Source organism: Schistocerca cancellata, chromosome 5 (genome assembly GCF_023864275.1).
Source record: "Schistocerca cancellata isolate TAMUIC-IGC-003103 chromosome 5, iqSchCanc2.1, whole genome shotgun sequence".
NCBI classification, from domain to species: Eukaryota; Metazoa; Arthropoda; class Insecta; order Orthoptera; family Acrididae; genus Schistocerca; species Schistocerca cancellata.
The window spans coordinates 436,399,497-436,543,675 of NC_064630.1; the positions used below are offsets into that span (position 1 = coordinate 436,399,497).

The window sequence follows — 144,179 nt, forward strand, 5'->3', positions numbered from 1 at the left end:
TAAATTCGAATTCCACGAAACACCGCATATTACTTTCTGAAGCATTGAAATCGAGATTGCGGATATTCAGAGCATACCACACGTGATGTAGTCAGCCAATAGCAACATCACTGTTCAGTAGCGCAAACACAAGCAACCAAAGTTAATGGTTTAAATTAATATACGTAGTGTTGCTACAAGAAAAGCAATGTTTTCACATGTAATATTGGTCTCGAAGATTAATAAGCTGCTAGAGAAGCTAAGCTTTCACATATAATGCTGATCTTTTTTGCACGTGTTGCACTTTGAGATATATCACACAAATGTGCCAGTAAAATTTTTGATGACGACATAAATGTCTGATCTTCTGGGTTCGAAATTCTTCTAAATGGCTCGTCATCAAAAGAGTACGTTTTTAGATGAGAGTCAAACATTCTGTGATTAAGAAATTCATCATACAGTCTCGAACATAGTTCATCTTGCGTAAAAGGAAATTTACTTTGAAAGTGACGCTTTCCAAACCTCTATTTCAAATATTTTCCCGCGCAGCTGCTGTGAAGAAGGAAGCCCATATGTTCGTACGTGTAAAACTTATAAGATCTTACACTATGTCATAAAAGAAACAAGACATTAGACGATACTCCATGAGCATCGGAATTTCGTAAACCATTCTAAAATGCATAATTCGGCTTAAAGTGTACTTTCGTATATCCAGATTCCCAATGAACTAGGCCTCGACCTGATATTAAGCTTTTCAGTGTGGTTTTCGGGATGTAAATTCTCTTGGAGTACCAATACTGTATTATCTCATGTTTGGTTTTTTATTACGGCATAATGCCATACGTGATAGAAGATGAAAATGAGCACCTGAAATGCAGCGAACAGTTGAAACTAGTCAGTAGTGTGGATTTAAGCACTTCGTTTCAAATAAATTGACTGCCTCAGCGGGAAAGATTAATGAAAGCTATATTTCTTTAGCAAACCAACAGAAATAGCTTTATTGTTCTGTTCGACTGTCAGAAAGATGGAAATAAAATGAAATCTGAAACTAATAACATATTTTAGCCTTCCTTAATTATATGAATGTATTTTAATTCACTTGATAGCTCCTAGCCACAGAAATCCGTTTTGTTTTCATTTGATGTGAGAGCAGTAAACGAAGAGGAAACAGCCAAATCACTAATTGCAAACACGGGTCATGTGGAGACACCCACCTCCCCACTATAACTCAGACTGTTGCGCACTAGCCCCAAAACGACGATATTTCCGAACCGAGGCAATACTAGACTGTGGTGCCTCTTCTGCTCCCAGTCGGCCGGTTTGACACCCTGCCCTCGCAATTAATACTGGGTGGTATTATTTGTAATCAGGAGAACAAGTACTCTTCAGAAAATTTGAACTCTTTATTGATTATTAGCCAATAACTTGCTGTTTTGTGCGACATAAAATTAAATATTGGATACACAGAACTGGTAAAGACAAGAGATAAGCAAGACAGTTCACATTTCTTCAATTCTTAGGTCCTAGCATTTCTCCAATCTTGCTACAACTTTACCTGGCGTGCTTTCCTTTCTGCGAAAGAATCTACTATCTCATCAAAGTTTGTCAAACGTTTTGCCACGTAAAAAATCGAAATGTCGTCGTGTAACACTGAAAAAGCTGTTAGTACAAATAGTACGCAAGACTAGTGTGGTTTCTCAATCTGATTTCTATTTTGTCTTCTAGATACAACAAAACAGGCCTTTCTAATATGGCAGCAATTGTAACAAACACCAAATAAACGAGACTGTTTTGGTATAAAAGGTCATTTTCATAACAGGACAGAACATAATTCACGGAGCACCACTATCAAATGCCGGTTGGGCCAACTACAAGCAAAATGCTCTATGTTAGGAAACAGTTTCACATTTCAATCATATGCCTGAGTTTCTCAAGCATGAGATCGAAAAGTAGTAGTACAAAACTTTTATATAAATTTGAATCGTCATATGCCTCCATAATTTGTGTGAAGTCTCCGTTCCGTCTCCTTCCTCAGTCTAACAAACAATCTTGTAACCACTAATTCTGTAACTATTCCTGCCATTATAAAAACTTATTCTCCAGTTAATGTCACTAACCCCGACAGCATCAGCAGTTTACTTATCCAGTGATTATTCTGTGGGTAGGAGTTTATATGGGTTCGTACAACGCATTTTCCGCGCTACTCCCAGTTGTTTGTTTTTTGTTCACATGCTTCTGCAAAGAAGTGAACTGTATGTGTGTATTTTACTGTGTAGACTAGTGGTTAGAAAATTAATCTTAGTTTTCATTTCTGCTTAAGTCTTGTTAATATCCTTGTGTAGGGCGGCTCCCTAGTATAAATTATCTGCAGAGAATTGGTGAATGGTGCTGACTCTGGCAGTTCACCCTGAATGTAAATACATGTAACATATTGCGCATGCATAGGAAAAAGTTGAATGACCATATAAAACAGATGGAGGGAAAAGCAGACACCAGACTCAGATTTATCGGAAGAATCTTAAGGAAATGTAACTCATCCACGACAGAAGTAACTTATAAGGCACTCGTTCGCCCGACTCTTGAGTATTGTCTGTCTATCTGGCATCCCTATCAGGTAGAACTGCTAGAGAAGATCCAACAAAGAGCAGCGCATTTCGTCACAGGATTGTTTAGATGGCGAGAGAGTGTTACGGAGATGCTAAAAAACTCCACTGGCAGACATTACAAAAGAGATGTTGTGCATTACAGAGATTTACTATTGAAATTTTGGGACAGCACTTTTCAGGAGTCAGATAACATATTACTTTCCCCCACATACATCTCGCATATTGACCACAAGGAGAAAATTAGAGCCAATACAGAGCCTTATCGACAATCATTCTTCCCACGCACTATTCGCGAGTGGAAGGGTTGGAGGGATCAGATAATGGTGCCAAAAGTACCCTCCACCACACACCATTAGGTGGGTTGTGGAGTATCATGTAGATGTACATAGAACTTAAGCAGTTGCTAGCCTGGGACTGTACAACTGGCCCTAACTAGTGTAGTGATCTGGCCAAAAATTTTCTGTCAAAATTTCTTTTTCTTGGATACACCAAGACGATAATGCATTATCTTTCTTACCTGTAATTTCTGTTAGTCATTTATTTCCACTCTGGTAGTCTGAATCTATGGATTTCGTTATTAATCATAGCAACAGTGACCATTCACAAACCCAGTCAACCATATTGACAAACAGCGATTGGCATTCATCCATTCGGCTTTATTCCTCTCAGCTTGTATAGCCCCATCCCCTTTTGTCTGCAGGCAATTTTATTTCTAGATGCAATGAGTATTCCCCTGGCAGACACATGAAATACACTGCACGCATTCAAAAGTCAACTTAGATTCATTCAGAAATCAATTTAGAATGTGTTCAAAAGCCAACAGGTATGTGTTTAAAATCATATGAGTAATGGATAGATCAGCTTGTATTGGATGCTAGGCACTTTGTGAAACAATTTTTATTCCTCAAGAATATGAATTTGGCACTCCACTCCCCACCCACACCACAAGATCTGGGCCGCTGCGCATGTGTGAATCTGGCATCTTGAGCGCACTGGTAAAATTTTTCCAGGTAGCATCAGGCTGCTACTGCTTACACAGCAAGTGGCCACATTTCTTTGCAATTTTACGTTTATTTTCGTTTTTCTCTCTCTTTCATGTTTTATTAATGCAGTATTATTCCAGAATAGCAGGATACAGTAATATTCTTTGTATCAGTTCTTACCAGCCAAAATTACAAAAATTTAACTCAAAACTAAAACAATGAAAGATTCCTAGAATTCTAAAAAATTGCCAGGTTTTCTCCCAGGTGAAAAAAATTCCCAGGTTTTTTCCAGATTGAATACACCCTGTGCTGGCATTTAAAGCACCACATTGGGAGTGGAAAATACGGTTCACACCACACTGGTAAACCATGATTTCAACCTTCTCTGGAAGCAAGCCCCCTCAAAAGCCAGGACAAATGTGCTGACATCAAATCTGTTGACTGGTGGGTCTTGACATATGAAGTGGATCCCTCACCTTTCCATGAGTTCATGATGATCTTCATCCATCTACAGTGTTAGGTCCTGGTGAAAAATTAATCCCTGTACCATGTTCATGTTCTTAGGGAATGTTGTTGTAACAGGCACATCATCAGTTGTTTACAATATAGTAATGCCAGGGAGATTTTCTGCCTTAATGAATATGAAACCTCTTTGTAATTTACTAAGAGAAGAGAGCTCACCAAACATGTTTTCAACATTCTTCACATAGAACTTTGGCTTAGCAAAGTGTTACCTGGTTTTGTTTTCATTGCATGGTGTGGCCAAGGAGGGACAGTTCCTCTGGGTGTAATGGTCTGCACTGAATTGTGATCTTGCTGAAGACATTGTGAGTGCTTCAAGGCCATCAGCTGATAGCTTTGGTCATTTCATGACACCAAATTTCCACACTGATGCCACCTACTTCAAGCGAGGGCTCCACTCAGCTAGAGAAAAGGCCACCTGCTCTATAGCCAGTGCCCGGAGCCCTCAAATGGACAGGTACTCAGCATGCAAGGTGATGTGATAGCTTGGGCATCAATAGTGCAATTGCTGCATGATCAGGGGACAACCACTATACGGGTACCCAATGACTCCCCATCCAAGATGGACTGGCTACCATGCTGAGTATTGCGCAACCTTACGCACATAACCCAAACAATCTGTAAACAACTTTTGGAAAGGCAGAGGTCAGTCCCAGATGAGCTGACCAAACATAAGTTAACTGAAATATGTGGTGTAAAATAATGGGAAGAAAGTACGAAAAGACATAATCAATGTCCTATGGAGGAGCTAGGCTGTCAGTCAGGAATCTGTTCTAACAAATAAGTCTGCGGAAAGATACAGAATGTAAAATTGCAGCACAGGAAAGGAAATAGTATTGCAATGCTTTGGGGCCCCATGTTCACCATGTACATATCTAAGTGTGAGCCCCCCTGGGAGGTTTCCTTTAAGTTACAAATTATTTAAGTACACCAAAAATCCTCAAACAATGGTAAACAACATGTTTCTCAGAATGATTACAATGCTTTGCTTTGTTGGTGCACTTTATTTGTGATTTATGAAAAAGAACATTACAGATAGTCACAAACATGTACAAAATAGTTTTAGTGAAATCTACATATAATAAAAAAGTAGAATACTGTAAAAAGGCTCATGTGGTAATAAGTTAACAGCCATTTTATATAAATAATGTGCAGCCTTTTCCAGTCTGCATTTATGTAAGACACTTCATGGTGCAGAATAAGCTACAGGCAAAACTGCAGAAATAAATAGTATATTCACAACACTGCAACAATCTGACAACAAGAGTTACATTTCTACAGTAAATACCTGAGTTAATTATTGCAAGGCAATAACATGTCTCCTGAGATTGATAACCGAACAAATGTCACATACTCACTACAAAGTTTATCTACTTCCTTTCAACTGGATTAAGTTTCACCCTAAATGTGTACAAACTAGCAAAATAATTTGCCTATAAAACTACTTGCAAACAGGAGAGTTTGATTTTGTAATCACAATATTTTTAGCAGAGACTGTATAAACTGTGTTAAATATGTTGTATCAGGGATCTCCTAGACGTCTACTACTCACTTTGAGACTGCATATATTAAATTGTCCAAATAAAGAGGAACTAAATAAAAAAATTATTGCAGTGAACTACGAAAACTCTTTTGCAAACACACACTAATGCGTATGGAGGTGCATATATTTCCGACACTGTAATGCATTCACTATGCCCTAGAGTGTAAAAAAATTAGTCCAAGACTGGCAACAACATGATTCAGCTAAAAAGAAACAAGATGAATGTCTAAAAGTATGGAGTTAAATATTCCTTTTCTTCACAATTGCAACAAGAAAAGGTGTGTGTGTGTGTGTGTGTGTGTGTGTGTGTGTGTGTGTGTGTGTGTGTGGGAAAAGGCATGTATTAAGATATAAATAGGTGAGTAAGAGCATAACTACATACACTTTTTGCTTTCAGTTAGAGAAAATTATGAAGCATTTCATTTTTGCCTTTCACATTCAGTTAAAGAAAGAAAATCTTATGGGATTACATATTTTTATCATTTAATTGGGTACATGCTGTGATGAACATTGTGTGCCAGACCAGGACTCAAATTCTGAAAGATGTCTTCCATTATCAGAGTGAATTGCCTACAAAAGGGAGATAATTGTGTTCAGAAAAATTTCTGCTTAAAAAGTACAAGTTCTGTACTGACTACCTCACCTTGCTGTCCACTCAATGATAACTTGCATTTACAATGAATAACAATATTTTGTTCACTAAATTGTGTGATACAACAAATACATGAAACACATGTAATGTTACGGCAATAAGTAAACATACACTTAAAATAAACAGCAAATCAACTAAGGAACGTCTTATTGTCAAGCAAATGTTTAAAAATAAAGTTACTAAGAAGAAATAATTGCACAAAGAATTTTTATAACATCCATTACATATGCATGAAATTGCTTTATATTCTTACTTGTCTTTGTAATATTTTAATAGAAACATAAAAAAGCATCAAATTCACTGCAAACATTTTTACAGGCACAATATTTAGCATTTCCGAAGAACGAGAGATGTGATCAGGCTGCCAGTTTTCCCACCAAATTGAAATTTTGGTGTTGGGATGATATCAAGGAGTTCAAATTCTGAAAATAAGATTATCAAGTCATGAAATTTTAGCATTCACTACTCTCCACAGAATTGAAGAATGCATATCTTCATGAAGCTACTTACTTGCTTTGAAATGAGAAATTAGTTCATCTTGTGTCCAATTACAGGATGTTATAACAAACATTCCAGTTTGAGACAGTATCCTGTGGATGTTTTCAATATATTTTTCTCTCTTTTTCTTAGCATCTACTGGATGTAGACTAACTGCATCATATGTACCTTTGTCTAAAACAATGTCATACTCTTTCAGCAATGTGCCACCCTCAATTAGCTCGTCGTAATTTGCCAACATGTCACAGACATAGTATTTAATATCAATATTCTGCTTTCTTGCAACAGCATTGGCTAGTTCAATGGCATTCTGCGAGTAATCAATGCCTGTCAGATCACAGAACTTTTCACGAGCCTGAAAAAATAATGTTCAGTTTAGATAACATACTCCGTTCATTCCACAGATTCATGCCAATGCAATCCTTACAGATGTGAAATATACCAGAAGAACAAAATATAGAATAGATATTTAACACAAGAACTGATGAAATGAAATTATTATATGGCATTATTGGCCAGGAGATACACTGTCTGGGGTTGTTCGGCCTCCTGATACCAGTCTTTCTATTTCACGCCACTTTGGTGAGATGCGAGTCACTGAAGATGATATAAAATGATTAGGACAACACAAAAAGCTAGTCCCTGAGCAAAAAATATCTGACCTGGCCAGGAATTGAACCCAGGATCCCATGACCTGGAGGCAGCAACACAAACCACTAGACCATGGGCTGCAGAAACAAGAACTCATATACGCTACTTAGAGTTTATATAGGCTACTTAGAGTTAATACTTATTTAATAATCACAGCAAATGAACAGATCTTCAAAACTGTAGAATATTTGCAGGAGACAGGAAAATACTTTCATTTACAAATTACAAATTAATAAAACAGTGTGTGTGTGTGTGTGGTCCTTTCTTATAGTATGTAACAACATAAAAAAAGTAGTACAGCACTTGGGATTAACAGAAGTCTAATATTGCATAATTCACATTATGTGATATTTGCTATGTATTTCAATTACCAAACAAAAACATACGAAAAGGTAACATACACGCACATATAAAACATCAGAAAAATGACGCTACTTTTCAAGCTGCTACTCCTCTCCTAGTGTACGTATAGTCTGTCCATGACAATAATAATTCACCATGCTGGCGCTGCCAGGAGCAGAAAAAATAGCAACAATTAGATGATATTGGCCAATATTGACTTGTTTGCAACTGCTGCCAATGTTAGCGAGCGAACATGCTGCTTATGGTAGAACTGTAGTAGCCATGTGTCTTTACTTGTACTGGACTGTGCTGTGTTTTACTGGTTTAATTTTTACCAGATGTAGATGCCATCAGTGGTCTAGGGTACTCACAGACTTATCCTTTCCAAGTGTTCTGTGTCTGAGAAAACTATGGTGCTGATTTCGTGTTGACTGTATGTCATTCCATAATAACTGGCAGCATAGTTCACAGATAAGAAGACAAAGGTTCATAGAAACACGCTGGTAGAGTATAGAGTATCAGTTGAAGTGTTCATACAGAAATTTTGCGTTGACAATTGCAACACTTTCGCAGGGAGCAAATAAGGCAATATGAAATTCACTAAAAGTAGCAACAGTACAGATCTTTGGTGGTGGTAATTAACTGCTGGGGATGTGTTATGAATTCAGTGGAAGGAGGAGGTGGTGTGTGTGTGTGTGTGTGTGTGTGTGTGTGTGTGTGTGTGAGGGGGGTGTCTGCTGAAGTTCTGATGAGGAGAAAAGTAAAGAGAGTAGAATATCAGAAAAGCAAGAACACAACAGACTTGCACAAAAGAAATTAACTTTAAGTCTGGGAGAACTTACAGAGTGCCTTGAAGGAATACAAACAGCACCAAGAGAAGAAATAAAAAAGTGTTATGAAATGTGAGAGTAAAGAAGGCGTAAAATGAGAGTATGATATGATTACAGCAAAGGAATTTTAAAACACTATATTTCACAACAAAAAGAGAAATAGAGGGCAGTAGTGGAAAAAGAAATGAGGCCAATGAGAAACTGAATAGAAAAAAATCTATGGTGATTCAAGGAGTAACAAGTACTGCAGCAGAAAATTATCTGCACAGAAAGCCATACCAGAAAACAAGGGATTATTAAAAGAGAGAGAGAGAGAGAGAGAAATAAACAAATGAAGCTTTGGCTACTGAGTTCTCATGCAGATTTATTTAGAAGAATTCAGAATGACAGGTCTCAGTAAACAATACTACTATTCTAACAGGCTTGAGATTTCCCAATAAGCTGAAGCATTTGATATAGTATCAATGTTACTCGAACAATCACATTAATTGATTCGCCTGACACTAGAGCAAGAGATACGGAAGAAACTATGAATTAGCCACTACAGTCTATTGCTCTGGTTAAAACTCGACAATTTTGTGAAACATAGGGGAAAATAGCATTAAATTCTATCATCTTGCAAACTTATGTTTTATCTGAACAGGTTTGCAATAAATGTCCTCATAAATGTATGGGTACCGTCTGCAAACATTAATGCTGCTTTTTAAAAAAAAGTAACATTCAGAAATGGAAATGTTGTCCTTCAAAAAACATTTCTTGATTCAGAAACCACACTAATATTTTATTTTGTTATAAGAGACTGTAGTTATTTACTAAGTGGATTGCAAATGAGAAATTCGGTTACTGTTCCTATATTAGAATACCAAGTGTAATTGTCAGCAGCTTTTAGTCAGCTTTAGAACATAATGGTGATATTCAGTGGAAACAAGAAGAAAAATTAATCAGAATGAAATGCATAACACAGGAAATACATAATATTAAACTGACTGAATAGTTATCGCAAGAATAAAATACAGCAGCGAGACTGACCGTGGAGACAGTACCAATAGACAACACTAGATTGTGGGACAAGAGAGAGTTCGAGAATGGGTCTGAATCGTACTTGCAATCTTTTATTTGTGTGTTAATCAGTGTTGTTACATATCACTTGCACCCTAGAAGATACTGCAGTTTTTCACAGTTGCTCAAGCTCAGCACTACAGAAGGGGAGCAGCTTGGTTGAGAGCTGATGACTGTGGGAAGGGGGTTGTACTGGCAACCATAGGAATTTGTACTGTCTATTTTGGCTTTTCATGAACATCTGCAGTATTTAAACTGTAGTCTGCCAGGATCTATTTGTAGCCTGAATTGAAATGACTTTAAAATTGGACAAATACTCAATGTAGGGGACAGTGAAAGCCTAAACTTGCACACTTACATGCTTCTTGCTGCAATGCAGGAACGAAAGGGGGTGTGTCAGCTAATGGTTCTACATACCCAATGAGAGAGTGGTGAGCTGACGACATGTTTGGAAGCAAGAGACATTATAACATTCTCATGTCAGTACAGAAGCAAAATCTGATATGTATCCAGCTAAAAACAGTTGTGTTCTCAGGTCCCACCATAACCACAACCTCATAAATCTCAACATATTTGGAAGAACCAACCGAACATTTGTGACAATGAAGAATGATTATGATTAAAAAATACTGATATCACGGACAACAGGGCCAGAAAGCAAAAGAGGTAGAAAAGAAAACGGCCTGAAAATTAATGTAAACCATTACTTTTTGTTTATTTCTCTTAGTAGTATCAAAATGTAGACAATCAATAAATGACTAAGCTTAGAATAGGTATAATGTTAACTTTTTAGTAGATTGTTTATGTCAATAAAACAGATTTTAATTTTGATTAGTCAAAACATGTCCAAAAGAAATTTTCTCAAGGAGTGTCTTAAAAAAATGGGGGGAAGGGGTCATCTTATACTTGGGCAAATATGGCAATAATAATCCAGAATGGACTTACAAGTGGAAGCTGTCCTTTACATTGAATATAGTACTACATGGTACTCATCAATTAAAAGAAAAGAAAAAAAAAGACAAAAAAATATGGATTGGCATTTTTAAAGAAAAAAAAGAATAATTTCTTTAAATAATAAAAAAAATTCAAAAGGTGACAGTAAAAGAATGACAGATGTGTCCAAACTGAGAATACCTTTGTAATCATAAAGTAATTATCTTTCAAATAAAAAAATCTCTAATAAATTATCTACAACTGTTACAGAGATACAGCATTTTAAAAATGTTTCCGAAATTCGCATCTTCAAAATGGTGTTCGCAGTGTCATCATTGGAGGCCTGTATCTTGGGGCAGGAATTTTTTCGAGAAAACAAAAAAAACTACGTGTTTCTTACTGACTCCTGAATTTTAACATATGCTAAATTCAATAACATCCGAGGCTATGAAGGTAACCCCCCTGCCTGAACTGATGCGGATTATGCCAATTACAAACCAATGTGGATATAATGTCAGACATTAAAAGAAGTAAAATACAATCCTGATTGAAACTGCGCTACTCACTTCCTCCCAGTTTCTCTCATGTTGACCTGCATATTCACATTATTGTGCAAGCAGTAGGATTGAAGCTGGTCCAATGTTATAAAACATTTTTAGTATAAAACGTGGATCACATCATCAAATGGTCAAGGCATGACATCGAGTGACAGGTGAACCAGCTGATAGCAAATCAGGGAGGAGGAGAGTCCCCCTCCGCTTCTTTCTGGGCATGGGCTGCGGGTGTGTTGATAGTGGTGACACGAACTGTATGGCAACTGTCAGTAAAACAAGCCTGGTTATAATAGTTCTTTATTCATGTCAGTTGCAAGGTTGGAAGCAAAGATGGAGAGAAGGCTGTTGGTCCCGGTGTGTGGCGTGTCAATGTCAGTATTTCACCTGCTTGGCAGGCAACACATGCAGGAAGTCATAGCTGCTGGCATACAAATGGTTGGAGAAGCCAGATGCATGTGTCGCACTGCTCACGAGGGATGTCTGTAGCAGCTCCTCATGGCTCAGCCGATCTGTGACCACAGCCTGGGACAGATAGTGTTTAAACTGTGGTACACAGCATGATGGCTCATGCCCACCCGAGCAATAAAAACTAAAACTTCGCCCGAACAGGCCACGAAGGCCCAACAGCCCGAGAAACAGTCAGATACCGTGTATGCCTGCAACAAAGGCCTGATGCCAGCAAGCTGCCACGGGATCGAACTCATGGCCCACCAAGGAGCATGTAGTCACAAAGCAGGTGACCCATTGGAGCAAAAGCACCAAGCCAGTTCAGTTTGGAGCCTGCTGGTATTGGTGACAAAGTAAGTGGATGGCGGGTGGCTGCATAACCTGGTGCTTGCGATTGGTCTGCACTATAGAATTTGCTTACTATCCCTCTAATGGCCTTGAAACGTTCATTGTAAAACAACACAGCTTCGACCCACGTACCCCAACAAGTTACCACAGGTTCGGGAGGTAAAAGTACAAGTTTTTCTTTGTAGGTCTTGGAGTGAGTACAAGCCTTTAGAAACAATTTATTTGTGGATGAAATCAGTTTATTTACATTCACAAACATGGAGCGTTCTTCTTCAGCAAGGTGATGTAATCACTGAGCAAAGCAGGTCACATGAGTCAAATTGGGATAAAATACTTTGAGGGCTTTTCCTGCTTTGACCATATAGCGAGCAGAATCTGAAATAAACATGAACACCCTTTTACTCGTATCTGCAGAAGATTCTGGAAATGTTTTTCTGATACCCTCATTCACAAATCTGGCAATTTTAGAATGATTTACTTTTTCAAGTTCTTCGCAGGCCGCTAAATAGGAAGAACAAGGCACTTCTTTTAAAGCACTGACAATTAAATTTACAATGTAATGGCCACAAGTGTCTGTAGCTTCATCAACTGAAATCCAGATAATGCTGTCCTTGAGTTAATTGCGTATTTTTTCCAGAACATTTATGTAAATTGTCGGTACGTAATTTGTTCAGGAACCCTTTGAGGATAGGGTTTGTAAGTTTATGAAGACAAATATTGCTTGCAATGATTGCTTCGCATACATCCATGTTAAACCAACTTTTTTGGTTACTTTTGGACAAATCGTTGTTATTGTAACTTGCTGTTGTCAGAAATTGTTGTCGTGGTCCCGTCTTCTGCATTCCTGCGATATGAAGACTTGTCTTGACATGCTCGTCTATTTGAAACTTTGCCCAACTTTTTTCTCACAAACTTGACAATATAAAACAATTCCATCAAGTGTAATTGTTCCAGGATGGTCAGTTAGCCATGAAACGTCGTTTCTTTTTTCAGGGGAGATGGCGCACGACACGTTACACACTACACATCGTAAACATGTTCAAATGTGTACAAGTAAATAGAAAGCTAAACTGACACAATGGATGAGCGACTACAAGCTTGCGTAGTTTAATTTAATCGTTGCCGACGCGTATGATATGACAGTGGAGGGGATTAATGGGGGGGCGCGGGCGAAGGAGCATTGACTATCTGCCTGGTCCTGTTCCTCTTCTGTAATGATGGCAGTGGCCTCTCAGTCAGCGATTGCATGCAGTTCTAGGTCATGGTCAGTCTGTAAGACATCAAAACTAGATCACGCTAGAGACCTCTGTCTAAATTTTTAAAATATTGTAAACAAAGAGTGAAAATATTCAGCGGCACTAGTTTTTAGTTAAAATGCGCAATAACTGGGAAAAGGAGCCACATATGCAACATGTAAATGCATATAATCTGGTCACTAGTGATTACTATTACCAGTTTGCAATGGGAGTCGGAGTGAGGAAATTAGTTTACGTAATGAATGGCTCTATACAGGCCAAGTCTAAATCATGTACTTTATTTCTTAAAAATAATTGATACTGTACAAGATAATATGTTCCAATGAAACTGGTACTGGAAGTACAAAAGAGACCCACAAGTTGTTCTTCCAGTATGCACAAAATGACCACTTTGTTCACTTCATGAAGCACGTCAAGCAAGCAATCAAACTTATCTCAAAGTCTTTGTATCGTTTCTTGATAAAACTGTGCAAAGGCTGTAGAAATGCATGCCTGAATGTCAACTAGCATTGCTGCAAATTCTGGTACAAATGTCTAATCTATACTGATAAACATCCATACAACACACTTTATTATAAGCACTTTCTACTTTCCAATTTTGTACAAATTTGGATTATTAAAATTACTAAAAGGGGCAAGCTTTATGGTTGCGGAGCACGACTCCATACTACAAGCACTACATTTTTTTGAGGGGACTGAGGGGGAGGGAGGGGTGGAACCTAAGATAAATAAAGTATTCATTGATGTGATCTCTCACAGTTTCACAGCAACTGAGTTGTTTTCATCTTATGCACAATATTTTGATGACCAACCCAGTCATCTTCTTCAGGTGCTGCGAATTGTGCTGTCGTGTGCACCCACTGCCTATAATGCAACCAGAATGTGAACTGTTGTTGGTTTCATACCACTATCTATATTACTAAACAGCTAACCTAGTTCACGCTTCATGGTAGCAGCCCCGGTTGCAGGTTGGCTATCCAACTGATTCCAGGGACAAGGAAAAATTGATTTTCAGTATTTCATATGATGACTGACCGAATTTAAAAATTCAACACGCTGTCATAATTTATCCATTAAGAGATATCATCTTATGTTAAAGGTTTAACACAGTAAGACAGGTATTACTGTTAGTAACTGTGTTTATGTCTTCAGGTGGAATAGCTCACAGTGTGCAAATTACCCTGACTGTATTCATCCAGTATCTGAGAATGGGAGCACTTAGCAGCTCCCAACAAAATTTATGCATAATTTTAAAACCTTCACAAAACTTTTACTCACTGACTCCCCTGCAAATGTGAAAAAAGTTTACAGATTCCTACATTTTTTTTCTGTTCACGCAGAAAACTTCAGCGTAAGGCATGAGGTTTTAATTTATTACTTCTTTACTACTAACTCTATTTGCAGTAGATTTTGTAGATGGTATGAACATATACCACTGAATATAGGCTACCTGCAAAATTATATGATTATATGACATATAGCTCAGGAGATATGATGTCTTAAACATTGAAAAGTGTGAAGAACTAACCTTTCCTTAAAATGAGTGCAAATTACCTGCACTGTATTCATTCTGTATTTGATAATAAAAACTTAACATTTTCTGATGAACTTTAAACACAACTGCAAACCTTTTCCTAAATTTTTGCATCTTAAATCCTTGACTTCGAATATTTAACATGTTCATTTATTTGTAAAGTAATCAATTGTTTGAAGCTGTTACATACACGACAGTTTTATTCTTGAAAGAACTGGGGGTAGGGCTTTACTGGTTGACAGATGATTGTGAGTCAACTCCTGATGCCCAGTACACTGTTTGATGCTGTATTGTTTTCAGAATCTTCAGTGATATTCCATAAAAAGTACATTCTCTCAATGATTCTCAGCTGAGAAGAATGTGATGGCCAGTGACAGATCTCACACCATGTTCAGGCTGAAACCACCATCCCTGTTTATTTGGTTTTCTAATGTTTTTATTTCGACAGGCTCCCTAATCATGCTGCCCCAGAAACTTCTGTCTCATCATATTTCATTTCTGGTTGGAGTCCAGGCAGTGAGTACACAAAACAGCACAACTCTCAGCACATGAAAGAGATGACTGGACCAAGCACTGAAATACTGTACAGCTGGAAGTACACCACTAAGTTTTATTCATTGGAACTGAGCAATAAGGAATTTGTGTGAAACACACAATTGCTCCCCCCCCCCCCCCCCCCCCCTGCATAGGTATCTCTAAGAATCCTTAAATTCTTACACAGCATACATGCCTAATGTGGACAGAAACACTGCGCAAGAAAACGGGATTTTCCGGTGCTCATACCTCAGGTTCCACTTGCAATAAAAAGGCAGGGTCAAGTGTTATTGGTAGCCCTTGATCTGGGGACCATTTGTATACCCAAGAGAAGGATCATCTTAATGTCACTATCCTGCAGTACAGGATCAAAAGTATGAATATTACATAGGCCTACTTCCCCCGGCATAAGCAAATAGAGCATATTGGTTAATTCTTTTTTTATTTTATATGGTCTACGGTGGGCTTGATGGTACTTACAGAGGCATCATTAATTCATGGGCAGTTGCTCAGAAAACCCCACAAAAGGATCAGGATCTTTTATTTTTTTTTTTTTTTTTTTTTGAACCAGCAGACCAAAACTCAGCTGAAGATTCCAAGATGGCTATGTACAGCAAGTGGCTGGAATTTTTTTTGATATATTCATAATATCTTTATCTCACACAACCTTGAAATTTTTCTTGATATCTTTATGTTTCCAAGATACAGAGGTTCAAAATTACCCCACTTGTACATGTAAAATATGCACATAAAAATCGATGCGAGGCAAAAATGTAGCCTAATTTATAATGTGATGCAGCATGGAGAAATATGCTGTACTGTGTCTCCGTTATCATCTGGGAACCCCAGGTCGTAGTACTGAAGCACATGAAAAACATTTTTGCAAGTAAAATCTGGTCTGAGGTGTAAAATTACTTCTGCGTTATTTCAATTTCGTGTAAGTAAACTATCTAAATGTTACTTACTAATACATTTCTTTTCATATGAGATACACACTCTTCTGCAGCGAGGAAAAAAAGGGAACCAATGGAAGAATGCTCCTATTGGGCCACAAGAAATGCAAATGTGTTCTTGTTTATTTAGAAGATTCTGACTGAAAAGTGGGGCACGAGCTGTCTCATTCTACCTTCCTCCGTATCTTTTAAAGTTTTCCCAAAATTTTTGGCATGTGAACATATTCGTGCTTTTTTATGCTGACAGAGAAGAAGACAGTGGCAGTGGTAAACTGATGAAAAACTAATAAATACTGGAAGGTAGTAGACAGTGGTCGTGTTATAGAAATAGCAAAGGAGACAACGGCAGCATGAGAGAAAGAGAAGGACTCAGTTGCAGTGGACCACAGCTGACAGTGGCAGAAAAGTGCTTGCAAAAGAGTGAAGAAGACAGTGCCATGGGGGAAGGAATAAAGAGAAAGAGTAAGTGGGAGTAGGTGAGAGCCAGTGATAGTGACAGACCGATTATCTGACAATGACAAAGAGGAATGATAATGATGATGATTGGTTTGTGGGGCTGTCAACTACACAGTCATCAGCACCCGTACGAAGTCTCAATTTTTACACAGTCCAATTTGTACACAATCCAATCTAGCCACTGTCACTAATGATGATGATGATGAAATGACGAGGACAACACAAACACCCAGTCCCTGGGCAGAGAAATCCCCAATCCAGCCGGGAATCAAACCTGGGACCCCGTGAAAACAAAAGGAAATATGCAAGCAGCAATGAGACACATTAATAATTTTTTACATATATAGTGGTATATACAGACATAAAAATTCTGCAAAGAACAGTTTCATAAACAATTTAAATGCAAAGCTGGAAATCGTATTTTTAAAACTCTTCCACCTTGCATATGACTATTTTCCTTCACATCTTTATCCAAAAACAAAATGAATTCACTTAAAGGTGACAGATATAATTTTTTCATAGCAGTTATTGTCAGGTTTATATAAAAGTGCACAGTGTCTTTGTAATGATGTCACATTCACATTAATATAACATTGGAGAAGGGGGCATAAACAGCATCTTTTCTACTGGGCCAGAGAAGGAATTATGATTCATCCAGAGACATGCAGTTATTCTCAACTTCTTTAAATTTGTATGGTAACTGGGAACCATGTACCAGTTTTCATTGCATTTGAAAGCCACATACTCCCTGACTTGTAGTTGTTCCCACAAAGAATTTTCATGAGCTTCCATAGCAACAGTGCTGCTCCCATTTGTATCTTTTGAGTCTCTCCATTAGAATGGTGTTAGCAGCAATGACTAGAAACACATGGTGTGATCATGTTCCATGACCTGGCCTCACTGTACTGCTCATGTGATCCACGAATCTTTTATACAATTTGATCTCCTGCAAAGAAACAAAGAACGTATTAATGCCTTGTATTCAGTGGAGTGCCCATGTCAATTCTGTAGAATGCCCACATCAACAGTGCAACCATTTTTCTGATGTAATGGAAATCCTCACTCAGAAATGTACAGTTCAACTCGCAGTGAACAGATTCAGGTTTTATCACTGGTTCCACCTTCATGGATCACTGTCAGAGTATGATCTACTGCTGATTTCTCAGAGCTCATGGTACATGTAACAAGAAAATCTAAAGACAGTAGTAGTGTAACAATCTCTCCAGAACACGGGAGTGGTTAAAAGAAGTCACCTGAAATTGTGAAACAAGATGTAGTGAGGTTTTATCAAAATGATGATTTTTCAAGTCTGTGCAAGGAAGGAAAGATTGTCTTGGTAAATAACATGAAGGTTTACTTGCATGAAATACTTATTTTAGTTAATCTTGTTTCTTTGCAAGAGACTGAACTGTATGTAGGTTTCTTGGAACACAGTTACAGTACAATGGGCACAGTTCCACAAATACCATCACACCATGCATTTCTAGTCAATGCTCTAGTGAAGAGACTCAAAAGATGCAAATGAGAACATTGTTGCTACAGAAGCTAATGAAAGTGCTTTGTGGGAACAACTGCATGTCGAACAGTATGTGACTTTCAAATGCAACAAAAAGTGATGTATTGGGCATATTTCCAAGGTATCACGTGAATTTCAAGAAGCTGAGATTAACTGCATGTCTCTTGCTGAATCACAATTCCTTTCATGGCTGAGTAGCAAAGATGCTGTTTGGGTTCTCCTCTCCAACGTTATCAGAGCAATGGATGTCAGATCATTATAAAGTCACAATGCACGATTGTATAAACTTGACAATAACTGCTGTGAAAAAATCTTATCTGTCACCTTTAAGAGAACTCATTCTGTTTTTGGATTAAGATGTCACAAGAAATAAATTTATATCCAAGACGGAAGAGTTTTAAAAATACAATTTTCTTCTTTGTATTTGGATTTGTTTATGAAACAATTATTTGCAGAATTTTTATATCTATAAATACCAGTATCTATGTAAAAGGGTATTAATGCATACCTCATTACTGCTTGCATCTTTTCTTTTGTTTCAGCGGAGTTTACAATAATGGAATAAGGATATTTTAGCACATTTGTGCACCAAAGCTGCCTCTTGTAATTCTTTACCCTAAAGAGACATTTAACTGTGAAATACATCACATACATCAAGAAAAATGATTGACAACTGTTTCCAGCTCTCACCTGTTTACAGCTCTGATCTACAGATCAACTACAACTATTTGAGGAACAATACACATGGCTTTTATTTACCAATTCACTGTAGTGGTGAAAGTGAAAGGCGTATGTAAGTGATGGCTACCAGCCATGTGAACACTTCAGAAAAAATTATGTTGAAATTCAACTCTTTATATACTACCCAAGGACTTTGAAGTTCATCAAATCTGACCTCTTTTTTTTCCCCAATGGAACTGTATTTAAGTGAAAGTAACAGATACTAATTGCAATGCCAAATGATTTTCATTATTCTTTATACATAATACCATGACTGAAGTGTTGCAATGCATGATCTGTACTGTTTCCCTGCACAAAGTCATAAACTTTTTAAAAATTGCTGATTAAAAGCACAGCAAAGAAAGAGTGTCCTTTTCAACATTTTTCAGAAAATTTGAATGGTTCGAATGGCTCTGAGCACTATGCGACTTAACTTCTGAGGTCATCAGTTGCCTAGAACTTAGAACTAATTAAACCTAACTAACCTAAGAACATCACACACATCCATGCCCAAGGCAGGATTTGAACGCAGGGTTCGAACCTGCGATCGTAGCGGTCACGCGGTTCCAGACTGAAGCGCCTAGAATCGCACGGCCACACCAGCCGGCTCAAAATTTGACATTAATGGACTATGGCAGTAGACAACTGATGTGAGTGCCTTTGCCAACAGCACAACGCCGCCTGTGGCACCTCTCCTGGGCTTGTGACCATATTGGTTGGACCCAGACAACTGGAAAACTGTGGCCTGATCAGATGAGGCCTGGTTTCAGTTGGTAAGAGCTTATAATAGGGTTCCCAGTTCGAATGTTGCACACACCCTATGAAGCCATGGACCCAAGTTGTCAACAAGGCACTGTGTTAGCTTGTGGTGGCTTCATAATGGTGTGGGCTGTGTCTGCATGGAATGGACTGGGTCTTAAAGTTCAAATGAACCAATCATTGACTGGAACTGGTTATGTTCGGCTACTTGGAATCTTCGGAAATCATTTTCAGCCATTCACAGACTTCATGTTCCCAAACGACGATGTAGTTTTCATGGATGACAATGTGCCATGACACTGAGCCATAGCTTTCTTGATTGGTTTGAAGAACATTCGAGACAGTTTGAATGAAATATTTGGCCACCTATATTGCCCGACATGGGACATAAGCGAGAGGTCAGTTCTTGCACAAAATACTGGACCAGCAACACTTTCACAATTATGGAAGGCTATAGAGGCAGCATGGCTCAATATCACTGCAGGGGACTTTCAACGACTTGTTGAGCCCATGCCATGTTGAGCTGCTTCACTACAATGGGCAAACAAAGGTCAAACACAATATTGGGAGATATCCTATGACTTTTTGTCACCTCAGAGTAAAAATTTAACTGCAAAACATATGATTAATTCATACGTCAGTGACATGAGGAGGTATACAATTAACAGCTGCACACTGGCTACCACATACTGTCCACCCATTGGCTGCCTCCAACTTGACTCACAAACAGCCCTTTGTAAAGTTTTCAGTCCTTGCTGCTTCTTGCTGTTGCTTTTTGAGCCACATTGCTACTGCTATCTGCACTGTAGATGAATCAATATTCACAGAGATGGATAAGATGTCCTGTTTGCAAATGAAAAAGCAAGCATCATATTGGTAGTTCACAGTATTAGTTGTGTTGGACGGACAGGACTGATTACCTGCAAAGTGAGTGAGTGTGTGTGTGTGTGTGTGTGTGTGTGTGTGTAGGGTGTTTCCCTTTTTTTTGTCAATATCATTTCTGCTGTAAAGTGTGACCTTATACAAAACTATTAAGGCTTTCATGGCCAGTTGTTGACGAACTGCCTGTTGGCTTCTGTTTTGGGTTCTTCAACCAACATTTGTTTGATGATTTTTCTGATGTTTTGCCAACGTGAGTCGCTGTAGTTGCCAAAGCTTCACTTTCCACTGCTAGTGGCGGTGGGCTGGAATCGACCACACGGCTGCAGGTTATATATACCTGACATATCAGTGTCCAAGGGCTCTTTTCGTGTTCATTCCCGCTGTAGTTCTCCCCCTAGTACTTTCAACTGTCATCGCTGCAGCATGGGAATCCAGGATATGTTCACCTCGGGGCTTTCTTCTTTCTTGCTGAAGCTATTGTCATGTTTGTGTATTTCTATAGCTTCTCTGCACAACTAGCTCTTCTCTACAGCAAGAACTTCCATGGCAGCGAATTTTATACTATGTGGTAGGTCTCTCTCAATGCATGCTCCACGACGGCTGATTTCTCCAACTACCCCACCCTGCACTGCTGCTTATGTTTGGTGATCCTGATGTTGGTTGATCTGTTTGTCGTTCCAACATAGACGTTTCTTCATGTACTTGGTATGCAGTATATTTTCAACATTGTAAATGGGTCCCTTTTCTCTCCTTTGCTGATCTGAGGCACTCTTTGATCTTCTTTTGTCATTTATAAATAGTCTTTATGCCATATTTTCACAACAAGCGGCCAATTCTGTCCTTCACTCTGGTAATGTGGATCAGAATGACCATATCCAACATTTCTTCTTCCAATGTGTCACTTCACTGAGTGTTTGGTTCTGTGACATTTCTTATGTAACTGGTGGAGTACCCATTGCTCCTCTATACACTTTCCATGTGTTGGATTCTGCAACTGCGGTGCTGCATCTCACATATTCATCTTGCTCGGAAAATATTCTGAGGAGCAATGGGTACTCTACCAGTTACATAAGAAGTGCCACAGAACCAAACACTTAGTGAAGTGACACAATAGACAAAGAAATGTTGGGTATGGCCATTCCGATATACATTCCCAAAGTGATGGACAGAATCGGCTATATATTATCCAAAAATGGCATAAAGCCTATTTATAAATGAGCAAAGAAGATCAAAGAGAGTCTCAGACTGGCAAAGGAGAGAAAAGAAGCCCACTTGCAATGTTGGGAATTTACCGCATACTATGTACATGCAAAAAAGTCTTATGTTAGAATGACAGGCAGATCAATCAACACCAGGACCACCAAACATAAGTGGCAATGCAGGTTGGGGTAATTGGAGAAATCAGCCTTGGCGGAGCACACACTGTACGGGACTGACCACATCATATAAAATTTGCTGACATGGAGGTTCTTGCTGTAGAGAAGAGCTATCACACCCACTTGTTCATAGAAGCTATAGCAAACATGACAACAGCTTACACAAGATAGAAGAAAGCCTCAAGGTGAACGAGTCCTGGATTCCCACGCTGCAGTGAATGACTGTTGCACGTAGCAGGGGAAAATGGCATTGGAAACAAGCATGGAAAAGTCCTCAGGCATTGACACACCAGATATACATAATCTGTGCTCATGAGATCGACTTCAGCCCACCACCAGCATGGGAATGTGAAGCTTTGACAATGCCGGCCACTTGCCACAATGCCAAAATCATCAAACAAATGTCGGCCGAAGAACCTGAGAGAGAAGCCAACAGGCAGTCTGTGGCCTTATAAGTAATTTTGGGAATTGTGGACATATCTTGTCCTGAATAACTTATCAGTGGAAATATGTAACAGACATATGTAGCAAGTGAACTGTTACAGCATTTTCCTTCCTTTTTTACTTGTTACAATTGTGACTTTACTGCAATAAATTTGTCATGCACCCTTCTTCGTGCTGGTTTAATGCAATTTTACTGACAAAGTTTTTTAAAAAAAATATATTTAACACATACCAACTCTATGAGCAACATTCCATTGCCACAGCCAACATCCAAAATCCTGTCATCTCTTTTCACTGCTGGATTATCACATAACCACCTGTTCAAATAATTACCAAGAACAAAAAATAAGTGACACGAGTTACACAACACAGAAAATAGACAAGATATTAAACAGAAACAAAGTACAAAGATGGCCAACAATGATATCTGGATTCTTATATGAGGCAACTTCTTTGTTAGCCTATGTTTTGTTAAACTTAGCTTGAGCAGTCCTAAGCTTAACTTACTTATAGTGACTTAACAGTAGTTAGGCCTAATTAGTAATGCAGTTTATAACTACCTCTTGGTGCTACATTTTAATATATAACATTACTCAATTTAACATCACTGTAGTTTCCCCAACATGTTGGGACCATGGAACATGATGAATGAATGAGAGCATTCTCTTTACAGGCAGCAAGCTTTGTTTCAAATACATGTTGTATATCTTTAACTCACATCTGGAAGGAGTACCATTAATGATGTTCTTACTTCTTACTCCAGTAATTAAGTCCTTTATGATTGTGGCCCACCCTTACTCTCTCCACTAAAAAACCTGCTAACCTGTCTTGACTCTTTCCAACAGCAGCAGCAGGGTCAGCTTCAGCATGAACTGTTGCTGTTTCTGGAGTGTCCAGGTCATTCCTGATGATAAACCTCTCACATTCCTGGACAGGCTGTTACATGCTACATCATCCACACGCAGGGTCTACATGATCACCCTCATTCAAATCATTAGTTAATGTTTGATGTTTTCTATAAACTGACCAAGGCTCGAACTTGCTTTCATAATACTTATGATCTGAAACTCTTATCCTAACTTTAACTGTTGGCCTGTGACCCTCCTATTATTGTTAACTGGCAGCAAGTGTTTTCTTTTCCTCTTATTTTATTTACAATTCAGACTCATTTTCTGTCTCGACTGATTTCGCCAGCAATGAGTTGTTGAAACTCTAAGCTTCCATCCTTCTTCCTAGGAATGCAATGGTTGTGACAGTAGCTAAGGCCTATTACTTTCAGATTAGCTAGTACCCACTGTATGTTCAAAGGTTACATGATCAATTCCACTGACGTATAATATTGCTAACTTCCATAGCTTACCAAACTTGTCGGGAACTTGAGAAAAAAAATCATAATTATGTTTGCTGCTGTTCTACAGTGGGGATTTAAAATGCACTTTTTTCTACAAAAACCAACTGTACTTCACTACCTTTCGAATTACTTTAAATATATACGACGCTCAAGATTTTGCTGCCCATTCACGGAGTATTGTTGTAACATATTTACACAAGTACGGGTTTCATCTACGAGCATTTTTTAACATTAATTACTACCTGACAACCCTCAATGCACTGTCTTCTCCGAACCAGACTTCTCCTATGTCACCATGGTCTTCAAAATTCTGAATCTCTGTTGAATACGTTTTGTCCCAGCTATTCAAAAACAAGAAAGAATAGTTAACAACAGAGTAATGTGATTTCTTACTACATGATATTATCAATGACGTTTACTCACTATTCAATGGTTCCAAGCTCCGAGGAAGCCAATTCTTCATTGTCGTCTTCGCCAGACATTTTACTAATCCCAATTCTTAATATTTCTTGTTAGGCAACTCATAAGTCTTTCGAAATATAATCGTCACTTTCTTTTCGTTAATGCGACGGTGTGTTTCGATGTGATAATTTTGAAACTACGCGGTACAGCATTTCGTCGCTATTAACATCTCACTACCCAAACACATCCCACGTTTGTAGTTTCCAGTGACCTAACGCGACACACGTGGTGTATGTTTGCAACCTGTCATCTGTTTACTATCGATTCGTCTTTGTTTCGCAAAGCCGGCAATGTCAGTATTGTTGTTTAATTATTTGGGGCGCGTGTATCAAACAGGTGCCTGTAGCAATGTTGTGAAGAACTATATTCATCACATATCACGCATATCAGATGTCTTAACATCCAAACCCGTTGATTCTAGTGTGACAGTCCAGGTAACATATACACTTATAACCTACAAACTAAATAAAAATATAAAAAAATAGCTATTTGATGACCATTGAAACGCTTGTGTAATTTTGTGATATAATTTTAGGGATGGGTAAAGGGCCTGAGGAAGATGAAGGACTTGACATTTGTCGATATTAATGATGGCTCGTGTGTAAAAAGATTGCAGATTTTGATTCCAACCCGCGACAAACCAAATCAACTGGCATTTGGAGCGTCAGTGAGAGCATCTGGATTACTTAAAACAAATAGTAAAGGTGATTTGGAACTGTCGGCGAGTCATATTCAAGTAATCGGGCCTTGTGTTTTCACAGATGGTTATCCATTCGCAGCCAGGAAATCATATCCGCCAGATTATGTGCGTCAGTTTTTGCATTTAAGGTCAAGAACAACTACTTTTGGTGCTCTCCTGCGGATGCGAGGAGCTGTGTCACATACTGTACACAAATATTTCAATAAACTTGGTTTTCTATATATTCACACTCCAATATTAACAGCTAATGACTGTGAAGGTGCAGGAGAAGTCTTTCTTGTAATGCCTGAAAGCAAAACGTTACGTGAAGAAATGTCAAAGTCAGGAGGCAATGAAGAAGAAGCATATTTCGATTCTAAAGTATTTCTCACAGTTTCAGGACAGCTACATTTGGAAGCTGTACTAAGGTAAGCACAACTGCATTAGTTATACAAATGTATATATTTCTGATTTGACTTGTTTATGTCCAGAACAAAATGTCTATTCTTATTCATTTCACAATGGAGTTCATTGGTATTGTATTTCTTTAGCACATATTTTGGGAAGATATGATCTTGTCTTTGTCATGACTTCATATAAAAAAAAACTAACTTACCTGCAGTTACTAAGCATAACAACATTCATGTACAGATACTGTAGACAGAAAATATAAACAACACAGAGAATATAATAAAATTTGTTTTACATCTACATTTATATCCTGCAAACCACCATGAGATGCTTGGCAGAGGGCATGTCTTCATCGTTCAGACATCACTCCACCTTGTCACTGGCCCTGGTAAAGTGTATGTACATTACCCAGTGTGCTTTGTGCTTTGTTTCTGCTGTTTGAAATGAATCAGCATCCCAACATTACATTGTCAGTACTGTATTAGGATATTAAAATTAGAGAAATGGGAAATCTAGTATAATTTTATTAATTGTATCATCACAGAACAAAAATTACCCTCTCCCCCTGATCTGTTAGTGAAATATTTTGATGTTGGCAGTTATGGACAATAGACTCGCTTTTAGGTTTGGAACTATTCGTGCAGTTTGTTGTGTGTGTGTTGGAGATGTGATGGATCAAGAGAAATACTGTGCTACGAGTTGTCAGCTTTGATCAGTGATGTAATGTTTGTTAATGGCTGCTGCGATGTCATATTTTATATATTCACAGTTTTGGGATAAATAGGAGTATTCAATATGAGTCAAAGGCTTTGGCCTGTGGCATAGGAACCCTGCAACAAATGCTGTAAACAATGTGGCAACTATAATGTGATGTCAGTAGCACTTTTTTCAAGTGGTCGAAGCTACATAACAGTCTTTCACTGCAACTAGATTTTTTAACTCTCACATTCGTTGGATTCGCCAACTCACAACCAAACTGCCACCTCCAACCTAACCTAGACATCATCAGGCTAAGCTACAGATCAGTCTCACCACACCCACTTTTCTTTGCTTGTACATTTGTTGGTTTCATCAACTGCTAACAAAATTGTGAGTATACACACCAAAAGGTGACAGCACAGCAACCATTAACTTTGTCAGTGTTCAAAGCTGACAACTCATATTAAATATTCCTCTTTGCCCAAGTTTTACTGTTGGTTGGTGAAGGCAATGATTGTGTGTGTGTGGGGGGAGGGGGGAGGAGGAAACACCCTCATTATGGTGACAGACTGATCTCTAGCCTAGTGCAAGGTATACATTACACTGAATGGTGACAGTTTGGTTCCGAGCTGTCAAATCCAAGTACTATACAACTGAAAAGAACTAGTTTTGGTGACAGACTGATCTGTAGCTTATTCCATTTCAAAATTTTGCTACTGATATCATGTTGTAGTTGCTATTTGTTGATGGTATTTGTTCCATGTTTCCTATGTCACTGGTCAGGCCCAACAGTCTGTATTGAATAATCATCTGATTTAATTTTATATTTTTTGTTAGTAGTGGATATTATTACATATTTTTGTTAATTATGGATATTACAATAAAGTTCATGAGTAGCTCCCTGGATGTCACAGTGGTGGATGACATGCTAATCATGAGTAAATTCCCATTGTTATTCGATGTAATTGCTAAATGTGTGAAAAGTTGTGTTGTGGAAAAGGTGTGGGAATGACTAAAGTTATCTTAGCTCAGACCAGGGACTAGCATATGTGGCATTGTCGGCAGTACAACACATGGTATTGTGTCAGGAAGTTGGTTGTGGTTTTTTTTTTTTTATTTTTTTTTTATTCCTCTCCTCTGCTAACCTCTTCATCCCCGAAGTAGCACTTGCACCCTATGTGCTCAATTTAAAGTATTCAGATCTCTCATAATTCGTACCCTCTAGTACCATAGTGGTCATTCCCTGATACCTTAACGCATGCCCTATCATCCTAGCCCTTCTTGTCAGTATGTTCCTCCTTTGCCGATTCTGTGGTGAATCTCATTCCCTATCATTTCATCTGATTTTCAATATTCTTCAATAACACCACATCTCAAATGCTTTAATTGTGTTGTGTACCAGTTTTCATACTATCTGTGATTCATTAACATACAGTGCTGTGCTCCAAATGTATATTCTCAGAAGTTTCTTCCTCAGATCAGGGCCCATGTTTGATACAAGTAGACTTCTTATGGTCAAAAATGCCCTCTTTGCCTGTGCTAATCTGATTTTTATGTCATCCTTGCTTTATCCAAGATAGCACAATTCCTTAAATTTTTGATCCCCAATTTTGATGTTGAATTTCTTGCTATTGTCATTTCTGATACATCTTGTAACCTTTGTCTTTTACCTGTTTACTCTAAATCCATATTCTGTGGTCATTAGACTGTTTGCTCTATCCAGCAGATCCTGTAATGTCATCAGTAAATTGTATCATTGATATCCTTTCATCCTTAATTATAATTCCACTCTTGAACCTTTCTTTTAGCTCTGTCATTGCTTCTTTGATGCAGGCCTATGTATTGAACAGTAGGGGCAAAAGACTAATCCCTTTTTAAACCAAGCACTTTGTTCTTTACCTTCCAATCTTTTGTTCCCTATTGGTTCTAGTACATATTGTGTATTACCGATCTTTCTCTGTAGCTTACTCCTGTTTTTATCAGAATTTTGAACATTTGCACCGTTTTACGTTGATGAATGCTTTGTCTGGGTTGACAATCCCATTGTGTCTCAGTGCTATAAGATTGTCTTGGTTTTTCTTTAAGCTAGCTTCCATTATCAAGTGCAAAGTGAGAACTGCCTCTCTGATGACTTTGCTTTTCCTAAAGCCAAACTGATAATCATCTAACAAATCCTCAATTTTCTCTACTGTTCTTCTGTATATTATTCTTGTCAGCATCTTGGCTGCATGAGATGTTAAGCTGATTGTGCGATAGTTTTTGCACATATCTGCCCTTGCTATTCTCAGAACTGTGTGGGTAATATTTTCTGAAAGTCTGATGCTAAGTTGCCTGTCTCATAGATTCTACTCACCAGCTTGAATAGTCATTTGTTTGCCACTTCCCCCAATGATTTTTGGAATTCTGATGGAATGTTATCTATTCATTCTTCCTTATTTGATCTCAAGTCTTCCAGAACTGTTTTAAATTCTGACTCTAATACAGGATCCCCTATATCACTCATATTGACTCAAATTTCTTCTTCTCACATGTCATCAGGCAAGTGCTACCCCTCACCTATCTGCTCTCTCTCCTGCATTTTAAAGTGAAATTATCATTGCACTCTTAGTGTTACCACCCTAGCTTTTAATTTCCCTGAAGGTTGCTTTGAATTTTCTATATGCTGAATCAGTCCTCCAAAAGATCATCCATTTTTTCGATTTCTTCACATCTTTCCTGCAGCCATTTCACCTCAACTGCCCTGCCTTTGTTATTTACTTCACTCCTAAAGGATTTATATTACTTTATTCCTGCCTTTCCCCCTACATTTTTGTACTGCATTCTGTCACTGATCAATTGAAGTATTTCACCTGTTACCCAGTTTCCTTCCTTACACTTATGTTTGTCTGTCCAACATCTGTGATTGCCGTTTTTAGAGATTTCCACTCCTTATTGCAGTATCCATGTCCTTAGCAAACTTTAAACATGCCTCATCATTCCTCAGTAGTTCAATATCCCACTTCCATTCACACTGATTCTTTTGGACAATTCTCTTGAATTTCAGTCTATACTTCATCGTTACTAAATTGTAACCTGAGAGTATACCTGCACATAGGTACATCTTATGATCCATTATCTTATTTTGGAATCTCTGTCTAACGTGATGCAATCCATCTGGAAGTTTCCAGTGTCCCCCACTCTTTCCAAATATACGTCCTTCTCTTGTGATTTTTGAACAGATTACTCACTATTACCATCTGAAATTTATTGCAGCACTCGGTTAGTCTTTCTCCTCTCTCATTCCTACTGCAAAGGCAATTTTCTCCCATAGTACTTTCTCCTATTCCTTCCCCGACAACCGCATTCCAATCGTCAATGATGACAAAGTGCTCCTGAAGTGAGCAGGGTAGCTGGAAAGCAACAATAATGGAGAATAGCGACAAAGCAACCTTAGAGTTGATGACCGAAACAGCAAAGTTAAAAAAGGAGTAACAATAAAGAATATAATTAAATAAGTAATAATAAATAAAGAATATGATGAAATGAACAGTAATAATAATAATAATAATAATAATAATAATAATCATGATGAAAAAATCCAGATAAGTGCTAGTAGGATTCGCGAAGGTTCCATACAAATTTAGTGATGTATATAGATAGTTCACTCATCAAGGGAATAAAAAATCTCACTTATTGTTGCCTGTGTCTGATATGAGACAGGCAAGATCATGTCTACCCATTCCTGAGGAAAAGGGGTCATAACAGAAGGGCAGACAGACAGTCTGATAACGAATGACAATTTTTTTGTGTATAGTTACAAATTAACAGTTCTTGGAATTTTTCATTTGCTTGTACTGTGAAACCTTGCTTTTTGCTGGCTATAATGATTCTAGGTCAATGGTAGTACCCTATAGGTTTCAGTGAATGAGTTCATGAGTATCAAAATATGTGACATAAATGGCCATACCTTTTGACTGCATTGACTTAGAAACTTACATTTTCTACTCTGCCAAGGGGCTACATACCTTCGTACGTGACATAAATTTCAGTTGGAGAAGTCTACCCATTCCTGAGAGAGAAACGGTTTTGAATGGTGAGACAGACACTTGAACAGACAAGCAGACAGATGGACAACAGAGTAATCCTATAGGAGTCCTGTTTCGATTGACTGAGGTACAGAACCCAAAAAAGACAAAGAAGAAAAGAGAAGGGAAAATGGAATTTGTATGATAATAGAAGTTATGTGCATGAGATTGTCAAGCTACTAGAATACGTTGAAGGGCTAGATAATTGCAGCTGACAGCTCTTTTCTGTGCTTTTCTCCACCCCTGAAGTTGTTTTTGTTATAAAACCTACTCCTTTGCACTCACCCTCGGCCTATTTCAGTCCCACCACTGCTAAAACATATCATGTCAAATGCAGAGCAACTTCCAAAGCCATGCATGTTATTAACCAATTACCGTGTGTCTCCTGTGCAGCAGTGTATGTAGCAGCGACTGTCAGTATACTGATTGAGTCCATGAATGGCCATACCCTGTACCCGGTTACTGAACTTTTACAGCATGACTTGAGTGTCTCCTACATCACTCCAGCTACTTGAGTCTTCTCACTCAATCCAAGTTTCCCTAAACTTTTGAGACTGGAACTTCCCTCCAGCACATTCTTACATCCCAACATCCTTGTGCAGTGAAACTCCATTAGAACACAAACTCCCCCTATTTTATTTAACTTTGTTAGTAATAATAATAATTCCCGTGGAGGCCCGGGAAAAGAATAGGCCTCCGGTATGTTCTGCCAGTCGTAAAAGGCGATGAAAAGAACAAACCACTAATAGGGCTAACCCCCCTTTTAGTGTGATTAGTTGGTTCAGGACGGAACTAAAGAAGTCTCGGACAAGCGCCGTCATGGTCGGGGACGACGTTTGATCCCTATGCCCGCCCGCAATGGTAACGACACTGCTAGCCAACTGGAAAATGATTTAAATCCAAATAGAGGTGTTTTGCAGGATATGTTTCCTGCAACCACCCTAGAAGGAAAACATAGACAGATGATGAGATGGTCAGATGAAGTTAATCGACACCTCATGTTCTGTTATTACCAAGCAACAAACCTAGGAACCAACACAACTGGATACAGATCACAAGTATACACAACATTTATTATCAGATACCCAGAATTAAAATTTTTAACAGAACAACGACTAGCTGATCAGATCCGCGTAATAATAAAAAATAACAGGATACCCCAGTCAGAATTAGAAAACATCAAACAACAAATACTGGAACAAAATAATGTACAGTCAGAAGAAGAAGAAAATACAGTAATGGACTCAAACATCCCAGAGCAAACAAACAAAGAACATCACGCATCAATTAAACAATCAGAGGAAAACGAAATCTTAAGACACCCACCAGAACAAGCACAAATAGTACACGAAGTGACACACATGTTAGATATAGAAGAAAAATTTCAGCTGACATATATAGAATACAAAGACACAAATACAGACATTAGACCATTCTTGCATAGGCCACCAAATAACCCACAAGTCGAAACAACAACAACAACAACAATCAACACAATCATACACAACAAAATAAATGAAAATACAACTATGGAAGAGTTACAACTACTGGTTTATATATGAGCACTCACTACACTAAATATACACACTAGGCAGAGATCAGAACCAACCAACACACAGAAGAAACCCACAAAACCAGCATGGCAACACAGGCTACAGATCAGAATAGAAAAACTTAGAAAAGACATTGGACAGCTAACACAATTTATAAGAAATGAAATATCAGACAAAAAACGAAAAAGGTTAGGTAAAATCTCACAACAAGAAGCGATAGAGCAATTAGATGAAAAGAAGCAAAAATTACAAGCATTGGCCAAACGACTTAGAAGATACAAAAAAAGTGAAAATAGAAGGAAACAAAACCAAACATTCAACACAAACCAAAAGAGATCTTACCAGACAATAGACAACACACACATTAAAATAGACAATCCACCAAACAAAACAGACATGGAACACTTCTGGAGCAACATATGGTCAAACCCAGTACAACATAACAGACATGCACGGTGGATATAAGCAGAAACAGACACATACAAGATGATACCACAAATGCCTGAAGTGGTAATTTTGCAACATGAAGTCACCCGAGCAATTAATTCTACGCACAATTGGAAACCCCTTGGAAAAGATAAAATAGCAAATTTCTGGCTAAAGAAGTTCACCTCAACACATTCACAACTAACTAAATTATTTAACAGTTACATTGCAGACCCATACACATTCCCTGATACACTTACACATGGAATAACCTATCTGAAACCTAAAGATCAAGCAGACACAGCAAACCCAGCTAAATATTGCCCCATAACATGCCTACCAACAATATACAAAATATTAACTTCAGTCATTACACAGAAATTAATGACACATACAACACAGAACAAAATTATAAATGAAGAACAAAAAGGCTGTTGCAAAGGAGCATGAGGATGTAAAGAGCAACTGATAATAGATGCAGCCAACTCATACAAATACCTGGGTGTAACACTGTAATGGATAAAGCAGATGGTAGACTTTGGTTTATTGGTAGAAGATTGGGGAAGTGCACTCAGTCTACAAAGGAGATAGCTTATAAATCACTTGTGTGACTGGTTTTAGAATATTGCTCAAGTATGTAGAACCCATCCCAAATATGACTAACAGGGGATATTGAATGTATACAGAGAAGGGCAGCACGAGTGGTCATAGGTTTGTTTAATCTGTTGGGGTGTGTCGCAGAGATACTGAAGTGACTGAACTGGAAGACTCTTGAAGATAGATGTAAACTTCCATGAGAAAGTCTAATAATAAAATTTCAAGAACCAGCTTTAACTGTTGACCCCTGGTTTAGATGTTCGTTTTTCCCCCATGCTGTTTGGGAGTGGAATGGTAGAGAGATAGTATGATTGTGGTTCGATGAACCCTCTGCCAAGCACTTAAATGTGAATTGCGGAGTAGACATGTAGATGTAGATGTAGATGTAGATGTAGATACTACAATCTCCTATGTATTGCTCACATAGGGTTAGTGAGGGTAAAATTAGAATAATTACAGCATGCACAGAGGCATTCAAACAATCATTCAAATGGTTCAAATGGCTCCGAGCACTATGCGACTTAACTTCTGAGGTCGTCAGTTGCCTAGAACTTAGAACTAATTAAACCTAACTAATCTAAGGACATCACACACATCCACGCCCGAGGCAGGATTCGAACCTGTGACCGTAGCAGTCGCTCGGCTCCAGACTGTAGCGCCTAGAACTGCACGGCCACTCCGGCCGGCAACAATCATTCTCTCCATGCTGCATATGTGAATGGAACAGGAAGAAACCCTATTAACTGATGCAGTGGGACATACCTTCTGCAATGCACTTCACAGCGGTTTGCAGAATATAGATGTTGATGTACATGTACTACAAATTTTATCTCCTGAAAGTAAATATTGCCCCCCAGTCATGTTGCATACTTTGTTGGTAGGTTCAGTTGACCCCTGTTTTAAATCAACTGACTAACTGCCACCTACATGGAAGATTCAATTAAGTTGGAATTCTTGTAGTTGTAATGATATTTTTTGTATATGTTTGGCAGTTTTTTTCTGTCTCTCCTCTGTTCTGGAAATTCGTCTTGTCTACATCCATTTTCATTAAAGTGAAGATGAAAAAGTCACAGGAGATCATTTCCAGTGAGTAGGATGGTGCGAAACAATTGTCATTTTGTTTATGGCCGAAAACTGCTTAGCACTAACTGCTACGTGACTGGGAGGATTGTCATGATGAAGTATACTATCAATTTTCCACCTCGGTGCAGGTTTTTTTTTTTTTCCATTCCTCCTATATGATACTTTGGGGAATGTATTCATGGTAGTCCATCCCATTCGTGCTGGGAAAGGCAGAAAAGCAAAAAGAAAGACGAAACCAATATTATGTATGAGCGTTTACTTTCCTGATGTACACAAATGACAAAAAGTTCTGGGGATTGAAAACTTGCAGTAGAGTTAAAATACTGTGAATTTTCAGTGAGCGTCATTCCCTCAGTTTGTAGCAAAGTAGTGCAATTTTGCCAGTTGTGGAAAGGCCAACAATTCTTCATTTTTAAATTTTTCCCATACAGATTTATATAAATTGTAGGATGTTTGACAACATGTTTATTTGTATTATTTTATTTATTTATTCATTCAGATTGCATCCTGTAATGATCTACGATTTTTCTTCACAATACAATGAAGTAAATAGTCCAAAATGTTCATGGGGACCATTCCAGCATTTGCCTGAAATGATTCAGAAACACCTAAATCTTTTACCAGTATCTTTCTGTGTTCATCTATGTTAATTGACAATCAGTAATCAACCTCAAAAAATTTGTGTTACTTAGTGCAATAGAGTTGTTTTCCCTCTTTGTGCTGAAGTGCGTGCTATTAATTTTATTTATGTTCCAGGTCAATTTATTACATACTGCCCAATTTTAAACATTCTTCAGTGTTCCATTTGCTTTCTCTACAAGGAGTTCTTGTCTTTTATCAGTCACTATAATGTTGCTGTTATTAGCAAAGAGAACTTTTATTCCATGTGTTATATGTCTGGAAAACACTGACACATATTAAGAGCAGAGTTGGACCCAGTACTCTACCTTGAGGCACACTAATGCTTGTATGTTTCTTGTGTGATAATTGTTTTACTAAAAATTTATCATCAGCAGATGTGTAAACTATCTCTATCTTTTGCACTCTGTTTTCCTGGTAAGACTGTAACCACTTGTTTGATATTCCTGTTACATCTAGTGCTTCTAGCTAGTTTAGTAGTATAGTGTGGTCAACAGGCCAAAAGCCTTGCATAAATTTAAGAATATCGTTCTGTAGTCAGCTTCAAATGCCGGTTCTCTTAATTTCCTCAATAGTGTTTTGTGAAAAGAATGTCGTCTTCCCTCAAGGAATTCCTGTTTGTGTTCATGAACCATCTCTGTAGTACTTGCACGTTGATTGAACCTACCAGTAACAAATCTAGCAGCACACCTCTGAATTGTTTCGATGTCGTCCTCTAATCTGAGCCAATGGGGATCCCAAACACTCGAGCAGTACTCAAGAATTAGTATTCTGTATGCAGTCACCTTCACAGATGAGGTACACTTCCCTAAAATTCTCTCAATAAACTGAAGTCGACCATTTGCCATCCCTGTTATTGTCCTTTGTGCTTGTTCCATTCATATCACTTTGCAACATTACACCTAGACAATTAACCAGTGTGACTGTATCAAGCAGCACACTACTAGTGCTGTATTCAAACATTGTGGGATTGTTTTTCCCACTCATCTGCATTAACTTACAGTTTTCTACATTTAGAGCAAGCTGCCATTCATCAAATCGATAGAAATTTTGTCTAAGTCATCTTGTATTCTTCTACAGTCACACAACAATGACACCTTCTAGTACACTGCAACAGTGTCAGCAAACAGCTGCTGATTTCTCCTCTCTCTGTCATCCAGGTCATTTATGTATATAGAGAATAAGAGCAGTACTGTCACACTCCCCTGGGGCACTCCTGACAATACCCTTGTCTCTAATGAACATTCACCATCAAAGACCATCAAATAGATGACAGAGGGATAGAGAAACAGTTAAAATCGCTCAAAAGAGGGAAGGCCGCTGGACCTGATAGGATACCTGTTCGATTTTACACAGAGTACGCGAAGGAACTTGCCCCCCTTCTTGCAGTGGTGTATCGTAGGTCTTTACAAGAGCGTAGCATTCCAAAGGATTGGAAAAAGGTGCAGGTATCCCGTTTTCAAGAAGGGACGTCGAACAGATGCACAGAACTATAGACCTATATCTCTAACGTTGATCAGTTGTAGAATTTTGGAACACGTATTATGTTCGAATATAATGACTTTTCTGGGGACTAGAAATCTACTCTGTAGGAATCAGCATGGGTTTCGAAAAAGACGATTGTGTGAAACCCAGCTCGCGCTATTCGTCCACGAGACTCAGAGGGCCACAGACACTGGTTCCCAGGTAGATACCGTGTTTCTTGACTTCCGCAAGGCATTCGATACAGTTTCCCACAGTCGTTTAATGAACAAAGTAAGAGCATATGGACTATCAGACCAATTGTGTGATTGGATTGAAGAGTTCCTAGATAACAGAACGCAGCATGTCATTCTCAATGGAGAGAAGTCTTCCGAAGTAAGAGTGATTTCAGGTATGCCGCAGGGGAGTGTCGTAGGACCGTTGCTATTCACAATATACATAAATGACCTTGTGGATGACAACGGAAGTTCACTGAGGCTTTTTGCGGATGATGTTGTGGTATATCGAGAGGTTGTAACAATGGAAAATTGTACTGAAATGCAGGAGGATCTGCAGTGAATTGACGCATGGTGCAGGAAATGGCAATTGAATCTCAATGTAGACAAGTGTAATGTGCTACGAATACATAGAAAGAAAGATCCCTTATCTTTTAGCTACAATATAGCAGGTCAGCAACTGGAAGCAGTTAATTCCATAAATTATCTGGGAGTACGCATTAGGAGTGATTTAAAATGGAATGATCACATAAAGTTGATCATCGGTAAAGCAGATGCCAGACTGAGATTCATTGGAAGAATCCTAAGGAAATGCAATCTGAAAACAAAGGAAGTAGGTTACAGTACGCTTGTTCGCCCCCTGCTTGAATACTGCTGAGCAGTGTGGGATCTGTACCAGATAGGGTTGATAGAAGAGATAGAGAAGATCCAACGGAGAGCAGCGCGCTTTGTTACAGGATCATTTAGTAATCGCGAAAGTGTTACGGAGGTGATAGATAAACTCCAGTGGAAGACTGCAGGAGAGACGCTCAGTAGCTCGGTACGAGCTTTTGTTGAAGTTTCGAGAACATACCTTCACCAAGGAGTCAATTGCTCCCTCCTACGTATACCTCGCGAAGAGACCATGAGGATAAAATCAGAGAGATGAGAGCCCATACAGAGGCATACCAACAATCCTTCTTTCCACGAACAATACGAGACTGGAATAGAAGGGAGAAATGATAGAGGTACTCGAGGTATCCTCCACCACACACCGTCTGGTGGCTTGCGGAATATGGATGTAGATGTAGATGTAGAAAGACAGCATACTCGTTTCTGTTACTGAAGAAGACTTCGAGCCACTCACATATGTGAGAACCTATTCCGTATGCTCGTACATTTGTTAACAGTCTGCAGCGGGGTACTGTGTCGGACACTGTCTGGAAAGCTAAGAATATGGATTCTGCCTGTTGCCATTCATCCATGGTTTGCAGGATATCGTGTGAGAAAAGGGCAAGAATTCTGCAGCAAACCAGTGTTAAGGATATTAGTTTGTAATTTTGCCGGTCGTTTCTTTTATCCTTCTTATGTACAGGAGTAACTTGCACTTTTTTTCAGTCAATTGGGACTTTGTGCTTGGTGAAACATTCAGTAAGGGGCCGATGCATGTAACTCATCCTTGTCAAGAGTTTCAAGTATCACTTTTGTGAACTCTATTGTGGCCAATATTGTACTTCTCCCACTTCTGAAACAAAACTCTACTTCATTAAAATTATTCTATATGCTTATATAACTCATTAGTCTATCTGCCATGATTGATTCAATTGTTTTTGAGAATGCAGACGGTAGTGAAACTGGCCTGTAATTTTCTACATCGCAAACCTTGTTTCTGGGCTCATTTGTTATGTTCGTTAATGGGGCTTGTTTGCTGTCTATGCACATCTTCAGAATAGAGACTGGAACCTCTTCTGTATCTACTGACTTCTTATTGTTAAACGTATATGTTGGCCTCCTGATTTCAAGTTTCATTGTGGGAAAAAAAGCCGTTGTGCTTGCTGTGCAAGTCATTGTGGGTTCTACATGTGTTTTAGGCAATTTTGTTGCAATTTCTCTGCAATACCAGAAACATAGCCATTTATAAAATTTGCCAATTCCTGAGGATTTTCTGTTATTCTACCCTCATCTTTGATTTGTATGTTATTATACTTGTGTCTGACTTTTCCAGTTAATAATGTCTCATACTACTTTGCTTTTATTTTCTTTGTTCTGTTTTATTTTGTTATTGATTTTTTTGCAGATAGTTATAGCCTCCTGTATATTTTTATTATACCTGCGATAACAATCTTGTGTCTGTGGATTAGTTTAGTGCTTTTGTAAAGAACTGAGAAATTTAAGTGTTTGGGAGGACTTAGAAACACCTGCAGTTATCCATATGTTTTCCTTAGCTACTGATGTGGAAGTGACTATTTTTGGAAATATCTCATCAAAAATGAATTTAAGCAACATGCAAAATTTAGAGATCTAGCATCATCCCAGGCTTGATTTGCCGGTAAAAGTGCACTTACAGCGTCAGTGGCTGTTCCATCGTGAGCCAATTTTTGTTACATCTTGCTTGTTGGATGATGGGAACTGAACACGATAAATCATGAGATGGTTTTTGACAGTGAATCAGAATGCTGATTCGTAATTTTCTATAATTTGTAAACAAAGTTAGCTGTCACTTTGTTATGTTAGGTTAGAATTTAACCTCACAGTTGCAGTTTTTGGCAATATTGAAATATGCAAAAAAACTGGTGATTTCTCAAACTGGGAAACAATCAAGATTAGGGTGCCGCAAGGTTTGATCTTGGGTCCTCTGCTGTTCTTAATATATATTAATGACTTGCCATTCTATATTCACGAAGATGCAAAACTGGTAGTTTTTGCCGATGATACAAGTATAGCTATCACACCCAACAGACAAGAATTAACTGGTGAAATTGTAAATGATGTTTTGCAGAAAATCATTAAGTGGTTCTCTGCAAATTGGCTCTCATTAAACTTTGACAAAACACAGTATACCGTATACAGTTCCACACAGTAAATGGAATGACACCATTAATAAATATAGATTTCGATCAGAAATCGGTAGCTAAGGTAGAATATTCAAAATTTCTAGGTGCATGCATTGATGAGGGGTTGAACTGGAAAAAACACACTAAGGATCTGCTGAAACGTTTGAGTTCAGCTACTTATGCTGTCAGGGTCATTGCAAATTTTGGTGATATACATCTGAGTTAATTAGCTTACCACGCCAATTATCATTCTCTGCTTTCGTATGGCATCATATTCTGGGGTAACTCATCACTGAGTAAAATAGTGTTCATTGCACAAAAGCGTGTAATCAGAATAATTGCTGGAGCTCATCCAAGATAATCCTGCAGACACTTATTTAAAGAGCTAGAGATCTTCACTGTAGCCTCACAATATATATATTCACTTATGAAATTTCTTATTAACAATCTGAACGAATTCACAAGTAATAGCGGTGTACAGGCTACAACACTAGGAGAAAGGATGATCTTCACTACTCAAGGTTAAATCTAACGTTGGCTCAGAAGGGGGTAAATATGCTGCCACAAAAGTCTTTGGTCACTTATCTAATAGCATCGGAAGTCTGACAGATAGCCATATAGCATTTAAAAGGAAATTAAAAGAATTTGTTAATGGCAATTCCTTCTATTCATTAGATGAATTTTTGGATATAGTAAGTGGGTAATTTCCCCAACCCCTCCCCCCCCCCCCCCCCCCAAAAAAAAAAAAATTAAAAATATTAAGTGTCATATAATATTTTGTGTAATGTAATATCTTGTATAGACACCTTTTATTAACCTGACATGTTCCACGTCATTATGAAGTGTCGTATTCATGATCTCTAATCTAATCTAATGATTTACAAGAAGATTATTGCAATGACTACACATCAGTCTATCAAGGGCAACTGTAATTTCATGTTGAGATTTATTGGCATTGCCAACTCACTAGCAGATTGTCCCATTCCAACAGAACCTAGGTCTTGAGTTACACTACAGGTCAGTCTGTCAGCACATCTAGTTTTTTTTCCACTCACCAAATAAATACAAAAAGCAGTGAAAACACTTAAAAATCAAGATATAATATGATTAAGAGTTATTCAGGCACTCTTCATATTGAAAAGAAAATATAGTCAATCTGTATCTTCTGCTGAAAGAAAACATTAGGTTCAGCAATTTTCATTTGCTACCATATATTGTCACCCAGTTGGCTACGACGAAAGTCAGTGCATTGCCAACATCAGCATGCAGCATTAAAGCTGCTGACACTGTAAGTGCACTGTAACCAATTTGTCAGTGCCCTAACAAAGTATGGATTTTACATTTCAAGGAGATCCTTTTGTAGCCTGCAATTGTATGGATTTTGTCAAACCTGTCTTTAACTTTATTGTTTGACAGTAACGATTAAAACACCAAGATCTCTTATAAATACTTCTCTTTTTACCATGTTGTTATCTGTAATTGCGTGGTCTAAGACAGATATTGAACTTCTTGATACCGCAGTACCAGCATTTATCATTTTTACCATGCCAAAAGTGTTCAGAGCATTCAGAGAGTTATTAATTATTTACCCGCAACACACATGTTAATATTCATGACTCCACATATTATTTTGTTAGTTCTGGGAGCTGAGACTTTTTCCTGGACTTCAACTAATTTGTTGAAAAAGATCTCCACATTACCACTGGATGACTGGTACATACAGGGAATAATTAACATTTTATGAAAGTCTAGTTTTGTTAGCTCAGTAGCTTCCAACTCAAAATGTTTATCTGTGCTAATAGTGATCTGATCTACTCTAGCTTTAACATATATACCACCTGTGATATAAATACCTGGTCCTCCACCCTTTAAGGTAGTTCTGAAATAGCAACTTGCAAATTCACTGATGATCGCATTGTATGCTGTATTTGACTGTCTCTACACCAGTGCCCTGTATTGCATGCTATCATGCTGTTCAAACTCTGTAATTCAATTCGGATAAAATAATTTTGGGTGTCGGGCTGTATCATTGTAACTACTAAAACAGCCAAATTGCCAACGTTTCGACCAATGTGCTGTGGTCTTCTTCAGGGCGGTTTATGTGGCCCAATACCCAAAATTATTTTATCCAAATGATACCGGCCATGGAAGCCAACAAATTTATTCCTGTAATTCAGCTTTAAGCTGGTGCCATTTATTTTAAGACTGCACATTTTGATGATCAATAGATAATTCTGAGCAAATTTCTGTAATGTGTGTGCACTCTGTAGTTGTACATTCTATCTTTCAAGTACTAACTGAAGAAGTCTCTAAACTGATTGAGACACTTCAAGGCAGGGGAATTCTTTGTCATGATTTATCTTAAAAAAGATCTATTTGTGTACCTATGGTAACAGTTATTTGACCATGCAGAGCCCTACACCTACCTTTCATACTCTTACTAACTGACTCCACTGATCTTCTTTTTCCAGTCCTGTTGATGTGCAGACCATGCCTAGTGTAGCTCTATCTCTCAATAGTCCCCAGCAACACCAGTGGAATGTTTGCCCATGCAGCAGTCATCAGTGCCATCTCCAGCTTTGCACTGATTCACTGTACAGCATTGCCAAGATGAAGCCAACTTGCTGCCAGAACAGCTCACCTGAGCTCACCTTGGTGCTAACAGTTAGAGAAACTGCCTTACTCAGGTCACCATCTATTTTTACTCCATGTCTCTATCCAGGCTGTTCCATGGCCTCCCCACTGTCACTGTCTAATCAGCCTTCATGAAAATCTTACACAGAGGTCATGAAACCTCAGCCCCCTGATCAAGACCAGGAATCAGCTTGAAAATGCTACCAATTGGGGGCCTACACCACTGCACTGACTGCTATCTAGCATCGGTACTCTCTTCTTCCTAACATTTGTATCATTCCTAGCCGTCCTACTCACAGGCAGAGTCTACTGCCTATTTCCTACTACTACACCATCTTGAGGCTCACCTCCCCCCAATTCTGGCAGCTGCAATCTGCTCCTGGTAGACACAACATAAGTATCAGATGGTGACCTCCTCCTACTAGCCTTCTTACCAACTGCCAGTTCATGAACAGCTCCCTCACCATTGCCTTTCTTCATCCTTACTAGCTCTCTCCTAGCTTCACTGAAGTGTACCTGATGGACAGAAATCTTCCTCTCCTGCTCCTCTATTGCTCTAGTCATGCTGCATATTTTGCAGGATCTCATTGACCTGCCAAGAGTTCTTCTCACATTGTCAGAAGGATGTTAAACCCTAGTCTTCCTTTCTTCACACAGCTTTCTCCCCAGTGAAACCATTTGCTACAGCTCTCACAATGCACCCCACAACTTCATTTTCTTATGGCAGCTCTCGCAATTTCTACGTGTGATCGAGTAAAATATCTATAGCAAAGGAAAACAATCTGTAAATACATGAAACTAAAAGAAAAATTCTGATATCTGTTATCCTTATTTCTTTATAAAAGGATGTAACATCCTATAAGAATCATGCTACCTGTGACTGTGTGTCGAGCGGAGTTTGCACATACGTTATGGACACTATAGCGAACTTGTTCCTCTTAATACACCTTTGGAGGCTGTCGCTGTTCGGGTAAGGGCATTTCAGGATATTACCATCTGCAATGTATACCTCTCTCCTGATGGTCAAGTGTCTCAGAACATATTGTTTGCATTGGTTTCTCACCTCTGCCCACCTTTCCTAATCTCGGATGATTTCAGTGCCCATGATCGTTTGTGGGGTGGAACCATGATTACTGGCTGCAGTAAAGAACTGAAAAACTTCCTGGCACAACTTGACCTTTGTCTCTTGACTATTTGTACCCCCACACACTTCAGTGTAGTGCATGGAACTTTGCAGTCCTTGTCTTCTCCCATCTGTCCATTGGAGAGTCCATGATGGCCTGTGTGGTAGTGACTGCATCCTGGTCTTCCTGTCTCTCCCTCAGTGTCACTCCCATGGACGCCTGCCCAGATGGGCTCTGAACAGTGTTGACTGGGGTGCTTTCACCTCTGCTGTTGCCCTTGTCTCCCCATCGCGTGGAGATATCAAAGAGACAGTCCAGAATACAACTAAGCCATTCTTTCGGCAGCTGGGTTGGCGACTCCTGTTCCTCGGGCTTGTCCGATGGAAGACAGAACCATGATGGTCATCAGAAATCACAAAGGCCATTAGAGATCGTAAGTAGGCTCTCTAGTTCCATAAGTGGCACTCATTGATGGAGCGCCTCATTGCCTGTAAACGACTCCATGCCCAGGTTCACCACATAGTAAAATGACAGAAATGAGAATGCTGGGAGTGGTACATTTCAACCATCGGACCAAGTATCTCCCCTTTGTCGGTTTGGGCAAAGATCAGACTTCTCTATGGATACCAGACACCTTCTGGTGTACCTGGCATTATCTTAAATGGCGGTCTACACTGACACATAAGCCATTGCCAAACATTTTGTCTGCATTATGCTTGGGCCTCTGTGTCTGAGAATTATCAACCTGTCTTTTGTGTCATAAAACAATGGGTGGAGCAAAAGCAATTATCTTTTACTACATGCTACCTGGAGCCGTATAATGCTTCATTCAGTGAGTGGGAACTCGCCAGTGTCCTAGCCCACTGCCCTGATTTAGCTCCAGCACTGGACCACATCCAAAACCAAATGATCACGCACCTATCAGTAGATTGGCAACATCATATTCTTGCCATCTTTAGTCGTGTCTGGCGCAAGGGCGAGTTACTGTTACAATGGCGAGAAAACATCATTGTCCCAGTGCTGAATATGGGTAAGCACACTCTAGAGATGGACAGTTATCACCCAGCTAGTCTCACTAGTGTTCTCTGTAAGTTGCTTGAATGCATGGTGAGCTGGCGGCTGTGTTGGCTCCTTGAGTCTCCGCGTCTTCTGGCTCCATCCCACGCTGGTTTTCACCAAGCCATTCCACTACTGATAATCTGGTTTACCTGGAGTCTGCCATCTGAACAACTTTTGCTCAATATCAACACATTATAGCCATTTTCTCTGACCTGTAAAAGGTGACACCACAGCCTTGCTACCTTACATGAATGGGATCTACAGGTTCCACCCCTGATTCTTATCCAGCACTCCCTGTCACACCAGGCTTTCTGGGTTTGAGTTGGTGCTCCCCTTAGTATCTTCCATATCAAAGAGAATGGAGTCCTGTGGTGCTCTGTACTGAGTATCCCTCTTTTTCTAGTAGCCATAAGTGGTCTAAAAGTAGTTGTGAAGTCCTGAATACCATCTTCCTTGTATGCTGCCAACTTTTGCCTCTACTATTGCTCCTCTAGTGTGGATCTCATTAAACATTGACTGCAAGGCACCATACAAAAGGTGCAGACATGGGCTGTAACCCATGGCTTTCAGTTTTCAGCTGTCAAGACTCACGTCATGCACTTCTGTCATCGTCGTACCATTAACCACAAACCAGAACTTTACCTTGATGACCAAGTATTCAGTGTGGTGGAAACTTATTCCTTGTTAGAACTCATTTTCTATTCTCAGTTGATGTGGGTTCTCCATCCTCTTCAGCCTAAGCGAAAGTGCTGGCTGCACGTAAATACATTTTGCTGCCCGAGTAACATCAGCTGGGGTGCAGATCACACACCCTTCTGTAGCTTTACAAATCCTGATACAATCCTGTCTTGATTATGAGAGTCTGGCATATGGTTTGACACCTCCCCCAGAATTGCAGATACTGTATCCGATGCACCATTGCAGGGTTTGACTTGCGACGGGAGTGTTTCGAGCTAGCCTTGTGAACAGCTTACTCATGTAGGCTGGGCTCCTTCCATCGCAGATCAGGTGCCAACAACAGCTTGTCAATAATGCTATCCACATTCACAATTCCTCTAAGCATCCGAAGTATTATCTGCTCTTTACAGACGTGGAACTCCATCTCTCGCAATGGTGAGTCAGATCAGGGATTATGATTGAAATCCACATCTGGTCCCTCCCCTCTGAACTCCAGTTATTTCCTCTTCCACCTCTCCTCTGAGCCCACTCACATACACCTTAGTGATGCATCCCGTGGCCACAGCTTTGTCTTGACCTATCACAAGGTCTGAAAGACTCAATTCCTTCCGAAGCCCTCTACCACCAATTTTTATCCGTTCTTGGTGTGTTCAAGGGTTCAGAAGTAGTCTATACTGATGGCTCGGTTGGTTGCTGGTTACATAGGCTTTGCTTATACTCGTGCAGGACATACTGAATGGGTTCCTTGCCAGATGGCTGTCCTGTTGTCACTGTGGAATTGGTAGCCATATCTCATGCTCCCGAGCATATCTGTTGCTTTCTCATCTGCAGCAACTCCCTGAGCACTTAAAAAGCTTTTGACCAACATTACCCTCACCATCCCTCAGACATTGTTATCCAGGATTCCCTGTATGCCCTTGAACAATGTGGATGTTCAGTGACCTTTGTCTGGACCTTGGGCCACATGGGGGTTCCGCGGAATGAACTCGCTGGTAGCTTGACCAAACTGCCTACCAGTAAACAGATTCTTGAGATCGGTATTCTGAAAAAGACTTCTAATTGGTATTATGCCATCAGGTTTTAGGAATCTGGAATACAGAATGGCTCACTCTGACTTCACCAAACAAACTACCAGTGATAAAGGAGACTAAGAATCTGTGAAGGTCCTCTATGCAGGCCTCTTGCAAGAACTCTCCTGTCCTTTGCCGGCTCTGTGTTGGCCATACTGGGTCGACTCATGGTCATCTCTTCTGTCACGAGGACCCATCCCATTGTTGTTGTGATTCCCGTTCAACAGTAGTCCACATTTTGCTGGACTGCCCCGACCTAGCCACCCTGCAGTGGACTCTTATTAATCTCCCTGGCTAGCTACCCCTAGTGTTAGGAGAGGATGTTTCAGTGTCTGACTTAGTTTTATGTTTTATTCGTGAAGAAGACTTTTACTACTTTCTTTAAGGAAGGACCCTGTAACCTTATCAGCCTATTGAGGGGTTGGCAGAACTCTCTGTTGCCTCCTCTGCCCAGAGCGGGGTGCGGCTGCCTGGGCTCAATGGTCCAGTCCAGTCCTTGCCCTACCTGCTCTTTTATTCTTCTTCCTCCATTTCACGTGGTCTGTTAGACTTTTTCATCTTTTGTCTATCTGTGTGTTTTTGCCCTGTCCATGTTCATAGTCTTACCTAGGCAACATATGAGTAGGGTACATCTGGTGAGTGGCAGGGTTGGGGGATGTAAGTCACCTCATTGCACTCTGATTACGGGGGCTTCCGGCTGCTCCCAAGGTGGGGCACCTCGCCTACATTCCTTCCTCTGTCTCCCTTTCTTCTCTTCATCCCGTGTGTCACCTTTGTTGATCTTTTGTAGACCTTGGGGTTTTTCTTTCCCGGGGTTTTACATGGTAGACTGTCTCTGACCTACTGTCATGTAGACCTGTCTGTTCGAGAAAAGTGGGGCTGATGACCTAGTAGCTTGGGCCCTTTAATCATCCAACCAATCAACCAGTGTAACATACATTGTTTTGTTGAGTTTGATACTAGCATGAGTTCAGTAATTTCAGATGTACATACATAAAATGTTAACACAGAAATCACTCCTAAGAGAAGTTCAAAACAGCACAATATATTTCTAAATTGCAATCTTCATTTGTGTGACAAGAAAAAAGATTCTAGTGCAGCTATTCACAGCAAAAAGTATGTATAAAATACTTGCAGATGCTCATGGTTTATTGCATGTGTGAGTTTGGCATGTTAACAAAGGTCAGACCTAGACGATGACTATCAGAAATTCAGTGTACAGGTAAAATTTCAATATAATAATCACTAAATATGTATATACTGAAGATATATTCCAAATGAGAAACTCACAAAAAATATACAATCAAAACTTATGCTTTGACAAGCACAAAAATCACGTGTCAAGTGTCCATCATCGTGCTAAAGGTTTTGTTGATTTTATGTGGATGAGATGTTTGTATATTATTTGACACTGAAATTTATAGCATATTCTGAAAGATAAATTACAGACTTTGTTGTGAATAGTTAAAATGATTTAAAATTACCTGAACAAGTAAAAATGTTGTATTTTGTAATATTTTAATATAAGTGATATTTTCTGTTGGATATATTATTAATTTTATCATTTCAGTAACTGCAACTGTTGGTATTTCACAGGGGAATTGGTAATGTTTACTGTTTTGGCCCAACATTTCGCGCGGAGAATTCACGCTCCGGTAGACATCTTTCTGAATTCTACATGATTGAGGCAGAACTGGCATTTTCTGATAATCTGGATGATGTGTCTGCTGCAGCAGAAGGTCTAGTCCGTGCATCAGCAGAATGTTTGTTGGCAGAGCATTCTGATGATATAGAGCTCTTGGCAGGAAAAGAAAGATGCAGAGTTCTTGAGGTGAGCATGACATCTTAATATTGTACTCGTCAATATCTTTGTAACGTCCAGCAACAGTAGTTGTCAGAAGTATAAGCTACCAGAACTAAGGATTTCAATAATAAAAGAGGGAGACAAATAAGACTTGGAAGTCTGGGAGTCTAGTGCTATTGAGGACAAATTGACAAATCAGAGATTAAGGCATGAATCACTGGGAACAGACATTTTGGGTGAAGGAAAAACAGCAAGTAGAGGAGGAGGAGAAAACCAAAGGCAGAAAATGCAAAAAAAGCACCATAAAAAGAAAGAAAAATATGAATGTGAGGTGTGAGGAATATAGTGCTATGAATGATGATAAGTGCAGGGGAATGAAGTGAAATGGCTATCAATAACTGGAGATTTTAGTGTAAATTAAGGCCATTCTAGTGAGCAAAACCAAGTTCACCATATGAAGTAAATTCCGTAAGTGCTACTAGTATTGAGGAAAAGAATTTGGACCATCTGGCTGATGAAACAGGGCACAAGGTTACATGTTGTGTATTGCAGGCTATGCAGTATTAGAAGGTATTGATATACATCAGTATTAATACTATGCCTATAACATTCCATATCCAAGAAATATTTCTTGCTAGCAGAAGTGAATCAAGGAAATTGGCATAGGAAAAAAGTATACATACGGAATTAAATTGAATTCAACTGTTGCTTTCTCAATTACCCTTTCTTCTTACTCATAATATTCTAGTCAACAATGTGATTTGTTTAATGTTTTTCATACGTTTTCGTTAAGTTTCATTAAAAAGGTGATGCTAATCCTACTAATATCCCACCTATCATGTTATGGATGTAAGCTGTATTACTTTTGGTGTGGGATTAATTTTTTCTTGACTTTTGTTTAAAAAAGGCAGTAATTAGTGAAAGTGCACATACTGTGTACCCAGACTTTGTTGTCTGCTGCAGTTGGCAACTGTTTGCACAATGAATTATGGAAAGCGAATATAACCAATTGTGAGTTGGATGTTGGTAGCCGGTGACATTGCTTGTTCCCAATATCCTTTGCCTCGTATATGAAGTTAGCTAGTAATTGGTCCAAAGTGAGCTATTAGGTCCCAAACTAAGCACTAGCTCCGAAATCATGGCTTCCGCAGCCAGATATTTGTGACAAGCAAGATTATTTATGAAATCTTCGCTGGTTATCAGCCAAGTGGTGTTGTCTTCTAGTCGCAATGTTTCAGTGGATTGCGTATCTACCCTCTTCACCTGAAGATATGCCTTAAGATGATGGATACGTAATCCATTGAAACGTTGTAACTAGAAGAAGACGCCACTCGGCTGATAACCTGTGAAGATTTCATAGTTGAAATATGCTGAGAGAGCCTGCAATCGCATAAAAGCAAGATTATAAGTTTCATTGCTGCTCTTTTCACTCACAGTGATTTAATGTGTGCTATTTCATCCCAGCCGAACCACAATCTTGGAAATTGTTACATATTTAGAAAAATGGCGAAATATTTGTGACTCTTATCTCTTTGGTGACAAATGAGATTGTAAGATTGAACGATTCTCGTTGACTGCTGTGTACTATCACACAACTGGCTACAACGAACAATAACAAATTGCCAACAGCAGCATACATTGGAAGAGCTGGTTCTGCCATAAGTACTCTTTAGCCATTTTAGTTTATTAATCAGTTTATAGACTTTTCAACCATTAAGATTGTAAGCTTACCTAAGTAATGCCCAACAATTTTTGCACTGTAGCTGTTCCTCTGTTGTATGGCCCATGATCCAATGTGTCGCAGAATATATGCCACCATTGTCATATTTCTTGTCGTCTTATATCTCCTGTGGCAATCATGAAATAACTAGCATAGCCAGTTAAAATACTTTACTGAGCAGCAAAAAATGTTGTGTTTCAGCAAAGCATAATTACTTTTTTAAGTTATTACTTCTTGCTTATATTTCTTAGTGCACCTACAAATCCATACTTTAATTAAATCTTTTGGAGGGAACTCACACAAATATTCAAATTCATTACCATACTTTGCAAATCACAATCTCTTTGTGGAATTTTGATATTTTAAATGATAAAAAATTTTTGGGTGTTATACCACATCACTGTATAAAATAGTTTAAATATTAACTGTAAGACTGAGGTTTCGGCCTTATTACAATGGCCTTCCTCAGGGCAAGACAGGTTTTGCAGGAGGAAAGGTTCCCCCTATCTGCACACAGTTGGTGTCAATATGTCATATCTGTGAAATTTTATTGGCCATTGAATATAATAGGCTAGACATGACAAAAGGGAGAGGGCAAAAGGGAAACTATTCATGGACTATCCAGTTTGTCAGTAATTGGCGGCAGTTTTCACGTCTGGTGGGTAAGTTTTCTACTCAGCATGCGTGGAAAAGCTCTGACAGTGCCCCTGTAGCTGTTTGTTTAAGCTTTCAAATCCATACTCGTTGAGATTTCTGCCACACGACTGCTCACAGCCTGTCCAACTGAGATAGCCAGCAGCCAGGACACCAGAAGTTTGTAGTCATCGTTTTGAATTCAATCAGTGAGCTCCACCACTGGATCTGATGGCATTTCCGTTTGTGAAGCAAACCTTGACCTGTGGCGGTAATCTGCTGCTCCACAGTGTGCATAGTAAATTGTCAGGAATGGTAACTGCATATACCTTGCTCCACAGGTGATGCAGATATTGCGATGGCTTGCGATTGTCTGTATCTTACGAGATTTGCTCCTTGTGCAACACTGTGACTCTCTGGATTAATTCTGATGTAAGCCTTTCATATGAATTCTCTTGAGGGGGTGCAGTAGTCACATTTTGTACTTGTGCGGGGTAGCGGTGGTCAAGTTTACTCAGTACGAGGGTGAATTTCATTGAGGCAGCTGTAATTACTAAATAGCAAAAGCTGGCTTCTACTTGCACAAACCATGGTATTGGATTATTTGGCCGGAACAGAGACAAATTGACCGCTAACCTGGACATTGCCAGCATGTCGGTGATCTTGAATAATAATTAAATGCAGTGATGGTGGTTCTGTCTTCTTCAGCTCAGATCACATTAGTGTCATGTCTTGTTGGGTGCAGCATAATTCGGACTGTCCAACCTTTGAGATAACATATTCAGTCTGAGATTATGAGTTGAGGTGGATTAAAATTCCTTATTGGTGAATAACTGGGTTATTTTCTAGCTCATAAAACAAATTTTTGCAGGAGATGAGTAGGAGATCAGAAACGATTAACTGAAAGCAAAATCATTCCTGAGTGTAAGAATATTTCATGAACAGCAGGATACTCATTACTACTGTAACTGGAAGCAATAGTAAGTACAGAGCAGCTAAACATGAAACATAAAAAACCATATCAAGATTCACACATCAAGGAATATTAGAAATTGTAAGGTTTCACATCCTGTCATATTAACTGACATGCGTGTTTCTATTATAGAGGTACATAATGTAAGTAGACTTATATTTCAGCTACTAAATATAAATTTAGCATTTTGTAGAAATTCATGTGCATACAGTTGTTTGTTCCTCTGTATGCCACAATGGTGGATTGTAAACCTGAAAATCAGTTTTGGCAAATAAACATTTATAGTGCAGTTCATGGCATATAGAAGATGTCCTTTAATAAATATCTGAAAGCTGTAGAGCACCAAACATTCAATTATATTTAAATGATGTAGTGCTGCCCCCCCCCCCCCCTCCCCTCACAGAGACCACATTTAATCTGTTTGTTTCATTTGTCCACTGGGACAAAATCAGTGAAAAAACATTTGCATTACGCGCTGGAATGGCAAAAAAGTGCTCTCACAAATTTCAACAGTTCTGGAAGATGACCGTCTTGCTTTTTGTAGCCAAAATAGCAAACACATTCATCATAGGTATTTAAATTTTGAAAAGGTAGTCAACTTTACACCAAAAATTGACTTGAATCACATAATTGGTTGTACCTTGTGTGGCATCACCAATCGTGATATCTTTTTCACTCACAAGGAAACCTCCCCATCGCACCCCCCTCAGATTTAGTTATAAGTTGGCACAGTGGATAGGCCTTGAAAAACTGAACACAGATCGATCGAGAAAACAGGAAGAAGTTGTGTGGAACTATGAAAAAATAAGCACAATGTACAAACTGAGTAGTCCATGCGCAAGATAGGCAATATTAAGGACAATGTGAGCACAGGAGCGCCGTTGTCCCATGGTTAGCGTGAGCAGCCGCAGAACAAGAGGTCCTCGGTTCAAGTCTTCCCTTGAGTGAAAAGTTTAACTTTTTATTTTCAGTTTATGTGACAAACTCTTATGTTTTCATCACTTTTTTGGGAGTGATTATCACATCCACAAGAAAACCTAAATCGGGCAAGGTAGAAGAATCTTTTTACCCATTCGCCAAGTGTACCAGTTAGGTGTGTCGACAACATATTCAACGCATATGCTGTCACCAGTGTCGTATAGAATATATCACACGTGTTTTCCTGTGGAGGAATCAGTTGACCTATGACCTGGCGATCAAATGTTGTCGGTTCCCATTGGAGAGGCACATCCTTTCGTCAACTAATCGCACGGTTTTGCGGTGTGGTCACAATACACAGACACTAAACTTATTACAGTGAATAGAGACTCCAATGAACGAACGGACAGATCATAACTTTGCGAAAATAAAGAAAGTAAAATTTTCAGTCAAGGGAAGATTTGAACTAAAGACCTCTCGTTCCGCAGCTGCTCATGCTAACCACGGGACCATGGCGCCCCTGCGCTCACAATGTCCTTAATATTGCCTATCCTGCGCATGGACTACTCAGTTTGTATATTTTGTTTATTTTTTCATAGTTCCACACAACTTCTTCCTGTTTACTTGATTGATCTGTGTTCAGTTTTTCAAGGCCTATCCACTGTGCCAACTTATAACTAAATCTGAGGGGGGTGCGATGGGGATGTTCCCTTGTCAGATGCTGAATGCAGATTTCATTTTATGTACGTTTGAATTTGATTTCATCCAATCAGAACATTTTAAACCTATAAATGATACACTCCACGACTCTAAATATCCCACACATTTGTCAAATAATGGAAGAAGTACACATAACAATTCACCATATAGTTGAGGCACAGTGACAGGACAGTGTAGTCTGCTGGAACCATGTGTGTTTTGTGTTTGCTCCAAAGACATTGTCTGAAATCTCATCACCATTTCTCTGTCCTAATGATATGCATGTCAACCGCACAGTGCTTGAACTATAGAGTGAGGAGTAGAGGTTCTCTCACTTTCTAGTTGTTCTAAGTAGTCATAAATTATTAAACTCAAATGATGTATAAGAAATAAATATGCTTTATTTTAAGACATTTTCGTAAAATTTAAATGCTTTTAGTCGATTGTGCATGGAAAAGTAAAAGCCTTTAAAGAGTCGTAATTGTAGATTGTTCTGTCAGTTTCTGGAAACACTTGAGCATGTAGTTTTACTATAACTGAAAAGTTTCTTATTGGTGATATCTTCAGAACTCCAGTATTCTGTGAGTTGTTCTGTCCTTATTGTTTGCTGTAGAATGAGAAGTCCCACTCTATGAGCAACACTCTGCAAATGTACTATCATTGGACATCTGCTGTATGTAAAATCATCATAATTGGTTATTTTATCCAAATTCATTTTATCAGAGATACTAAAGGACCAGGAAGGACAGTTAAACCTTATGGATAATGTCTTGAAAAGAGGTTACAAGATGAACATCAACAAAAGGCAAGGGTAATTGAATCTAGTTGAATTAAATCAGATAATGCAGAAGGGACTAGATTAAGAAAACAGACATTAAAATTGGTAGACAACTTAAAAAACTGATGATGCAAGTAGAGATGATATAAAATACAGACTGGCAATAGCAAGAAAAACATTTCTGAAAAAGAGACATTTATTAATATTGAATATGAATTTAAGTGTTAAGATGTGTTTTTGATATGAAGTGTAGTCTTGTATGGAAATAAAATGTGCATAATAAACAGTTCAAACAAAAAGAGAATAGAATCTTTTGAAATGTGGTGCTTCAGATGAATGTTGGAGATTAGATAGGTTGACCAGATAACTGATGAGGAAGTACTGAATCGAATTTGGGAAATAAGAAATTTGCGGACTAACTTGGCTAAAAGAAAGGATCACTTAATAGTACATATCCTGAGGTCTCAAGGAATCCTCAATTTTGTAATGGAGGGAAGTGTGGATGCTAAAATTTTTAGAGGGAGCCTGAGGCTTGAATGCAGTAAGCAGCTTCAAAAGGATATAGGTTGCAGTAGAAATGCAGTGATGAAGACTCTTGCACAGGTTAGACAAGTGTGGAGAGCTGTACCATGCCTGTTGGATTGAAGACACAACAAAAACAACAAGAGATCCAAATTCTCTTCCTTAGTTCTGGTAATACTAACATCGATATTAAGAGGAGTAATAATCCAGAATGAAATTTTTGCTCTGCAGCAGTGTGTGCACTAATTCCTGGCAGATTAAAACTGTGTGCCGGACCAAGATTCAAACTTAGGACCTTTTCCTTTCATGGGCAAGGGCTCTACCGACTGAGCTACCCAATCACAGCTCACGACACATCCTCGGAGCTTTTCTTCCACCAGTACCTTATCTCCTACCCTCCAAACATCACAGAAGCTCTCCTGTGAACCTTGCAGAACTAGCACTCCTGGAAGGAAAGACACTGCAGAGCCTGGGGGGTGTTTCCAGAATGGCAGAAATGAAGCTGTGAGGACGTGTCGTCAGTTGTGCTTGAGTAGCTCAGTCAGTAGAGCACTTGCCTGCAAAAGGCAAAGGACTCAAGTTCGAGTCTCAGTCCAGCACACAGTTTTAATCTGCCAGGAAGTTTCATATTGGCGCACACTCCAATGCAGAGTGAAAATTTCATTCTGGAAGCTTCCCCCAGGCTGTGGCTAAGCCATGTCTCTGCAGTATCCTTTCTTCCAGGAGTTTTAGTTCTGCAAGGTTCACAGGAGAGTTTGGAGGGTAGAAGACGAGGTACTGGCGAAAATCAAACTGTGAGAACGGGCCCTGAGTTGTATTGGGCAACTCAGTCAGTAGAGCGCTTGCCCGCGAGAGGCAAAAGTCCTGAGTTTGAGTCTCAGTCTGGCACACAGTTTTAAGCTGCCAGGAAGTTTCAGGAGTGATAATAATAATAATAATAATAATAATAACAATTCCCGTGGAGGCCCGGGAAAAGAATAGGCCTCTGGTATGTTCTGCCAGTTGTAAAAGGCAATGAAAACAACAAACCACTAATAGCGCTAAAACCTCTTTTAGTGTGATTAGTTGGTTCAGGACAGAACTAATGAAGCCTCGGACAAGCACTGTCATGGTCGGGGACGGCACTTGAACCCTATGCCTGTCCACAATGGTAACGACACTGCTAGCCACACGGAAAATGATTTAAATCCAAATAGAGGTGTTTTGCAGGACGTGCTTCCTGCAACCACCCTAGAAGGAAAACAAAGACAGAGGATGAGATGGTCTGATGAAGTTAACCGACACCTCATGTTCTGTTATTACCAAGCAACAAACCTAGGAACCAACGCAACTGGATACAGATGACAAGTATACACAACATTTATTACCAGATACCCAGAATTAAAATTTTTAACAGAATGACGACTAGCTGATCAGATCCGCGTAATAATAAAAAATAACAGGATACCCCAGTCAGAATTAGAAAACATCAAACAACAAGTACAACAAATACTGGAACAAAATAATGTACAGTCAGAAGAAGAAGATAATACAGTAATGGACTCAAACATCCCAGAGCAAACAAACAAAGAACAACACGCATCAATTAAACAATCAGAGGAAAACGAAATCTTAAGACAGCCACCAGAACAAGCACAAATAGAACACGAAGTGACACACATGTTAGATATAGAAGAAAAATTTCAGCTGACATATATAGAATACAAAGACACAAATACAGACATTAGACCATTCTTGCATAGGCCACCAAATAACCCACAAGTCGAAACAACAACAACAACAACAATCAACACAATCATACACAACAAAATAAATGAAAATACAACTATGGAAGAGTTACAACTACTGGTTTATATATGAGCACTCACTACACTAAATATACACACTAGGCTGAGATCAGAACCAACCAACACACAGAAGAAACCCACAAAACCAGCATGGCAACACAGGCTACAGATCAGAATAGAAAAACTTAGAAAAGACATTGGACAGCTAACACAATTTATAAGAAATGAAATATCAGACAAAAAACGAAAAAGGTTAGGTAAAATCTCACAACAAGAAGCGATAGAGCAATTAGATGAAAAGAAGCAAAAATTACAAGCATTGGCCAAACGACTTAGAAGATACAAAAAAAGTGAAAATAGAAGGAAACAAAACCAAACATTCAACACAAACCAAAAGAGATTTTACCAGACAATAGATAACACACACATTAAAATAGACAATCCACTAAACAAAACAGACATGGAACATTTCTGGAGCAACATATGGTCAAACCCGGTACAACATAACAGACATGCACGGTGGATACAAGCAGAAACAGACACACACAAGATGATACCACAAATGCCTGAAGTGGTAATTTTGCAACATGAAGTCACCCGAGCAATTAATTCTACGCACAATTGGAAAGCCCCTGGAAAACATAAAATAGCAAATTTCTGGCTAAAGAAGGTCACCTCAACACATTCACATCTAACTAAATTATTTAACAATATGGATATAATAGAGGGAAACATTCCATGTGGGAAAAATATATCTAAAAACAAAGATGATGTGACTTACCAAACGAAAGCGCTGGCAGCTTGATAGACACACAAACATACACACAAAATTCAAGCTTTCGCAACCCACGGTTGCTTCGTCAGGAAAGAGGGAAGGAGAGGGAAAGATGGAAGGATGTGGGTTTTAAGGGAGAGGGTAAAGAGTCATTCCAATCTCAGGAGCGGAAAGACTTACCTTAGGGGGAAAAAAGGACAGGTATACACTCGCGCACACATCCATATCCAACCGCACATACACAGACACAAGCAGACATTTGTAAAGGTAAAGAGTTTTGGCAGAGATGTCAGTCGTGCCAAAACTCTTTGCCTTTACAAATGTCTGCTTGTGTCTGTGTATGTGCGGTTCGATATTGGTGTGTGCGCGAGTGTATACCTGTCCTTTTTTCCCCCTAAGGTAAGTCTTTCCGCTCCCGAGATTGGAATGACTCCTTACCCTCACCCTTAAAACCCACATCCTTTCATCTTTCCCTCTCCTTCCCTCTTTCCTGACGAAGCAACCGTGGGTTGCAAAAGCTTGAATTTTGTGTGTATGTTTGTGTTTGTTTGTGTGTCTATCAAGCTGCCAGCGCTTTCGTTTGGTAAGTCACATCATCTTTGTTTTTAGATATAAATTATTTAACAGACCCATACACATTCCCTGATACACTTACACATGGAATAACTTATCTGAAACCTAAAGATCAAGCAGACTCAGCAAACCCAGCTAAATATCGCCCCATAACATGCCTACCAACAATATACAAAATATTAACTTCAGTCATTACACAGAAATTAATGACACATACAACACAGAACAAAATTATAAATGAAGAACAAAAAGGCTGTTGCAAAGGAGCACGAGGATGTAAAGAGCAACTGATAATAGATGCAGAGGTGACATATCAAGCTAAAACTAAACAAAGGTCGCTACACTACGCATACATTGATTACCAAAAAGCTTTTGATAGTGTACCCCACTCATGGTTACTACAAATATTGGAAATATACAAAGTAGCTCCTAAATTGATACAGTTCCTAAACATAGTAATGAAAAATTGGAAAACCACACTTAATACCCAAACAAATTCAAATAATATCACATCACAGCCAATACAGATTAAGCGTGGAATATACCAATGAGACTCATTAAGTCCTTTTTGGTTCTGCCTTGCTCTGAACCCACTATCCAACGTGCTAAATAATACAAATTATGGATACAATACTACTGGAACATACCAACACAAAATCACACATTTGCTATACATGGATGATCTAAAACTACTGGCAGCAACAAATCAACAACTCAACCAATTATTAAAGATAACGGAAGTATTCAGCAATGATATAAATATGGCTTTTGGAACAGACAAATGTAAGAAAAATAGCATAGTCAAGGGAAAACACACTAAACAAGAAGATTACATATTGGATAACCACAGCGACTGCATAGAAGTGATGGAAAGAACAGATGCCTATAAATATCTAGGATACAGACAAAAAATAGGAATAGATAATGCAAATATTAAAGAAGAACTAAAAGAAAAATATAGACAAAGACTAACAAAAATACTGAAACCAGAATTGACAGCAAGAAACAAGACAAAAGCTATAAATACTTTTGCTATACCAATATTGACCTACTCATTTGGAGTAGTGAAATGGAGTAACACAGACCTAGAAGCACTCAATACACTTACACGATCACAATGCCACAAATATAGAATACATCACATACATTCAGCAACAGAAAGATTCACATTAAGCAGAAAGGAAGGGGATTTATCGACATAAAAAACCTACATTATGGACAGGTAGAAAATTTAAGAAAATTCTTTCTAGAACGAGCAGAAACAAGCAAAATACACAAAGCAATCACTCATATAAATACATCGGCTACACCACTGCAATTTCATAACCACTTCTACAACCCTTTAGATCACGACATCAACAGATACGAAGAAAGTAAATTGGAAAAAGAGAACACTACATGGCAAGCACCCGTATCATCTAACACAGCCACACATTGATCAAGACGCATCCAACACACGGCTAACAAAAGGCAATATATACAGTGAGACGGAAGGTTTCATGATTGCAATACAGGATCAAACAGTAAACACCAGATATTACAGCAAGCATATTATTAAAGATCCCAATACCACAACAGATAAATGCGGACTTTGCAAACAACAAATAGAAACAGTAGATCACATAACAAGCGGATGTACAATACTAGCAAATACAGAATACCCCAGAAGACATGACAATGTAGCAAAAATAATACATCAACAACTTGTCATACAATATAATCTAATAAAACAACACATTCCCACATACAAGTATGCACCACAAAATGTACTGGAGAATGATGAATACAAATTATACTGGAACAGAACCATTATAACAGATAAAACACCACCACATAAAAAACCTGACATCATACTCACCAATAAAAAGAAGAAATTAACACAACTAATCAAAATATCCATACCCAATACAACAAATATACAGAAGAAAACAGGAGAAAAAATTGAAAAATACACCCAACTGGCTGGGGAAGTCAAGGACATGTGGCGTCAGGGTAAAGTTGACATTGTACGAATTATACTATCAACTACAGGAGTCATACCACACAATATCCACCAGTACATCAACGCAATACAGCTACATCCAAACGTATATACACAACTACAGAAATCTGTAATTATTGATACATGTTCAATTACCCGAAAGTTCCTAAATGCAATGTAACATATACCACACAGTTAAAAGGAAGTCACGCTTTATCAAGGTCCGCGTCATTTTCCATTTTTAACCAGACTTAATGTCTGAGAAAGGAAAATAATAATAATAATAATAATAATAATAATAATAATAATAAAATTCCTCAAAATGTAGGATATTCTAAATGTTGCTTAAGTTTTGTGCTGGCACTGGATAGAAGGTTAAAATGTGGGTTTATTTGGGATTTTCCAGTTGTCTTGGTAACCATAGCTATGAAGCTTCATCCAACAAGACAGAGAATAAAAATAAAAATAGAGCACGAGCTGTATTTCTGAAAGTTCATAAACGTGTGTTCTTCAGTGAAAAATGATGCACAATACAGGTACAGTAATGTTGATGACTGCTGTGTTCTTCCATTAGGCCCACTTAAAAAAAGTGCCTGTTTTGAAAACTCATAACTTAAATTGAGTACCACAAACATAATTTGTACTAGTGTAATTTTTATTTGAATAATTTATCCACTGAAAAATCTAGGCCCACTTAAAAAAAGTGCCTGTTTTGAAAACTCATAACTTAAATTGAGTACCACAAACATAATTTGTACTAGTATAATTTTTATTTGAATATTTATCCACTGAAAAATCTTTTGTTTATGTTTGGGATAAAATACAAGCATGAAGGGTTGCATGCAGCTAACAAAAGTATCTCATTCTTTCATCAGTTCATGCACAGTGAAGAACCGTAAGATAAGAGTACCGTATGTCTCAAGTTAAATGAAGATTGTTTCCTGGTGGGGGAGGGGGGAGGCAGTTACAGATTGAAATGAGTGAGTGCGTGATCACAAGAGTCCCATTTCTGGCCCTTCCTATTTGCAATATGACTTGGACTTTGGAAATACTGAGTTAGCTTCAGAGTGCAAATAGTTCAACATAATTAACCAACCTATGAAACAAAAGCCTTTTGTTGTCTATGAAATAAAGCTCAATTACTGTAGATTAATAAAATAGCTTGAAAATTATGATACGCAAAGGAAGAGATATAGATGGGAAAACATAAATGATTTTCAGATTAAATGTTTTGAGTATTCAAATCATTCGATTCAGCTGTGAAGGACAGGGGTCCGCATTGCTGGGAACCAGGTTTCCTGGAGGGCAATGCAGAAAGCAGGTGTAAAGCTTAACAGTTGCCGTAGCTCAGCCAGGTGGTGGAAAAAACCACAGCAATTTCACTGGAGGATGACGTTATCATGAGGCTGGGAAGGCATGAAGCATGCAGAATTGGTTGGGAGTGGTGGTGTTGGGGCCACCAGAGGGTCCTTTTTCTTAGCAGACTCCTTTGTTTGCTTGCCCTCTCACGTCCCTTTAGGGGTTTGCTGGGAGGATTTCTCTGAAGTAGCTTCAGGCACGGAGGAAGACCCTCTCTCCCAAGGTCTCCACTAATGCCACAGCGGGTACTCGCCAGTGGCTAAAGGAGCCTAAAGCTTTGTAAGCTGTTAGAATGTATGGTAAGTCGGCGGTTGTGTTGGGTCCTGGAGTCACGTGGCCTACTGCCTCTGTGCCAGGGTGGTTTCCCCCAGGGTCACTCTACTATTGATAATGTAGTTTCCCTTGGGTCTGCCATCTGAACAGCCTTTTCCAGACTCCAACACCTGGTTGCCATCATTTTTGATTTACGAAAAGCCTACGACACGATCTGGCAACATCACATCCTTGCCACAGCATATGAGTGGGGTCTCTGGGGCCTGCTCCCAATTTTTATCCAAAATTTACCATCGCTCAGTACTTTCCATGTCCAAGTTGGTGCATCCCATAGTTCCCCCCATATCCAGGAAAATGTCATGCAGGGCTCTGTATTGAGTGTATCTCTATTTTTAGTGGCCATGAATCGCTTAGCAGCAGCTGTTGATCTCACCTTCTCCGTATGCAGACGACTTCTGCATTTTATACTGCTCCTCCAGTACTGATGTTGCTGAGCGGCACCTTCAGGGAGCCATCCACAAGGCGCAGTCATGGGCTTTAGCCTACAGCTTCCAGTTTCCAGCTGCGAAGTCGTGTGTCGGCGTCGTACCGTTCATCCAGAACCAGAACTTTATGTTAATGACGATGCACTCACTGTAGTGGAGACATATCGATTCTTAGGATTGGTTTTCAATGCCTGATTGACGTGGCTTCCTCATCTTCGTCAGCTGAAGCGAAAGTGCTGGCAGCACCTCAGTGCCCTCCGCTGCCTGAGCACCACCACTGGGGTGCAGATCGCTTTATGCTGCTGCAGCTTTACAGAGCCCTTGTTCAATTGCGCCTTGACTACAGAAGTCTGGTTTATGGTTTGGTGGCACCCTGAGCGTTGCGTTCACTCGACCCAGTGCACCACTGTGGCATTCGACTAGCAACAGGAGCTTTTAGGACGAGTCCACTGATGAGCCTCCTGGTGGGGGCTGGAGTCCCTCCATTGAAGGTTAGGTGGGCACAACTGCTCGCCAGTTACGTTGCACACATTCTTAGTTCTCCTGAGCATCCGAATTACCATCTCCTTTTCCCATCCACGGCAGTTCATCTCTCGCATTGGAGGCCCAGGTCAGGGCTTACGATTGCGGTTCGCGTCCGATCTCTTGTGTCTGAAGTGGAGTCCTTGCCTTTACCACCTATACTCGAGGTCCATTCACGTACACCTCCATGGTGTACACCTAAGCCAAAGCTTTGCCTGGACCTTTCACGTGGTCCTAAGCACTCAGTCAACACCGCAGCTCTCCGCTGTCTCTTCATCTTGATTCTTGATATGTATCGGGACCATGAAGTGGTTTACACTGACGGCTCGATGGCTGATGGTCACATTGGCTTCGCATATGTTCATGGAGGATATATTCAACTGCACTCCTTGCCAGATGGCTGCAGTGTTTTCACGGTGACCAATCCTCATGCTCTTGAGCAGTCTACAAGCTATTGACCAGTGTTACCTCCGCCATCCTTTGGTAGCGACCATCCGGGAGTCCACCTATGTCCTGGAATGGTCCAGTCATTCCATGGTGTTTGTATGGACCCCAGGCCCCGTCCTCCAAATCCCAGGAAATGAACTTGTCAACAGGCTGGCCAAACAGGCTACATGAAAACTGCTTCTGATCGGCATCCCTGTAACTGACCTGCGATCATTATTATGCCGCAAGGCTTTTCAGCTTTAGGAGACGGAATGGGATAATCTCAGTATGTACAACAAACTGTGTGCCCTTAAGGAGACTATGAACGTGTGGAAGACATCCATGCAGTCTTCTCACAGGGACTCTGTGGTTCTCTGCTGGCTCTGCATTGGCCATACGTGGTTAACACATGGCTACCTCCTCCGTCGCGAGGACACACCTCGGTATCACTGTGGCTCACATGTGATTGTCATCCACATCTTGCTGGACTGCCCACTTTTAGCCACTCTGCGGTGGACTTTTAACCTTCCTAGCACCCTGCCTTCGATGTTGGGCGGCAATGCCTCAACAGCAGATTTAGTTTTACATTTTATTCTTGAGGGTTTTTTTTATCATATCATCTAAGGGTGGGCATTTAGCCTTCTCTCTGAGGTCGCCACCCTCCCTCCATTTTAACTCTGTCGCACTTTCTTTGCATTTGTTTGTCTTGTTGGTCGTCTTTTCTGTACATGTGTTCATCTTGCCTTGTCTTTTTGGGGTGGACATTTTAGTGTGTTGTGGAGTGGCTGACTCATCCCCTTTTGTTATTGTGATCAGCCAGCCGAGACCAAATGCTCTATGGTTTTAATACCTTCTTCTACTTTTCCTTTTGGTGTACGTTTTCCCCACTTTTTGTTCTTTCTATTTGTTTTCCTTTTAGATGTGGTTTTGTGTGTGTGTGTGTGTGTGTGTGTGTGTGTGTGTGTGTGTGTGTGTGTGTGTGTGTGTGTACCTTGAGCCTTGCTTGCATCAGGAAAATGGGACTGATGACCCTGGAGTTTGGTCCCTTTATACCCCAAGCCAATCAAACCAATCCATGTGTGCAATCCCAGAACTTTCTTTTTCAAATTAAGACCTATGATTGAAACTGACAAAGCTGTTTCGGCAAGGAATGCTCTTTCTACCTGTGATAGTCTTTACATACTCCATCCTTTGCCCATCTTTGAACTTTTTCGATGTTCTCCTTCAGTCCTATCTGATAAGGATCCCATACCACTTGCAGGACTCCAAAAGTGGGTATGGACAAGTAGTGTAGATAGTCTCTCTAGTAAATATGTTGCATCTTACCTCTAAGGTAGCAGAATACCTTCATCTTGTACACTGTGTGGTACATTCTGCATTCATATATTGTACTCACTCCATTCAATAGCTCTTGTATTTCTTCCACCTTTCATAGGGTATAGGAACATCATCAGTGAAATGTTAACACCAATGCCCTTTCATTGTGAATTCCAGTCCCACATCTGAGCCTTTCTTTTAGTTTCTTCATTGCTTCTAAATGTAAATCTACATGACTACTCTGTAATTCACATTTAAGTGCTTGGCAGACGAGTCATCAAACCACTTTCAGACTATTTCTCTTCCACTCCACTCTCTAACAATGTTTAGGAAAAACAAATAGTTAATCTTTCTTTATGAGCTCTTATTTGTCTCATTGTATTACGATGATCATTATCATTTCTCCCTACGTAGGTGGGTATAAATAAAATATTTTCACATTTGGAGAAGAAAGTCGGTGATTGAAATTTCATGAAAAGACCTCACTGCAACAAAAAGCGCATTTGTTTTAATGATTGCTAGCCCAACTCATGTATCTCATTTGTGACATTCTCTCACCTATTTCATGGTTGTACAAAATGAGTTGCCCTTCTTTGAACTTTTTTGACTTCCTCCTTCAGTCCTAACTGGCAAGGATCCCATACTGCATAGCAAAACTCAGAAGAGGATATGGACACGTAATGTAAGCAGTCTCTTTAGTAAATCTGTTGCATTTTGTAAGCATTCTGCTAATAAAATGAAGTCTTTGATTAATCTTTCCCACAACATATTCTATGTGATCATTCCAGATTAAGTTGTTTTTGATTGTAATCCCTAGGTATTTAGTTGAACTGATGGTTTTCAGCTATGCATTGTTTATCATGTAACCAAAATGTTACATTATGTACTTCTTTTGTGTACAGATTTGACAGTAGAGTAGAAAGACTGCATCCTTGTCTTATGCCCTTTTTTATCTGAGCACTTCTAACTTGGTCTTCCATTCTTATTGTTCCATCTTGGTTCTGCTACAAGTTGTATATTACCCATCTTCCCCTGTAACATATTCTTATTTTACTTAGGATTTCAAACATCTTGCACTATTTTATGCTATTGCATTTTTTTTCTATGTTGACAAATCCTATGAAGCTGTCTTGGTTATTTTCAAACTCTGCTTTCATTGTTCCATGAAATTTTGGGCAAACTGCTGAATATCTGTAATTTGCTGCCATGATATTTCAGCACATCTGGCTATCTTCAGATGTGTACTGACAAAAATACACTGAGCTCCCGTATTAAAAAACTCCTCCAACACATATGTGATGTATCCAGTTGTCAATGCACGTGAATTGCTTGAGCGCATGTGCATCTGTGCTGCAGGTCAATGGTCTGCAGTGTGTGTCCTTCTTGGTGAAAGCTCACCTCATTGTTTTCACATGGTAAAAACACAGAACAAAACCATCTACAGAGAGCATGAAGATTTTCCATAATGAGACCCCATGCAGCATGTAATGGGGAAATACTGTCACAGTTTATAAGGACCTCACGCAGTCATACTTCCAGTGATTCATTGATTGTGGGGTTCCAAAAGTTTGATGTATGAACCACCAATTTTCTTCCATGATATTTTGCAAATTTCCAGCATAAAAACAGTGATCAGCGATAGTGGACTTGGTGGCTTGCAGAAGGCGAGTATGGCACTCGTGTTCCAAGATCTGCTCCTGAATAGTGTGCGCTGTTTGCCCTTGTAAGATTTTCCACACTTGCACAGAACCCTATAAACACAAGCCTTGCGCAGCTCAAAGTCATCTTTGACAGAGCAGTGCCAAGATTTCTGGTGGAGGACAAAAAATCACTTTAACCTTATGTTTTCTAAATACTCTGTGCCTATTTTCATGGAAATATTTACAATATATGGTAGGTAAGCTGTCATTTTGAAGGTGTAATCCTTTTCCTTGTTCTGCCATTTTTACATCTTTTATGCTGTCTGTGCCTTCTGAGACAATATTCATTGCTCAGGACCACAGTTGTTCCAGTTCTACTTGCAAGTTATCAGCATCTGATATGAAATGGACTCAGTGAATTAAGGTCTTCAGAATGCCCGTTGTTTGTACTGGGTGGTGGCTACTACCAGCCTGTAAGGACAAGCCTGTATGAGTCGTCTTTTGAAGTACTAAATGTCAAAGTGTGCCATTGCTCGTATGTTGCACTAAGACTTCTGAACAAGGCAGACAACCTCCTTTGCCCATCTCCATGGTAAATGGTATGTTTACGTGTATGGAGTTAAGATGTTGAAAGGATTGTCATTGTCAGCGACTGTCTAAACCATGAGGCCACACTATATATGTAGCATCAACGTAGGCCTATCACCAAAATATTGCTAGTCTTACAGGTGCTGATCTGAGTGATAGCTCCTCCCAATCTGCTATAAAAGTGCTCGCCACCAGGAGAGACAAAGGGCTTCCCACAGCGACACCATCAGATTGCAACGCTTTTATATCAATCTCAAACTTGTTGTTGATGAGGTGTAGCGAGTCCGCTAGAGACACTTTTGTAAAAAAGGAAACACACACATTTGGCAGTTTGTAGCAACATTCAGTAGTTGCCAGCAGTATTCAAAACATTACATGAAGAAAACGTGTTCTTATATTCAGTGCTGTGCTACTGAAATTTGATAGACTGGAAGCAGAGAAACAGTTTTAGGACAAGAAAAGCAAGTACACATGAAGATCAGCTTCTAAAAAATTCCCAAGGGAAAATTTGGGCCTTTATTATGCTATACTAAGTCATAAGGTGTTTCTGATCTGAAGAAAAGCTGTGTATAAATTGAAAAGCAAAATAGTATATAAATAAGTATGTATATATTTAAGGCCTTTTACAAATTGAAGGCAAAATACATATGGCAATATAAAATTCCTTTTATTTAGTTACACAGACAGATTTAAGTTGAAAATTACCAATATAAAGTCAAAATATTTTTTCTGTGTTGTCCACTGGTTTTTTCTATTATCATTGTGATACCAATGCTTTTCTATCCAGCTTCTGTGATTACATTGTATATATGTATACATCTTTTCCTCCTCAACTGAACTACCTGGTGCAGTGGTATTATGTATCAGACTGTCTTTGTATGGTACATCTTACTGAAGATTCTGTTAAATTATAACCTAATCTTCATCATTACTAATCTATGGTCAGGGTCTGTTTCTGCTATTCATTAGATCTTACAAACCAGTAAGAAAATAATTTAGGAGCAAAGGAGAAAACTAACCGAATAACAGAAGCATTGAGTCATCAAGAGGCACACACAAAAGAGAATGGAAACCTTTTAAGGAAAATATGATTGCTAGTTACTTTAAAGATGACAAGTTACAGACAGGCACATTGAAAAGATGCTTGCACATACCGTATCTACTCGAATCTAAGCCGCACGTGAAAAATGAGACTTGAAATCAAGGAAAAAAATAATTTTCCCGAATCTAAATCGCACCTGAAATTTGAGACTCAAAATTCAAGGGGAGAGAAAAGTTTTAGGCATCACCTTGATCGAATGAATGACGATGAAGCTATGCGTCAGGCGCTCCGTCCATATTTATATGGATACCCTTCCTTTTTCACGTGCTTCATCTGGTTCAAATCGGTTGCTTATTTTTCTTTGATCTGATAAGGGCCATTATCTTTGTCATAGGTGTTTACGTCACTCTAAGCTGAAAATGCATTACTGTACTGTGTCATGCATTGTTTGTTGCATTCTGATAATGACTGTTTACGACCTGTCGCCGCTCACGGCATGGCTTGCTTTTGTGCGCGCTGCCACCGCTTACAATAAAAAAAAGAGAGGAATTGTCTCATTAGCAAAACAATGCAAAGGGACTGCTATTTGTTGTTACTTACACTGCTGCTTTCTTTGATAATGATCAACAAGAACTAAATAATAGACTATGTATGATAGATGTTCTGAACAAGAGTTTAGCTAAAATTTTTCTCCGATTGAAAATCTTTGCAGACGTCTCTTTTGTAAATTACACTCTGCACAGAAATTAGAGTCATCTTAGATTTAAAAATCTAGTCAATTGCTGTGCTTCATTTCTGATTGTATCACTATTAGGCATAAGAATAATACGAATATAAACATGTCATGATATGTATATTCTTCCACATTTGCTGTTGCCTCACACTAGTTTTGTAGGTTATTAGGCAGACGGGATTTAAATGAGATAGCAGCAAACACGAAAGAATACATGGCAAAATGTTTATATTCGTATTATTCCTATGGTGAAGAGAATACTGCATGTGATTCACAATTCATAAAAGTTCCTATTAGCAACCATCTCTTCTCACTGGTAGGAAAAAATTCAGAACGTTGAGTTGGCCATATTGACAAACATCCCAAACAGTCTTGCCAGTCGGATTTTCGTAGAACATTGAAATGCTGCTACATTCGAAGATGAACAATACGGAATTTGTATTTACTTCGTTGGATAATGTATGAAAATGCAGTGGTCGAAACTCGGGGCGGAGAAAAAATGCTCGTCTTCCACCTTTTTTTTTTAAATTTATTTACTGACACAGAGGTTTTGGCACCAGTATTTATCTTTGTGCCTGCAAAGCATGCCTGTGTAGCGCTACATAAATTCGACGGCAGAAGTTAGTTGTGGCGGCACCTACCAACATTTTTCAGAACTTCCGCTTACTTTGCACTCGATTCTAAGCCGCAGGCGGTTTTTGAATTACAAAAACCAGAAAAAAAGTGCGGCTTAGATTCGAGTAAATACGGTAGCTTTCAGCCAAAGCCTTCATCAGAAATGGAAACACGCACACATTCATTCAGACAAGCAAGCATGCATCATGCACACATGACTACCATCTCTAACAGCTCCAACCATAATTGCATTGCCAGAACTGGCACTCTGGTCCGAGCTGCCTGAGATGGTGGTCATGTGTGAGTATGTATGCTTGCATATGTGTATGAATATGTGTGTGTTTCATTTTCTGATGAAGGCTTTGGCCAAAAGCTATGTGTAAGTGTCTTTTCGTTGTACCTGTTTGCGACTTAACGTGTTATCTTTACTGTAAGTATCAATCTGTCTTTTCCTTATATTGTTGATATTCCAACCTAAGTATGACACAGGATTGTTAGCCATTACTAACCTCCAGGGGGGCGAAATGTATAGTACTGCCAACAACACGTATAAAAGTAAAAGAGATACACTTACTAGCTTTTCGAACTCTTAGTTCTGAAAATTAGGAAGTGTATCACTTATACATTGTGTGTCAGGAATACTACACATATTACCTTCCGATAGAAAGTTTGTTCTCAGCCATTCAGTTCTCTTCAACTCGTGGTGACATTATGAATGATGTCCTTCCATGCACCCCTAGACATTGTTTTGGTCCTTGGTTCTTCCAGTGTCTTTCCAATGCCTTCTTTGATGGCCCCTATCTGTCTTCTGCTTGATTTTCCTGTATTTCTTTGACCTTCCATTCTTTGAACATTACAGATTTTTGTATTGGGGTTTTTGCTCTCATGAGAGGCCCAAAGTACTTCAGTTTTCCCAGAGTACTTCAATTTTATTTGGGGTATATTGGCCTCCAAAGACAGTTTAAGGTTTTTTTTTCTACAACAGTTTTTTAATTCTTTTGATACATGAAGTTGTCACTATCCTTTCTATCAACAGACTGCCTCTCAAAATATACATTTAAAAAAAATCAATTTTCTTGTGATCTGCTGTTTTCATTGTGCATGACTCACATCCATATAAAACTATCAAAAAGAATCAAAGTTTCAGGTATTTTTACTTCAAATCTCCTCCAGTACATTCCCTAACATTCAGCCTTTCCTTATTCCATCAGGTAAGTCTCTCCTGACCTGGGGTTGTGGGTGACTATTTCGAACTCTGTCCCTTTTCCTATACTTCATCAGTCATTTTCCTTCACCCCTCTTTCTTTCCCTTCAACCCCTCTGCCAAAATAAAAAGCCACTGGCTCCGGAAGCTTGGAAATGTCAATACTTTTATAAAGGCGCCACTTCTTGATGAGTGGATTTTTGATCTATCCCGTTACATTATATTTTCAGTAATAACTGTGATCTTTAAAGCTTTATATTTGATACTGATGAAAGAGCAGAATATACAATGATGAAATATTATTCATTTTATGGTGCGAAGAGAGGAAAAACTTGTTATAAAAGTAAAGAGCAAATGATATACTGATCATCAGACATCATGTTCCTACCACACAGCACTTCCCAGAATTTTAAGACAGAGCAATGCTGTAGTTATTGGCCAGTAGTTACCACAGACGAAATTAACCACAGCAAAGCAGCTGACTACGTAATTCACTCAAAAATGTGGGAAATACTGGGTTTTATGGGAATAACTTTTAAAAAAAGTTAAATAGAAATCTGTGCAGAAACCAACAACAGTATAAACATAGCTAGAATAAAGAGAAACTTTCTAGACAAGGGACGGAGCCAGTCAGGGATTTATACTATCTTTCTTGTCCCATCTGCACGGTGATGAAATAATGAGTACTGCATGTCTAATAGATATGGAAAGTGGAATTAAAATTGGGGGGGGGGATTATTTTTCATTTATAACTGCTTAATTTAATTGTAGGAGATTTTCCAAGTCGTACCCTTCTTCTTAATATTTCCTCCGGGGAGGAGCGGCGTTTTGCTATTGTAGATCCTAAAAATATATATTTATTGACTTCCTCGGAGATTCTCCATATCTCACTACATTAGTCTTCATTCTTGTTGTCATACTTCTTGTTTACTTCAAATTTAGTCTTAGACCAACTTTTCCGCTTTCTTTCCATATCTTTTCCAGCATATATTTAATGTCTTCTTCACTGCCTGCTAGGTGTGTTATGTCATCTGCATATTGTTAAGTTGTTGATTAAATACTCCCTCCCTCCAGTTTTAATTCCAATTTCCATATCTGTTACAAATGCAGTGCTCATTATTTGCTCACCATACAGATGGAGAAAGAAAGAAAGAAAGATAGTATACATCTCTGACTGACTCCTTCCCCATCTTGAAAGTTTCTGTTTATTACAGCTGTGTTTATAGCTTTGTTGGTTTTTGTACAGATTTCTGATTAACTACAAGAAGTTATTCCCATAAAACCCAGTATTTCCCACATTTTTGAGTGACTTACACAGTCAGATGCTTTGCTGTGGTTAATTTGGTCTGTGGTAACTGTTGTTGTTGTTGTTGTTGTTGTAGTGGTCTTCAGTCCTGAGACTGGTTTGATGCAGCTCTCCATGCTACTCCATCCTGTGCAGGCTTCCTCATCTCCCAGTACTTACTGCAACCCAATCCTTCTGAATCTGGTTGTGTATTCATCTCTTGGTCTCCAACTACGATTTTTACCCACCACGCTGCCCTCCAATACTAAATTTGTGATCCCTTGATGCCTCAGAACATGTCCTACCAACCTTCTCCCCAATTCTATTCAATACCTCCTCATTAATTATGTGATCTACCCATCTAATCTTCAGCATTCTTCTGTAGCACCACATTTCGAAACCTTCTATTCTCTTCTTGTCCAAACTATTTATCGTCCATGTTTCACTTCCATACATGGCTACACTGCATACAAATACTTTCAGAAAAGGCTTCCTGACACTTAAATCTATACTCGATGTTAACAAATTTCTCTTCTTCAGAAACGCTTTCCTTGCCATTGCCAGTCTACATTTTATATCCTCTCTACTTCAACCATCATCAGTTATTTTGCTCCCCAAATAGCAAAACTCCTTTACTACTTTAAGTGTCTCATTTCCTAGTCTAATTCCCTCAGCATCACTCAACTTAATTTGACTGCATTCCATTATCCTAGTTTTGCTTTTGTTGATGTTCATCTTATATCCTCCTTTCAAGACACTGTCCATTCCATTCAACTGCTCTTCCAAGTCCTTCCTGTCTCTGACAGAACTACAATGCCGCCAGTGAACCTCGAAGTTTTTATTTCTTCTCCATGGATTTTAATACCTACTCCGAATTTTTCTTTTGTTTCCTTTACTGCTTGCTCAATATACAGATTGAATAACATCGGGGAGAGGCTATAACCATGTCTCACTCCCTTCCCAACCACTGCTTCCCTTTCGTGCCCCTCGACTCTTGTAACTGCCATCTGCTTTCTGTACAAATTGTGAATAGCCTTTCGCTCCCTGTATTTTACCCCTGCCACCTTTAGAATTTGGCAGTCCTCCAGCCTCGGACAGCTTCTTGTTGTGTGCCTTCATCTGATTTTAGCAGGGTCGTTTGTCAGCGCATTTTCTCGCTGTGACATGCCAATTGGTCTACACTTACTGAAGACAAGCTTCGGGCCTTGAAACCTCTCCCCCCGGCTTGGACGACCTCTTCACGCCCTTCTCGGCGGGAGGAGGTCGTTTTGGCCCGGTTACGAATTGAACACTGCCGGTTCAGCCATCGCCATCTGCTGACGGCTGCGCCGGTGCTGTTCTGCCCATGTGAGCAATTGCTGACGGTACGCCACATTTTAACGTCCTGTCCAAATTTTAATACACTGTGCGTTGATCTTGGCCTGCCATGTACTCTGGATGCCATTTTAGCGGATGACCCAGGAGCAGCTGCTCGCGTTCTTTGTTTTATCCACTTGACCAACCTTTCTAAGGACATTTGATTATGCTGTTTACTTTTAATCCCCTGCTTGTTAATATGCCTTTTATAGTGTTGTCCCTTTTAGTTGCTGTTTTAACCTTGTGCCTTGCAGTGCATTCATAACTTAGTCTGGGCACTAATGACCATTGTAGTTGTGCGCCCTAAAACCACACCAAAAAAGAAAATCCTTTAGAATTTGAAAGAGAGTATTCCAGTCAACATTGTCAAAAGCTTTCTCTAAGTCTACGAATGCTAGAAATATAGGGTTGCTTTTCCTTAATCTACTTTCTAAGATAAGTCGTAGGGTCAGTATTGCCTCACGTATTCCAACATTTCTACGGAATCCAAACTGATCTTCCCCGACGTCGGCTTTGACCAGTTTTTCCATTCGTCTGTAAAGAATTCGTGTTAGTATTTTGCAGCTGTGACTTATTAAACTGTGGTAACTACTGGCCAGTAACTACAGCATTGCTCTGTTTTAAAATTCTGGGTAGAGCTGTATGGTATCTGATTTGGTGAAGGCTGCCGGTCTTGCTTACGAGATTAAGGCAGAGCTCACCATCTGCAGCATCGTTGACAGAACTGACTGTGGATCTTTGGTGCAGAGCCAGGTGGAGGGTCTGAATCAGAGGCTCAGACGCTTATGCGACTGTGTTGGCTGCAGATTCCTTGACTTGCGCCATAGGGTGGTGAGGTTTCGGGTTCCGCTGAATAGGTCACGAGTTCACTACACTCAGCTGGCGGCTACACGGGTAGCAGAGGCTGTGTGGCATGGACTGGGCGGTTTTTTAGGTTAGAAGGCCTTGGGAAAGTACGGGGTGGGCTGCAATCTCAAAGGGTGCATGGCAAATACAGGACGTGCTCGGATCAAGGAACAGTCGGAATTGTAGTTGTGAATTGTTGTAGTTGTGCTGGGAAAGTCCCTGAGCTTCAAGTGCTAATAGAAAGCACAGAAGCTGAAATCGTTATAGGTACAGAAAGCTGGCTAAAGCCTGAAATAAGTTCTGCAGAAATTTTTACGAAGTCTCAGACGGTGTTCAGGAAATATAGATTAGGCAGAATTGGTGGTGGAGTGTTTGTGTTTGTCAGTAGTGGTTTATCTTGTAGTGAAGTCAAAGTAGATACTCTGTGCGAATTGGTATGGGTGGAGGTTATACTTAACAGCCGAACTAAGTTAATAATTGGCTCCTTCTACCAACCCCCAGACTCCGATGATATAGTTGCTGAACAGTTCAGAGAAAATTTGAGTCTCGTAACAAATGAATACCCCACTCATACGGTTATAGTTGGTGGGGACTTCAACCTTCCCTCGATATGTTGGCAAAAATACTTGTTCAAAACTGGTGGTAGGCAGAAAACGTCTACCGAGTGTGTCCTAAATGATTTCTCTGGAAATTATTTCGAGCAGTTAGTCCACGAACCCACGCGAATTGTAAATGGTTGTGAAAACACACTTGACGTCTTAGCCACAAACAATCCAGAGCTAATAGAGAGCATCATGACTGATACAGGGATTAGTGATCACAAGGTTGTTGTAGCTAGGCTCAATACCGTTTCTTCCAAATCCACCAGAAACAAACGCAAAATAAGTTTATTTAACAAAGCAGATAAAGTGTCACTAGAAGCCTTCCTAAGAGACAATCTCCATTCCTTCCGGAACTGACTTTGCAAATGTAGACGAGATGTGGCTCAAATTCAAAGATATAGTAGCAACGGAAAAAGCTTGCGAAGTTCAGAACAACGCGAAATCCCGAAGATTGGCTAAAATTTACAGACGCACGAAATTTGGCAAGGACTTCAATGCAAGATGCCTTTAATAGGTTCCACAACGAAACATTGTCTCGAAATTTGGTAGAAAATCTGAAGAAATTCTGGTCGTATGTAAAGTACACAAGCGCAAGACGCAGTCAATACCTTCGCTGTGCAGTGCTGATGGTACGGTTACCAATGACTGTGCCGCTAAAGCAGAGTTATTGAACGCAGTTTTCCGAAATTCCTTCACCAGGGAAGACAAATGGAATATTCCAGAATTTGAAACACGAACAGCTGCTAGCATGAGTTTCTTAGAAGCAAATACCTTAGGGGTTGCGAAGCAACTCAAATCGCTTGATACGGTCAAGTCTTCAGGTCCAGTGCAGGTCGCACCAGTGTTTAAGAAGGGTAGTAGGAGTAATCCATCGAACTACAGACCTATATCATTGACGTCGGTTTGCAGTAGGGTTCTGGAGCATATACTGTATTCAAACATTATGAATCACCTTGAAGGGAACGATCTATTGATACGTAATCAGCATGGTCTCAGAAAACATCGTTCTTGTGCAACGCAGCTAGCTCTTTATTCGCACGAAGTAATGGCCGCTATCGACAGGGGATCTCAAGTTGATTCTGTATTTCTAGATTTCCGGAAAGCTTTCGACACCGTTCCTCACAAGCGACATCTAATCAAGCTGTGGGCCTATGAGGTATCATCTCACGTTGTGCAACTGGATTCATGATTTCCTGTCAGGAAGGTCGCAGTTCGTAGTAATAGACAGCAAATCATCGAGTAAAACTGAAGTGATATCAGGTGTTCCCCAGGGAAGCGTCCTGGGACCTCTGCTGTTCCTGATCTATATAAATGACCTGGGTGACAATCGGAGCAGTTCTCTTAAGTTGTTCGCAGATGATGCTGTAATTTACCGTCTAGTAAGGTCTTCCGAAGACCAGTATCAGTTGCAAAGCGATTTAGAAAAGATTGCTGTATGGTGTGGCAGGTGGCAGTTGATGCTAAATAACGAAAAGTGTGAGGTGATCCACATGAGTTCCAAAAGAAATCCGTGGGAATTTGATTACGCGATAAATAGTACAATTCTCAAGGCTGTCAATTCAACTAAGTACCTGGTTGTTAAAATTACGAACAACTTCAGTTGGAAAGACCACATAGATAATATTGTGGGGAAGGCGAGCCAAAGGTTGCGTTTCATTGGCAGGACACTTATAAGATACAACAAGTCCACTAAAGAGACAGCTTATACTACACTCGTTCGTCCTCTGTTAGACTATTGCCGCGCGGTGTGGGATCCTTACCAGGTGGGGTTGACGGAGGACATCGAAGGGTGCAAAAATAGGGCAGCTCGTTTTGTATTATCATGTAATAGGGGAGAGAGTGTGGCAGATATGATATGCGAGTTGGGATGGAAGTCATTAAAGCAAAGACGTTTTTCGTCGTGGCAAGATCTATTTACGAAATTTCAGTCACCAACTTTCTCTTCCGAATGCGAAAATATTTTGTTGAGCCCAACCTACATATGTAGGAATGATGATCAAAATAAAATAACAGAAATCAGAGCTCAAACAGAAAGGTTTAGGTGTTTGTTTTTCCTGCGTGGTGTTTGGGAGTGGAATGGTAGAGAGATAGTATGATTGTGGTTTGATGAACCCTCTGCCAAGCACTTAAATGTGAATTACAGAGTAATCATGTAGATGTAGATGTGACATCTGATGATCAGTATATCATTTGCTCTTTACTTTTATCACAAGTTTTTCCTCTCTTCACACCATGAAATGAATAATATTTCATCATTGTATATTCTGCTCTTTCATCAGTATCAAATATAAAGCTTTAAAGATCACAGTTATTACTGAAAATATAATGTAACAGGATAGATAAAAAATCCACTCATCAAGAGGTGGCACCTTTATAAAAGTATTAACGTTTCCAAGCTTCCGGAGCCAGTGGCTTTTCCTTTTGGCAGAAGGGTCGAAGGGAAAGGAAGAGGCGAGAAGGAAAATGACTGATGAAGTATAGGAAAAGGGACAGAGTTCGAGAAACTCACCCAGAAACCCAGGTCAGGGGAGACTTACCCGACAGGATGAGAAGGAATGGCTGATTGTTGGGGATTGTACCAGAGGAGATTTGAAAACCCGAGAGCTTAAAGGTTATTACTGAGAGTGACTTATGCCACTGTTGCTTTGAATGTTCCAAATATGTTTTATGCCTTCCTTGCTCTTTTCCTAACTGGCGAGTGCTCTTTCAAGCAGTCATAATTACATCTGTTTTTGCTAGTCATGAAAAATATTAGTTCTTTATTTTCTATATTTTTATTGTTTATACATAAAATAAGTATCGGACTTGATTATTTTAACAGAACTAAACAAAATTGTCTGAATTCATGTCAAACATCCTCTTAATATGGAGGTTTTTTTTTCCATCAAGATTTACTTTAGTTAGGAGGAGTGAGCTTGAAAGCTCCATACAGCTATTCTGTTTTAGGTTTGTATGTTTTACCATAAACTATTTCAAGTGAATGCCTGGATGGTGCCGTCAGCAAGGACATGGGCAATTCCCTTCCCTATCCTTGTCCAGCTGACCTAGTGCTCCACCACAAATATTCTGTATTAATGGTATGTTAAATTCCAACTTTCTATTTTTCATGATTTTCTTGTATTGATTTGTATTGGTTGATACAATTTTAGAATTTCGCATGTCTTTTTTTCAAAATTGTTCCAGTCAGTGCTGAATCCAGACCCTTTCACTAAAGTAATGCGCAGTGAAGCTGCTGTGGCCCTTGGCATTGACCCTGATGCTCCATTGTCACGAGAACATGAACTAGAGATAGTGAACCGGTTTGGTGGAGGAAGGCCTGTTTTTGTTTATGGAGCACCGGCATCTACAGCTCCTTTCTACGCTAAGCAATCTAGTAAACCAGGAGAGGTAACGTTTTGTAATATTGTGTTTTTGTTGTACATGCATAACTTCTTCATATGGAGGAATGATTGTTTTTTGTAGCACAGTTGAAAATGATTAAATGAAAGTTTTAGATGTTTTGCAGCATAGTTACAACAAGACGAAAAAATTGTACTTACCACTCTATAAAACAACGACTGAATATAAATTTTAAAGTGCAGCTGGAAATATCCTTCACAAATGTTGTGAGAAATCTACGGCAGAAACCAGAGGTCATAGAATGAAGGGTAAAAGAACTGTGAATCCTACTGTAAGATGATTTACCACTTGAAGCAAATGTAAGACAGTCTTGGAAGGCATGGTATAGATAAAAGATCACAAAACATTTCCTGACATATTGATTATTGAAAAGCTCATAGGAGTTTGCCAATGAAGATTCATCAGAAACGGTTGTCTTTTGTTGAGCAAACCCTCACCATTCTCAAGGTACAAATAAGAATGATCATGCTACATAGTTTAAACCCACAATGAGTAGTGCTGTGCCAGTTGAGAAAGTAGAAGAGAGAAAACATGAAGACAGACACAGTTAGTAAGCACAATACCCACTTGCCGATGACCAAATTCAGAGAATAACACATCCTGAGATTACCTACAGATAGTTGTGATGATGACCATAGGACTTTGTGGTGCACATCTGACCCCACCATTGTTTTAACCTTTCAGACCTGATTTTTTTTTTCTGGAGGAAGGATAATGTGGTAACGCTATTATGTGATTTTTTTATGACTTTAAATGTGAGATTTATACAAAAATATGTACCCATTTTCAAAAGATGATTTGTACATTTTGCTTCAGTTTATGGCCTAATATAAATAATCATGAAATATTCTCTATTGTAATAAGTAATAAAATGATCATTCAATAGTTTCCATGCAGAATAACAATAACAATATTCAGTTATGCTGTGGAATATAGCGAACCAACCCCATCCATGTATTCTGATGGTCATGAGCTAGACTTGCTTATATTTTCATTGTGATTTCCAACAATTGGCAGCACTTGCACATGATTAAAAAGTTGAGCATTTACAAATGTGTATCTCAGGTTTCCATTGGGAAAAAATACTTCTGTGGCAGCTAATGCATAGTAAAAGTTAATATACATGATTGTAGCCAGAGGTTCTGAAAGGGTTAATGAGGATGAAGTGGGTCCCACACAGAATTTAAACAAAAACCTTTGCATCTGTTTATGAAATCATTGACTTGAAGCTTACTCATTTCTCTCAAAACTCTGTACCAGTAATTTGAAGTGAGGGCTATAAACTTATATTGGAATAATGTATGGGATGGCCCTTAGTGAGGTTTCGTAGTCCCAGATTTACTCATTTATTAACACTTTATTGCATACACAAAACACAGAATAAATGACTCATAGTATCTAAGAATTACTGATCCTGTGAATTTTCCAGAACTAAAAATGAAAATAATTGGATTTAACACAACTCAAATTATGGTAAAGGAAACCAGGAGGCAATTCTGACAAAATCACTTGCTTTTGGCTGGAGCCTCCTGACATCACGATGAGGCTGCATAGTGTGATTGTATTGTAAATGCGTTCCACATTAGATGCTGTGGTGTGTTTTTTCCTTTTTATTTTCAGTTTGGTTCAGTACACAGTTGGACAAATCAAATCAAATGGCATGGCAGATATATTACACATTAGAACTAAATAAATTATAATTAAGACGAAAAATAACTCACACATTTGATGAAAAAGTGGGTGTTAATGTAACCTGTTCCTGATCTATTGCTGTTAATCAGATGAAGAAGCAATGCATAGCTGCTTCCTCTTTGTGGCACCTTTCCTCAAGGCATCCAACTTTGCTTCTTGATTCAGATACCTAATCCTTATAAATGTTGTTGTTCTTACATAAAGAGCAGTAACTGTGTCATGAGACTCGGGAAACTTTGTTTCAAAATAGGGCTTAGAGATGTAATGACATTTTTGGTTTGCACACTCCATTTCCATGAAAAGCAGCAAATTCTTTTTCAAACTTCAACATTTTGTTTGTTTATCTTGGTATTGGAGGGTGAAGACCACCACAAAATATAATTGGAACTCCAGTGTGCATTAGGTTCTCCTATTTCACCTTTTGCTGCTGGAAAACCTAATTACACTCCTGGAAATGGAAAAAAGAACACATTGACACCGGTATGTCAGACCCACCATACTCGCTCCGGACACTGCGAGAGGGCTGTACAAGCAATGATCACACGCACGGCACAGTGGACACACCAGGAACCGCGGTGTTGGCTGTCGAATGGCGCTAGCTGCGCAGCATTTGTGCACCGCCGCTGTCAGTGTCAGCCAGTTTGCCGTGGCATACGGAGCTCCATCGCAGTCTTTAACACTGGTAGCATGCCGCGACAGCGTGGACGTGAACCGTATGTGCAGTTGACGGACTTTGAGCGAGGGCGTATAGTGGGCATGCGGGAGGCCGGGTGGACGTACCGCCGAATTGCTCAACACGTGGGGCGTGAGGTCTCCACAGTACATCGATGTTGTCGCCAGTGGTCGGCGGAAGGTGCACGTGCCCGTCGACCTGAGACCGGACCGCAGCGACACACGGATGCATGCCAAGACCGTAGGATCCTACGCAGTGCCGTAGGGGACCGCACCGCCACTTCCCAGCAAATTAGGGACACTGTTGCTCCTGGGGTATCGGCGAGGACCATTCGCAGCCGTCTCCATGAAGCTGGGCTACGGTCCCGCACACCGTTAGGCCGTCTTCCGCTCACGCCCCAACATCGTGCAGCCCGCCTCCAGTGGAGTCGCGACAGGCGTGAATGGAGGGACGAATGGAGACGTATCGTCTTCAGCGATGAGAGTCGCTTCTGCCTTGGTGCCAATGATGGTCGTATGCATGTTTGGCGCCGTGCAGGTGAGCGCCACAATCAGGACTGCATACGACCGAGGCACACAGGGCCAACACCCGGCATCATGGTGTGGGGAGCGATCTCCTACACTGACCGTACACCACTGGTGATCATCGAGGGGACACTGAATAGTGCACGGTACATCCAAACCATCATCGAACCCATCGTTCTACCATTCCTAGACTGGCAAGGGAACTTGCTGTTCCAACAGGACAATGCACGTCCGCATGTATCCCGTGCCACCCAACATGCTCTAGAAGGTGTAAGTCAACTACCCTGGCCAGCAAGATCTCCGGATCTGTCACCCATTGAGCATGTTTGGGACTGGATGAAGCGTCGTCTCACGCGGTCTGCACGTCCAGCACGAACGCTGGTCCAACTGAGGCGCCAGGTGGAAATGGCATGGCAAGCCGTTCCACAGGACTACATCCAGCATCTCTACGATCGTCTCCATGGGAGAATAGCAGCCTGCATTGCTGCGAAAGGTGGATATACACTGTACTAGTGCCGACATTGTGCATGCTCTGTTGCCTGTGTCTATGTGCCTGTGGTTCTGTCAGTGTGATCATGTGATGTATCTGACCCCAGGAATGCGTCAATAAAGTTTCCCCTTCCTGGGACAATGAATTCACGGTGTTCTTATTTCAATTTCCAGGAGTGTATTTATCAATCTTTTGGCACATAAATATGATATTGCCTGGAATGTATTTCACTGGATCTGGAAGAACATAAGAGATAACAGTAATCACACAATATTATCACATCTGTTAATAAATTTTCTTCAACATTCACAGCTCCTGGGATACCTCACACTGGCGATTCATCAAACAACATTTACACAGAGGTCATTGGCAATGAAACTTCAGAATGCAGAATCTAAGTCACTGTTATTCTGAGGAGAGACTTCATTTGATTTTCCAGAAACTAGTGTGTTTCCAGGGAAAGAAATACCACTTGCATTGCCCAATAGTATAAAGAGATTCACTCTTTCCTTACTTCAGATGGCATAGGATTATTATAAAATATACCTAATCCTATTACCCTATTGGGGGGGGGGGGGGGGGGAATCCAAGCAATCTTGAACTAATCAGGAAATTAATATGTAGCTGATATTCATACTTCTTAGGCATTTGAAAAGACTGAAGAGAGATTATTTTGAAGTAATGAAACCTTTTTGGAAAGGTAACAATCTGCCTCTATCACTATCTTGCATACTGAACAAATGTCTAAGACTCTCTTCAGAGTATTCTCCTGAATTATGAGATTCATTCCAAATCCACTACGTGGAAAAGAACATTCAATTTTTGAACCATAGAATTCAAGACATCAAAGACGTTAATGAGTTCAAGAAAATTGTGTTGAATGACTTTACTTTGTTAAGAACATACTTCAAGGCCTTGAGCTGTTCATCATGAAAATCTTCAAGGCCTTGAGCTGTTCATCATGGAAATAGATGTGCTGCCATCCTTTCATACTGTCTTGCTCATCCCGTTATATTTAAGTGTGCTTCAGTAATGTGATGTGTTATCATTAGGTCACTTTTTGATGTTGAAGGTTCCTGTATAGCTGCCTAGTTATTTTGGACCCATTAGGTAGCATAATGCCTATTCCTGTGAAATGCTTCCTCTACAACTTTAACAGATGTGCACATCGAAGAAAACTACATCGAAGAAAAACAATACATTCCTGGTATCATCTGCTGGATTTATGGAATATTTTTTATCTGTATCAATTACCTGTGTGTGATCGGTAATCCTATGATACTTGATATCAATAGCTCTGTTTAATAAGATTTATTTTGGTCATCTTTTCTTTATGTTTGCTGAGGTGGACCTGCTAGTCAGTTCCACCCAACCAAGCTCCAGGAATCTTCAAATAATTTTATCTCCTTGTGCATGGATGGGCAGTGAAACAGAGCATTACAACTATGTGAATGACATAAACACCTGAACTTTCAGCTCTCTGTATTCACCCTTTCTTTAACAACAACAACACAATCTCATATACTAAGCAGGTTTACATGTCATTTTAAACATATGTAGCATGTGCAAAAGCAAAACAAGAAGTATAATTTTTGCACAAGCCAGTTTGACAGTCATTTGTCACTAGGTCTATTGTACTGTGACCTTTCCTCTGTTTTTCCTTGCCTTCTAAACACCTTCTAATATCTTCTACAGTGGGATGTTCTGACACTTACTACTAAATGTCATGAACATCTTTTGCATCACGGTGGCTTGGAAGTGGGACATGCCATCTTAAAAATCTCATGTCACACTTCACTGTGTGACCTACTGCCCAGAGATGCTGTGTTGCTAACTACACACAGTGACCCTGCCAGATTTAGAGGTAATGTGGCATATTGATAGTATGGTGCCATCCATTGAAATGTCCTGCAGCGTTACTGGATCCCTCCTCCCTTGAATCAGGGCTGAAAATGACCTGATCATTGTGAGGGAGGACAGTTGAATGACAGTGGGCTTGTGTTGGATAAGATCCCAGCTGACATCTTCAGGGTGTCAGTGCTCTGTCCTTTGAGAGAAGGTGAAGAAGCAGGAGCTGGCTGCTCAGGTTGAGGTGCTGCAGGCACTGGCGACTCAGCCGATGGGGGAGCTGGGTCAAAGTCCGTCCAGGGGGAGCTGCAGAGACAAGCATGGAGACGCAAAGACCAAATAGCCAGCTGTCCTCACAAGATACTGCAGATCATGGATCAGAAGTGGCCACTGCTGTGATAGCCTCTTGGATGGTGGTGATGCCTGGCCAGGTATGTCATAACCAAAGTTGAGTCCTCTGCATGCGCAGAAATCTCCACACAGTCGCCGCCAGAATTGGCTGATGGCCTTGTTGTGCCAGAATTGAGTGTCATGGTCCACCCAAGAGTATGCACTCAGTAGGAGTATCCAAATGAAAAAGTGTTGCTTCTTCAACTTAAACAGGTGGCACTAGTAAAGGGTCATGCAGATTCTGACAGGGAACCCGTGCAGCAACTCTGCTGAACTATGGGCATCAGTGGATGTTGCTCTGTAAGTATGTAGGAAAATGTGAGGGCCGATTCAGATATGGTAGTCTGCACAGCATTTGCCATTTGGGTCTTAAAGGTACATAGAAAATGTTCCCTCAGACCTCTGAAGACAGGATCAAACAGAGGAGTCTTTTTGCATGTTTGATGCAATTAGGAGTGCAGAATCACCGGAATGCAGTATCTGTAAACTGTGGTCTATCATGTGTGACAAAGATGGATAGCACTTTGATAGAAAAATTTTTCTGAAGTGCCTTGGTAGTAGTTGTAGTGGCAGTTGTTGTCGTCATCTGCTGCAGTAGAGGAAGTGGAAAAAGAATCAATAAGGATGAGTTATATGGCTTCTAAGGAAGGCCCCACAAAATCCATATGCAGGTGATTCTATGGGTGAGTGCATTCCAAGCAAAGGGAATGTGAGTGCATAGGTGCAGGCTGATGTCCCTTACAGGACAAACAACGATGCACCACCTGTGTGACGTCATTGCCCATTCACGACCAGAACATGCACTGGTAAGCTGTTTCATGTTTGAGGTTCTAATGGTAAGCTGTTTTGCCTATAACTCACTTATTAAATATCTTATGAAATAAAAGCAAAGTTATGATTCTATCGGTGGTTACCAGACACAGAACCGATCAAGAGCAATTTCAATACATGAGACAAAGAACTAATTCATTAACACTTCTTGTTGTAAAAAGTCAGTAGTTGCAAACAGTACTCATTATTCTGTTCATTGCTGTAAATGTTGTTGCTGCTGCTGTTGTCCTGAAAATAAATGGGATATGATTTCACTGGAGGGTTCCAGGGTCTTGGAAGTGTTTAAGAACATTATTTTAATCTTCCTCTTTGTCTCAGCATTTTAACGTAATTGCTTCACTCAGCAAAGTTGTCAATAATGTAGGTCAGTTGTGTTCTGAAAATGACATATTTCAGGTCGTAATGTAACTCCTTTAAAACTAACCACCACGTTAAGTCACTTTCATATGTATTCATCAATTTTCAATAACCACAAAACAATTTTTTCACACGTCATAAACATTAACACTGTAACCCACAAGGGTACATCAGTGATGAGTTACATTTTGGCTTATCTTCATCACAGCTCACATCTTACTCTCTACTACTACTACTAGCCAGAGAAATACATAAACCAAAGCTGCACAGGATTTATATTGACAGTTCAGAGAGTCTCATTCATGTCAATTTTTCAACACAATGTGGAATACCTTACATTGAATAATTACTGTTTTTAGTTAAATCAGTTTTAGTATGGGCAGTCTTTCATAATAAAATTAGACTAATGAATGTGACTTTAAAAATTTGGGTCCCCAAACAATGAAATAAACCAGTAAATTCGTATTAAGAAATATGCGTTACTGAGGTTACAAAATATTACAATAACAGAAAGGTTTACTGTGTTGTATGATTGGCTACAGCTATATCACCATCTACTGTACTCTAGAGTCACACAGATGTAGTCTCGTTATAGGATCCACAGTGAGATTTATCTATGAGCTGCAACATGGATCACTGCAGAGCTATGGGCACAACCTCTTGCCAATTGTCGTCTTCCTGTGTCAGCAGCACGATGCCTTGTTTAGTTTTAGTGTAGTTATGTCATGTTCTATAGATCATTTTTATGATTATTTTATCGATATGATGTGGAACAAGTCAGATTGCAAGATATATATACACACATGAATAGTGCTAATATTAATATTACTGAAATTTTTAGTTTTACACATGCAACTACATTTAGAGGTACCGTCAAACGGGGTGATTTTGGACACCGGGGCGAATTCGTACAGTATGGCTTATTTGCTCTTTGCCACTGCATAGAAACAAAGAGTTACGTATTTTAACATCCGTGTGCCAGTTATTTTAAATGCAAGATTGCATTTAACGCTTTCCACAACTTTTATTTTGCATCAATTGTTTCCCTAGGTGAATAACTAACGAACAGTCTCAGTGTTAAAAATCCATGCATTATCATAAAGTGGAAACTTTCTATTGTTGCTCTAAGCGGGAAGTTATTGTAACCGTAATTGACGATGCTCTCAGTAGCTAACAGCCTTGAGACAATTTCTGTACAAGTTTGTTGAGTTTCTCGTGCAAGGATATAAAATAACGACAGTTTTTGTAAAATTGTGTACTGCGTGGGGTGATTTCAGACAATGCCAAGAACGTATAAGAGCAGGAGAGGTGCTACAGTACGGTCTAATTATGACCCGAAACTTTTAGATAAAGCTGTTCGTGATATTCAGAGTGGTAAATTATCGTACAGAAAAGGGTGTGATTTGTATGGTATACCTAAATCAACCCTAAAAAATAAAGTGCAGGAAGCACATCTGAAAAAAATGGGAGGACAGCCAGTGCTAAATAAAGAAGAAAAAGAAATGTCGAAACAAGGTATCTTGAGAGCTGAACATTGGGGATTTCTCTTCACTAAATTGGATATTAGATATTTAGTTAAAGGCTACCTTGATAAATCTGGCCAAAAAGAGAAGAAATTTCGTAATAATTTGCCAGGAGAAGAATGGGTGCATTTATTCCTCAAACGACAGCCAGAAGATCTTTCCATTCGCTTAAGCAAAAATATTAAACAAGCTCGTGCAGAAGTGAAAAAAGAGACTGTTAAGACGTTTTTCTCCAATGTCAAGGCAAAGCTGGAAAATCTCCCACCTAGCAACATGATCAACTATGATGAAACCAACATGTCAGATGATCCTGGCAGGCAGCAGATAATTATGAAATGAGGGAGTAAGCATGCTGAGAAAGTGATGGACTCATCAAAATCTAGTGTCTCAATAATGATGGCAGGTAGAGTGCTGATGGTAAACTGCTTCCTCCGTACGTCCTTTACAAATCAGAGTATTTGTGAGACACATGACAAGAATGTGGACCACAAGGAACCCCAGTAGGAACAAAAGTAGATGGTTTGACCTGCCAGTATTTGATGACTGGTTCTTTACAATTGCTTTGCCCTATTTGAAGAGGCAAAACGGGCCAACAGTCATGAGTGGAGACAATTTATCCAGTCACATGTCTTTACATGTTATTGAAGAGTGTGAGCGGAACAATATTTCATTCATTCTCCTTCCCCCCAATAGCACGCACCTCCTCCAACTGCTCAATATAAGCTTCTTCAGGCCAGTGAAAGCAGCGTGGCGAGCTGTATTAACTGATTGGAAGAAACACACTCGTGGGACTATTTCCAAGGATGCCTTCCCATCTCTTCTAAAGCAGACAGTGACTAAGATTTCAGCAAACTCCAAGGAAAACATAAAGGGTGGATATCGCACCACGGGCCTAATCCCTTTTGATCCAGATCATGTCTTATGAAAATTGCCTGATAATGAGGAGAGCCAGCAAAGCAACGCAGACGCAAGGTCTTCCACTTTTGAAGAAATGATCAAAGAAATTCGTTATCCTCCAAATAAGCTTTGTAGCTCCCGCCGCTGCTGCCGCAAACTAGATGTTCAACCTGGAAAATCAATCACTGACCAATATTTTCAAGGAAACGAAAACAGTGCTGAAACAATTGACAGTGCTTCTAGCAGCAGTGAAAGTGAAAATGACACATCATTCAATGAAGTTTTACTGCTGAAAGAAGAGGCTTTTCTTGTTGCAGAGTACAAATATAAACGTGGAAACAAGGAGCAAACAAGGCAGTATGTTGGAGTGGCCACAAATGTTGGTGCTACGGAAGTAAGTGTGAAATTCTTGCACCCACACAAGAACAGTAAAAACATATTTGTGTTTCCTATTGTCCTCGATGAAGACACAATACAAAAATTGCAAATTTCAAGAATACTTCCCACACCAGTTGAGAAGTGAGGAATGTTCATTTTTCAAGAAGATGTGCTTTAGACTCGAAGACAATCGTTTATTTGAAGTGTTTGCAACTTAATTTAGAACGATGAGTGAGAGAAATTATTTTGACCTTTTAGTTAAATTACTGAGTTTGTTTGTAATATTTCAGTTAAGAACTGTAAAACATTTTTATTTAAATTTTTGCAAAATAAAAACTAATCTCTAATACATAAAATTCATTATATCGTTCCATATCACTTATTCATAACAAAGGGCTACCTTAAAATGTGTAAAATGTCACCAAAATCAAATAAAAAGCATGTAGAATTTAAAAAAAGGCAGTAACTGTCTGAATTTGCCCTCTATATACTGCAACTTTGGACAGAGATTTAAAAAACACTTGTGTCTGAAATCACCCCAATCCATGGGGTGACTTTGGGCACTTTATTTAACTGCCTCAGATAAATATACCTACACATAAACTTTCTGGTTCTGGGATATTTTATTTGTTACACATATACCCTACCATTTCCATAACAATCAATTTAATTTAACAATATATACAAAAGTTACAATCAAAATAACAACAAAACCGTCCGAAATCACCCCGTTTGACGGTACTTATTTTGTTTTTATACCAGTTCTGAAACAGAAACTCGTTCATGGAATAGAAGGAATTGTCCAAAATAAATGATTTCAAGCTAGATTTAAAACTTGATCTGCTGCCTACCAGATACTTTATGTTGTTGGGCAAATGATCAAAGATTTTTGTTGGTGAATACTGTACTCCTTTTTGAGCAATTGACAGCTTCAATAACGGATAGGAAAGGTAATTTTTCCCACTATTGTTGTACATATGAACATCAATGTTCTTCGCGAATTGAGATGGATTATTTATAACGAATTTCATTAGCGAATATATGTACTCTGATGGTGCAGTTAAAATACCTAACTCCTTGAATAGGTGCTTACATAATGTCCTTGGGTGAGCACCACTAATTATTCTCACTGCTCTCTTTTGTGCAATCAATGCTTTATGTCGAAGTGGTGAGTTACCCCAGAAAATTATTCCATAAGACATTATTGAGTGGAAATATGCAAAGTACTGTTTATTACGAAGACTAGCGATTATATGAAGGACAAAAGAAGCTGAACTTAATTGTTTGAGAAGATCAGTAATATGCTTCTTCCAGTTCAAGTTGTCATCAATGTGAACACCCAAAACTTTGGAGAAATCTACCCTGTTAACTGAGCCCTGTTCAAATGCTACATCAATTGTTGGCATGACTCGGTTCGGTGTACAGAACTGGATATAGTGAGTTTTTTCAAAATTAAGGGAGAGTCGATTTTCTCAGAACAACTTAATAATTCTTTGAAAGACATCCTTAACAATATCTTCAGCTGCTTTTTCTGGAATGGGTTTATTATAACACTCGTGACATCTGCAAAAAGTACTAGTTCTACTTGCTGAACGTTAAGTGAGAGGTCATCCACATGAATAAGGAACAGCAGAGGACCCAAAATTGAACTCTGTGGGACTCCATTTGTGATAATTCCCCATTCACTAGAATTTACCACCCTCGCAACATTATTTGTGTTATTCAACAGAACTTTTTGCTTTCTGCTCGTTAAGTATGATTAAAACCAGCTGTGTGCATAGCCTTCAATTCCATAAAACCTGAGTTTTTCTAAGAGTGTGACATGATCCACACAGTCAAATGCCTTGGAAAGATCACAAAAAATACCAACTGGTGATAATTTGTTATTTAGGGCTTGTACTATTTGATGGGTAACTGTGTAGATAGCATTCTCAGTCGAGTGGCCCTTCCGGAATCTGAGCTGTGACATGCTGAGTAAATTATTTTCACTTAAATGTGAGACTACCCTTAAAATATTGCAGTATCTTTTGTAGTAAGCAAGTAAAGTCAGATCTTGACTTATTCTGGCCTGTCCATGTACACTACTGGCCATTCAAATTGCTACATCATGAAGATGATGTGCTACAGACGCGAAATTTAACCGACAGGAAGAAGATGCTGTGATATGCAAATGATTAGCTTTTCAGAGCATTCACGCAAGGTTGGCGCTGGTGGCGACACCTACAACGTGCTGACATGAGGAAAGTTTCCAACTGATTTCTCATACACAAACAGCAGTTGACAGGCGTTGCCGGGTGAAACGTTGTTGTGATGCTTCGTGTAAGGAGGAGAAATACGTACCATCATGTTTCCGACTTTGATAAAGGTCGGATTGTAGCCTATCAAGATTGCGGTTTATCGTATCGCGACATTGCTGCTCACGTTGGTCGAGATCCAATGACTGTTAGCAGAATATGGAATCGGTGGGTTCAGGGGGCTAATACGGAACGCTGTGCTCGATACCAACGGCTTCGTATCACTAGCAGTCGAGATGACAGGCACCTTATCCGCATGGCTGTAACAGATCGTGCAGCCACATCTCGATCCCTGAGTTAACAGATGGGGACGTTTGCAAGACAACAACAATCTGCACGAACAGTTCGACGATGTTTGCAGCAGCATGGACTATCAGCTCGAAGACCATGGCTGCCGTTACCCTTGACGCTGCATCACAGACAGGAGCGCCTGTGATGGTGTACTCAATGACGAACCTGGGTGCATGAATGGCAAAATGTCATTTTTTCGGATGAATCCAGGGGTTCTGTTTACAGCATCATGATGGTCGCATCCGTGTTTGGCGACATCGCGGTGAATGCATATGGGAAGCGTGTATTCGTCATCGCCATACTGGCGTATCACCCGGCGTGATGGTATGGGGTGCCATTGGTTACACGTCTCTGTCACCTCTTGTTCACATTGACGGCACTTTGAACAGTGGACATTACATTTCAGATGTGTTACGACCCGTTGCTCTACCCTTCATTCGATCCCTGCGAAACCCTGCAGTTTAGCAGGATAATGCACTACCGCATGTTGCAGGTCCTGTACGGGCCTTTCTGGATACAGAAAATGTTTGACTGCTGCCCTGGCCAGCACATTCTCCAGATCTCTCTCCAGTTGGAAACGTCTGGTCAATGGTGGCCAAGCAACTGGCTCGTCACAATATGCCAGTCGCTACTCTTGATGAACTGTGGTATCGTGTTGAAGCTGCATGGACAGCTGTACCTGTACACGCCATCCAAGCTCTGTTTGACTCAATGCCCAGGCGTATCAAGGTCGTTATTACGGCCAGAGGTGGTTGTTCTGGGTACTGATTTCTCGGGATCTACGCACCCAAATTGCGTGAAAATGTAATCACATGTCAGTTCTAGTATAATATATTTGTTCAGTGAATACCCGTTTATCATCTGCATTTCTTCTTGGTGTAGAAATTTTAATGACCTGTAGTGTATTTCCCTCTTCCTCTTACACGATATCTTAATTCCCTTAGTAATCCAGGGCTTACGTGACTTAGTAATGACTTTTTTGAATAACGTCTCAGGAAAGCTACTCTCAAATATTGAGACAAATTTACGGTGGAATAAATTGAATTTGGCATCAGCATCATTTTCTGTGTATACTTCATCCCATTCTACCTCTTGTAGGCTGCTCTTAAAACTCTGTACCCTGTTTGCATAAATAAGCCTCCCTGCCTTGTATGAACCTGCCTGAAGCCTGTAAGGTGCTATATGTGTTATTTCCATTAACTGTGCATCATGACCAGATTGCCCATTAACATTAATTGTTTCTGCCTGAGCACTGTCTATGAGGGTTATTGATAAGTGACCTACTATCCTGCTGCACATGAGTTGGAAAATTTACAACAGATACTAGATTGAAACAACCAAACAGAGATTCTATCTCATCTTTCCTATCCCTATATTTTAAGAAATCGACATTAAAATCACCACAAACTGCTAACTGCTTCTTTTTGTCTGACAGGTAGCTCAATAATGCCTCTAGATTTTTCATGAATAGCTGAAAGTTACCTTGAGGGAATCTGTAGATTATTACAATTACTATAGGAGTATATTGCAGTAGCAACTCACAAGCACATTCTTCAAGAATCGACGTTTTCCATGTTGACTCTATATGAATAAGATGCTAATTTGCAATCCCTTAAATTTAACTTCTCCATCCCTGCGGTTATATGGTGTTCAGAGAGACACAAAACATCCATACCTTCAGAATTTACCCTATTTTCTAGGCATACAAGAAACTAATCTATCTTATTTTTCAATCTTATAATGTTCTGATATTATTTCTTTGGATACTGATAAAGACATTATGGCGCTGTTCTGTTTTAATCTCTTCCAATACTCTCTGTCTGTAACCTGACTGTAATGTAGAAAATGTGTCCCTCTGACTCCAGTTATCACATTTATTTTGTCTTGTGTGCATATGGCCCCCTTTTCATTTTCTGCAAGAAGATCAACTAATCTGTCCTTCCCCTGCCTATTCAGGTGCAGGCCATGACTAGTGTAACCCCACCTCCCAATTGCATCAACAAGCACAGCACAGATATGAGATGTAGTTTCTGCCAACAGTAACCCCACCCCTCCAGCTCTCTGTTAACACAGTTGACAGCCTTATTAACCCAGGGCTGGTCATGGCACTGCAAAACACCCACAAACCCCACATGAGTGTGAGCTGTTGCTGCTTCTATTACATCCAGGTCATACCTAATACTATAGTCCGAATTGCTGGCCAGGCTGTTTCCTGCTCCTCTGACTATAAGAACATGGCCCTCGCCACCAGAATCTTTGCACAAGGCCACTAGGTTTCTGTAACCTGGCCAAGCTTAGCACTAGGTTTCACAATGCTTGTGACCTGGTACTCGACTCCTAGCCTATCCTGCAGCAACTGGCCTACACCTCTTCCATGACTGCTACCAAACAGCAGGACTCTTTCCTTTCTGCTTGACTTTACTTCCAACCTAGCATTACAATTGTTACTAAGAGTCCGCTGTACCCTACTTTGCTGAAAAACTGTTTGAGGCTCTTCTACTTCAGGTAATGAATCAAACTGATTGCTCACGGGAATCTGAAACTGGCGAGTCTGGAGGTGGTGGCATCGTATGAAAAAACAGTAGAGACCCAATGGTGGTGTGGCTGAAAATTTGATGGACTGTGATACTCAGACATTTTGGAAAACGTGCTGTAATAGAAGATCCTGCTGGAATGCTGCTATAATATCTCTCAAATTTATTGGGGAGACACCAGAGACTATAACCTGGGAGCAGTCTGAAAACAGGCAGTTTACTGTCTGTCAGATTTCCCATAGGGAGTCTGGAGAGAGCGTCTGCAATAGAATGTTGATGGGAGGGGCAATAATGTATGGAGTACCAGTAACTGGATAAGTATAAAGCCAAATGATGGAGCCAGTTATCCATTCATTCGGACAGTTTAGTCTTGGGCCCAAACAAAGACAGCAAAGGTTTGTGATTTGTACTAAATGAAACCTATTTCCTCAAGAGACAGTGTAGAATTTGTGCACTTAAGAGGCCGCAGGAAAAGGCGGTTTTATTTCCAAAACAAGTATTTCTGTGCTTGCAGTAGAGGAAGGCCACGCTAACTAGCTTGTCCTGATAATTGTTGTGTCCCAACAGTGGATTTCCATGATGCCTGTAATCCCCCAATTTGGAATGCATACTATCCAAAGATGGAATGCCAAGTCCAAAGATGGAGTGCTAATACTAAAGTACATTAATTCATTGATTGTAGAGGCAGATACACTTCCATCAAATAAGAATGTAACAGGTACATTTCAAATTTCCACACATAATAGTATTTCTTACATAGTATTTCCACTGCACAGTCTCATCCTGTAATGCTGTTTAAGTAAACAATAGACACTTGCAGGTAGCTATCTTTCAGATTCTGACATATTTAAGCCACTTGTCTTTTTTGGAAACCCTGTTGGTGCTCGACCTCCTGATGATGTAGATCTTAAGTGAAACAGATATTTCCAGTCAGGTATTTGTTTGTAAGACTTTTTCATTGCAATATCACTTGTGAGGAAAGACTGTGCCTTTCACTAAATGTATTTATTCATGTTTAACAATAGTATTATGGAAAAGAAAGATTGCTAGTTACCACATAAAGGCGGCATTGAGTTGCAGACAGGCAAAGTGAAAGAGACTGTTAACATATTTACTTGTAAGCTTTTCGGCAAAGTCCTTCTTGTGACGTTAGCCCCCAGTGCCTGAGACAGTGACCGCACGTGTGCGTGTGTGTGTATGAGAGAGAGAGAGAGAGAGTTGCGCTTGTGTGAATGTGTGTATGTTCTGTTTCAGGACTTTGTCGAAAAGCTTACAAGTAAATATTTTAGAGTCTTTTTGATTGTGTCTGTCTATGACTCAGCGTCTCTTCTGTGTGGTGGCTATAATCTATCCTTTCCACAATTGTTTTTATTGTTTCATCTTTTAGTTTCCATTGTTTTATTCATGTTTAGTGAGAACAGTGATAACCACACTGATGAGAACTCTACGCCCCCCCCCCCCCCCCCCCCTCCAACAACCACCACCACCACTGCCACCACCACTGCTACCATTATATCTGTCTAAAGAAGCAATGTCTTGTAAACCTCCAGATTATTTCAATGGACAAGAGATATCTGGCTCCAGAAGTATCTTTTCTGTTTAATTCAAGAAGAGTCAGAATCTGTTATATTCTGTGATTTATTTCCACTTATTTGGGAGTAAATAAAATCTGTGTTGCTGTTGTTGAAGGTTGCATACAATACAGTGTGTGTCTGTCACAGACTTCATCCAATCAAACAGAGGCCATACAATGTTTTATTGATCAACACTCCAGTGTGAGTGAATGTGAAATGTAAATAATCTTTATCATTCCTCATAGAAGAAGTAGTACAAATCTATTGTTATCTTATTGCATAACAATTTGAAGTATTTTAATGAGTTTGGTAATATCCTGTGTAAGTGACTAATGTTTACACAACCCTCCCGAGAATGTCATTAACATCTCTTATAAGATGAAAATGGGAAAAAGTGTGTATAAAAGGTAAACTTGGAGTTTTTATTTTTATTTTGCAATTGAGTTGTATTCCACAGTTCATCTTGACTTCCTCAAATCTTGTGATTTTTTTTTCTGAATTACACAATAATACCCTGGCTCATTTGACAGCAGTGGTGTAACAGTAGTTTACTAAAAAGTAAGTCTTGTTGTTTCCCAAACTGTACTTTTATTTACCAGATTTGTCAGCTTCAGGCCATACCCTCTTTCCAAAACATAAAATGTTCAAGATTTGATTCAGTTGAGGGGATCCAGAAGACTTAACCTTAAACGCAAAAATTCTGAAGAATGATTTCTCTGAGACCACTAAGAGGTTGAAAACTCGTACTGAGCAATGTACCCTGTCAAACTGACCCTGGGTAATTAAACAACCATTATGACTATGACGTTGAATTTGTGGCTTCTTATGGACTACTCTATGTATAAACTGTGCACATTTCACCAAAAATCTCGTTGTCATACTTGATAGCAATTGACAAAAAATTTCTTGCAATAATATTTGAATAAGCATCAGATTGTTGAGATGCTTACTGTGTAGCAGGTAAGTCTCTTGTCTGTTTTATTGAACACAAAATGAAAGGTGTCTTCTACTGCAACAGGTTGAATCCTTGGAGTTGCTGGCACCCGTTGTTGGTGAATTAGTTGGTGGAAGTATTCGTGAAGACAACCCAGATGTCTTGCAAGAAAAGCTATTGAATCTTGGTTTACAAGAATCACTTGCCTGGTATCTGGACATACGTCGCTTTGGAAGCATCCCTTCTGGTGGATTTGGACTTGGTTTTGAAAGACTGCTTCAAACTTTGTTGAACATACACAACATACGGGACACAGTTCCATTCCCTCGGTGGCCTCATAATTGTAAAGCCTGAGCAATGTTTTGGTGAGTTTTTATTTTTGTTAATTATTTGTTTGGTTGTTTATGGATAATGAAAGAAAAAGTCAAATAACATTTGTTACATATTTCAGAATGAAGTGCACACAACTCTGAAGGAGCTCTGCTATTATTTACAAAATATTATGGCGTGAACCGTGTAATATAAGTAAAAATGCATCTAATTTGTTCTTACCCCAGCCCCATCCCACTCTCCCCTCCCCCTCCCCTGAAGTTCTCACAACCTCCCGTCAGGTAACTGCTCCCTGTGCCCAGCCAAAGAAGTGCTGCCCTTCTTTGGTATCTGTCGGTGATTGGACTCCCTCCCAGGACCCCTCTCCCTGGTGTCTCTCAGGCCAGAAGACACTTACCACCACTTGACCATGAGGTGCACATTCTGTGCGCCCCAAGGTCGCCTGCTCTCTTTTAGTTCCAGATCTTGCAGAAGCCTGTGCTCCCCCTGTGCCCTGCCCTCCTCCACTTCAGAAAGAGAAGAAGAAATATAAATCCCAAGACAGCCATCTCCCCCCTAGCAACTTGTGTCTGACATCTTATTTATGGATGTCACACCATCCTTGTCGGTGACAACTACTGACCGAGTGACCTGACCTCCTTCTCAGCTTCTTCATGTCTACCTTGGACTCATGCCACAGATACTATCATCACCTACAGGAAATGCAACGTCTTGTCTCCTCTTATTCTGCATTCTGTCTCCTTCTTCAAGAAACGCTTTTCCGTGATGACCACTCACCAACTTTTCGTGGTTATCGAGCGTTCTGTTGGAACCATGCTTTCCCCGGGGTAGCATCTGGTGGGGTCTGCACTTTGGTTACTCCAATGTCATTTGTGAGTGGACCCCCTATGTACCACCTTGGAAGCAATAGCAGTTCAAGTGCAAATGATTCCGGCAATCACCATTTGCAATGTCTAACTCCCCCCCCCCCCCAGGTAGGCCACTTGCTTACGTTGCACTGTCTACCTTAATCCAGCAACTCCCGCCCCTGTTTCTCTTTGTTGGGGACTTCAGTGCCCACCATCCACTGTGTGGGAGTGTCACGTCAGTGGGTAGGAATATCCTATTTGACCAACTTATCACGGACCTCAATTTGTGTCTCCGCATTGATGGTTCCCCTACCCACTTCTGTGCTGCTCATGGCACCTTCTCTGCTATTGATCTCACATTCTCCTCCCCTGCCCTCGTGGCTTCCCTACATTGGTCATCCCATGATGACCTTTGTGACAGTGACCACATTCCAGTGATTCTATCATTCCCCTGCTGTTGCCAGGCAGACAGGCCCCCATGCTGGGCATTCCGCAGGGCCAATTGGCCTTTATATATGTCTGCTGCCCACTTTGATACTCCCCTCTTGAATTCTGTTGATGCAGTCATGCAAGGCATCTCTGCTACTATTCTTCATGCTGCTGGCATTGCTGTCCCCCTATCCACAGGTCCCCCTTTTCATCGGCTGGTTCCATGGTGGATGAAGGATGTCGCAGTTGCTGTCCAGGACCACTGACAGGCACTGCAGTGATTTAAGCGACACCCTTCACAGACCAACCTTCTCGCTTTTAAACATCTCTGTGCTAAGGCTCGTTAAGTGGAGTAAAAAGGAATGCTGGGAGTGCTACGTTTCCTCACTGGGGACGTATGCCTCTTCATAGCAGGTTTGGTCAAAGCTCCGTAGCCTCCCGGTCCGCCAGCGACAGTCAACTGTCCAGGGTTTGAACCTCCAAGGTGTTCCGTGCACTGATCCATTGGTCCTCGCAGAACACCTTGCGACACACTTTGCGACAGTATCATCGTCCTCTTCCTACCCTACCACCTTTCTCTGGCAGAAATGCAGAGTTGAATAGACCCTCCTCTGTTTCATTCCGCACCACGTTGAGCCCTATAATGCACCCTTCACTGAATGGGAATTGGTGCAGGCTCTTAGCTCTTCACGAGAGATAGCCCCAGGGCCAGATTCCATCCACAACCACATGATCCAACACTTGGACATTCCCCAGAGGCAACAGCTCCTCAGGGTCTTCAACCATGTTTGGCTCAGGGGCACTTTTCCATCACACTGGTGAGACAGTATAGTTATTCTCGTCCTCAAGACCGGGAAAAACCCAGTGTCTCTTGACAGCTACTGTCCAGTTACCCTTGTGAATTTACTTTGTAAACTGCTTGAAAGAATGGCCAATTTCTGATTATGTTGGGTACTTGAATCTTGGGGCCCTTTGTCCCCGTATCAGTGTAGCTACCAGGCAGGGCGATCTCCAACTGACCATTTACTTCGATTGGAATCAGCCATCCAACAGGCTTTTACTCACTGCCGGCACTTTTTCGCGGTCTTCTTTGACCTACATAAGGCATATTGCATGGCTTGGTGCCATCACATTTTAGTTACCCTCCATGACTAAGGCTTCCCTTCCCCTTCCCCATTCCGATTTTTATCTGCAAATTTTTATTTTACCAGCTCTTCCGGGTGCGAGTTGGCACTTCGCTCAGCAACCCTCAGATTCAGGAGAATGGTATCCCACAGTGTTCTGTGCTAAGTGTCTCACTCTTCCTCATTGTCATCAAAGGACTTGCAACCTCTGTTGGGCCACTGGTTACCCGGAATTGTATGTCGCCGATTTTTGTATTTGGTGCAGCTCTCACTCGGTAACGTCTGCTGAGTGCCAGCTCCAAGGTGCCATCCGATGGGCCTCTGCGTGGGCCACCACCCATGGCTTCCAGTTTTCTCCCTCCAAAACACGTGTATTTATGCGTTTTTGTCGTCGACCCATAGTACACCCGGATCCAGAAATTTATTTAGGCAACCAGCTCCTCGATGTTGTAACACAGTCCCGTTTCTTGTGTCTTACTTTTGCTAACAAGCTGTCATGGCTGCCTCACATTCACCACCTAAAGACTGCATGTATGTGGAAGCTTAATGCTGTCCGCCTCCTAGCCCACACATCTTGGGGTGCAGATCGTTCCACTCTTCTCCATCTTTAACGTTCTCTGGACTTGTCCAGACTAGATTATCGTAATTAGGTTTATGGCTCAGCAGCTCCTTCTACTTTGAAACTCCTTGACCCTGTCCATCATTGTGGGGTGCATCTCGCCATTGGTGCCTTTCACACTAATCCTGTTGATCGGCTCCTCACAGAAGCGGGGATTCCCCCTCTACACATCTGACGGAGCCAACTCCTTGTTTCTTACACAATCACCATTCACCAATTCCCTGACCATCCTGTGTACCCTGTGCTCTTTGCCAATGAGGGATGACTCCCTCCTAAAACCCACCCACAGGTGGGATTGCCTGTTGGCATGTGTCTCACTTCCCTCTGTTGGGATCTCCATCTCCACTCATTGGACTGCACCCCGTGTCTTTCCTCCAAATCCCCCCCCCCCCCCCTTTTGGATGGTGCCTAGACCATGGATTAGGACTGATCTATTCCAGGGTCCTAAGGTCTATGATGTTGCTCCTATGTTTTTCCGGCACCTTGTCTGTACCATCTTTGCAGAGTTCCAGGGTGCCACCATCTTTTTCACTCATGGTTCTAAGACTATTGATAGGGTGGGATACGCTTTCATGTCTCCTACTGGCTTTGTGCACCATTTATTGCTGGGGTCATAAAGTGTGTTCACAGCAGAGCTTCTAGCCATTCATAGGGCCCTCCCCTTTGTTTCTCAGGCCTCCCTACACAGTGTTTTAATTTGTTCAGACTTCATGAGCAGCCTGCAGGCTATCAACCAATGCTACTCTCATCAGCCTTTTGTCTCTGCTATCCTTGATCTTCTCTCTAGTCTTGATCATGCCGCCTGTTCAGTCGTCTTTCTCTGGGTCCCAAGTCATGTTGGCATCCCATGAAATGAATTGGCTGACTGTTTGGCTAGAGAATCAGATACTTCCTTTCACGATTGCAGCTGTGGATACGCGGATCTACATCAAATCTCTCTTTGCCCAACAGTGTGGAATGCCATCTGGAGTGCTACTGCTCATAGTAATAAACTCCGCACAATCAAGGAGTCTGCTGCAGTTTGGCACTCTTTTTTTCTGCTCCTCTCAGAAAGAGTCCACTGTTTTATGCCATTCTCGTATTAGTCATACCCGGTTCATCCATTGTTTCCTCCTACGTAACGACCCACACCCACAATGCGGTTGTAGAGCCAGACTGATGATATCTCACATATTGGCGGAATGTTCCCTTCTTTCGGCCCATCGTGTTAAGTATAGTCTTCCTGATTCCTTAAATTAATATTAGCAGACAATCCATGGATGGTTGAACTGGTCCTCAGCTTCCTCTGTGAAAGTGGTTTTTATTTCCAGATGTAAGGTTCTCCTTTAGTCTTGGAGCAGGGGCAGGTTGGTTGTAGTTGGGACTTCTTTTAGTCTTCTCAGTCTGTGACTCCATGACCTCCCCCCTTTTTTCCAGTTTTTAGATTTGATCTCACCTTTTATGCCTTTACTGTGTGTGTTTAATGTTCATTATTTTATAATTTGACTCCCCTGACTAGATCCATTCATTTTTAGCAGACCCTCTTTCTTCTGTAACACACTTCAGAATCGCGAGACTGATGACTTTGCCGTTTGGTCCAATAACCCCTCTCAATCAGTCAATCAAACAGTCAATCCTGTTCCCCAATCAAAATGTTCCTGCTGCATACTCTGGAGTTCCAGGAGAGAGCCTTTTCTGTTCTCCCAACATCCTCCCCACTGCATCCACCCCTAGTGAAAATATTTCCTACAAGATTGGCAACAAATCCCTCTACTCACTACCCTATAACAGCTCCCACATTCCTCACTTGTGGTTAGTTTCGAAAGAATAATTAAGTTTAAAGAATGTTTTAAATTTATCAAGGACGTGAGATCGGCTGTGTGTAAGCAAAAAACGATGCAAAGGTCTTATGTGCAGTGGTTGTTGTTTTTGTACTGATTTAGAGATACAATGACAAATGAATGAATTGGTGATTACTTTGCTTTTAGAGAATTTACATTATGAAGTATGTTTGGTCAGGTTTTTAAACATTTATAATTTAGAAAATTTAGGCCTAGATGGCATCTATCTAACTAATAAACAATACGAAGTGTGTTAGTTAAATACGATTTAGAAATGTTCAATTATTGTGACAATAGACACTGATGAAACTAGTAGCTGCCTTTTTTGACGAATTTTACACTATCAAGAAAACTTGAATAGAATTTTTTGTGTTTATGTCACGCAAAATTTCGGGTTATGTCATGATTATCAGGACTTCAGATAACACAAAGTTTTTCAAGAACAAGCTATGCTGGGACACTAATATTCAGTTGTGTGACAGGAATGGACACTACAGCAAGTATATGAAACAAAGAAAATTTAAATTTGACACTATTTCCTCTTAAATAAGTTCTTTTAGCACATAAGAAAATACCTCTGAATTCACTTGATGCCCATCTTGTAGATAGATGCAGCCATCTTGTAGGTAGGTGAACTGAAGGGGTATCAGTCTGGTATATGACAAGGTTCATTTGTAAACATGCTGTAGTGGAAGTGCAGATTGACCACTGAAACATGCATACAAATGCACATCTCACATAACTTGAAAGCCACAGTTAGCAAGTCTGCAAATGATCAGATTAACAGGTTATGTCAATACAACCTATAATTCACGCAGATACAGGAGTTCAGTGTCAGTGGTTTCTCACCAGAATACTGAAAAAGAAATAGTTGTGTACTTACATATAAAATTATCTCCTCCTTCTGTGTCTTTCCTGAAGTGATGAAGCCTTGGGAAATACCTGTAACTACATTTTTCCTCTCATCCTTTAGTCTCTTTATTGTGCAACTGGAATAGCTATTGTCTCCTACAAACCTCTGAGGCACAGTTTTAAGGAGATTTTTGCTTACTCATTTGTCTCTTCTAACATTAATTTAGTGGCACTGTGTACAATCACATATGCTTGATTATGAAGAATGTTCCCTGCAGTTACAGTACACTGAGACTGCGATGCCATGCTATGTAGTAAAGTGACAGCAGTGAAAGAATGCTTGAACTGCACAGGTTGGCAGGTGACTTTCAACTGAGACTTTCCGAACATAGAGATGGACTTGCTCAGCGCTCAGGATCAGAGTATGTTTCTACATGAGATCCGTATTATTGTGCGTGAGTTCTACCCTGACATGAAAATGAATTTGTCTGAAAACTAGTAAAGTTTTCAGTTGTGTTTGTTTGCTTTTCGAACACTCAGTCTTTACGTCTCGGTGAACTGTTACCTTTACTCTTTAATTATTGGGATAGCTATTGTCAGATTTTTCTAAAATGCTTCAATCTCACATTCTCTTTAGTTCCTTTTCTGCTATTTCCCTGCTGTGAATTGAGTTGATTGAAACTCTTCTGTGAATTAGATTGATCAAAATGTGGTCCAGAATCGTCATATTAATTTACTTACATTAACCAGTATACTGAAAAATATGTATTTAGCATTGCTGTATTGCTATTCTAGGCTAAAAATTCTGTAGTTTTCATACAATTTTTTTAACACAGACTGAACTGAAGATTATCATAATTGATTGAAATTAGGAATCAAATAAAATATAAAAGAGCCTCGTGATCAAAGTTGATAGAAAATTCTACAGTTTCAAACAGTAATATTGCTGTACCATTCATTGCGACCACATGACACTTCATCAAAAAATGTGTGTATTGAGAGACCACCAAAAATGCCTTGCAATTTAATTCTATGTCATAGACAGATTCTTAACGAAAAACACACAGACTTTATATTTCAGATCTTTAAATGATGGACAGAATGAAGGTAGTCAATCTATGTCATACTATCTCTATCAAAATGAATGAAAGTAAAGGAAATGACACTAACTTGAAATAACTTTGTATTGATTTTATTGATTTGTATTGATTGATTGGAACCTCATGAAAAATATTAAATGCCAGATAGAGAATCTTACTTAAAGTGCTTTGCATAGATGTGAAAAGTCGCAGAAAATTCTGATTGCTTGTAGGTAGGTAGCAAAGTAATTTTTTCAACTTGAGAGTAGTATACTTAACAGTGTAAAATTCTCTGCTATACTTTGAATAAGGCGGTGGTTATACAGCTTCCTGGGGAATCTGTTTGGTTGCTCCTTGACAAATCAAAGCTGCAACTTCTTGTCAAAAGGTGAAACCTCATGTAAAGTCGTTACTCTCTCGTTATAGATCAACTGGAATCTGTCAGTGTGCTGTGACAGCATAATTACTGAAAATTGGATGATAGATCTTCAAATAGATATCATTAATCCTTTGAGAAAAGAACAATAGACTTCTTCCAAATAAAATTGACTGTGCCTGCAAGTTCTTGCTAACAGTTCAGTTTGCATTATTGTGGATCTATAGAACGCCTTAGTACTTCGTAATAAGGAATTCAATTCTCAATGAAAATAATCAACAACACATACCCTTTTACATATAAATCTACTTGTATTCTTCAGACAACACTTTCCATACATAAATTCAAAGAAATTCTAGTAATGATTCTTTAATATTACTGACATAGTGTTTGTTGAGGTCATAATTTCCACAGTGATGGCCCACAAGAATGCCTCGATTATTTTACAATGTCTCTCCTCCAACAAATAGACTGAATTCTCTGAAGAAAAATAAAAGTTCTTTGTTCTTACGTAATGACACAAAAATCTGCTGAAAACAAAGATGTCGAAGTCTTTCATTACAATTAAACGTCATTCTTGCACAGCTGAAGGCTTATTAAAAGCCATAAGATTGTTTCCCGATATAGTAAAGACTTAGCAGACTTATACCGTGTTTTGTTACTCACAGAGCAGAGCAGTAATTCTGCAACAGACTGTTTGCCTTCTATTGTTACGTCCTAATGAAATAACGATCATGCCGAACTCTGGTGCAAATTTTGGAGAAAAATACTGTTTTACTAAGTTTATTGGTGTATGTTTTCCAGATATTTTCTTGTTCTTTTTTCATTATAAATTGTATGTGTCATTTTAATAAGTATAATGTAGGTGTAAATATTTTTTAGATGTATGTTCTGTTTTAGGAATTGAAGCAAGAACCAGGAAGGAATGTCTGCAGTGTGCTGTGTTCTGTCTTCCATGAAATGATGATAGAAATAATATGGCCTTTGAGGATGACTTGAACCCCTGAAACTGTCTCAAAAAATGGAAAGAAGATTTCTATAACTGTATAAAATGCTGTTTGCATTAAACCTTCTTGTTGAACTTTTTTATGTACATTTTGTTGTAAATAAATAAGCTGTTATATTTGTATTAAAAAATATCTTCATAATGGGCTGTATTGTGAGCATGGTTCCAAAGCGGAGCGAAGTAAGTTGTCCAAGATGTCAACAATGTAAGCCATGAGATTAGAAATTAGAGAAAAGTTAAGAAATATCCTCTACCATTTAGTATGTACAGAGTGTATACGAACCAGGCCAACTGGGAGATCCGGTAAAAACCCAGGAATTTTTTCATTCGGGAGAAAACTGGGAAAAACCCGGGAATTTTTTGCAATTCTGGGAATTTTTCATTGTTTTAGTTTTCTGTTAATTTTTTGTAATTTTGACTGGTAAGAACCGATACTCTAACAAAGGATATTACAGGATCCGGCTACTGCAGAATAATACTTCAACAATAAAACATAAACGAGAGAAAAAATGAAAATAACTCAAATTGCAATGGAAATGCACCATATACGACGACACACAGTGCTCATGCAAGCGTCTGCCAACAGCGAAAGGCTTTAGGAAGACTACGCATTGCTTCATAACAGAAAATTGCCTCCGATGAGCGTGAAGTCACAACTGTTTACATTAAGCCTAGTTTACACGACGACATTGGGTTGCGCCACTCATTGCATGGAATGAATTGCACGCAAGTGGTTTCATATATGACACGGCTACACCAGTATACACTTCAGTTTCGTCGCTTTGTGGGTACTCGAGTCGTGTCTGAAATGGAAGTTTTGGCAGCTGCACGTTGCACGAGTTGTGATGGAGTTAAAGCTTGTTGCGTGGAATTGCTGCATAAGAAAAAAAATAAGAAACGTGTTTGATTCGTGACTGGATGAAGAAAAGACAGCTCTGTTGCTCAGCATCCTTGCTGAAATAATTTTTAATGTAAGTTTCTAGAAGTTCTTTTAATTATCTTAGAATGTCACCAGAACTGTTCACATTTCTTCTAAATAGAGTTAATTATGCAATAAGGAATAAAGGTACTGTAATGCATGAAGCACTGTCACCAGAACTGAAATTTCATATCAAATTGTGTGCATTACAATCGAGAACACTCTGCATGCTATAAGATACGCTTTTAGTTGCTGATGACGCTATTTCATTAACACCAATAATTATTAACATTAATGCCAATGATTATTAACATTAACAATTATTAACATTAGTAACAATAATTACTCGAAGCAGGCCACATCCAGAAGAGAATGGTTTGCAAACTACTTTCTTGAAGAGAGATCTTTACAGTGGCAATATTTCAAAATTCTAACATGTGAATGGGGAACACTGCAGCGATGTTTTAAATAGTTGAATATTGAATAAAGACTGCAGCTTCTTGAATTTGTATAGCCTTCCCTACAGTCAATGATATACCTTAACAAAGAGTTGGCCAACTCAAACGATGGGATTTTAGTCTTGTAGACAAGTAATTCAGTTGTATATGTGCTCCTAACTCAATAAATTTTGCCCTGCCACGCAGATATTGTCAGACCATCTATGTTATTATCGCACATGATGGTCTCAGCAGCAGCAATATGTTGCTTGTTTTTGTAGTCAGCATCACTGAAATCCCACAAACACCTATGCAAAGCATAGATACCCAAAAAGCGAACATTATTCTCCATTCCCCACTTCATATTTCAGTTTGTCTACACTCTACGAACACGCATAACCTCAAAACTCATGCAACTAGAGTCGCCAAAGTTGGAACATGCCGAAAGTATTTAGTTTCATCACCAAGTTGTGCAAATGCGCGGCGCACGTGCACAGTGGCTGGTAGTCAGTTGCCTGCAACCTAGTGTCATCGTGTAAACTTGGCTTTAGGCCGGTATTATACTATCAAATTTCTTCGTCAAAGATTTGATCAAAGATGTGATCAAATATTCGTCAAATATATTTGACAAAGATCTTTGATGTGGCACTAAAAAGGAGTATTACACCATCATATTTTTCGACAAAGTTCAAGATGGCTGACAACAACAGTTGCATGTACCACAATACTACAATTGGTGTGTACCAACAACTACACATGTGGAAGAAAAGCGGGGGGGAAAAAAAGGAAACGTACCAGGGTGAAGCCATGGTTTTTACGACGACACGATAAAAGCATTCAACAAAACCTGTTACGTGAGCTTATAGTGGAGGACATCATGTCATACATCAATCACTTAAGAATGGATGAGCATACATTTCAGTATGCGCTCAGCAAAGTGTATCCTCATATCACCAAGCACAATACTCACTTAAGAACTGCTATAACTGCAGAAGACAGACTCACTGTAACACTCCAATTCCTTGCTACAGGAGAGGGATTAGGTTAGGATAGGTCTCCAATCTTCTTAATCTATTTTTGTATTCAGAGTGCCTCATGTTGTAAAGCGCCTCATCAGTTTTTTGTAGTTGTTGGTACACACCAATTGTATTTACCGGCAATGTTTATAAAAACACTACAGATGACAGAACGCTGCAGGGATGCTAGTGCTCCACGTGGTAAAATATCACATTGAAGTGAACAGAAGACAAGTGACTTCTTTGATCAAATCTACAGTGAGGCCCTAGATTTTATCAAATTTGTTTGACGACAGATGAGATTTGACAAAGTTCCCTATTACACCATCAAATTCCTTTGACAAAGAAATTTGATGGTGTAATACCAGTCTTAGATTCGTTTTAGCCGTTAAGAGAGGGCTTATGCACATGCACAATTGAGTTGCATTTGAGTAGTAGATTCTCCCCCTTCTGGATACAGGAATGTGGCTGTTGGCTGTGCAAGCAGTCGCAGCAATCAGCTAGATGCTACTGGGAAAAGGGGGCGCCAAATTCAGATTCTTGAGAAAAAACATCTTGTTTCAGCAAGCGCCTAGCATCCAGCGCACGTTGGTCTACTGATGACTCATATGATTTTGAAACGCATCCCTGTTGGTTGTTGAACATTTTAGAACACATTTAAAGTTGATTTCTGGATGAATGATAATTTGATTTTTGAATGTGTGCATGTGTACGTGATGTCTGTCAGGAGTATCCTCGTCACATCTAGAAATAAACTTTCCGCAGACAAAAGAGGACGGGGCTATACGAGCTGAGTGTAGTAAAGCTGAATGGATGAATGCCAATCACTGTCTGAGTATGTGGCTGATTGGGTTTGCGAATGATCAGTGTTGTTATACTTACAAGCGAAATCCATAGATTAAGACTACCAGAATGGAAATAAACAACAAACAAGTGAGAAAGATAATGTATTATCTTCTCCGTGTATCCAAGAAAATGAAATTTTGAGAAAAAATCCAGATCGCTGCACTAGTAAGGACCAGTTGTACAGTCCCCGGATAGCAGCCGCTTCAGCTCTTTTCTGTAAGTAATGCGGAAAACGTGATGTACGATCATGTAACAATGCCTAACTGGAGAATAATCACGGGATAATTAAACCGGTGATTCCTGCAGGGTTAGTGAATTAATCGGCGAACAAATTTTGACAATGGCAGGAATAGCTATAGAATTGGTGATGACGAGATTGTTTGTTAGAACAAGGAAGGAGAAGAAATGGGGCATCACACTAATTATGGAAGAATAAGACGATTCCAAATTTACATAAAAATTTCATAATACTACTTTTCGATCTCATGCTTGAGAAACTGGTGCGTATGAATGAAATGCGAAAAGCTTTTTGCTTGTAGTAGGCCTAATATGCATTTGATATTGGTACTTCGTGAATTATATTCTGTCGTGTTATAAAAATGACGGTTTGTGCCAAAACAGTCTCATTTATTTGGTGTGTGTGACAAAATTGCTGCAAAATTAGAAAGGCCTATTTTGTTTTACCTAGCAAACAGTGACAAAATAGATGTAATCAGATCGAGAATCCACACCAGTCGTGGGTATTATTTGTATTCACAGCTTTTTCAGTATTACATAATGACATTTCGATTTTTCATGTAGCAAAACTTGCAACGAACTTCGATGAGGTAATAGATTCTTTCGCAGAAAGGAAAGCATGCCATGTAAAGCTGTAGCAAGATTAGAGAGATAAAACGCTGGGACCTAAGGATTGAAGAAATGTGTACTTTCTTACTTGTCTCTTGTCTTTATTGGTTTTATCTATCCTGTATTTAATTTTCCCCCTGAGGAGACACCGCCTTAACGAAACACTGTCCATGTGGGCGAGGGGGTTTGTGTGATCCAATGAAGTGGAGGGCTATGTCGGCGGTGGTGTAACTACCGGCAGGGCCTCCCAAGCCAGACAGGTCTCCATAGAGGATCCAGACAAAGTGTGTCTCACAACGTCCCGTCTAATGTCCTGCCCTATCCTATTCTGTTCTGTCCCATCCTATACATTCCCTTCATTTCCTTTTCCTCCTTGTGATTGTGTGGCAGCAGACACAGTCCCCTAATGTGGACAGCGGAAGATCCTTGGAAACCAGAACGACGTTGATGCACATAGGCCTTACTGCGAAGGGATGGATAGCATTCTGTAGTCGTGGTGAAGACAAGCTATCTAAGGGGTAAGGCCCTGAAATAAAACCTTGGCAGGTGTCCAGACCATGAGGTGGCAGCCCCACCAGGACACTCGGGGGTTGTGGGCTGATAACCCGCACCACCAAAAAACACATATCACAGAAACTAAAAGGAGAAACAGCCGGATGGATCTTAAGGATATGACCTTTGGCCTGAAAAGGAAAACCCGTATCAGTTTTTGGAATGTAAGGACGTTGAGAGAGGCAGGAAGGCTAAGACAAGTTGAAAAAGAGATGGAGAACTATCGACTAGATATATTGGGACTAAGTGAAGTAAGGTGGCCAGAATCTGGGGAATTCCAAACACAAAATGGTGGAGTGTTGCTGTATGCGGGTCAGACCGGTGAGGACGCGATGCACAAGAATGGTGTAGGGCTCTTACTATCTAAAAGCAGCAAGAAGAGCTTACTGGAGTGGAAACCAGTCTCAGAACGGATAATAACCGCACGCTTTAAAACAAATGTGCGATATGTCACTGTAATTCAATGCTATGCACCTACTGAAATAGCTAAAGGAGAATTAAAAGATGCATTTTATACAGAGCTTAACAGAGTTCTTAGACAGATAAATTCTAGGGACATAAAAATTTTAATGGGTGACTTGAACGCAAAAGTTGGTTCAGAAAATGAAGGGCTTGAACATATCATGGGCGTGCATGGCATGGGGATCAGGAATGTAAATGGTGAACTGTTGATAGATACATGCGCTCAACATGACCTAGTCATTGGAGGCACATTGTTTCCACATCGTAACTGCCATAAGATAACATGGGTTTCTCCAGACCACGTTACCGAAAATCAAATAGACCACATAGTCATAAGTCGCAAGTTCCGACACTCTCTGTTAGATGTCAGAAATAGAAGAGGGGCAGACGTTGGAAGTGACCACCACCTAGTTTTGGCGGAATTCAGACTGAAGATAGTGGCAAATAGAACCAAGCTCAATCATAGGTGCAAGAAAATAGAGGTGGCAAGATTAAAAGACCAACAGATCAAAGAAACATTTGCCCTTGAACTACAAAACAGATTCCAGGTTCTCTCTGAAGAAAACTTTATGGAAGAGGGAATTGAAACGTGCTGGAAAAAAATCAAGAACTGTTATTTAGATGTGGGAGAAAAAATCCTAGGATTTAAGGCACATGAAAGGAAGGAATGGATCTCCGATGCTACGTGGAATGAAATCAGCCACAGGAAAGAACTAAAACTTAAGTTAAATTTTTGTAAGACAAGAGCGCAGAAGAGCGAAGCGCATAAAGAATACATGGAGGCAAACAAAAAAGTGAAAACATTGCTACGTCGAGATAAAAGGAAATGGATAGATGAGCAAGCAAAATTAGCAGAAGAGGCAGCAAGACAAGGAAATATGAAAGACCTCTATAACATTACCAAACGGTTGTCAATGAAGAACTTCAGACATGAAGGACCAGTTAAGAACAAGAATGGTGTGATGCTTACAACTCAACAGGCACAGCTACAGAGATGGGAGGAGCACTTCAGGGAACTGTTCAATTGTGAAGACAACCAAGAGAAACAAGTACGAGATGTTCCAGAGGAAGTCGAAGAAGACCAAAATATAAATTTGCAGTGCCCCACAATGGACGAAATTAGGATTGCCTTGAAAACACTAAAAAATACAAAGGCTCCAGGCCTAGACAACATAGCACCGGAGCTCTTAAAAGCCGATACTGAAAGTACTGTTAAAATGCTCCATCCTTTGCTGAAGCATATTTGGCTTGAAGAGAAATCTCCAAAGGAGTGGAAAAATGGCTTGGTGGTAAAGCTCCCAAAAAAGGGAAATTTGTCAGACTGTAACAACTGGCGTGGTATTACATTGTTGTCAGTGCCCAGTAAGGTCCTCACCAGAATTATTTTAAACAGAATTAAAGAATCCCTTGAAAAGCGACTGCGTAAAGAACAGGCCAGTTTTAGGGCACAACACAGCTGTGTTGATCTTATTAACACTCTTAGGATCATCTTAGAGCAAAGCAAAGAATTCCAAGCAACCATGTACCTGGCATTCATTGATTTTCAAAAGGCCTTCGATTCCGTGAAACATAAAGTGCTTTGGCAGGTGTTGCGGAAGTATGGCATACCACAGAAGATCTTAAACATCATAAAAGATCTATATGATGGCTACGAATGCTGCATACTCCACAAGGGAAATATGACAGAGCCCATAAAAGTAACAACTGGAGTCCGGCAGGGTTGCATTTTGTCACCAACACTTTTTCTACTCATTCTAGACTCTGTTATGAGAAGAGTCACAGCAGGCAGGAGATGAGGAATCCAGTGGGGGATCCACGAACGTCTGGAGGATTTGGATTTTGCAGACGACATAGTTTTATTAGCTCCAAGGCTGACTGATGTGCAAGCTAAATTAAGCTTGCTGAAAGAAGAAGCAGAGACTGCTGGCCTCAAGATAAATACAGGCAAAACAAAGGAAATGAGAGTAAATTCAGGTAACATGGAGATGCCCCTGTTAATAGGTGAGCAGCGAGTGGAGACTGTCAACTCATTCCTGTATCTGGGTAGTATAGTGGCGGAAGATGGCGGAGCTGGAGATGACGTGAAAAACCGCATTAAAAAGGCAAATGCTGCCTTCATACAATTGTATCCAATATGGAAAAATAGAAATATCACATACAAAACAAAAATCCGTATTTTTAATACAAATGTGAAGGCCGTCCTGTACGCCAGTGAAAGCTGGAAAATGGATAAAAAGATAACAACCCAGTTACAAAGCTTCATAAATAGATGTCTTCGACGCATCATGAATATCTGGTGGCCAGAAAAAATATGTAATGAGGAGCTCTGGCGAATAACAAACTATATACCTATAGAAGACCAGATATGAGAGAGAAAGTGGGGCTGGTTTGGGCACACCTTGAGAAAACCAGATGGAGCCATCGAGAAAAAAGCATTGGAATGGAATCCCCAGGGAACAAGGAAGAGAGGAAGACCAAGGGGCACATGGAAGAGGACAGTGGAAGGGGAAGCAAAAAGAGTTGGCAAGACCTGGGCAGAATTGAGGCAAATGGCCAAAGACAGAGACGGATGGCGAGTTCTCCTGGATGCCCTATGCCCCCATAGGGGCCAAAGGAATTAAGTCAAGTCAGTATTTAATTTTATGTCACACAAGACAGGAAGTTATTAGCTAATAGCCAATAAAGAGTGCAAATTTTCTGAAGAGTTCTTGTTCTCCCGATTACAAATAATCCCATCCACTAAAAAAAATTAAAAGAGGGGCAGGCTGTCAAACTGGCTGACTGGGAGCAGGAGAGGCACCACAGGACATTTCAATTTCCACTGTCCTGAATATAGTTTCATGGCATCTATTACAAAATATACACGTTTCAGTTCCACAGAGCGAAATACAGTGACGTGCGATAGAAGAATGCTGTATGAAGAGGCGTGGCACTGCACTTTGGCACACTTAACACCAAATAACATGTCTTACCTTTCCTCAAACACATGTGTTTTATGTTTCAGACTTTTCAGAACGACATGAGCTACAAGATAAACATATTTTTGAAAATTTGATTTTTTTTTTTAGTATTGACCCGGTTAGCAAATATTGTAGATCTGGGGCTGATGCGAAGAGAGTCTGAGTTATAGTCTCCAGGTGACCCATGTTTACATTTAGTGCTTTTGCTGTTTCCCCTTCGTTTACTTTCATGTCAAATGAAAACAACACTGATATCTGTGGCTGGGAGCTATCAAGTGAATTAAAATACATTCACATAATTACGGAAGGCTAAAATATGTCATTAGTTTCAGATTTTATTTTATTTCCACCTTTATGGCAGTCAAGCATTAATCTCCTTCCAGAACAATGAAGTTATTTTTGTCTGTTTGCTAAAGAAATTTCACTTTTATTAACCTTTTCCGCAGAGGCAGTAAATGAATTTGAAACGAAATGTTTAATTCCACAGTACTGGCTAGTTTCAAATGGTCACTGCATTTCAAGTGCATGTTTTCATCTTCTAGCACGTATGGCATTATGCAATGATATAGAACAAAACATGATGTAATACATTACTGGTGCACCAAGAAAATTTACATCCCAAAAACCACACTGAAAAGCTTAATATCAGGTCGAGGTCTGCTTCATTGAGAATCTGGGCGTACGAATGCGCACTTTAAGTACACACTTTAAATGTGCACATTTTAGTATGGTCCATGAAATGTCGATGCTCGTAGAGTATCCTCTGAGGTCTTGTTTATTTTATGACATAATGTATGATCTTTCAATGTTTTACACATACATACATATGGGCTTCATACATCATGGTAGCTGCGCAAGCATGGTGTCACCTGTAATCTGCACTCTCTGACAACTGCTGAAATGAACCTATTTCTAACAGGTTGCAGGAAAATATTGTGAATGGTGGTTTGAAAAGCATTACTTTCCAAGTAAATATCCCTTTTTCCCTGATTTAAGTTTTCTAAAGTGCCAGGAAATTCTATGCCCCTGTATAAAACCATAACCATTCAAAGGATTGATAAGTTTTGTAGTTCCAACGGAAAATATACTGTCACTTAACATGGAAAAAGTGTATTTCTAACCGGGAAAAATCAGAGAATTGGTTTTCCTTGTCCGTGTATACACCCTGCCGTGGTTATAACTGTTCATTGTCTTTCCCAACTGTGGCTACGTCATCTCTATGAAATTCATTCCTCCATATTAAATTTTTAGTACTACATTTAGTTGGCAGTGTTGAAGTGATAATTGCTATTCATTGTGTCTTTTTTACAAGAGTTAAGCACGAATGGGCTGTGATTGGTGCTATATGACAAACCATCTGCAAATTAAAAAGTTTTTGTGTACTTCTTTTACCTCAGTGAAGCATGTACGACCTCATAATTTGTTTTTGTTCTTTGTTGAATACATCTGTTTTGTTATTTGAAAGAGTTATGGAAGTTTGCACATTTTATAGTCCCACTGACAGGCAACCACTTGCCTAAAGCTGACTGAAGAATGACACACAAACAATCTAATGGCACAGAGTCACAGGGCAGCAGAATACTCATAGTCATTTGTGTTTATGATATGTAATGAAAGAAGTCCTCAAAATACAAAATTATTTGTAAGCTAGCTGTCTCACGTACATAATAAATTCCTGTATGTAGAGGTTGACTATTTGATAACAGTGGACAGCCAGACCATAAAACACATTATTCTCAGATGTGGTCGTTTCTGGTTGCCCTGTTGGGCTTTGCACAGTGATTTCTGTGAAGGTGTCCAATAAATATAGATGGAGTTAGGTGGGTTACCTATGTAAGTTGAGTTATCTGGTGAAAATGGAAAGAGAGAGAACACAAGTTGTTATCTAAATGAAGAAACCAAAATTGGAAAATTATACCCCGAAAAAAAAAAAAAAAAAAAAAAAAAAAAAAAAAAAAAAAAAAAAAAAAAAAAAAAGAAGAAGAAGAAGAAGAAGAAGAAGAAGAAGAAGAAGATGTAACACCCACTCCACTACCCTTTGTAACCCCTCTGTGGAACTTCTTGACCAGTGAGACATAACATACATGCTTGTCAGTCCTACAGAATGGTGACAACCAGAACATTCCTGTGGAGTCCCAATATGGAGTTCCAAATCTCTGTGGCTGAACTGCTGGTACAATGACAACACTGACACCTAACGATCAGTAAGGGAGCCCACCATTAACATACTCAACTGGAAATGGAGCAAGACAATTAATTTTTCTTCTAACAGATAAAGTCTGTTAATTAACAACTCTCTCAGTGTACTAAGCCTTGAATTCCATGCTTAAGTAACCTTAACAGTACTTCTACACATCACTGAAAAATAGTATTAATTATAGCATTTCAACTTGAAACAAACTTACAAAATATAAAAAAAACCTCATTTACAGAATTGCTGTTGATTACAATTACTACAAAAAAGTACAAGTAATTTATAGCTAAGAATTATCGACCATAGAAACCAGTTTTGCACACTATTTCATTGATTAGGTGAGCCATCATTGTTCTTTTGCTTTTGATAAGCCACAAAATTTTCAAGAGGGGTGTCATTCCTTACTGGCAAACTGGTATTAATCCATCAGTACAAGTTCCCTGACCATCCACTTCACCCAGGTATACAATACAATTGCTTCAGCCTTTGGCCAAACTTTGTCTACTGTTTCCTGTCACTTTGTCTGTGAACTATTCCATATTACATCTTGCTACTAGTATGGTGTCTCTAACAAGACCCTAGCCATGTTCCCAGCTTCAGCTCCTTTCATAGCTCATTCTACTCAAATATTTATCCCCATCTACTCCTATCAATAGCTCTGTAAATGAGCTGTCTTACACAAATTACTGCCAGGTCACATACACTACCTGTATAAACTGTAATGTGTGTCAAGATGGCTTATATGGGTGAGTGACACTGCTGGAGAGGGGTGAGAATTCGGTAGAAGCTGGCTGATGGATACAAAACTTTCTTTAGTGTTTACTATTTACATTCATCTAGTCTCTGGTGCTACCATTGCTGATCCTTGGCGAGTGCAACAGATTCTCTAGTACAGCACACCCCCAGTGCATTTATCTTCCTGCACTGGCCTCATCTGCTGTAGTGCATGTCACACATTGCTGCTGCTGCTGTATCATTGGATACCTTGCATTACTGGCCTGTAGCTGGCTGGCCTGATGTCTGCTGGTGGCATGAAAAGAAAGAAAGGAAAAAAAAAAAAACAGGACAAACAAAGACTCTGAACTCTGTACTGGAGGATGGACAGCAACGATAGCTAGTGAAGTCAGCTGGAATCCAGCAACACCGACTCACAATGGCACTGGAGTACAGAGTTGCCAAGTGCTGGGCAGTTGGACAAATGATTGGAGGTTTGAGGACAGATGAGGGTGGTAGCATCTGTATCATTGGTACAGCATTGTCTTTGTGGCAGCTACAGGCATTGGATGGGCATCTTAATGAAGCCCTGCTGTCTCACTCATGATTGGCTGGCAGCGGGTGGTATGAATATGGCTGACAATGTGTAGGGGGCGCCACCGCCACGTTCCTCCATGCCATCAAACTTGCTCACTAGTACGGAAGCTTCCCAAAGGAGTGGGCAGTGTCCTCACGGAAGGATGTCCAAATGCAGAAGTGCTTGCTGCTGCTAGGGGTGCTGTATGTGCAGATCACTGACTGTGATGGTCAGCACGTACACTACTGGCCATTAAAATTGCTACACCACAAAGATGACATGCTACAGACACGAAATTTAACTGACAGGAAGAAGATGCTGTGATTTGCAAATGATTAGCTTTTCAGAGCATTCACACAAGGTTGGCACTGGTGGCGACACCTACAACATGCTGATATGAGGAAAGTTTCCAACCGATTTCTCATACACAAACAGCAGTTGACCGGCGTTGCCTGGTGAAACGTTGTTGTGATGCCTCATGTAAGGAGGAGAAATGCATATCATCACGTTTCCAACTTTGATAAAGGTCGGATTGTAGCCTATCATGATTGCGGTTTATCGTATCGCAACATTGCTGCTTGCATTGGTTGAGATCCAATGACTGTTAGCAGAATATGGAATCGGTGGGTTCAGGATGGTAATAAGGAATGCTGTGCTGGATCCCAACGGCATCGTATCACAAGCAGTCAAGATGATGAGCATCTTATCTGCATGGCTGTAAGGGATCGTGCAGCCACATCTCAATCCCTGAGTAAACAGAAGGGGACGTTTGCAAGACAACAACCATCTGCACAAACAGTTTGACAATGTTTGCAGCAGCATGGACTATTAGCTCGGAGACCATGGCTGTGGTTCCTTGATGCTGCACCACAGACAGGAGTGCCTGCAATGATGTACTCAACGACAAACCTGGGTGCACAAATGGCAAAACGTCATTTTGTCGGATGACTCCAGGTTCTGTTTACAGCATCATCATGGTTGCATCCATGTTAGGTGACATCGCAGTGAACACACATTGGAAGCATGCATTCGTCATCGCCATACTGGTGTATCACCCGGCGTGATGGTATGGGGTGCCATTGGTTACATATTTGGGTCACCTCTTGTTCACATTGACGGTACTTTGAACAGTGGATGTTACATTTCAAATGTGTTACGACCCTTAGCTCTACCCTTCATTCGATCCCCGTGAAACCCTACATTTCAGCAGGATATTGCACAACTGCGTGTTGCAGCCCCGTACGGGCCTTTCTGCATACAGAAAATGTTCGACTGCTGCCCTGGCCAGCACATTCTCCAGATCTCTCATTAATTGAAAATGTCTGGTCAATGTTGGCCGAGCAACTGGCTCTCACTATACACCAGTCACTACTCTTGATGAACTGTGGTATCGTGTTGAAGCTGCATGGGCAGCTGTACCTCTACACACCATCCAAGCTCTGTTTGACTCAATGCCCAGGCATGTCAAGGCTGTTATTACTGCCAGAGGTGGTTGTTCTGGGTACTGATTTCTCATGATTTATGCAACCAAATTGTGTGAAAATGTAATCACATGTCAGTTCTAGTATAATATATTTCTCGAATGAATACCCATTTATCATCTGCACTTCTTCTTGGTGCAGCAATTTTAATGGCCAGTAGTGTAATTACCCTGTGTATTCTTATTATCACTGGTAATTCATTTGTAAGAATTTTAATGTATTTTATTTTTACTGACGTACTTGAATTGTGGATCAGATAAAAGACTGGATGTTGTGCTTAACAGAAAATCCATACTGTCTGCAGCTCGTGGTCTAGTGGCTAGAGTTGTTGCCTCTGGATCACGGGGTACCTGGTTCGATTCCCAGTCAGGTTGGGGATTTTCTCTGCCTGCGGATTGGGTGCTTGTGTTGTCCTCATCAATTCATCATTATCATCATCATCATCATCATCATTATCATTCGTGACAGTGGCTTGATTGGACTGTGTAAAAATTGGGACTTTGTATGGGCGCTGATGACTGCGCAATTGAGCGCCTTAACAAACCAAACAACACCATCAGAAAATCCATATCTGATTTTATTATTCAACTTCAGAGCAATAGGCCAAACCAAGTCAGAACATGTGATAAACAGTGCCATTGACACAGACATAAATCTGGTACCATATACCCTACTGAATGAGCAATATGTATTGTGCTACTGCTATCAAAAAGTGGCAAATATGTACCATTGGCCTGCCTAGGATTGTTTACTGCTATTTCAGATGCTGTTTCTAGTGTGTAACTAAAATTGAAAGACTGTGCCTGATGCCACTACGTTTCTGACATTTTTCTAACAAGTTATGCAAAGAAGAAAATGCTGTTGATGGCTTTTATGAATTAGCAACAGACAACAAAAATTGTTGGCTGCCCTGCACTTTCTCTTGTGACATACAGTTTCGAATACCATTCACAAATTGTTTAGACACTTCTAAGATATTTTCTTCTAACCCACCAGAACTAGGTACCAATACAAGATACTGAGCTAATGTTGCTGCAAGGGTACGGAGCTCTAGCTCACATGTGCTGTATTATCTAGCCATGACATATTCATGTCGATGGATTGGAAGAGGGGTGTGTTCTGTTGTCACCATTGTCCCCTTATGTATTACCTCCAAGTAAAGTGATGACTATGGTGTGTGCTACTTCTGTAAGATCAGGAGAGGATATTGTGCAAATCACAATGCAATTTTAATACTAGCTGCATGTCATGTGCCATCCCTAAAGCACCAATTTACACTCTGCAATCAAGTTACTCATTATAATCAAGTTACCCATTATCATTTTGAAGCACTTCTATAATTTATTCCACAGCTTGATGTTCTCGCTTGGTTCCTTGACAAAATGTGGATTCCACTTCTATTGCATATCCAAATCATTTTTAAACTTTGACATCCCATAGTGCCCAACCCATGAAGCCAGTAGACTGTAGTCCCTTTCAAAAAGTCCTACATTTCTTCCTCACGTTCACAGAGGATAACAAATGTGATCAGCAAATCTTATTGTTATCCTTTAACCCTGGGATCAAATCCCATTCCTGAATATCTCTCTTATTTCCTTAAATCCTTGTTCGACATACATATTCAACAATAGAGGAGAAAGGTTGCATGTGTTTAACTTCATTACATAACATGTGAAATTGTGCACATTGTACAGAAAGAAATCCACACTATTCAATGCAGCAGTTATTTGCTGATTTGCACACATTACAAAAGGAGATGGATTTTATATAAGTAAGATGGGTTTTTAATTGTACTGATAGGGCAGGAAATGGCCATTTACACATCAGCCTATTAGAAGTTTTTACTTTGGGCTCCTCGTTCTTTCATTCTTATTGTTACTGTACCTCTTGTTCCTGTGTGTATTGTCCATCACCTGTCTTTACAAAAAATGTAAAAGCCCAAGTGACTCTTTTGTCAAACTGAGAGGGGAGCAATAATTACCCACGTGCAAAATTTGTGGTGTAATTAGTAGCGAAACATGACACTGGTGAAAGTATGTGACAACAGGAACAAAAATGTTCCAGTAAACATGGGTCAACAAATGAGCCATTTTCAAGATAATTGCGGAAGTGTGGTTATTTGCCACCAATGACTTCAATATGAAATATAGTTCTAGTTAATATAAATGTGTCTGAAATGTAAACTTTTTGACTTAGTTTCCTCCTAATTGCGGTCAAATTTCAACAAAGGCCTGCCTTAACAACAATATAATACTACTTCAACATGCTACCAGTAACAATTTACTTTACACTTGTACCTCGTAAAGGACATGCACCACATATGGTCCTCGTATTTGGAGGCAGTACTGCACTCAGCAGTGAGTTACGATTTGTTTCAAAAGCCTCTGGACCATCCCATACAACGAGCTGACAAAAGTCGTGGGATATCTCCTAATATTGTGCCGGACCTCTTTTTGTGTGGCATAGTGCAGTCCCCTGCTGAAATATTGAGCCATATTGCCTCTACAGCTGTACTTAATTGCAAATGTGCCACCTCTGCAGGATTTTTGCAAAAACTGACCTCTCAATTATAACCCATAAATGTTTTTTGATTGGTTTCATGTTGAAGAACTGGGTGGCCAAATAATTTGCTCAAATTGTTTGGAATGTTCTACATCATGAACAATTGTAGCCCAGTGACATGGTGCATTGTTGTCCAGAAAAATTCTGTCATTGTTTGGGAACATGAAGTCCAGGAATGGCTGTAAATTGTCTCCATGTAGCCAAACATTATCATTTCCAGTCAATCATTGATTTGGTTGGGCCAGAGGACCCAGTCTGTTTCATGTAACCAACCACAAGAGCCCTCACTATCTTGCATATTGCATTCTTGACAAATTGGATCCATGACTTCATGGGATCTGCACAGTGAAAGTGAAATAGGTACGCTGCCTGGGTGTGTGCTGAGTTCTCTGTTAAAGATGGGGGATGTGGACAGCAGCAGAGGCAGGTCCTGTCGAAGATACAACTCTTTCTCAGTTCTTTACTAATTCATATAGTTCAGACATTCTTCTGATCATGCTCGATTCTCTGGTGCAGTTCAGAGTTCCCTCACAATATTTTGGCGTTCGTAGCTGCAGACATTTACATATGGTGGGCGGCATGCAGGCACTACTTTGGGAGACAGAGTGCTGCATTGGCATCTCTGGTAGGTGCATTTACATATGGTGGGTGGCATGCAGGCACTACTTTGGGAGACAGAGTGCTGCATTGGCATCTCTGGTAGGTGAGGCAGGCTGAGATAACAGGATGCAGCCATGCTGCAGTAAACGGCAGGCATCAGAGCTTTTCTAATGTGGAAGATCATGTGACACCAGTGCCATGGCAATGGCTTTTGTAATATAATGTGTCAAAAATGTTTTTGTTTGTGGTGTTTGGGATGTGTATTGTTGCTTAACACAAAAAAAACTATATACTACCTCACATTGCAGATATCCTCCACCAAATAAATAATACGTATCTTATGTAATCTGGGGTGCTGCTTCTTAATGCTGCCATAGGTTGATGTTACTGCATTGCCACATGGGAATCATGCAATGGTAGAAATAAGTTCCAGTATTTCTTGTTCACAAAGAGTTTAATTTTGCATGCTAGATGTTCGGCGGTGAGCTACATGCGTAAAATTGACTTAAGACTGCCTCATGATTGACATAAGACTGACCTCAGACTAACTTATGGCAGCATATAAATTCCCTCTATTTATATCGTTTTAAACAATTACTGTCATTGTTACATATTAAATTTTTAGATTTGTACAATTAAAATTTGTTCATATATCTTCCCAAATTACGAGGAAATTTACATGAAATAACAGTGAATAATTTCATACAAAGACAGGAAAGAATCTTTTGAATGTTGGGCTTTCTTACCAGGAAAGAATCTGTTTCTATTAAGGGTACAGGCTACTTTTCTGGCTCAATAGTATGTAAAAATCAACACCTATTTCTTTCACACTGTTTATAATGTTTATGTTTTACAGTTTTTTGTTGATATCAGGTAATGCAGCACACTTTCTAAACAAATTAGAAGTGTTTTGAATATTTTTGAATCTGCTTAGGGTTATTAAAAATTATAAAGAAATTGATGCAATTTTTTTTTTCCAAAATGCTTCCTCAAATTGATGTACGATTTAACCCAATGTGATACATTTGGAGGAGACCAAATTTTTACCAGATATGCATGATATGTTGGCTGAGGTACTAGACCTATTTAATTCCACCTATTATGTATATTACAAGGAAAAAAATATCACATCATACATTTTAATTTTCATAATTTTTTCATAATAAAAATGTTATTTTTTCTATAATTTAGTTGATTCTGCAATAAAACTTAGGTCTACTACATAAGTATGGACTATTGCAAGTTACAGGAAAAAATTAGAGCAGTGCTTCATAAACTTCAGGAAATATTTGTACCTGAATTCTAAAAAATACAATTTGCCATAAATTGCGAATGAAGATATGAGTCCAATTAAACTGTGCCTCAGAACATTCCTAAAGCATAGTCTTCATCCTGCAGCATTTATTCATCTTCAAGCTTCCTCTTGGCATTCCTCTTAGCACTTCTTGCTTCTTTGGTAACTTGAAGAGCGAATCTTTCAGCTTCATGCACCCATTGTCTGTCACACGCCAGCAAATGATCTTCCATATTTGAGCCACATTTTATGCCTAAATTTCTCAGGACTTCCAACTTTACTATCACTCCATCATTGAAACGTATCACTGCATCTAGTACACCAACTTTTAATGTATTTAGTCCTACAAAAATATTCTTGGGTAATCTTTCCCATTTGCAATGGTTGAAACTTTCATTTGTATTCTGAGTGCCTCCATGAAGACATTTACTAAGCAAAACAGGGTCACTAGGTCTCTAAAAATTGGTTTTATTTAATTCATAACAGGCATAGGAAGATAATTCTTATTATGGTATATTTTCCATCAGGTAACAACTTTCCTTTCATTTCTCTTCATAGCTTCCTCAATCTAGCATCCATCCCCTTTTGCACACGTCAACAACTCTCCAGTTTTGTTACCAAGGTATCATCATAAACATGTAACTCATTGATTTTATTGAAAACTTTGGAGTCCCCATCACTTAGGTACTTCATGTATCTAACATTATAAATGGGCACCGACCTCTGAAATATTTTTACGGCTCCATCACACTCCATACCTCCACCGTAACCATCATAATTCTTAGAACACTGATGTTCAATATGTCCTTCAGTGTTACCATGGCAGGTGTGGCAGTACTTAGATAAGCACGCAACATCAACAACTTTTCCATTCTCCAGAGAAGTAGCACTTACAATATCATTCAAGGATTGATGTCCTCGACATTGCCATGTCCCATCCAGTGCAACAGCAATGTCCCTGGTTCCACTAATATTTACAGTTTCTTCTACTGCACATTTCATAGATGCTTTAGACACAACCGTCAAGGCACTTAAAAGTATTTTTATGTTCTCGCTGAACCTACTGGGAGGAAGAGAAAGGTCCATCAAACCACAAAAAGTTTGAGCAGCCTTTTTTCCTTTTCCCTATGCATGCATTCCATACACTAACTTCAAATTCACATCATATGCACAATGTTTTAAGTAATTTTCGAGGTAGATTTATTGCAAGATCTACACACAACAACTAATTTTGACCTTAAAGACTTCCTGCTACTTTGTTGTTCAGTTATTTCCAGACAGCCTACACCATCACATTGTTTACATTTCGCCAATGCTACCTTTATCAAAGAAGATAAGATGCCCACATCAACAACAACAAATCCACTACAGTGTCATTGTTAACACAAAAATTTGAATCACGGGGATGCGTGCAATGTGGGAGTTTCTTCCCTGAAGAACTGATACATAGGTTAATTTCAACGTGTGGCTTGCTTTGCTTGTGAACTGGTTACCATGGAATTTCCTTTTGTTGAATTTCTTGATGCGTGGCATAGTTCGTATTTATTGCGCACTAAAGGATATGTACTTCCACAAATATATGTAGCACTTGGGCAACAAACATTCAGTAACACGTGAGCAAACTGCTTCAGCGAAACAAAAGTAAATATTAGCAAAGATAATCATTGACATACACTAGAAACCTGCACTGTTACCAACATATGCAATGTATCATACATATAATTACTGGAAACAGGAAGTTCACAGTTCTTTTTGGAATAGTACTGGTTTCTGTAACGGGAATAAAGGGGGCCTGGCGGCATACATGATTGTAACTTGAAAATTTGGTATATGTAGGTCATTTTTCATTTGAAACCCTATAATGTATATATCAATGTAATCAGGAAAGACTATAGGATTTAATAAAGTCAAAAAAATCCCACCATTTATAAGTACCCCATATCCTTAAGGCTACAAATTACATGTTTTATCATTGAAACAATACAATTCGTTGATTTGCATGTATTATTTTACTTACTTAAAGGGTAACCACCCTATCATTTTCGGGTGAACAGGGGGATTAGTTTTATTGAATGAAAGGCCTATATTCAATTAATTAAATTTTTACGAGTAACACTTTACATTCCTATATACTCGTAATTACAGTTCCATAAACTAACACCAGTTAAAACATGGGTATGTTTAATTCTGACTGAAAACTCATCATGCCATAGTTCTATTAGGGATACAAACAATTTTTAGCCTGAAAACATAAAAAATTGCTCTCTCTCGATGAATTTGGAATATCGGAATTTTAATTGTTAATTACTCCATAATTATAATAGCAAAATTATTCCTACCATGAGCCTAAAGTTTGTATTACGTGCAAATTGTGATGGTATATTAGCTTTTAATCCAACATGTTTCCTTCGTTGTACATACTGGTGAGTCCCAACGTAAACAATGTCAAAACAGTAGCTTAAATTACCGTAGTGCAAATTACCAATCTGCTGCACAAAAAAATCTATGGTGCATTCGAATCCAGATAACCAGAAAAGACAAAGTCAAAGCAGCAGTTTATTGGTGTAACTTGATGTTATTACACATATGCCCTCTTCGGGAGAGTGGGGATGAGACTGGAAGAGGATACAGAATTCCAAAAAAAGGTTTTGGTATTACACATTGTCCAGAGTCGAAGTCTGGACCGTGCCGAGTATGTCACGTTTGGGCACTGCAGGACCATACCCAGTGCGTGCCATGGTTGTACATGACGTACTCGGCTGGGCCACTGTTTAAATGCTGGTTCCTGGCGCTGAATTGGCGCAAAGGCTACGTTTGTGGGCCACTGCAAACCATCTGTAACAGGGCAGTAACCGAGGTCTGGAGTAGAAATCGACGACACAGAAGTCAATCGAACTGTAGTGGCTTCTCAAAGGCTAGCTCCAGGGCTCTGACACCCAGTGTGGTGTCGTCTTCCTGCTGCTGAGGGGTGCTGGTCCAGTAGGAGCAACAGCCAACTAAAACCAATGTCTGTGGCTTCTTGATGCAATAATTTACCAACAGCCGTATGTATTGCAGAAATTGATTTTATTTTATTTTATGAACTTCTATCTGCTACCAGTTTCGGCATTATATTGATGCCATCTTCAGGCCTCACTCGTCATAGTCGTAAATTCACTATACACGGAAGGAGCCATATAACTGGATCTGAGGCTTCTGATCTGATTTTGGTGATCGTGGTCCGACGACTCAGGAGCCTATCGTGCAGTTCAGTGACCAGCATGAGCCGTCTGGCTGCGGCCTCATTGTAGTTCTGGGCTCTGACTTCTGCTCCGAATTCTCCTATGGTTTTGTCCCACTACAATCTCGTACCCTCTGAGAAGAAAATTCACCCTTGAATTTTACTGAAATAAAAGCTCTTGATAATTTACACTTTTAAACTTTGTATTTGCTCCTACACTCACGATATCACATGATCCATTATTTGTCCGCTTTCACTGGCAACTACCTACACTTTCTCATAACCACGGAGTCCATGTGTTCTCATTTCCACGTTGGTTACATTAGTTCACTTTTAGTCCTGTTAGCAGGATAGGCAATGTAGGGATAATGGGAATGAGGAAGGCATCCTAACCTTCATATTCTCTGTATGCTAAATTTCTGTCTTCCACATTCGCCTGTTTGTTACATCACATTCAACTATAACACAAGGTATACAAACAATATGACTCACTGTCCAGTGCGCGCGCGCGCACGCACACACACACACACACACACACACACACACACACCACACGCTCTTCATGACCTGCACACCTCTCTGTCCGTTCAGTTATACTGTTACTTTGTCACTGTGATCTAGCAAATAATTAAATCTGACCTAGGTGGAAGAGAAGGGACCCATGCAAACAATGATATGCGCACTGTGCTATTGCCTAGCGTTACTGGCCTGTGTGAACTCTGTGGTTTGCACACTGTCCCTTTATTCCACATACGTATACCTGAGAAATTCGGAAAAGTTTATTTACAACAGTAGGGGATCCAGGGGCACGTTGCTTTGGTTGCGACTTCAAGTTATCGTGACTCGGGAATCTGTCAGAATTCACTTCATCACAACAGATCAATAAACGTACATTACGTAATACTCCATGCTACTTGGAATTCTAAATTCTCATTTTTACAATTAATCTCCAGTACTTCACATTAAGTCCGCAGCTCGTGGTCGTGTGGTAGCGTTCTCGCTTCCCATGCCCGGGTTCCCAGGTTCGATTCCCGGCGGAGTCAGGAATTTTCTCTGCCTCGTGATGACTGGGTGTTGTTTGATGTCCTTAGGTTAGTTAGGTTTAAGTAGTTCTAGGAGACTGATGACCATAGATGTTAAGTCCCATAGTGCTCAGAGCCATTTGAACCATTTTTTGAACTTCACAATAAATCTTAATAGCTTCTCAAACAAATACCTCTCATTTCGAGAGAAAACAGGTAATCCAGTAGCTTCGCTTCAAGAGATCTCCGATACCACTGACCCAGCTACAGACGGTACAACAGGTGCACCTGTGGCGTACACAAACTAACTATTTTCCCAGTCACAGGAGCTATGTCAGTCTTGCTTGTGCTGAACAATAGTCCTCCAACTTCCTAGCCACAGGCACTATATCAACCTCATCTGTATCGTTCAGCAAAAAATCCCTTTAATTCCCTTACACGCACAAATCTGATGGAGTTTCCCACTATGTCACTTCATTCGCCTGGTCGGCTATTGTTTCTGGTTTTACCGAAATCATGAACATTGCTTCTCGAGGGACCAGGAGCGGGTTAACTGATGACGTCACAGTCAATGACGCGTCTCACATCCATCTGGTATCTCAGCGCTTTGGCTGTTTTGAGGCAATGCTGCATGATGTGAAGACAGTGAAACCTAACCAGACAATACCTTTGCGACTCTTTAAACTAGTTCTAATCCATTCGCACTGTACCACAGCTCAAACGTAGCTTACTGAACTAAGTAGTGCTTGCTAACTTTTTTCCTTGGGCGTCATATTCTGCAGATCACGTCTCTTAATATTCGTGGCTTAGCCATGACCTTGAATCTTACATTATGCCTATCTCTAGTACGACCAGTATTCAAGTTACTCCTATCGTCCTTTCTCATCCTAAAACATTTACTCTACACAATTCTTTATTTACAGCAAAAATCCGTATGTCTCTCGTGGCTTAAACTTAGGAAACCACCGAAGTTTACGGGGTGCACAAGTTTTTCCCTGTCTCAGCCAGGCACATTCTGCATACTGGCTGGCGTCATGGCCTTTTTTATGGCAAACACAACATAACACGGATTGTGACTCAGTGCATGGGGCAGGGTGCCCAGGTAAATTGCACTGGGTCTATATTACTGGTGTTTACGTTTCGGCCATCCCCCCATGAACCATGGACCTTGCCGTTGGTGGGGAGGCTTGCGTGCCTCAACGATACAGATAGCCGTACCGTAGGTGCAACCACAACGGAGGGGTATCTGTTGAGAGGCCAGACGAACGTGTGGCTCCTGAAGAGGGGCAGCAGCCTTTTCAGTAGTTGCAGGGGCAACAGTCTGGATGATTGACTGATCTGGCCTTGTAACACTAACCAAACAGGCCTTGCTGTTGTGGTACTGCGAACGGCTGAAAGCAAGGGGAAACTACAGCCGTAATTTTTCCCGAGGGCATGCAGCTTTACTGTATGGTTAAATGATGATGACGTCCTCTTGGGTAAAATATTCCGGAGGTAAAATAGTCCCCCATTCGGATCTCCAGGCGGGGACTACTCAGGAGGACGTCATTATCAGGAGAAAGAAAACTGGCGTTCTATGGATCGGAGCGTGGAATGTCAGATCCCTTAATCGGGCAGGTAGGTTAGAAAATTTAAAAAGGGAAATGGATAGGTTAAAGTTAGATATAGTGGGAATTAGTGACGTTCGGTGGCAGGAGAAATAAGACTTCTGGTCAGGTGGCTACAGGGTTATAAACATAAAATCAAATAGGGGTAATGCAGGAGTAGGTTTAATAATGAATAGGAAAATAGGAATGCGGGTAAGCTAGTACAATCAGCATAGTGAACGCATTATTGTGGCCAAGATAGATACGAAGCCCACGCTTACTACAGTAGTACAAGTTTATATGCCAACTAGTTCTGCAAATGATGAAGAAATTGATGAAATGTATGATGAGATAAAAGAAATTATTCAGGTAGTGAAGGGAGACGAAAATTTAATAGTCATGGGTGACTGGAATTCGACAGTAGGAAAAGGAAGAGAAGGAAACGTAGTAGGTGAATATGGATTGGGGCTAAGAAATGAAAGAGGATGCCGCTTGGTAGAATTTTGCACAGAGCATAACATAGCTAACACTTGGTTCAAGAATCATGAAAGAAGGTTGTATACATGGAAGAACCCTGGAGATACTAGAAAGTTTCGTATAGATTATATGATGGTAAGACAGAGATTTAGGAACTAGGTTTTAAATTGTAAGACATTTCCAGGGGCAGATGTGGACTCGACCACAATCTATTGGTTATGAACTGTAGATTAAAACTGAAGAAAGTGCGAAAAGGTGGGAATTTAGGGAGATGGGACCTGGATAAACTGAAAGAACCAGAGGTGGTACAGATTTTCAGGTAGAGCATAAGGGAACCATTGACAGGAATGGGGGAAAGAAATACATTAGAAGAAGAATGGGTAATTTTTAGGGATGAAATACTGAAGGCAGCAGAGGATCAAGTAGGTAAAAAGACGAGGGCTAGTAGAAATTCATGGGTAACAGAAGAGATACTGAATTTAATTGATGAAAGGAGAAAATACAAAATACAGTAAGTGAAGCAGTCAAAAAGGAATAAAGGAATACAAACGTCTCAAAAATGAGATCGACAGAAGTGCAAAATGGCTAAGCAGGGATGGCTAGAGGACAAATGTAAGGATGTAGAGGCTTATCTCACGAGGGGTAAGATAGATACTGCCCACAGGAAAATTAAAGAACTTTGCAGAAAAGAGAACAACTTGCATGAATATCAAGAGCTCAGATGGAAACCCAGTTCCAAGTAAAGAAGGGAAAGCAGAAAGGTGGAAGGAGTATATAGAGGATTTATACAAGGGGGATGTTCTTGAGGACAATATTATGGAAATGGAAGAGAATGTAAATGAAGATGAAATGGGAGATATGATACTGCATGAAGAGTTTGACAGAGCATTGAAAGACCTAAGTCGAAACATGGCCCCGGGATTAGACAAAATTCCATTAGAACTACTGATAGCCTTGGGAGAGCCAGTCCTGACAAAACTCTACCATCTAGTGAGCAAGATGTAAGAGACAGGCGAAATTCCCTCAGACTTCAAGAAGAATATAATAATTACAATCCCAAGGAAAGCAGGTGTTGACAGATGTGAAAATTACCGAACTATCAGTTTAATACATCACACCTCCTAAATACTAACGCGTATTCCTTACAGACGAATGGAAAAACTAGTAGAAGCCGACCTCGGTGAAGATCAGTTTGGATTCCGTAGAAATGTTGGAACACGTGACGCAATACTGACCCTACGACTTATCTTAGAAGAAAGATTAAGGAAAGGCAAACCTAAGTTACTAGCATTTGTAGACTTAGAGAAAGCTTTTGACAATGTTGACTGGAATACTCTCCTTCAAATTCTGAAGGTGGCAGGGGTAAAATACAGGGAGCGAAAGGCTATTTACAATTTGTACAGAAAGCAGATGGCAGTTATAAGAGTCGAGGGACATGAAAGGGAAGCAGTGGTTGGAAAGGGTGTGAGACAGGGTTGTAGCCTCTCCCCGATGCTATTCAATCGATATATTGAGCAAGCAGTAAAGGAAACAAAAGAAAAATTCGGAGTAGGTATTAAAATCCATGGAGAAGAAATAAAAACTTCGAGGTTCACTGGCGACATTGTAGTTCTGTCAGAGACAGGAAGGACTTGGAAGAGTAGTTGAGTGGAATGGACAGTGTCTTGAAAGGAGGGTATAAGATGAACATGAAAAAAGCAAAACGAGGATAATGGAATGTAGTCGAATTAAGTCGGGTGATGCTGAGGGAATTAGAGTAGGAAATGAGACACTTAAAGTAGTAAAGGAGTTCTGTTATTTGGGGAGCAAAGTAACTGATGATGGTCGAAGTAGAGAGGATATAAAATGTAGACTGGCAATGGCAAGGAAAGCGTTTCTGAAGAAGAGAAATTTGTTAACATCGAGTATTGATTTAAGTGACAGGAAGTCGTTTCTGAAAGTATTTGTATGGAGTGTAGCCATGTATGGAAGTGAAACATGGACGATAAATAGTTTAGACAAGAAGAGAGTAGAAGCTTTCGAAATGTGGTGCTACAGAAGAATGCTGAAGATTCGATGGGTAGGTCACATAACTAATGAGGAGGTATTGAATAGAATTGGGGAGAAGAGGAGCTTGTGGCACAACTTGACTAGAAGAAGGGATCGGTTGGTAGGACATGTTCTGAGGCATCAAGGGATCACCAATTTAGAACTGGAGGGCAGCGTGGAGGGTAAAAATCGTAGAGGGAGACCAAGAGCTGAATACGCTAAGCAGATTCAAAAGGATGTAGGCTGCAGTAGGTACTGGGAGATGAAGAAGCTTGCACAGGATAGAGTAGCTTGGAGAGCTGCATCAAACCAGTCTCATGACTGAAGACCACAACAATAACGTTTCGGCCCTCGGCTCCTACCGAACACTACAGCGGTATCTAACTCCGACGGTATGGAAAAAAAGTAGAGGAGGGTCTAATCAGAGGATGTAGGGTATTCCATGAGTGAAAGTAAAAAGTTTTGTACTACTATTTACATATCTTGCCGTCTCACGTTTCTCAGATCTCTGCCTTACGTCTACTGACCTCCCTTTCCACTTCACGAAGCTGCTGCTATGGAATCATGGGGCTCACCACTGTTTTTCAGGTTGTCCATCTCCATGTCCATCTTCAACAATCCGTCTGACACCAATGTAAAGGTGAGAGAGATAGGCTGTCTGGGTGTGGTTTGGGTTCTCTCTCGAAGATGGGCGATGTGGACAGTAGAAGAGGCAAGTCGTAATGAAGATACAACAACTGTTTGTTAGCTCTTTACTAATTAATACAGTTCAGACATTCTGCTGATATGCTCTATTGTGTGGCGCGGTCAGGAGTTCCCTCGTAATACTCCGGTATCGGAGCTGCAGATGTTGATGTAAGGCGGGTAGCGTGCTCCCGCTACTCAGGCGTCTCTCGTACGCGAGGCGACCTGAGACGGCAGGATGCAGTCATGAGCGCCAACCAGGTCTTCTCTAATGCGGAAGTTCGCGTCGTTCCAGTGCCAAGGCGATGGCGTTGCCCAGAGTTGAAGTCTGGACCGACGGTGAGGTGCAAGGATGGACGGACAGCGCGGTGTTGTCTGTCTAGGCTGGGCAGACAGGCAGAGGTCCATTCTTCGCAATCCGGTGGTGGCAGTGTTCACAGCGAGAATACCCGGTTGACAAACGGCAGGCACTAGGTGAGGTCCTGCCGTGCTTGAGCGTGACGTACTCTGCTGGTCAGCTTTTAAATGCTGATTCTCGGCTCTGAATTCGTGGAAGTGCTGCGTTTGTGACCCACTGCAAACCATTTGGAGCAGGGGAATGAGTAGAGTCTAGCGTAATTGTCGACGACACGGAAGTCAGTCGAGCCGGAGTTGCTTCTCGAAGACTGGCCCCAGGACATTGACACCTGGGACAGTGTCATGGAAGTCTTGCTGGTGCTGAGGGGTGCTGAGGAAGCAAGAGTGACAGCTGGCTGCACCCAGTGTCTGTGGGTTGTGACCTGATTTCGGCCTTCGTGGTTTGACGACACGGGAGCTGATTGCGCAGTTCAATGACCAGCATCTGTAGTTTGGTTGCGGTGTCGTGTAATTTTGGTCTCTGATGTCTGCTCCTAGTTCTATAGTTGTGTCCCATTACAGCGCCGTAAGCGAACTGTACCATTAGCTCTTACCAACTGAAATCGGAACTCGTCTGTTCAAATGGTTCAAATGACTCTGAGCACTATGGGACTTAAGTGCTGAGGTCATCAGTCCCCTAGAACTTAGAACTAATTAAACCCAACTAACCTAAGGACATCACACACATCCATGCCCGAGGCAGGATTCGAACCTGCGACCGTAGCGGTCGCGCGGTTCCAGACTTTAGCGCCTAGAACCGCCACTCCGGCCGGCTGAACTCGTCTGTCCAGGCCACGGTCTTCGAGGAATCTAGGATCCAACTGGTATCTTCCTGAGGCCAGGAGAGGTGCTGCAAGAGTTATCATGGTGTTAGCAACTCATTCTCGTCAGTCGTATGCTGTCATAGCCTATTAACGCTAAATTATTCTCAATGTCCTAATGGAGACGTTCGTTGTACATCCCACATTGATTTCTGCTGTTATTTCATTCAGTGTTACTTGTCTGTTAGCACTGACAACTCTATGCAAGCGTTGCTGCTCTAGGTCGTTAAGTGAAGGCCATCGGCCTCTACGTTGTCCGTTGTGAGAGATAATGCCTGAAATTTGGTATTCTCAGCACACTCTTGACACTGTGTATCTCGGAATATTGAATTCCCTAACGATTTCCAAAACAGAATGTCCCATACTCCTAGCTCCAACTATCATTCTGCGTTCAAAATCTGTTGAGTCATGTGGCCATAATCACGTAGGACACCTTTTCACATGAATTGCCTGAACACAAATGACAGCTCCGCCAATGCAGTGTCGTTTTATACCTCTTGTACGCGATGCTACCGCCATATGCTCATCACTATCCCATGACTTTTGTCATCTCAGTGTAAATCATGACAAGACTATACAGTCCGCTGCCATTCTTCAAGCATATCAACAGGGTTGCCGTACACTTAACTTTTGATATGATACAATACAGAAAAATCCAGAGGAACGTTTTTGCGTCTGTTATTGTATACTTTCACACAAATCAGTTTCCGTTATTAATTGTGATCTACCATGTACCGCTATATATAACAACAAAATTTTTATTATAATGTTAATAGGTAAATGAATAATAACTCTCGTATGGCTCACAGCTTGGTCAGATATTTTCAACTGACATACGGCCGGGAGAGCGGTGTGCTGAGCTCATGGCCCTCCATTCCCGCATCCAGTGACGCCTGTGGGCTGAGGATGACACGGTGGCCGGTCGGTATCGTTGGGCTTTCACGGCCTGTTCGGGCAGATTTCAGAATTTCTGATTTCATTGATGAGCGTGTCATTTAAGTTGGTGCTGTCTGCAGTAATGGAACCCAGGTCACAGCGTGAAACGCGTCCTTCAGCTACTGAGTGGATTATTTTGTTTACAATATGAGCAAAATTCTTCTTATTGGGTATTAACCTCAGCCAGCTGTAACGCCTCCCTCCTCTCTTTCCCCCTATACAGCCAACAATAACATCCAAACAATGTGGTTGCAATCCTTGGTTCGAGGCCACAGTGTTCAATCGGCCTCGTAGGAAGTGCTGTCGTTCTGTGCTAGTACAGTGTTTTGTGCCCAGTTGTTCAGTAGTTTTGTGAAATTACTCTGTATTTTTACTGTCTTCGTAACGACAAGCCAAATGACGAAAATATGTATGAAGAAAAGACACTATCAGGGGCTATTAGAGAAAAAGAAAAGCACAAGAAAGGAAGGAAAACAAGCTAAAGCTATGAATGTTTTTTAATGTCGTCTTCTACAAACAGCAAGAAACCTTATAAATATTTTAATTCTTCAAATCGAAGTACTGTGAATGATGACCTCCATGTAACTCTGTCTTCAGATGCTGAACCATTGCTGATGCAGGTATGAGCTTACTGTATTTCATTTTTACTTGCTGCCAAACTTAGTTTCTTGTTCCTAAAAAAATCAAATTTTATCGAAAAACTGAATCTTATTTGTTTAATTCTTTATAATTACCATTAGCAGAAAGGTTTGTCATCAAAGATGTCTCATCCTCGGGTTCGCGGCTGTCCAGCCCTCCATACTATGCGTTGTTGTTGTTGAGGTCTTCAATCCCAATACTAGTTTGATGCATCTCTCTATGCTGTAGAGAACGCCAGTTTTGTTTCTCCCGGTGTGGTGAAGCTGTCCATCCTATGTAGAATGCCAGTTTTGTTTCTCTTCATGACGACCTCCTGAGTAGTCCCTGCACGGAGATCCGAGTGGAGGATTATTATACCTTCGGAATATTTTACCTAAGAAGACACCATTATCATTTAACCATACAGTAAATCTGCATTCCCTCGGAAAAAATTACGGCTTTAGTTTCCCCTTGCCTTCAGCCGTTCGCAGTGCCAACACAGCAGGGCAGTTTTGGTAGATGTTACAAGGCCAGTTCAGTCAATCGTCCAGACTGTTGCCGCTGCCACTACTGATAGAGTTGCTGCCCCTCTTCTGGAACCACACATTTGTCTGGTCTCTCAACTAAGACCGCTCTGATGTGGTTGCAGCTACGGTATGGCTATCTGCAACGCTGAGGCATGCAAGCCGCTCCAACAACGGCAAAGTCCGTGGTTATGGTATGCAGCTTTCACAGAAACGCGGCTTTGCGAATGCACTGTAAGCGGGCGACTGCCTCGATCCCCTTTTAATGCCGTGTTAAAATTACTGCTGCATCGTGAAAAATGCCGATTTCCTTTTGTACAGTGTGCACAATTTCAGGTTTCGTTTAATAAAATTGAATATTATAAAATTAATCTTAAAAAGAACATTTTTTCTTTAATTTGTTTATCTGTAACAAGTTGTAAAACATGAATTGCAGTTCATAAAAGTACTGGCTAGTGTTAAGATGTCGTCGTCGACCGTACGGTTCGCTTCCGACATTTCGTCGACATGTGTGTTCTGCATTGTTCCGCGTTCGATAATCCTGTTCGAAAATCCATGTTCTCATTCTTGCATGGAAAATGGTTACGGATAAACAAAAAATACTTATTTACTTCGTAAATTTTGATTCGCTAAAACTCTCCCTCTCTCCCCATAGGGTGGGGTTTGAGAGAGAGGGAATTAGAGATTTACAAATGTTGTCCCAAATACTAATTTTCTCTGCAGATTCGAAAAAATGAGAACATGGATTTTCTTGAATTACAGCGCCAACTGCCAAGAATCAAAACAAATGTTTAAGAAAAAATGTACGTAGTTTTTTATGTAGAATGTGATACTGCAATAAAAAATGGGGGTCCTCATTTGAAATTTTAGAATTGCCTCCCACCCCGCTCTCAGGAGGCTGGGGTGGTGGGGTAATTTTAGCACCAGCAGATGTCCTCCTCGAAAATTATGAACTTTGGATTCTACACATTTTTTCGTGTGACGCTTGTTTTTCGAGTTATTCTGGTTTGTCAACTTAAAATTTACACCCTGAGAATACAATCCTTGGATTGACTGTAGAATTGTGTATTAAAAGTAAGATAACAATACGTCGATCCAGGTCTTAGGTATGGTGACAATTAAAAAAGTTCTATAGCTGTGAAAATCTACGGAAGGGAATATTACGTACAGAGCCGTATGATTACCGGTATATTAACATTATGTAAATGGACACGCATTTAATGACTTGTTGGAATTATTTCGATCTCATATTGAGTAAAAAGAGACAAAATCTATTTCTATTCCGTGACATACTATAACATTCAGGGTGACAATTATTAAACTATATGAAATAGAATCGTCACAACTTCTGAACGGTTTGCATTAGGACGTTCAAACGGCACGACTGGCTGCGGGGCATGATAGGAATTAGTATGTGCATGCATGGTTTGGTTTAGCGACAAAGCCCACTTTCATTTGGATACATTCACTAATAAGCAAAATTGGCGCTTTTTTGGGTCTGAGAATCCGTATTTCGCATTCGAGAAGTCTCTTCATCCTCAACAGGTGACTGTGTGGTGTGCAGTGTCCAGTCATGGAATAGCCGGCGTCTACCGAACGGTATGTGAATGTTTTGGAAGATAATTTCATCCGCATTATCTAAAGTGCCCCTTTGTTTCAACAAGATGTGATTCATGCAAGAAGGAGCTCGACCCCATCGAAGCAGGGGAGTGTTTGATGTCCTGGAGGAGCACTTTGGGGACCGCATTCTGGCTCGGGGCGCCCAGAAGCCACTGGCATGAGCCTCAATTGGCCGCTATATTCTCCGGGTCTGAACAAATACGACTCCTCTCTGTGTGGCTACATTAAAGACAAGGTGTGAAGCAATAACCCCGAAATCATTGCCGAACTGAAAACAACCATTAAGGAGGTCATCGGCAGCGTCGATTTTCCGAGCCTTCAGCAGGTCATGGAGTATTTCGCTATTCGTCTGCGCCACCTCATCGCCAATGATAGGAGGCATATGTCATAACCTAAATCTGAATATCTGTAGCGACGTTTATGTGTTGAACAAAGTGTGTGCACGCCGTAGTTTGTAACCAATTTACGTTTTTTTCTTATAGTTCAATAACTGTAACCCTGCAGGTATCTGTAGAAATATCAAAGAGTACTTCTTGATTTTCTTGTTCTTACACTTCTACATTGTGCATAGAAAATTAATTTTCGCCTCCTTGATAGGGGTACAAGTTGCGTATCAGTTTATTTAACATTTTAAAAATTGCAATTTATGTTGCATGAAGGGCCACCTGCCCGACGCATTGTTAACTTACCGCTTGATTGCGTGGAATGGCCAGATAAAATAAGTGATGACCTAAGACATACTCTTGTAGAAAGAGAACCTTTTCAAGTAACTGATGTCCACTTTCCTGCTGATAAGAGAGGTAGAATATTTATATGTCTCAAAAACTTCACTATTAAATTTATTTTTTATTTTGTTTATTTATTTTTTGCAACTTTTTCAGCGCTGAAACTGTCTCGCATGCAGTTCAGGGCTTTCATATTGGTAAAATGTGTCTGGGTTTCTAGCCCATTACGATAGAATTGCCGAACCATATAAATACATACATTTCTGGCGAGAAATACACTGTCGTTTCGGTTGGGTCTAGACAAAATACTTGATGAAGAAAATTAGAGACTCACTCAGACTGAAGCTGCACATTAGTACTTAGTGTTAAAACGGTTTCTTTATGTAACACAGTTCAGGGGGACATAGGGGTTGGTTGGCATTTCGAGGAACAACAGATATTTCCTTTAAATGAACTATCGGGAAATTTCTTGAAACTAGCAGAACACATCGCCACGTATGTTGATTTGTTGAAAGAGCATTTGTGAAGAGTAAGTTCTGCTGAAACTAGTGTTCACTATCTCAGAAAGTAAATACTTAATGAATTCATCATTCTGTTATCAAGTCGTATTCAAGATTACATTTTAAACGAACTTATAAAAGCACCATACCACTCAGCACTCAGTTATGTTACACTGTAGTACTCCTGACATGAGCCTCACTGAACAGATGCCAATTGTTCTTCGTTTTGTTCAATCAAAGCCTTGCGAAGAAGTAATTATCAAATGAGATTTCCTTTGCTTTATTTTATTTACAGACACTAGTGGTGAATGTCTAACCGATATTCTCTTAAACGCATTGGTGAGACGACAATTTCCCTGCAAAATATGCGAGGCCGAGGATATGATCACGGTTCGAATACGAAAGGCAAAAATATAAGATTTTAAAAAAGGTTTGCTCAATGTGTTGCTGCACCACTGTCATGTATTGCTACAATCGACATCTTCAGCGCGGTTTAAGAAGCATAAAATGTATATATGAAGGTAGTATCTATTCCCGAAAGAACAGATACCACTGATGACCGTGTAGCTTCTCTAGAATGAAATGATAATTAAATCGACACCCTAGCTGCAAACAGGCGTTGATGTAGATAATTGGGGACGAGTTGAAAATGTGTGCCTCAACTGGGACTCGAACCCGGGATCTTCTGCTTACATGACAGATGCTCTATTCATCTAAGCCACCGAGTGGACAGAGGATAGAGCGCCTGCAAGGACTTATCCCTTGCGCGCTCCCTGTGAGACCCATATTGCCAACATGTCCTCACCACTACATTCGAAGTGTACCTAATAGATGTTTGCCCATCACACTCATTACTCGTGGCAGATTAACCTACCAAGTCCCGTACGAGTTGGGGCATAGAATGCGAGTCCTGGTTGGGACACACATTTTCAACACGTCCCCAATGATGTACATCAACGCCTGGTTGCAGCTAGGGTGTCGATTTAATTATCATATCATTCTAGAGAAGCTGCACGATCATCAATGGTCTCTGTTCTTTCGGGAACAGATGCTACGTTCATATATAGTTAAAATGTGGCTAGCAGGCCACTGACCTTCTTGTGCGAATGCACACGCTATGCCCCAACTCGTACGGGACTTGGTAGATTAATCTGCCACGAGTAATGAGTGTGATGGGCAAACATCTATTAGGTGCACTACGAATGTAGTGGTGTGGACATGTTGGGAATGTGGGTCTCACGGGGTGCGTGAAAGGGATAAGTCCCTGCAGGCGCACTGTCCTCTGTGCCCTCGGTGACTCAGACGGATAGAGCATCTGTCAGGTAAGGAGGAGATCTGGGGTTCGAGTCCCGGTCGGGGCACACATTTTCAACATGTCCCCAATGATGTATATCCTCCTGTTTGCAGCTAGGGTGTCGATTTAATTATCATTTCAGCATAAAATTTGTTTTCTGCTTTTATAGTGGGCAGTCAAATGAAAACGAGACGAATGGGAAAAAAGTAAGAATGCTGTTTTCCTATTTGAAAAGTAATCGCCCTAACTGATAACACATTTATCCCACTGTGAGACAGGACGGTTCGTGCCTTCATGGAAAAATATTTGCGGTTGCCTAAGTAATCATGACTGTACTCTGGCGTGCACGTCTTACCCTTTATATCTATCAAGGAGATATTTTAAAGCAACATGTACTAATCTGATTGTAAAACTCATCAGCCGTACTCGTTGGCAAAGCCGAAAGACGTACTGGGGCCTGTTAGATACGATGTTGAACAAGTGTATGACGCAGTTAATGTAGCTAGCAAAGATTCTAAACTAGATACTTTTGGAAGCCACGGTAGCACAAATATTATAAGAGAGCTACAAGAATTTAGATTTCTTTGTTGAGATTTCTTTGTCGTATAATGGTCTGTGTGAATTTACAATTAGGATCAACCAGGAATTACCCTAAACCTGCAGACTGCTATGGGTGTAGTTGAACGTCTTTTCCTTTTTTATTTTCTTTTCTTTGGGGGGGGGGGGGAATCAGACGAGGGCGTTAATAGTGTTGTAACTGATGCAAAGGTCCTTGAGTATTATTCAGATAATGAAAAGAACAGAAAATTCGACCCAGCAGATTGGAGAACATATTTACCTGGAAGTCTAACAATGAGCCTAATGGAGAAAGTGATCAGAACGGCCATTTTAGAGACATTTTTTCCACATTAAAAAAGCCCTTATTTGCTCCCTAAAGCCGGCCGTAGTGGCCGAGCGGTTCTAGGCGCTGCAGTCTGGAACCACGCGACCGCTACGGTCGCGGGTTCGAATCCTGCCTCGGGCATGGATGTGTGTGATGTCCTTAGGTTAGTTAGGTTTAAGTAGTTCTAAGTCCTAGGGGACTGATGACCTCAGCAGATAAGTCCCATAGTGCTCAGAGCCATTTGACCAATTTTTGCTCCCTAAAAGACAGATTTGAGCTTCAACTTTCTATACGATATTCATGATTTTCAGATGTGAGATAATGGAAAACTAAAAGTTGCATGCATGGTTCTTGACATTGTGTCAAGTTATGCTGATGAATGTGACATCAGTGGGAAAGAACTAAACGATGATGATTTGATCTTAGCGCCCATTCTACCTGCTGGAAGACCTGCAAAACCTCAATAAGCTACAAAAACCAATTTCATTTACTTTTTACGTCAGTCCAAAAAGTTTCTTGACTGGATAAATGAAAAATAAAAAACTTAAGACATTGGTTTTAATGTCTCAGACTTTTACATAGTCTCTCCTCTCTTGAGTGCAACACTCAGAATGTACCATCACCTGAAACTGTCATTAAAGTCCTTGGGATCTTGTTCAATTCATGCGTCAAATTGGCTCTAGTGTCGGTTATACATTATGTGATCAAAAGTATCCGGGCACTCCGGTATTAGGCGCTTTGTGCTGTCACTTACTGCCAGGTACTCCACAACAGCGACCCCAGTAGTCATTAGACATCGTGAGAGAGCAGAATGGGGCGCTCCGCAGAACTCACGGACTTCGAACGCGGTCGGGTGACTTGGTGTCACTTGTGTCATACGTCTGTACGCGATATTTCCACGCTCCTAAACATCCCTAGGTTCACTGTTTCCGCTGTGATAAGGAAGTGGAAACGTGAAGGGACACGTGCAATACAAAAGCGTACAGACCGATCTCGTCTGTTGACTGACAGAGACTGCCGACAGTTGAAGAGGGTCTTAATGTGTAATAGATAGACATCTACAAGACCATCACACAGGAATTCCAAACTGCATCAGGATCCACTGCAAGTTGGGTTGGGTTGTTTTGAGGGAGGAGACCAGACAGCGAGGTCATCGGTCTCATCGTATTAGGGAAGGACGGGGAAGGATGTCGGCCGTGCCCTTTCAAAGGAACCATCCCAGTATTTGCCTGGAGAGATTTAGGGAAATCACGGAAAACCTAAATCAGGATGGCCCGACGCGGGATTGAACCGTCCTCCTCCCGAATGCGAGTCCAGTGTGCTAACCACTGCACTGCAAGTATTACGACAGTTAGGCGGGACGTGAGAAAACTTGAATTTCATGGCCGAGCGACTGCTCATAAGCCACACACCACGTTGTTGTTTCGCGTGGCACTATCACAGCACAGGCCTACATTGATGTTTTAAGCACCTTCTTGCTTCCCACTGTTGAAGAGCAATTCGAGGATGGCGACTGCATCTTTCAACACGATCGAGCACCTGTTCACAATGCACGGCCTGTGGCGGAATTTGTACACTGCAATAACATCCCTGTAATGGACTGGCCTGCGCAGAGTCCTGACATGAATCCTATAGAACACCTTTAGGATGTTTTGGAACGCCGACTTCGTGCCAGGCCTCACCGACCGACATCGACACCTCTCCTCAGTGCAGCACTGAGTGAAGAACGGGCTGCCACTCCCCAAGAAAGCTTCCAGCAGGTTATTGAATGTATGCCTGCGAAAGTGTAAGCGGTCATCAAGGCTAAGGGTGGGTCAACACCTTACTGAATTGCAGCATTACCGATAGAGGGCGCCACGAAGTTGAAAGTTATTTTCAGCTAGATGTCCGGATATTTTTGATCACAAAGTGTGTCATCGAAGTGTTGACCCTTCATATTAATTTCCGCACTTTTTCGTTTTTTGGAAGGTTCGCGTTGATGACAGAAAGCCACGTCACCAGTTATGCTTTTTTTCGTGAAAGAATTGTCCGCACAGTGCTTTTCATTCAAGTCATGGCAGGCATCCAAGCGTCATTGTTTTTGTTTGGAAGCCAAGATGTGTGGAACAAACTTTGCACTCATGTCTTCAGACGCAATAAAAATTTAAAATTTGCATTTCCTCTGATATAATGCCTTACAGATAGGATACATTTAATAATTAACATTTTAGTAATAAATTTAAAAAAATAGTAATTATTTAGTGTCTCCTCTGGGCCTGGCTTACAGAGAAAAGCTTTTCGAAAGAGATAATGCAACAACTTTTCGCATGCTATGTGTAAGACAGAAAGCAACAGAGCACCATCGACCCTGGTTTTGTCAATGTAAGGATCGATGTTGCGAAATAGCAATAAATTTACTCATTACTAGTAATTTTTAAGATCTGTATCTTTCTATTTTAGCGTCAATATATATCGTACGCGGCAGGGGGAGGGGGAAGCACAGAAAATCATAATTGAAAATTGAAAGGCTGAGGAAAGCTGGCTTACGCAGTTAAACAGCATTCTTTGCTTCAAACGTTAATATAACATTAGATGAAATTTTTTGTATTTCTGCCACTTTTTTCTCATGGAAAGTGAAGTAATTTGTAAATTGTCGAGTTAAAGCTTTCATTACTGAACTAAAAAGTGACACAAGTTTTAATTTTTATTGTATCCATACGGGCCAAGAGTTTCACAGCTAGAACAGTACGATGGGTCTAGTTCTTTCTGGTTTCACTAAAAGCTTTTAAATATCTCAGAAATTACTTTAAATGGGAATGAATTTTTTTCTTCTTTTTAATATGTATGATGGAAAGTGATTTAGAAATTTATTTCTATTACGGAGTAATGTCTGTGTAATAGTTATTTTTTTTTAAAGCAACGCCTTTCTACTACCGCTAGATATAGATTTATTTTCAACGATCTTACCTAGAGGCCAGGAAATGCAACTTTATGAAGGTGATGGGAGGAGGGCGCCCCATATCATATGTCACTTGTTTGGTGTTTGTAATGAAGTGTGATACAACTGGCTACTCATATACCTTGTACGAGGATTTCGAACGTCTTACACTATATACTCGAAGGCTTTTTCTAGGTCGACAAATCCTATGAAAATGTATCTACTTAAAGTCTTGCTTCCATTATCAAGCGAACGACGTAACTTGTCTTTACATTCCCTCAAAGCAAACTAATCGTCATCTAATGGAGCCTCGGATGACAATCAAGTGGGTCCTACTATGAAATGAAATGTCACCACAGACCATCTCCTGGACGTCGGGATGTGTGGCGGGGGGCAGTGACGTTGGTATCCCACTGCTATCCGCGCCGTCGCCAGACACGTCTTTAGCGTGGAATCTCATTGACTGTACTAGAACTGTCTTCAGTGATGAGTCTCGCTTCTAACTGAAGCCTGATGAGCAGCGAAGACGTGTCTGGGGCGCCCCGGACAATGATGGGATAGCCGCCATAGCGCCTGACAATTAGGTTCAAATGGCTCTGAGCACTATGGGACTTAACTTCTAAGGTCATCAGTCCCCTAGAACTTAGAACTACTTAAACCTAACTAACCTAAGGACATCACACACATCCACGCTCGAGGCAAGATTCGAACCTGCGACCGTAGCGGTCGCGCGGTTCCAGACTGTAGCGCTTAGAACCACTCGACCGGCTGACAACCAGGAGTGATGGTCTTTGGCGCCATTTCTTTTCATAACAGGACCCCTTTTGTTGTCATATACGACACGCTCACAGCACAGCGGTAAGTCGATGATATTCTACGCCATGTTACATGGCAAGCAATCATTGGCTTACATTTCAGCAAGGTAACGGCCATCCACACGTAGATAGTTTCTACTGCTTGTCTTTTTGCTTGCCAAGCACTGTCTTGGCGGACAAGGTCGCCGGATCTCTCCCCAATTACGAACGTTTGGAGCAGTATGGGCAAGGCCCGCCAATCATCTCGAGATTTTGACGATCTAACGCGCCAATTGGACAGACATTGACAAGATATATGTCAGGGAAACGTCCCACAACTTTGTCATCAACTGCTTGCGTAAGGCCAGAGGTGCACCAAAGCGTTATTGATTGCACAATTTCTGAAGTGCTTTCTCTTGAGTACGTCATCCAATTTTTCTGAAACTGTAGTCTTTTGTCTGTCAGTACATGTACATTGTACTGTTTCTCCTGGGTGGACTTGGGTTAAAAAAAAATGTAAACGAAATATTACGAAAAATTTTATAAATAATCGACAAGTACGCCAAAGAAGAAGAGATAGAACTACAATGGACATGTTATTCCGTGGACTCTTGCGCTTCTATGCATGAAATATCTTTCCTTTGTCATTCGCTTATCTTATCTGCTTGGATTTGGACCTAAGAGGACGTTCTTATGTTAAGCTCATCTTGCTGTACCAGCTGATAATGTAAGTTGTACTTAAAACCCGAAAAATGTAATGGTTATTTTGTCAGAAGAATTTGTGTATGTGGTCAATCTATTGTAAATCTGATACCTTTATTGTCTTAAGTAGATATGGGCCTTAACAAAGAATTTTCATTGTTAGGCGCCATATTAGAAAAATCTTTAACATTTTTCTTTTAGCTCATCTACGAGACGTGCCGTCGGTTAGGACAATTAACTTTATTTCAGATCCCACGAGACCGGAGGCAGCTACTAATAATTTAACAACTTTATTTACAGATTTTCTTTATATAACGAGATAACATCCCAGGCAGAAAAGGTCTGGTCACAGGATTGCAGTTCCATTATAGGATTTCATTTGTAGATGCTACTCTTGTTATCTTATATTGGGGAATCGAGACGAAACCACGACGTATCTACGATTACGTAACTGCACTGAGAACTGAGCTAGTTTACTGAGTGCTTATACATGTCGGGCTAAATTCAACAACGTATTAAAATGTTAATAATATTCCTACATTAGTTATTTCTCTTTTATGCTGAACCATTGCGTTAATGTGTGTTTCTTTTTTGTATAAGTCACGGATCATATTTTATTTTACTACATTACACTAATAGTCACAAAACAAATAAAAAAATTATATTTTATTACATTACAACATCACATCTGCCGATTTCCGTCGCTTTCGAATAATTCGTTCGTGGTGCGTCCTTTCTCTTGCCTTAGACTGTACATACAGGGTGAGTCACCTAACATTACCGCTGGATATATTTCGTAAACCACATCAAATACTGACGAATCGATTCCACAGACCGAACGTGAGGAGAGGGGCTAGTGTAATTGGTTAATACAAACCATAAAAAAATGCACGGAAGTATGTTTTTTAACACAAATCTATGTTTTTGTTTTTAAATGGAACCCCGTTAGTTTTGTTAGCACATCTGAACATATAAGCAAATACGTAATCAGTGCCGTTTGTTGCACTGTAAAATGTTAATTACATCCGGAGATATTGTAACCTAAAGTTGACGCTTGAGTACCACTCCTCCGCTGTTCGATCGTGTGTATCGGAGAGCACCGAATTACGAAGGGATCCAAAGGGAACGGTGATGGACCTTAGGTACAGAAGAGTCTGGAACAGCACATTACGTCCACATGCTAACACCTTTTTATTGGTCTTTTTCACTGACGCACATGTACATTACCATGAGGAGTGAGGTACACGTACACACGTGATGATGATGATGATGTTTGGTTTGTGGGGCGCTCAACTGCGTGGTTATCAGCGCCCGTACAATTTCCCAACCTTTGCTCAGTCCAATTTCGCCACTTTCCTGGATGATGATGAAATGATGAGGACAACACAAACACCCAGTCATCTCGAGGCAGGTGAAAATCCCCGACCCCGCCGGGAATCGAACCCGGGACCCCGTGCTCGGGAAGCGAGAACGCTACCGCGAGACCACGAGCGGCGGACTACGTACACACGTGGTTTCCGTTTTCAATTACGGAGTGGAATAGAGTGTGTCCCGACATGTCAGGCCAATAGATGTTCAATGTGGTGGCCATCATTTGCTGCACACAATTGAAATCTCTGGCGTAGTGAATGTCGTACACGCCGCAGTACATCTGGTGTAATGTCGCCGCAGGCTGCTACAATACGTTGTTTCATATCCTCTGGGGTTGTAGGCACATCACGGTACACATTCTCCTTTAACGTACCCCACAGAAAGAAGTCCAGAGGTGTAAGATCAGGAGAAGGGGCTGGCCAATTTGTGCGTCTTCCATGTCCTATGAAACGCCCGTCGAACATCCTGTCAAGGGTCAGCCTAGTGTTAAATGCGGAATGTGCAGGTGCACCATCATGCTGATACCACATACGTCGACGCGTTTCCAGTGGGACACACTCTATTCCACTTCGTAATTGAAAACGGAAACCACGTGTGTACGTCTACCTCACCCCTCATGGTAATGTACATGTGCGTCAATGAGAAAGACCAATAAAAAGGTGTTAGCATGTGGACGTAATGTGCTGTTCCAGTCTCTTCTGTACCTAAGATCCATCACCGTTCCCTTTGGATCCCTACGTAATTCGGTGCTCTCCGATACACACGATCGAACAGCGGAGGAGTGGTACTCAAGCGTCAACTTTAGGTTACAATATCTCCGGATGTAATTAACATTTTACAGTGCAACAAACGGCACTGATTACGTATTTGTTTATATGTTCAGATGTGCTAACAAAACTAACGGGGTTCCATTTTAAAAAAACGTAGGTTTGTGTTAAAAAATATACTTCCGTGCATTTTTTATGGTTTGTATTAACCAATTACACTAGCCCCTCTCCTCACGTTCGGTCTGTGGAATCGATTCGTCAGTATTTGATGTGGTTTACGATATATATGCAGCGGTAACGTTAGGTGACTCACCCTGTATACCAAAATTTTCACAGGAGACTTGTTTGTTATCCAACATGCGATTTTATAAATTTATCTTGAAGTTTTATTTTTCGTAGCGGAAAGTGCTTTAAACTTACTATGTACGCATGTGTAAGTTACGTAGTATCCCACCCCCGTTTCATTTTTCGTAATTTATGGACGATGTGTCCACTGGAATACTCGCCGCCCACGCCCTGGGCGTAGGGAGCGGTTGACGCAACGACCCGGAAGGTGTGTGGCCGGTGGCCGCCGACGCACGGCGACGCCCGCCCCTGCTTTCTATGCAAACGACGCGGCCCCTGCCTGAGTGTCGCACTGCTTTACGGGTGCCCCTAAATCCGCCCGCCTACCCTAATGGCGCCGCTGAATAAACATCGCACTCGTGATTACCGGGCCGTAAGTCAGCCCACCCGCAAGCCCCGCCGCTGACAGGAGCTGCTCCGGCCGCGGCTTTTTGGGGGAACCTGATGCCCGGCAGCGCACCGCCTGAAACACGGCGCCGGCTAATTGATACCTGGGCGTGTGCCA

General features: G+C 40.2%; 2 protein-coding genes across 2 annotated transcripts; one reads left to right on the forward strand and one right to left on the reverse strand.

Moving 5' to 3' along the window:
• Positions 1-5,965: 5,965 nt before the first annotated feature.
• Positions 5,966-24,290, reverse strand: LOC126187516 (EEF1A lysine methyltransferase 2). The gene is made up of 5 exons (XM_049928649.1): positions 24,152-24,290; positions 23,971-24,069; positions 22,610-22,694; positions 6,796-7,138; positions 5,966-6,707 (listed from the first exon to the last, which is right to left on the reverse strand). The coding sequence occupies exons 1-5, from the start codon at positions 24,208-24,210 to the stop codon at positions 6,613-6,615; spliced, it is 681 nt and encodes a 226-aa protein (XP_049784606.1). The 5' UTR covers positions 24,211-24,290; the 3' UTR covers positions 5,966-6,612.
• Positions 24,291-24,480: 190 nt separating this feature from the next.
• On the forward strand, positions 24,481-102,111 carry LOC126187515 (probable asparagine--tRNA ligase, mitochondrial). The gene is made up of 6 exons (XM_049928648.1): positions 24,481-24,624; positions 24,726-25,297; positions 47,013-47,247; positions 76,056-76,259; positions 93,586-93,866; positions 101,879-102,111. The coding sequence occupies exons 1-5, from the start codon at positions 24,481-24,483 to the stop codon at positions 93,853-93,855; spliced, it is 1,425 nt and encodes a 474-aa protein (XP_049784605.1). The 3' UTR covers positions 93,856-93,866; positions 101,879-102,111.
• The last annotated feature ends 42,068 nt before the right edge of the window (positions 102,112-144,179 follow it).

Bases quoted from the DNA above. Each gene is read 5' to 3' on its own strand.
- LOC126187515 (XM_049928648.1), top strand. From the start codon at position 24,481: ATGTCAGTATTGTTGTTTAATTATTTGGGGCGCGTGTATCAAACAGGT. The intron at 24,625-24,725 runs GTAACATATACA...ATATAATTTTAG, and splicing joins ATTCTAGTGTGACAGTCCAG to GGATGGGTAAAGGGCCTGAG. The intron at 25,298-47,012 runs GTAAGCACAACT...GGTATTTCACAG, and splicing joins CATTTGGAAGCTGTACTAAG to GGGAATTGGTAATGTTTACT.
- LOC126187516 (XM_049928649.1), bottom strand. From the start codon at position 24,210: ATGTCTGGCGAAGACGACAATGAAGAATTGGCTTCCTCGGAGCTTGGA. The intron at 24,070-24,151 runs GTGAGTAAACGT...GTTTTTGAATAG, and splicing joins GAGCTTGGAACCATTGAATA to CTGGGACAAAACGTATTCAA. The intron at 6,708-6,795 runs GTAAGTAGCTTC...TCTTATTTTCAG, and splicing joins AATTTCTCATTTCAAAGCAA to AATTTGAACTCCTTGATATC.